Source organism: Plecotus auritus, assembly GCF_963455305.1.
Source record: "Plecotus auritus genome assembly, chromosome: 2".
NCBI lineage: Eukaryota > Metazoa > Chordata > Mammalia > Chiroptera > Vespertilionidae > Plecotus > Plecotus auritus.
Genome location: NC_137771.1, coordinates 120,757,065 through 120,901,243, shown reverse-complemented (window position 1 = coordinate 120,901,243; position 144,179 = coordinate 120,757,065). Strand labels below are relative to the sequence as shown.

Below are 144,179 nucleotides of genomic sequence, written 5' to 3'. Positions count from 1 at the left end.
ATTCCTGCAGATTGTTAGTGCCAACATTCCCCCACCTGGCACAGACTAGCCCATCCCAACAGTGCAAGATATTTTCAAACTCAGCTTGGTGAGACAGAAACCAAGATGGCAGTATAGGTAAACAACTGAACTTGCCTCCTTGCACAACAACTTCAAAACTACAACTAAAAGACAAAACGGACATCATCCAGAACCACAGGAAGACTGGCTGAGTGGAAATTCTACAACTAGAAGGAAAGAGAAAAGCACACTGAGTGTCAGAGGAGGTGCAGAAGGCAGAGGTACAGAGGCGTGCACGCGCGGAGAGGGCTGGCAACTGAGTACGCGGCTGGCTTTTTCAAGCTGGAGGAAGACACAAGCTCATGACTGCTCTAAACTCCAGTTCCAAGCGAGACTCTGGGGACCCAGACTCATACGGGGAAAAACTGAACTGTCTGGAAGCCGGCGGAACTCGAGGCGGCTTTCTCACAGAGGTGCTTGCAGCAATTACCACAGGACACTGTGACCCAGGAGCCTCTTAGGGCAGGGCTGACGGGAAGCCATTGCTGTTTGCTCTGACCTGAGACTCCGCCCCATCCAAGCTGTGGGCAGAGGCTTTTGCATATGAATGGCCTGGTCCTTTGAATTCTAAACTTACCTATCAAACTGTAGCTGAGTCAGAGAGACCCAGAACATCCAAAAGAAGGCCCAAGGCCCCTTAACAGTTGGGCCTCATCTGGGCACCTCCAAAATCCAAACAAATAAGAGGAATCTGCAGATCTCTCTGTAGCTCATGCTGGGTGGCCTCAGGCAGAGGCTAAATTAGCACCTCCTTAGAGATCCAAGAGCCAGTGTACCCAGGGGTCAGAGTAGGACCATCCAGATTACAACTCCTCAGATCCATAAAGGACACACTCAGGGGGCAGACTCAGTGAGCACCAAAGCCCCACTGAAGCAAGTCTTGCCCCATAACGGTGTCTCCAGCACAGAAGTTCTCCCAGCGTAGAAACAGCTGATCCTCACAGCCAACTGGCCTGGAGGTCAATTCCTCCCAGTGATACCAACAACAATCAAGGCTTAACTACAATAAGACTGTGCACACAGCCCACAAAGGGGTGCACCAAGAGTGTCCACCTCAGGTAACTGGGGAGGCTGAGCCACTGGGCCCTACAGGACACCTAGCACACAAAGCCACTCTATCAACTCAGGGAAGCAGCCAAAATGCGGAGACAAACTAACAGGTCACAAATGAAAGAAATGGAGGAAAGCAAACGACTGGATATAGAGTTCAAAACCATGGTTATAAGGTTTTTCAATAATTTTCTAGAAAAGGCCACTAAATTTAGTGAGACCCTCAAAGATATGAAAAAGGACCAACTAGAAATTAAGCATACACTGACTGAAATAAAGAATAATATACAGAGATCCAAAAGCAGACTAGAGGATCCCAAGAATCAAGTCAAAGATTTGAAATACAAAGAAGCAAAAATCACCCAACCAGAAAAGCAGAAAGAAAAAAGAATCCAAAAATATGAAGATAGTGTAAGGAGCCTCTGGGACAACTTCAAGCGTACCAACATCCAAATTATGGGGGTGCCAGAAGAAGAGAGAGAGCAATATATTAAAAACCTATTTGAAGGAATAATGACAGAAAACTTTCCCCACCTGGTGAAAGAAATAGACTTACAAGTCCAGGAAGTGCAGAGAATCCCAAACAAAAGGAATCCAAAGAGGACCACACCAAGACACATCATAATTAAAATGCCAAGAGCAAAAGACAAAGAGAGAATATTAAAAGCAGCAAGAGAAAAACAGTTAATTACCTACAAGGGAGCACCCATACGACTGTCAGCTGATTTCTCAACAGAAACTTTGCAGGCCAGACGGGAGTGGTAAGAAATATTCAAAGTGATGAATAGCAAGAACCTACAACCAAGATTACTCTACCCAGCAAAGCTATCATTCAGAATTGAAGGTCAGATAAAGAGCTTCACAGATAAGAAAAAGCTAAAGGAGTTCATCACCACCAAACCAGTATTATATGAAATGCTGAAAGGTATTCTTTAAGAAGAGGAAGAAGAAAAAGGTAAAGATAAAAATTATGAACAAATACATATCTATCAACAAGTGAATCTAAAAATCAAGTAATAAAAAATCTGATGAACAGAATAAACTGGTGAATATAATAGAATCAGGGGCATATAAAAGGAGTGGACTGTCAATCCTCAGGGGGAAAGGGATATGGGGGGTGCAGGAAGAGACTGGACAAAAATCATATACCTATGGATGAGGACAGTGCCAGGGGGTAAGGGCATGGGGTGGGGTGGGGGGGTTGGGAACCAGGTGGAGGGGAGCTATCGGGGGGGAAAAAAAGAGGAACAACTGTAATAATCTGAACAATAAAGACTTTTTTAAAAAAAGGTATTTTCAAACTCATTACAGACCTCTGGCTCCAGGGCGATTTATAGGATTTCTCTTCCGATCACATCTATTTGTTTACCTTCATAGTGCTTCTGAATCTTACAGATCTCTTATGTCCCTAAAATGGTCCCCCTACTAGCCCTAGACTATATTTTAGCCAAAGAGGGAGGTTGTTTTAGTTGCTAACATCTCCTGTTGTTTTTATCTAAACTCTACAGGTCAAATAGAGAAAAAACACACAACACATTCTATTGAATACTCAATGGCTCAAGGAGATCAGTCAGGACACCATAGAGCTATATTGTCCAGCCTACAAGCAGCTCTGCCCAAATTAACCCGGCTTTTAACCACTTTGGGCCCCCTAACACTATTTCTCCTACTCCTCCTCTTCCGGCCCTGCATTTTCAGGATAGTTACCAAATTTGTACAAACAAGGTTACAAATTAACCAGACAGTAGGACAGTTTGTCCTTACCCAGGTAAAGGGACCCTACCAGCCTATACCCCAGGAAATAATCTAAATTTACTACTTAGGCGTCCAGGTCACCCCCTCTCATGCAGGAAGCAGCAAAAGAGAAATGATGACCTCATCCCCTTTCTTTTCCTTTATATATACCCTTTAAGATGGGAATGCAAGGGTTAAAGAGAATAAAACGGGGCAGGGGAAACTTATTGTGCTTAGCAGATATCTTGCAGAAAGCTTGCAGCCTTGAGCTTGGCATAGCGTAGATAACCACTGGAGATCTGGCGCTGGGAGGAACCAAGGACATGACCTGCCAGTCAAGCTCTGTGTGTCAGCAATAGTCAGTAGAAATAGCTTGCAGCCAGCAGAAGCTCATGAACACCCCAGGCCACTCTAAACCTTTCAGGTACCATCTCACACCTGTCAGAATGGCTATCATCAACAAATCGACAAACAAGTGCTGGTGAGGATGTGGAGAAAAAGGAACCCTCTTGCACTGCTGGTGGGAATGCAGACTGGTGCAGCCACTGTGGAAAACAGTATGGAGTTTCCTCAAAAAATTAAAAGTGGAACTCCCATTTGACCTAGTAATCCCACTTCTAGGAATATATCTCGAGAAATTAGAAACACCAGTCAGAAAGGACATATGCAACCCTATGTTCATAGCAGCACAATTTACAATAGCTAAGATTTGGAAACAGCCTAATTGCCCATCAGCAGATGAGTGGATTAGAAAACTGTTGTACATCTACACAATGGAATACTACGCTGCCATTAAAAAGAAAGAACTCTTACCATTCGTAACAGCATAGCCATGCATTTTCAGGTCATGGAGAGCATTGTTCTGAGCAAAATAAGCTAGTCAGAGAAAGATAAATATCACATGATCTCACTCATTTGTGTAATATACTGAACATAAACTGATGAACAAAAATAGATCCAGAGACAGAGAAGCATCGAACAGACCATAAAACTTCAGAGGGAAGGCAGTGGAGGGGAGGTAAGAGGTCAACCAATGCATGCATATAAGCATAACCAATGGACACAGACACTAGGGGGGTGAGGGCATGTGCTGAGGGTTGTGGATGGCCAGAGAAAGGTCAATGCGGGGAGGGGGAAGAAGACATATGTAATACTTTATGTAATACCTAAAACAATACAGAATTTTTTTAAAAAGATGTGGGGAAACGGTGGTTGAAATCAATCTCCACAGGGAAGGAAGTCTTTATATTCCTCCCAGTGATACCAACAACAATCAAGGCTTAACTATCCAGGGGGCCTTCTATCCAATTGCTCTCCCCTACTCCCCACCCCTCTGTTCCCCCTGCCCCCCAAGTCTATTCCCCTAGACCCCCTCTACTTCACTTTGCTCCACCTTGGTACCCTGTCTGTAGAACCAGCTTGTACCAATGATTGAAAGTGTATAATCACTGAGTTCATATTTTTAAAACATATGAACAAAAATACTTTCTATACTGCATTTTGACCTGTATTGACTAGAACAGCAAAATTAACACAGGCAGAATTAGCCCCTTTGGATAAATACCTTTACTATGACTGACACACTGTAAAACACAAAATGTGACTTTGCATATTTACCTTAGAGAGTCCAGGGCTTAAAAGGTGAGAAAGAAAGGTTTTCTCACTTTCCTTTTAGCTGATTTTTTTTAACTTTTTTTTTGTGTGTGTGTGTGTGTGGTAAAATATACTTAACACAAATGACTATTTTAACCATTTTAAGTGTACAGTTCATTGGTATTAAATACATTTACATAGTTGTGCATCTGTTTAACAGTTTTATTCTTATACTTCCTTTCTTTTCTTCTGGCATACGCCCACATGTATGTGAATGCAGTATCTTCATGATTTTGTGGTTCAGAAATGTTTCACATTTAAATTTAGAAACTATCTAAAATTTAGAAACAATCTTAAAAGGGGTCCCAAGGCAACATGCATTTTCCTCTCACTGGGGGGAAATTTATTTGGTGAGTGATAATTATGTGTCAGGTGCCTCCACACTTTATTCATGACAACCCTGAAAGGGAGGGAGGAGGTGTTACATTCTTAACGGATGAGGAGGATGAGGAAACGGAGGCTTGGGGAGGAAAGTAGCATGTGCACAGCCCTGAGAGAGGAAGGACTGCAGCTTCACACCATGTCCGCAGGACTCCAAGGCAATGCTTCTTTTTTCTCCAAGAAAAAAATTTCTTACAGAATATATGAGTTATTATTATTAAAAATTAATGCAGGAAAATGTAAAGTAAAAAGTAAAAATCACTTACAAACTCCTCTCACAGAAGCAGTCACTGATAGATTATGAGGTCTCATCCAATGCTTTCCACATGCCAGCACGTTTGCTTTCACGTGTCCCTTTGAAACTGGAACAGCAGAGAGGGTGGCAGAGAGATGGGACAGAAAACTTCTATGTTTTTTCTGTATATGTATGTATTGTTTGAACCTTTAACAACAAAATGTGTTCACATATTACTTGTATTGTAAAAGAATAGAAAAGAATTGTAAGTAAAACACGGAAAAAGAATGCATTGATCAAAATGGGAAAATTGTCAAACCTGGTAACACTGAGAAAGGAGAATGCAAGACACAAAGATTGATTCATAACCAAGAAGTCCTTAGGGTAGAGGATAAGGCTCAAGCCAACAGGTGCACTTCTAATGTGAAGATGGGTACATCAGGCTTTCAAAGTGTAATGCCATTAACCCTCCCTACTAGCTAGTCAGCTCCTGGTACTGGGGTTTCATTCTGTGCCTGCCAAACAACTTCTGAATACAATTCAGCTTCCCATGTAGTTTGCTTACAGGGTCAGAATGAGCCGGGTAGACTATTATAAATGTCCTAACTATTTGACCGTGTGGACCTTTCTGCTAATTAAATTAATTAGTTTCCAAATATTTCTTCAGTCAGTCAGCATCATCAAATTATGTCAATCAGGACACTGTCAACTTGAACTTTCAAATTCTTAAGTTTGGACTCTGTATTATGTCAAAGGTCAAGTTAATGCATTTCATGGAGTATGTTCTAGGATGGGGAGTGGCAGGACTGCAGGAGACCCCCTGGTCCTACACATCCAATATGTACCAGAAAATGCCCTCATTAACACCATCGTTAACACTCCTCATGTTGTGTTTGGGGCATATTCAATCTTGGGCCATTTAACAGCAGTGCAATGTGGTGGTGGGGCAGCAGATTCTGAGGAGACATACCCAGCCACAGACACCAGGGGAAAACCCCATCCAGCACACAGAGGATGGTATGTGGCTCAAACAGTAACAGAAGATGCTACCAGTTTCCACAACCATTCAGCCTCAGTTGCTGCAGGTGGGAGTGAGGCTTCATAAGGACTGAGAAGAGCAATAGTCAAAGGGAATCCAAGAGTAAGTGATAGGCAGGGATCCAGGCAGCTGTTGACCTCAGGTGAGCTCATCCACAGGCACCAATACCAGGTACCTAGTCACTAGATGAGATCTCCATTCATTCATTCATTCATTCATTCATTCAACAAATATTTACCACATACCTCTTGGGAGATACCCCTCCATAAGACTCTCACCCACCTTGCTGGGTAAGTTGTGGATACACAGCCTGACTGCTCTTTACCTGGGCCATTTCTCAGGGTTGTGTTGTCAGTAAGGAACCTTGAGAGGTGAGATAAAGTCTCCCATGAGGACAAAAGGCAGACTTACTTACTGCTTCCTATAAAAGTCATGGATTCCCCAGATTCAGTGTTCTTCACCTGCACCACCAGTTTCCATCTGACCCAAATCATGTCTCCAACGTGAGAACCAGAGGCAAGGGACACCTGACACAAACATGCTGAGCTCACTGCCTGCTGTTCTGGGAGTGATAAAGTCCTTTGTTTCCGACCCTGGAGTATCATGTCTCCTACCAGCACCCAAGTTATAGTAAAGGCTAACTCATAGCTTGTGAGTGGGGTAGAATAAAATTCCAGACCTGGCAGCACCTGTGTATCAGGTCTTATACTAGGTCTCGAGGATAAAGCGATGCATGAAAACAGGCAAGGTGCCAGTTCTCATAGAACATATATTCAAGTGGAGGACACAAATAATAGACAAAAAAATATCAGAGTAAGAGGTGCTCTGCAGAGACCATAAATGGGGTGATGGTCTAGAGGTGACCAGGTGGCTACTTTAGGTTGAGTGGCCAGAGAAGCCTGAGGAATGCAAATCAATGTAAAATCCACCTGGCAAGTGCAGAAGGCCTGAGGCAGAAGCAGTCATCATAGCCATAGCCCATAGCACATGGGGAAATGGCTTGAGGGGAGGTCATGAAGGAGCTAGATTCTTGCCCTATGAGGCCAGGGGTCTAGGTTTCTTCTTAGGTGCAATGGGAAGCCACTGGACTTTTAAGAAGGACCCTAAATAATCTGATTTAGATTTTTAAAACTAGCTCTAGCTGTTCAGTAAAGAAAAATGATGGCAGTGGACAGCATGGCAACATTTAGGAAGCTATTGCATGAGTCCAGGTGGAAGATGAGTAAGGTGTGGCAAAGGATGGGTAGAGGTAGAGCTAAAGAGATGTGGGCAGATTTGGGCTAGTGTTTAAAAATACACTTGCCAGGGATTGCTAAAGGACTGGATGGGGAAGCAGGGTGGAGTGGTGATTACAGGAATAAGAAAAAGAGAAAAGCCAAAGGTGCCCACTCCTAGGTTTTTACCCTCAGTATCTAGGTAAGTTCCATTTTGGAGATGAAAGAGACTAGAGAGCCAGTCAGTTTAGGGGAGAAATCCTGAGAGACACAAGGTTGAAGGCAGCAACCAAACAATTGTTTTATGAGTCTGGAGTTCGGAGGAGAGGCCAGCCTGGAGTGACATTAGGGGGCTGTCACCATATGTGTGGTATTCAGGCTGTGAAATACCATGAGAAGACCTGGGGGGATAATGAGGACAGAGAAGAGGGTGGGGGATAGGACCATGTCCCAGGACTGCCAACATTTTAGAGGTCACATGAGGAACTAGAGCCAGGAAATTAGACTTTTATGAGTGGCTGTCAAGGGGGGTGGGAGGAATGCTAGAGGTTGTCTACCATTCCTCAGGAGTGCTAGATGTTATCTAGCATTCCTCAGGGAAAAGGTCAGGTTCAAGTACAACAGGGCAGTAGGTTGTTGACTCCTGCTGATAAGACTAAGGAAGACATGGTGAGTTGACGGGAGCTGTTCAGTGGAGGGGAGCGGACAGACCTAGAGCAGAGAAGGGCAGGGGGAGGACCCGATGGGGGAGTGAGGAGACATGGTGGGAGTCACAGACAACACTTTCAAGGAGTCATGCTGAGAAGGGGCAGAGAAAACGAAGCAGTTGCTTTGGCATAATAGTGGAGTCAAGTGACAGGTTATTTTGTTTTTAAAGTTGGAGCCATGAGCATAGTATTTTACAAATAGGACTGATCCAGAAGAAAAGAGAAAGGGATGATGCTGGGAAAAGATGCAGTGATGGCAGGGGAAAAAATCCTCATAAAGACAAGAGCTTTGAGAGAGAGAGAGAGAGAGAGAGAGAGAGAGAGAGAGAGAGAGAGAGAGAGAGAAGAGCTTTAAGGGCAGATTATATACTTGTGCTGGCTGGTGTGCTCAGTGGTTAGAGTGTGGCCCTCAGACAGAAGGGTCACTGGTTTGATTCCCAGTCAAGAGCACATACCTGGATTGCAGGTTCAATCCCTGATACCAGTCAGGGTGCATGAGGGGTTGGGGAAGGCAACCAGAAACCAATTGATGTGACTTTCTCACATCAATGTTTCTCTCTGTTTCTCTCTCTCTCTCTCTCTCTCTCTCTCTCTCTCTCTCTCTCTCTCTCTCTTCTTTCCTCACTCTTCCTCCCTCCCTCCATCCATTCCATCCACTCTTTCTAAAAATAAATGGAAAAAATATCCTCGGGTAAGGATTAACAACCACAAAAAAGTCAGATTTTAAAAATAATATTAAGTAAATGTTAATACAGGTGGGGCAAAAGTAGGTTTACAGTTGTGAGTATGTGAAACAGTTTATTCTAGTATTATTATTTATTAACTAGAGGCCCGATGCATGAAATTCGTGTGAAGGGCTCAGCCCCTGCAGCCCCAGCTTCATCCAGAAGGTCGTCCAGAAGGACATCTGGAAGGTCGTTCAGCTGTCCGGTCTAATTAGCATATTATGCTTTTATTATTATAGATTATTGTATTATTTTCCATATAAACAACTGCAAACTTGCTTTTGCCTCACCCAGTACATAGAAGTGGCAAAATTTCTGATTGTGGCCTGCAAGGATGATGCTTTTGGAAGCCCCACTCAGTGATGAAGGACCCAGGCTCTGAAGACAGTCACCTGGGCCAAATTCAGGCCTTCCTAATGGCCACTGGCTTTTTGAACTTACAGCCTCAATGTGCTCATCTGGACAACAGGAACCAACTCCTTAGGGGTCTTGTCATGAGACAGTGAGAGCAGGGAGGCTGGGGTTGGGCACAAACTGGGTTGACCAAAGAGAGGGGCTGGGGAGGAGCCTGGTCTAGGCCTGGCCTCCTCCCTGACCCCAACCCCATGGTGCCTTTAACTTCTTCTCTCTGACAGGTGTAACATAAATATTCACCACACACAGCATTTTCTCCAGTAATCGCCCCAGCACCTAGCCAGCACTGCACACATGACTCAGCATCATTTCCGTCTGCTGGAGGAGCTGGTTCCTGCAGGTGGCCCACCTGACAGACATGAAAAAACATCCCACTGCCAGTTGATTATATAAGTTCTGTACCCTCTCCAATCTGGGACCACTTGAGGGCCTAAACGGGCAGTCAGAGATCCCTCTCACAATCCAGGGCTGCTGGCTCCCAACCGCTCACCTGCCTGCCTGCCTGATTGCCCCCAACTGCTTCTGCCTGCCAGCCTGATCACCCCCTAACCACTCCCCAGCCAGCCTGATTGATGCCAAACTGCTTCCCTGCCGGCCTGATTGCCCCCAACTGCCCTCCACTGCCGGCCTGGTTACCCCCAACTGCATTCTTTACCAACGACATATCTCAGAGACCTAGAACAAACACTCCAAAAATTCATATGGAATTTAAAAAGACCCCAAATAGCTGCAGCAATCTTGAGAAAGAAGAACAAAGTTGGAGGGATCATAATACCAGATATCAAGCTATATTACAAAGCCACTATTCTCAAAACTGCCTGGTACTGGCACAAGAACAGACATGTAGACCAATGGAACCGAACCCAGAAATTCACTGAAGCCTTTATGCTCAATTAAAATTTGACAAAGGAGGCAAGAGCATACAATGGAGTCAAGACAGTCTCTTCAATAAATGGTGTTGGAAAAATTGGACAGATACATGCAAAAAAAATGAAACTAGACCACCAACTTCCAGCATTCAAAAAATAAGCTCAAAATGGATAAAGGACTTAAATGTAAGGCAGGAAATAATAAAAATCTTAGAAAAATCCATAGGCAGCAAAATATCAGATGTATATTGTAGCAATATCTGTACTGATACAGCTCCTTGGGCAATGGAAAGTAAGGAGAAAATAAACAAATGGGACTACATCAAAATAAAAAGCTTCTGCACAGCAAAGGAAACTATCAACAAAACAACAAGAAAGCCCACTGCATGGGAGAACATTGTGCCACGTCCAACATGGGCAGGTTCAGTGAGCCTGAGGAGGGTCGGTGAAGGATTAAAGAAGACAGACAAGGGAATACAGCTGGGGCTCGGTGGGACACTGCTTCTCTGATGGAGAGACAGAGCCATGGCCTGCAAACCTAGTCTTTATTTTATAGTCAGAGGACACAAAGCAAAACAAGGGTAGTGGTCAACATGTTTACAATGTTCTTGTGAGTTTCACCTTGTTTTGGCAGCACTTGCTGCACCTCCCACAGCCCATTAGCTACCTAGGAAGGGACTAGGGAGGACTATAAAGTCAAGCTTAATTATGCTAGGAGGGCTCTGCCCTCCAAGCTGGGACTTGTTTGTGGCCCTAACACAGGTCAGTCCGAGGCCTAACCCTATATCTGCTCCCTACACTCCCCCTTTTTTTTTGTTTTTAAGCTACTACAATAAAAGTAAAATTTGAACATCAAGAACAAAACTCTGGCTATTAAAACAATAACAAAACAATGCCAATGTAACAAACAAACTACAGACATGTTAACATTTTAAAACTTGAACATCAAAAACAAAACTCTGGCTTTTAAAACAATAATAAAACAATGCCAATGCAACACAGCAATAAGAGAGAACTCAAACTACAGACACGTTAACATTTTTAGCTACAAATGAAAGTTTCTTTTGCTGCTGGTGTATATTTACTCAGAGTCCTCAGACTTGGTTGCACAAGATGTTACAGAAGACTGTCAGCTAACCAATGCCAGCGTGGCCAGAAACATGGTTGAGGGAGTAGCTTCCACTTCTTGCTTCTCTACCATCTGCTGGGTTTTAGTTGTTAACTTCTTCAGTTGACCCCATGTTGGCACCTCAGCCCCTTGCATAGCCTTTGTTTTCTTCTTTTGCATCACTATCATCGGGGCAACTCTCAGTCTTTTGAATGGAGTGACAAGGAGCTTCTCTGGGTCCATTGTGGTGACACATGTAACGCTCTGGCACCCAAATTGGCTGTGCTGCTTCCTCTAGAAAGATACAAACATAACCTCTGCCCTACATCATTACTGGATCTGGTCTAAACCATTGTCCGGTTTGTGCATCCTTCCACCAGGCTAACTCAGTGGAGGCTATTGCACTGGAGGTCCAATGCCTTTCAGTCGCTGTACAACCCTCTGCATCGTAATTCAAAAATTTAACACATAACATCCTTCTCCCCCTTTTTGTTTTTGAAGAGAGTAGATCTTTGTGTCACCTCAGGGCCCTTGAGATGTCACAAAGCTTTCTCTCAGTTAAATTCTTAAAATATTACATTTGAAAAAACTGTCAAATATATCCAGTTTAAATTGTTTCCTTCCCCTCCTGCTTTGCCTCAGGTGGGGAAAATAATGGTTTGTTACTTATAGGTAGGCTCGGCTGGCCATTGTTTCTGGTAATATGTGATTTAAAGTATTAATTGTTTGTGCCATTACTTTAATTTCTCCAGTATAGTCCTGATCTATCACCCCAGGGAGAACTTGAAACCCTTTCTATGTTAAACTGCTCCTCCCTAAAATTAGTCCCATCATGCCCACAAAAAGGGGACCATACACTCCTGTGGCACATATCAGAGGTGGGACAGAGGTCCAATCCTGCGCTTCTGGGGTGGCACAGTAAATGTTCTGAACATTTTGGGATTGAGTCAGCTGGAAAGGCTGCAGTGGGGTCAAGGATAAGGCTCCTACTGTTTGGTGGGGCCGGGGCTGGCCCCGCTTGAAGTTTCCCTGTCTAGGGGGCATTGGATTATCATCAACATTAGTCTTGGAGTGGCATTCATTTACCCAATGCTTTCCTCTCCTGCATCTTGGACATAGTCTAGGTTGCTTGTTTATACTCCCTGTAGCCTTTTGACTTCCATTTCTAGCATTACAATCTTTAGCAAAATGCCCTAGTTTACTACAGATAACAATCCCTCTTTCTTTTTCTGCTGACCAGAGAGTAACATCTCCTTTAATGTGTCAGCTAATACCACTCCCTAACGTAGTCTGGTCTAATATCAGCACAAACATGGATAAAATACTTCCATAATAAGTAATCGCCAGGTGAGAGACAAGCCTTTGCGACAGTATTAAGCCTCTGGTAACCTTCCACTATGTGTCTTAGTTCCCCTGCCACATTCATCCATTCCCTTTTGGGAGTGGGCTCTAGGCAGTCCTGAATCAGAGACCACAGACTGAAAGTAGAGAGAGGAATTTTCCCTGGACCTTCAGCTATATAACAATCTCTAAGTTGCTTTCCTACCTTCTCCCATGTCTCTACATTTACCTTTCCTTTCTCAGGAAACCATGGGCAAGTTTTATTTACAAAATCCAACAAATCGAGAAGCTGTTGACGCCTCACAGAACAGCCCTGTGCTTGGAGCATAGATACATAAGTTCCTTTCCTGCGATCCTAAATTTCCCATGTTTTACATCCAAGCTATTACTAAACTGTGCTCCTTACCTTACTTTTTGCTTTCTGCACGTGCTTCACTGGAGCATCCTTTCATCTTGCAATTGTAGTTCTCCCGTACTCAGGCCCCACACTGGGTGCCACATGTGCCGCGTCCAGCACGGGCAAGTTCGGTGAGCCTGAGGAGGGGCGGTGAAGGATTAAAGAAGACAGACAAGAGAATACAGCTGGGGCTTGGCGGGACACTGCTTCTCTGATGGAGAGACAGAGCCATGGTCTACAAGCTGAGTCTTTATTTTATAGTCAGAGCACACAAAGCAAAACAAGGGTAGTGGTCAACATGTTTACAATGTTCTTGTAAGTTTCACCTTTTTTGGCAGCACAGCCCATTAGCTACCTAGGAAGGAACTAGGGAGAACTATAAGGTCAAGCTTAATAATGCTAAGAGGGCTCTGCCCTCCAAGCTTGGATTTGTTTGTGGCCCTGCCACAGGTAAGTCTGAGGCTTAACCCTATAGCCACTCCCTACAGAACATATTTGTCAATGTTATCTCTGATAAGGGTTTAATCTCCAAAATTTACAGGGAACTCATACAACTTAACAAAAGGAAGATAAATGATCCAATAAAAAAAATGGGCAAAGGACCTAAATAGACACCTTTCAAAAAAGGACATACAGAAGGCCAAGAGACGCATGAAAACATGCTCAAAGTCACTAATCATCCAAGAGATGCAAATCAAAACAACAATGAGGTACCATCTCACATCTGTCAGAATGGCTATCATCAACAAATCAACAAAGGACAAGTGCTGGTGAGGATGTGGAGAAAAAGGAACCATGATGCACCACTGGTGGGAATGCAGACTGGTGCAGCCATTGTGGAAAACAGTATGAAGTTCCCTCAAAAAGTTAAAAATGGGAATCCCATTTGACCCAATAATCTCACTCCTAGGACTATATCCCAAGAAATCAGAAACACCCATCAGAAAGGATATATGCACCCCTATATTTATAGTAGCACAATTTACAATAGCTAAGATTTGGAAACAGCCTAAGTGCCCATCTGCAGATGAGTGGATTGGAAAACTGTGGTACATCTACACAATGGAATACTACGCTGCTGTAAAAAGAAGGATGGACCTGGAGAGCATTATGCTAAGTGAAATAAGCCAGTCAGAGAAAGATAAATATCACATGATCTCACTCATTTATGAAATATAATGAACATAAACTGATGAACAAAAATAGATCCAGAGACAAAGAAACACTGAACAGACTTTCAAACCTCAGAGGGAAGGCTGGGGAGGGTGGGGTTGGGTGGGTGTAACAGTTCAACCAAAGGACTTTATGCATGCATATTAGCATAACCAATGGACACAGACACTAGGGCAGTGGGGGAGTGGCTGGGGAGGGGATGGAAGTGGTTGGGGAGGGGTTGATGGAGGAAAAAGGAGACATAGCTAATACTTTAAACAACAACAACAAAAAAAGAGTTAAGCTGTTTAAATATTAAAAATTAAAATATTTTTACACCAAAATAAAAACTGATTCCAATAGATGACCAAAAAAAAAAAAGGGAAGGACCTCTTACCCTTTGCGACAGCATGGAGGGGCCTGGAAACTACTATGCTAAGAGAAATAAGCCAGTCAGACAAAGACAAGTTTCACTTGATCTCACTCATGTGGAATCTAATGAACAAAATAAACTGTTGAACAAAATAGATCCAGGTTCATAGAAGCATGGAACAGATTGTAGAATCTCAGAGGGAAGGCATGGGTGGATGGTTGGGTGGAAGGAAGAGATCAAGACCTTGGATACATATATGCTTAACCCTTGGACACAGACAATAGAATACTGAAGGCCTTGGGCAGGGGGCAAGGGCAGTCTAGAAGGTGTCAATGGGGGGGGGGGAGGGGACTTCTGTAATACTTTCAACAATAAAGATAAATACATACATACATGCTATTAAAACTAAAGTACAAACAAAATGTGCACATATACTTACCAAAGGTCATAAACTAGAATGTGCACAGCAGCATGACTTACAATTGTCCCAAATTGGAAGCTACCCAAATACTCATCAACAGAAAAATCAACAAATGAACTGGTATATTTAGACAATGAATACTATGTCGAAACAAAAATTCATGATCACAACTTCATACAGCAATAAAGCCCAAAGCAGCCAGATACAAAAGAGCACATGCTATATGATTCCATTCATACAAAAGACAACAGACAGCCTTAGCCGGTTTGGCTCAGTGGATAGAGCATCAGCCTGCAGACTGAAGGGTCCCAGGTTGGATTCCAGTCAAGGGCACATGCCTGGGCTGCAGGCTCAATCCCCAGTAGAGGGCGTGCAGGAGGTAGCCAATCAATGATTCTCTCATCATTGATGTTTCTATTCTCTCTCCCTCTCCATTCCTCTCTGAAATCAATAAAAATACATTTAAAAAAAAAGACAATAGACAAAATTAATCAATACCCTTAGAGGTGAGGACAGGGATTCCCCTTGGAGATGGGGAGTGGATGGAAGTGAGGGAAGGATGGACAAGAGGGCAGTTTCCCAGGAGTCAGCTTATATATATAATTGACCCTTGCCCTGGCCCATTTGTTCAGTGATTAGAGCGCTGGCCCTCAGACCAAAGGGTCGTGGGTTCAGTTCCCAGTCATGGGCACGTACCTTGGTTGTGGTTTGATCCTGGACCCTGGTGGGGGTGCATGCGGGCGGCAACCAACCTATCAATATGTCTCTCACATAGATGTTTCTCTTTCTCTTGCTCTTTCTCCCTCCCCTCCACACCTGTCCCCTCCCTCCTCCATCCCTTCCACTCTCTTTAAAAAAATCAATGAAAAAAATCCTTAGGTGAGGATCTATAATAATAAAAGTATAATATGCTAATTAGACTGGATGTCCTTCCATCCTTCCGGACAAAGCTGGTGCTAAAAGGGAAGCCTGGGTTCGAGGTACCTGCCGGCAGCCGGAGGGAAGCCCGGGTCCCAGGTGCCAGAGGGAAGCTGGTGCCGGCAGCCAGGAGAAGGAAGTCCTACTCTTGCACGAATTTCATGCATCAGGCCTCTAGTTAAAAAATAAAATACAGCTGACTTTAACAACATGCATTTGAACTGTGTGGTTTCACTTACATATGAGGTATTTTTTTCCAACAAATATTATAACTATATTTTCTCTTCCTTTTGGTTTTCTTAATAACATTGTTTTCTCTAGTTTACTTTATTATAAGAATACAGTATAATACATATAACATACAAAATATGTGTTAATCAACTCTTTATGTCATCAGTAAAGGTTCTTGTCAACAGTAGGCTATTAGTAGTTATATGTTGGGGAGTCAAAAGTTATATGCAGATTTTTATCTGCAGGGAAGGGGGCTCAGCACCCCCTAACCACCACATTGTTCAAGGGTTAACAGTATTTTGATTTTTTAAAAATTCAATGAAGGACATATTGGGTAAAATACTGCTTGATACTCTCCACAGCCCTCTCTCAGATTGAAGTTCCTTTATTAGGTCAGTGCGATATACATACATTCTGAAAAGCAAAGCAGCAACAGGTTTTTGCATTTTTCCTACAAAGGCAATTACCAGATTCTATCAAAGGTATTTAAGCGGCACCGCCTTCCAGAGGAGTCATGTCTTCCTAGGATTTGAGGTATTCCATTTACGCAGGACATTCTGGATGGACAGCTTTAAGAAGAGCATCACCCTGGCTCATCCTGGGTGTCCAAACCCTCAGCCCTAGGACAGTCACTTCGCCAGCCCAGGCAGTGTCGCCTACTTACTAGCAACAACATCTAGTGGCCAGAAGCTGCCCTGACCCTCTCTACAGCATGCTTGCCCAGAAAACAGCAGGTACTCCTCATCTGATGCCTAGCTCCCTGAATGCTTCAGTGCTGAGTGGCAGCCACAGGCCAACCTGGCCTTCTCTTTCCTGGGTCTCTCGGCCTTACTTTTCTCTCCATTCAGAGTCTTCACCTGGATTTCTGACTGAATGATTGCATAACCCAGTCTCTGAACCTGATATCAAGACCTTCACCATTGGCTTTGAAACTGTACCCTCAGCTTGTCCCCCTGTATTTGATTCCCTGTGATTTGCCCTCATAAGCTACATACTGCCTGGACTTGACCCAAGTGGTGGCCTCCTCTTGGGGCCTTGCTTCTGTCCCTGCTTGTCCCACATTTCTTGTTCTCTTCATACTTGAGCTCCTGCCTGTTTTCCCAGTTATGTCCCCTACTGTCCCATTCTGGCCAACTGTGATACTGCAGGGTTAAAGATCTCTCTCTCTCTTTTCCCCACCTGCCCACTAAATGCCACTTGGATTTGGAAATAACTCAAAGTTAGCTAAATTGTAGATATCAATAATAAAAAAATGAAACCTATAAATAGATTCCATCTAAATTGATCATTTGAAAAAATTATTTTCAAAAATTGATCTGTCCTGCCCTAGCCAGATTGGCTCAATGGATAGAGCATCGGCCTGCAGACTGAAGGGTCCCAGGTTTGATTCTGGTCAAGGCACATGCCTGGGTTGTGGGCTTAATCCCCAGTGGGGGCATGTGGGAGGCAGCCGATCAACAATTCTCTCTCATCATTGATATCTCTCTCTCCCTCTCCCTTCCTCTCTGACATCAATAAAAACATGTTTTTAAAAAAATGATCTGTCCTTATTTTCAATTCTATTCTATATGAAAATTCAGTAATCTCACTTAGTAAATTTAATCTCTTTCCTAATTTTTTTTTAAATTGGAAGAAAGCAACTAAAATTGTGATCCATTTTGCCCTGAAGAACCAAGACCTATATTCATTAAATTCTCACTAAAATATAAATTAGGAGACTATAAAAATAATACGCTGCATATATCTATAAAGTAAACACAGTGAAATCTGTTTATGAGATGATTCAAGGGAAAAGCTTTAAATGGCTTTCCTGATACTGTACTGGAATTAGCAAGGAGGGAGAAACTGGGTATTAGGAAGTCAAAAGCAAAGTGGTTATGCTTATCTGTGTCAAGGAGTTTATCTAGTCTATATGGGGATAAGAAGTCATGTTGTGTGTAGTCATGTTGGTGTCTCTCCTTGTCCTACTAGCCCATCCTGGGTATGAGATGCCATCCTCTGTCTTTCTTAACCAGAGTCCCTGGTAAAGACTGCTCATTGCTCCTCAGGAGGAACACCTCTCCAGGGGGCAGAGCTCTGGAGCTTCAATCCTACTTTCATCCCTAAAGCTGAGATGTCTGGCACTCGCTCCTATAAATGCACCTTTTGTATATATTTGCAAGGACTTCTACTTCCAGTAACAATGGGCCAGATAACTTGGACCAGCTTTCCTACTGAGGGCCTCTACAAAAGCCAGACAAATGCAGTGTTCTTAATTTTTTAAAAAACTACTTAAAGGCATTGAAGAGGTAGCAAGGCAGTTAAAGAAAAACTAACCTAAGATCATGGAAAAGAGGGAAACCCATGAGGTACATTTGGACTTGCTTTTTCCCTGGGCATTTGCCAATTCTAGAAGAGGCCACTGAGAGGCTGAGCAAGATTGTTGACAGACATGGAAGGGCTAAGGGAATTTTTTTTTTTTTTGAATTTTTTTAAATGAGAGTCAAAGCTCACCATGGATGGGAGAGAGGTGCTGCCCACCCCCACACTTGAGATTGGGACACTGCAGGCTGCATTCCAAGCACAGGGCGAAGTGGAAGTAGAGTAACCCTTGAAGGCACACCCTGTAGCTTTGAGTCATGAATCACTGACATTGGATTACGGTGGTCCTGGATTAGGACAGCTCCTAAATTCCTGCTTAAAGCAAATGCAATTCCTCTCCAGAGAAAGATTACATAACCATAAACCTCAAATGGTTTCTACAGTTTTTTCAAGTAACAATGTCTAGTGCATGATTTAACACACACACACACACACACACACACACACACACACACGTGTTTAAAGAGAGAAGATTACATGAACAATAACAATAACAAAATGAGCAGAAAAAGAAACAATAGACCTAGAAGGTTCTGGACATTGAAGATATCTGACACTGACTTAAAAATAACTATGCTTACAACGTTAAAAGAGATTTTAAAAAAAATGAGATTGAATTTCAACAGGGGATTTGAAAACATAAAAAAGGACAGCAGATTTTTTTTCTTCTAAAATTTCTAGAGTTCTAGAATTTCCTAATAGAATTAAAAATTTCCTAGAATTAGGGAACCATGTTCTGACTCCTGATTATGGAAAAAAGTTTTGAGAAACCTTTATCTAAATCCCAAGGTTTCTTCACAAAAAAGTAGTGGAGAGAAACGCTGGACCACCAAGAATAATCACTGTCCACCAGAGGGCTTCATAACTACAGTAAGTCCTTACTTAACCTTGTCCACAGGTTCTTGGAAACTTCGACTTTAAGCAAAAAACGATGTCTAATGAAACCAATTTCACCCTAGGTTAATTGATGTAAACAGGAGTTAAGTTCCCATGGCATATTCCTGGTCATAAAACGATCTCCAAACTTCTAAATAAACACCCCAAACACGTTTAATATTAAATCTTAAAATAAATGTGAGCAATACATACATTTAAGTGAGATGAGTTAAAAACAAGTAAGATCATTATTTTTCAGCCCGCGTATTCCAATTCAGGGTGGTGGGTGACCAAACCCTCTCCCAGGTGCTCAGGGCACCAGGTGGGACCCACTTGGACAGGATGCCCTTCCATCACAGGGCACATTCACACCCACAACACACTCACTCAGATGGGACAATGTAGACACCCCCATTCACCTCCTGTGCACAGCTTTGGGATGTGGGAGGAAACTGGAGTCCCTGGAGAAAACCCAGGCAGACCTGGGGAGGAGATGTAAACTCCACTGACACAGGAATTGATTGTTTTTTTTCCTCATTAACGTTACAAGGAAACAACATGAACGAAATGACATTATCCAAGAATCTGCTGTACTGGTAACAGAGAGAATGGATAGCTAATAAAATTTAAGGAGAAACATAAACTTTCAGAAAGTTTCCAAATAAAACTCATCCAGCCTGGCAGGTGTGGGTCATTGGTTGACCTATGAGCTAGGAGTCCTGGTTCAATTCCCAGTCAGGACAGATGCCGGGGTTGCTGACTCAATCCCCAGTAGAGGGTGTGCAGGAGGCAACTGATCAGTGATTCTCTCATCATTGATGTTTTTATCTCTCTCTCTCCCTCATCCTCCCTCTCTCTGAAATCAATAAAAACATATTTTAAAACAAACAACTCATCCCTAGTATAAACCTTTAGCTGCCTAGATTTTCCTGTGCTCAGCAATGTTCTTTTCCTCCTCAGCTCCCTGCTTTATTTTTCCCCCTGGGAATCCCAGACCCTATGGTTTACAACTGTTCTGTTCAGCCCTTGAGACTTAAACTTCCACACACTTTTTCACTAAGTCATCTATGAAAAGAGCTTCTGGGTCAGAACGTGGGTTGATGGAACAGGCCAGATGAGTCCCTGGGCTCTGCCCCGCAAAGACCCGAGGTTACTTCTTCGCCTCTGGAAACAGTGAGAACATTTCTACTTCCTTCTCCTCTATCCCTTTCTCCCCCACCTTCTCAACCATCCACACGCACCACTCGCCCCACACCCACCAATGACAAAAGTGGGAAAGGGGGCTGAGAGCTTTCCAGGATGCTGCGAGACCCACCATTGTGAGGCATAGAAAAGGGATTTTCTCATACCTCCTGTGGTTGTGAGGGAGGGGACTTATCCTCCAGGCCACATATTGGGGATATAAAGGAAATGCCTCAGCATGATGTATTTATGTTAAATAAAAGTTAATTTTTAAATGGCTCAGGGAATATTGTAAATCCTATATAATAAACAGGTGATATGCCCTCACACAAGATGGCCACCCCCATGTGGTCACAAGATGGCCACCACAAGATGGCCGGCAGAAGAGGGCCGTTGTGGGCGATCAGGCCAGCAGGGGAGGGCAGTTAGGGGTGACCAGACCTGCAGGGGAGGGCAGTTAGGGGTGGCCAGGCCAGCAGGGGAGGGCAGTTAGGGGCAACCTGGCCAGCAGGGGAGGGCAGTTAGGGGCAACCAGGCTTTTGTGACCCTCCCTTTCTATTTGGGGCATCTCCCTCCCAGGTAAAGGGATGTGAGAAACACACTTTTAGCTGATTCTAAAAGTGAACAAATGCCTCCTTGTGTGCGACCTCAAATGAGGGTCAGCTGGGCTAGTCACGCTTACCAGGAGACCAAGAGTGCCCAGACCAGGTGCCCGTCCTCCTCATGCAGGGAAGCCTGCCACAACCTGACCTGTGTTCCTGCCTGGAAATGCCTAAGGTGATTCCAGTGTTTCTGAAGCACCCACTGAGCCTTCCAAAGGAGATTTAAAAAAAAAAATAGTTACTCCAGGCAGAGGGCTCAGAGAGTTTGGCCAGTACCTGGAGCTCTGGGGAGAGTACAGATGGCTTGGGCTCTATCTTACGTCCACCCTCACTATCAAAAGATTTGTCTTTTTAACTTCACTGCTCTGAAGTATTCACGCATGGTAGATGTGCTCGGGGGAATGAGATGGGGCCCCGGGACACCCCTAGAAAGTGGTAGAGTGCACTCCGTAGTTCCTGGGACTTGGCAGGAACACTGAGGCACAGGCTGCAAGATTGATATAGTACCTCTGATGAAACCATGACCAGGTGGGCACGAGTCACTACCACACATAACAAAAGACCCTGCCTGCAACATCATGGGAGGATATGAAGAAGGGGTCCTCTGAGGAAAAAAGCCAAAGCCTACCAAAGAGTAAACAACTTGAAGCCAATAGGCTGAGCATTAAAAATGACCCACACCAAGCAAAACACAATAAGAACAAAAAAAAGGACTACTTAAGTGAAGATGTGAATGGATTCATGCACAAAACTCACAGATGGTTCACAATGGGGAAAAGATAGCAACAGACAGTCAAGAAGTATGGGAAGAAATTGCAGTTGCTTTAAAGAAAGATAGTCACAGAGAAGGAAGAAAATTAAAAAGACAAGCAGCAAAGAAAAATGCAATGGCATGTTTTCATTGTAGAAAACCTGGCCATGGGATTGCAGATTGCTAGGCCACCCTTGAGAATCAAGATATGGGCATTGGAATATGTTATCAGTGTGAATCTACAGAGCACAAAGTAACCAAGTGCAAGGCTAAAGTAGATCCAGCTCTCGGTGAATTTCCTTTTGCAAAATGTTTTGTTTGTGGGGCACCTGTCCAGATATTGCCCTGATAATCCCAAAGGAGTCTATGCTGATGGTGGCTGCTGCAGACTTTGTGGCTCTGTGGGACACTTTAATAAGGGTTGCCCTCAAAGTAAGAATTCAGATCAGAGCGTGCCGGCCGGGCAGCACCCTGAGCCACCGCCGAGCCTGCGCCGCCGAGAGCCCAGGCCATGCAGACGCCGCTGCTGTGGCTTCTGCGCCGCCACGGCGGCCTCAGCAGACTCTCCCTCCCAGCTGCCTGCTCCTCAGAACCCGAAGATTCGCCTGTACAACACGGAGCAGGTCCTGAGCTGGGAGCCGGGGTCGCTGAGCAATGAGGCTGCGCTGGTGGTGTACCAGGTGCAGTTCAAATACCCCAGCAGCGCGAGTGGTCCGACGTCACTGTAAGCAGCGTCGGGGTGAACTGTTCGAAGATCTGGGTGACCGAGTGTGACTTCACCCCCACCGGCCTGTCCCGGGGTTTCCTGCGCTATTTCAACGTCTCCCTGCGCGACCAGGCTGAGCTGCCGGGGCTGCCGGGGCGCGTCTCCGCCTGGGCCTCGGCGCCCTGGTTTCAGCACTAACGGAACGTGACCATCGGGCCTCCAGGACACGTCTAGGTGACCCCAGGAGAAGACTCCCTGGTCATCAAGCTGTCCCCGCCCTTCAACATCGCGGATCCCTCCATGGTCACGTTTCTGTATTACGTCCATTACTGGGAAAAGGCCGAAACCCACAGGTGAAGGGCCCCTTCAGGGACAGCTCCATTGTGCTGCGGGACCTACAGCCCTTCAGAGAATACTGCCTCCAGGTCCAGGCGCACCTGCCCTGGGAATCCCAGGACCTCACCAGACCCGGGCTTTCAAGCAACATCTCTTGTCACGAGTTAGCAGCAGACGCCTCAACCAAGCTGCAGCGAGTCGTCCTGATCGCCATGGCCACCTTCCTGTCGCTGGCGGGGCTGTTGGGCGCCTGCATCTTCCTGATCCTGAGGTTCTGGCGCCTGATCAAGTATTGGTTCCACTCCCCGCCGGGCATCCCCCGTGCAGATAGAGGAGTATTTAAAGGACCCGGCTCAGCACATCCTGGAGGTCCTGGACCAGGACAGCCCGGCAGAGGACGATGCCTGGGACTCGGTGTCCGAAGTCTCATCTTCAGAGCAGGAGCTGAGGACGCTCTCCAAAGCAGAGGACGCTCTCCCTACACTTTGAACCGAAGCGCTGTCGGCCCAGCCTGCGGGAGCAGACCGGAGCCAGCACGCTCACCTGTTCCTGTCAGGACTTCCCAAGCCCAGGACTCCAAGTCCCCACTGCAGACAGGGCCATCGGGCCTGGGGGTACAAGTGGGCCTTGTTGGGGAAGACACGTTTATTTTTTTCTTTAAGAATTTTCTAATCATATGATTTTCTAGAATGATTCTACAGAGATATCCCCCCAAAATGGTGTCTCTTAAACACTAAAAAGGCCTGTCATCGTTGTTAGCAAGTGGCCCTGGCGCTCTGGCTAGCTCCCCTCCCCCCCCCCCCCCCCCCCCCGTCAGACCCGCAGGCAGGAGCTGGCCCGCTCCTGGACTCCGCGGGTCCCGTGGCCTGTCATCACCGCCCCACCGGCCCAGCCGGGACACTGAGCACCTTCACAGCCAGTCTCCCAGCTTAAAACGGAATTAATCTTGTAAATATTTTCCTGGTAATTTAAGGGTTTGGTTTTTTTTTTTCAACCTGAAAATAAAAGACTATATAATTAAAAAAAAAAAAAAAAGAATTCAGATCAAATGGTTACAGTTGGTCGCTGTGCAAAGGGGATGAGTGCAGACTATGAAGAAATTTTGGATGTGCCTAAACCACAGAAACCCAAAATGAAGATACCTAAAAGAGAGGAGAATGTGAGAGGTTATGGCTCAGCATCCCAATGCTGAAGGAAATGATGCCATGTAAGAGAAATTGCACACTCATAGAGATGGAAAAGGACAGCAATGCTGCCTTAGTCATTTAGTCTGAACACACCCAGATTTGTTTCATTTGTCCTGTCAGGGGCAAAGGGCTCTGCAGTGTCCAGCCTGCCAGCTGCAAGTTAAGTATAAGGTTTTTCATATAGGCTTCAATGAGATGTTAGTGTCCATTTTGTCTTCTTTGGGTTACTTTTGTTAAATTTTAATGATCTATAAATTAGTGAAATAATTAGAAATAAACTGCAGGTACCAATGCAATATTTAAAAAAAAAAGATTTATCTTTTTCACCCTGGTCTCCCCAGTCTGTCAGTAATGAGAGACTTATGTAAAAAGGGTGGAACCCTACTTTAGCCAAGACTAGGACTCTAAACCCATTGGTAGGATAATTTTCTTGATAATATAGGTGTTTAGGTATATGATCTACCTGGGAACATGGAGGGGCACTGCAGATAATGTTGGAGGGCTTGCTTTTGTCCCTTTTGGCCCTCCTCTTCCCAGTTCTCTGTTCTATCTGGTTTTCACACTAAAGAAAAGAGTCCTCTACTCCAGGGCCCATATGCCCTCCAGCACATGGGGAGGTGTAGGCACCAGAAGCATGCTGTGCCTCTGGCACAGGGGCAATCCCCCCTAGGTTTTCCTACAATCCTAGTAAGGACTAGGATCCCCATCCAACCTCCATAAGTCTAAGGCTAGTTTCCTAAAATTCAAATCCTGGGAAAGTTGTCAAACTTATTTGGCCAAAAGATTATATATAAAAGATAAAAATTTTCTTTTTAACAGACCAGAAAAGGACTAAAAAATCTTATATTAAAGTGGGTAATGGTTTTCTTTAGAACCAAGAAATCCTTGCTCTCTGTCAGAGAGACGATGAGACCTGGGCACAGAAGGGGGTGGCAATGGTGTCTAGGGGTGGTATTCCCTGTGTGCAAGTATGGCTTGTAACCTGGTGGAGACAAACTGAACAAGAATTATAACAAACTAGAGGCCCAGTGCATGAAATTTGTGCACGGGTAGGGTCTCTAGGCCTGGTCAGCATTCAGGGCCAATTGGAGCCTTCTGGCTGCCAGCCGGGGCCTTCCTTCATTCGGCACCACCCCCTGGTGGTCAGTGCACATCAAAGAAAGCAATCGAACTCCCAGTCTCCCAGCCAAACTCTTGAGGGGAAAATTTGCATATTAGGCTTTTATATATATAGATGGCCCAGAGGAAGGAAAAGCATTTTACTACTCATTGATTCCAAGGCTAAGGATGGTTAAAAAGTAAGTATTAGTCTGGAGAGTTGTAACTAAACATCCAAGAAAACTAGACAAATTTAGGATTCAGTTCAATTCATAGGTGAAAAATAAAACTTCAAAACAATTAATTGGAGATTAAAAATGGCAGCAGAGTAGGAGGATGCTGCATGGACATGCTCCCAGGAACAAGCTGGAATTACAACTGAAATACGAAAAGGCTTCCTGAATAATCAATGGAAAACTCACAGGAGAGAACCCTGATACCCAAGGACCGAAGGTGGAGACCGCATAGAGACTGGTAGGAGGGGTGGAGGCATGAAAGGGCTGGCCAGGCACCCACAGACAGCAACTGAAGTCCCAGAGAGCTATCTCAGCTGGCGGGGGGGGGGGTGGAGAGTGCCACTGAGAACTCTGGGATCTAATCCCGAAGCTGGGCTCCCCCGTAAAGTGCACCAAAACTGAGGAGGGTACCCACATAACATCTAGCTGTGAAAAGCAGTGGGGTGCTGTCTGCCAGGGAGTGGCAGCTGAAAGTTTGGGCACTCTCTTGAAGGGCCAATGAACAAAAATTCCCTGTGGAGCCACCCACCTCGTGCTCTGGCAGAGGGAGGGTGAAGTGGACTGGAGTGGTGAGGGTGGAAGCCAGGACTTGGGACTCAGGGGATAGAGCTCATAAGGCACACATCCCAAGTTTCCTGGGCTGAGTCATTCCCTCACACAACTGAGGACATCTTTCCCACATAGACATCTGCCTGGCCTGGGAGGAAGACAGCCAACACACCCCATTGGAAAACACCTTGCCCTGAGACTACTTAAGAGATTAAAAGTAACAATTAGCCTCCAGGTAGAAGAAACTGCCCCACCCTATTGAAAAACTCTTGCCACACTTGAAGACCATTGCCTGGGGGCAATTCAAGTCGGAATCCTATTAGTATGTAGATAGAGGTGGTCTCTGGAGGCTTTGAGTCTTTGCCTTATCCAATTAGTCAGAAACAGCCTTTAACACTGTCCTGCACTAGAGATTGAGAGGTATAGAGGATCTACCTAAAACATAGTCACAAACCCAAACAGACAACCAAAATGAGGAGACAAAGAAACAACCCCCAAATGAAAGAACTAGTGAATTCTCCAGAAGAAGAGATAAAAGAAGCAGAGATAAGAAATTTATCTGAAACAGAGTTCAGAGTAATTATGTTAAAAATGCTCAACAGTATGAAAAAATATATAATAACTATGAAAAAAGAACAGACTGAGATAAAGAATGACATAACACAAATAAAGAACACATTGGAAGGAATACACAGCAGATTAGGGGAAGCTGAGGATTGAATCTGTGAATTAGAAGACAGAGTTGAAAATATCACTCAATCAGAGAGCCAAAAAGAAAAAAATAAAATTAAAAAAACAGGAGAACAGCCTAAGAGAGCTGTGGGACAATGTGAAACGTAGCAATATTAGAATAGTAGGTATGCCAGAAGAGGCAGAAAGGAAGGAATGGAGAAGGTGTTTGACGAAATAATGGTAGAAAACTTCCCCAACCTAATAAAGGAAAAAGTCACACAAGTTCAGGAGGCACAGAGAACCCCAAACAAAAAGAACCCAAACAGGCCCACACCCAGACACATCATAATTTAAATGCCAAAAATTAAAGACAAAGAGAGAATCTTAAAAGCAGCAAGAGAAAAGAAAACTCTTACCTACAAAGGAATTCCCAAATGGTTGACACCTGATTTCTCATCAGAAACGCTACAGGCCAGAAGGGAATGGCATGAAGTCCTCAAGGTAATGGAAAGCAAGGATCTGAGACCAAGATTACTATATCCAGCAAGGGTATCATTTAAAATAGATGATCAAATAAAGAGCTTCCCAGACAAAAAAAAAAAAAAAAAAGCTCATAAGGCACACATCCCAAGAGTTCCTCACCACCAAGCCAGCATTACAAGAAATGCTAAAGGGATTGCTGGAAGGGATTGCTGAGAAGAAACAGAGAGAGAAACCTAGCCACACAGAATTAAAATGGCTATAAATAAGTACCTTTCAATAATAACCCTAAATGTAAATGAATTAAATGCTCCAATCACAAGGTGTAGGGTTAGCTGAATGGATACAAAAACATGGCCCAACTGTATGCTGTCTACACGAGACCCACCTCAAAACAAAAGAAACACAGGATGAAAGTGAAGGGTTGGAAAAAAATTTTCCATGCAAATGGAAAAGAAAAAAAAAGCTGGAGTAGCAATACTCATATCTGACAAAATAGGTTTTAAATGCATTATGCTAAGTGAAATAAGCAATTTGAAGAAAGATAAATATCATGATCTCACTCATTTGTGGAATATAATAAACAACATAAACTGATGAACAAAAATAGAGCCAGAGGGGGGAAAATATTCTAGAATATAATAGAAGTAATGGTGTTATTTGCAGATTTTTAATATTTCCTACAACTTTTGTGATATCATACTACATTAGTATAGTTTTGGTAATATTATTATACTTAAAATCCTTTTATTATTGAAATATTAATATTTATTGCATGTAAGATCACTTTTCTTGAATAATTGGTGTTTATTTCATGTAACATCATATTTAAAATCTTTTTTCTTGAGATATTAATGTTTATTGCATGTAACATTATTATATTTAAAATAGTTTTTCTTGAAATAAAAAAACTAGGAAAAAATTTATTGAAGTCTACTCATAATTGTGTATCCTAGAGTCTATTGAAATACAATTTTTCTCCCCCCAAAAATTCTTATTTTTATTAAAGACTAAATTAAGACCAACTTGTTTATTGCATTAAGTATAGTTTTAACTTGGCCTGATTGTTTGAATGAACTCAATAAGGATAGTAATTGACTGTATGGGCTCTTTTTAAATCTGTTTTGCTGGAATCTCATGATTGATCTTTAATGAGCACCTCAGGGCAAAGAAGCTAGCTGCTATCAGGCTTGCCTGCAATACCTGTAGACTTGGGTGAATTCCTCAAGTTGAGGTTCCCAATGATGTCTTGAGGTTCCTTCCTTATTATCACTCAGGAAAACAACCTTCATTACTTACCTGGAAAGACTGCCATGAACCACATGGCCAAGCAAGGTACCAGGATTTTCTCCAAGGTACTCACATTGGCTTCAAGTCTTTTGGTGACATCCAGAGTCTAGGCATGTATCTCTCAGACATGACACTCCAGTCAAAGTCTTGGTTAACAAAACCACTATTGGAAGCCGGTCTTATTGAAGTCATGCAAAGAAATATGTTGCCATGATTTACTCATTAAGAGTTGCCAAACTCTGGAGGGATAAGGTAGGGAGAAATATATATAATTTACCAAATTTATTTGTTTCTTTGTATTTGAAAAACAAAGATTAAAAATCAGCAATATTTTCAATAAAAGTTACAAAAACTATGTAATTATTTTTAGTTCATTCAATCCCAATATTCAGTTTTTTGTTTTTCCTGATTTTTTCTGTTAGTACTTCTATAAATCTAAATACTTTATAGAGTTTTCATTCAATTCAAAGGGGATGATCTGAAAATGTCAGAGTCCTTTTTGCAAAACACAATATTCTAGAATAACAATTAGAGTTATAAATGAAAGAATAAGGTAGTTATTGTTTCTTTATTTGACAAAGTTTCCCCTGTATCTTAAGTATAAAATTCTCCTTTGTAAGAGAAAACAAATCCTTGTCTTTGGTGTGGTCAGTAAATGGCATTAATTGGATTTTTGCTATTTGTCTTCCTGAGTAGATTGATTTAATCTATTTATCCTTTGGCTGGGGAGGAATAATGCAAACCATTTATTCTTAAGTGCCCTTGTTTTATGGAAGATAGGATTTTATAGATTGCTACAGACTGTTGAATGTTCTAGGCTGTTTCCAATATTGAATTTTGACTTTTCATAATAATGAATGTATGTGAGAGATCTTGCCTATATTATGAAAAGCAAAGCAAGTAAACCTGGCTTATGAAGTACAGATAGGCCCCCAGACAATCCAAAGAGCAGGTGGCGTGGGGATCTGAGGCATCATACACCCTGCTGTCCATAGGTCTTAAAATTTCTCCATTGAATATTCTGGTATAGATTAATTTTTAAGGTTCCCTGTTACTTTGTTGTGGCCTTCCCAGAAATCATGACAAGCATTTGCCAAGCCTTGAGACTGCTAGCTTATCTGCTTAGAGAGCAAATAGGCCCTTTTTTCCCCCATCTCCATTTCTGCATTCTCTAATCAGGAAGGTTTTGTTTTTTGTTTTTGTTTTTGTTTTTGTTTATTAACTATTTGACCTTTGTCCTTGGCTGGGGAAGATAATGGTTTGTTAATTACAAGCTGACTATTAATTGCCCACACTGTTTGCCCTTTGTTTTAACTTCCTTTTAACATTTTTCCTTACTAGCCTTCTATAACTTTCACAAACATTTCATCACAAATCTTTTAACTTCCAGAAATAACTAGCTTTAGAACTTGTCAGGACTGATCCGAGACCCTGAGCAATGGATGAATGATTACTCTGACACAGGATTGCTGTGAAAGAGAGGGCTAAGGAATTGCCTGGCTAAAGGAACCAGAAAGCCTAGATTGCCTGCCTCTTCAGGCTTTTATTGTAACAGCAGTTTGGGATAAAGTTTATCCATTAGATACAATCAGTAGGGTAAGTAATCTTGGGAGGACTCATGTGTCTGCATGTCCTTTGAGTAAGGACACCTAAGGATTAAGCATAAAGATTCCGGTAAACACCCAAGGGTCTGCATGTGCAGACTTGTTTGGAAAGGTCAAGGAACAATTAGGGGTGGCTGCCTTCAGCCAACTTCCCTAAGTTGGAATTCTGATAAGCAGGGGCAGGCCACATTCAGCCAACTCCCCTAGGTCAGAATTTCCTCCTTACAAACTTTCCAACCAAGTCTCCTGTGCTCCCCAACATCTCCCCCGTTTTGGTTTTGCCAGGTCTAGAAGACAGAGGGCTGCAGTGAACTGCGAATGTCGGGTTCTATGAAGCATATTCATTGCTTGAGTTCCGATTTTACAGACTATAAGAAAAACAAAAAGAGCGATGGTTAGTTATCTGGAATGCGTGGAGTGTGAGTATGCTTCAAAAATTGCTCAGCCTCTGCTGTCAGCTTCTTCATCATTCCCCAGGTTATTCCAGAAGCCATCTGGGTCCAGGGAAGGCACATCATTTGGGGCTGCAGAGTTCCCAGGCCCAAATTCTTTTCTGGAAGAGGATTGGTCCCATGTCATGCCAAGGCAGGGTTTAATCTGGCAAGCTGGAATCCACAGTAGCCCTGTGGGGATAGAAACACACGCCTATCCTCTCCTCCATGTTAATAATTCATTGGGTCCCATTCAGTTATTAGTGTCCATATATCACCACAAGACTTGTGGTTTCTGAGGTGGGGTTATTGAGGTAGAGTGCCATTCTACAGAGGATTGAAAATGATAACTCAGATTCAAAAAATTAAGGGTAAAGAGTGCTTTGGATATAATCATAGCAGGGTCCTTCAGTCCCATAATCCCCCTTTCTTGTTTTACTGGCATAATCTTCAGGGTAGCATGGGCACATTCAACAATGGCCTGCCCTTGTGGATTGTAAGGAATTCCCATGGAATGCTGGATGGAACAAGTACTACAAAAGGCAGCGAAGCCCTGGCTCCTATAAGCAGACCTACTATAATTTTTTATCTTGATTAATATAGCTACAGTTGGAAACAGGTCTTATTAAATTCATGTAAATAAACATATTGTCACTTATTAAGAACTGCCAAATACTGGAGGAACAGGTAGGGAGAAAAATATATAATTTACCAAACTGCTTTTAAAATGCTTCCTTATATCTAAAAAAAATAAAAAGTTTAAGAATCAACAAAGAGAAACCAAGATGGCGGCATAGGTAAACACCTGAACTTGCTGCCTCACACAACCACTTCAAAACTACAACTAAAAGACAAAATGGGTATCATCCAGAACGACGGGAAGGCTGGCTGAGTGGAAATTATTCAACTAAAAGGAAAGAGAAAAGCACACTGAGACTCAGAGGAGGTGCAGAAGTGAAGTGCAGAAGTACGGAGGCACGCGCGCGGGAAGGGCTGGCAACTGAGTATGCTGTTGTCTTTTTCAATCAGGAGGGGATACAAACTTCCAACTGTTCTGAACTCCAGTTCTGGGTGAGACTCTGGCAACCTAGACTCATACAGAGAGAAACTGGACTGTCTGGCATCAGGCAGAACTCGAGGGCAGCTTTCTCTCAGAGGTGCTTACAGCGATCATTGTTCCTGCATGGTGCTGCGGGACACAGAGACATGGGACCTCTTCCAGGCAGGGCTGATGAGCAGCCATTGCTGTTTGCTCCACCCTGGTGATTTCCTGAGACCCCACCCCACCCAATTTACAACCCCACCCAAGCTGTGTGCAGAGGCTTTTGCATATGAATGGCCTGGCCCTTTGCAATCTGAAACCTAACATACAGCAGCTGGGTCAGAGAGCCCCAGAGCTTCCAAAAGAAGGCCCAAGGCTCCACAGCAGCTTGCATTGCTTCATAGCTAGGCCTCATCTGGGCACCTCCAAACCCCAAACAAAGAGAAGGAATCTGCAGATCTCTCTGTAGCTCTTGCTGGGTGGCCTCTCTCCTTGGAGATCCAAGAGCCAATGTACCCAGTGGTCAGAGAGAAACCATCCAGACTACAATTCTTCAGATCCATAAGAGACACACTCAGGAGGAAGACTCGGTGAGTGCCAAAGCCCCACTGAAGCAAGTCTTGCCCCATAAGGGTGTCTCCAGCACAGAAGTTCTCCCATCATAGACACAACTGATCCTCACAGCCAATTGGCCTGGAGGTCAATTCCTCCCAGTGACACCAACAACAATCAAGGCTTAATTACAACAAGACTGTGCACACAGCCGACAAAGGGGTTCACCAAGAGTGTCCACCTCAGGTAGTTAGGGAGGCTGAGACACTGGGCCCTATAGGACACCTAGCACACAAAGCCACTCTATCAACTCAGGGAAGCAGCCAAAATGCGGAGACAAACTAACAGGTCACAAATGAAAGAAATGGAGGAAAGCAAACGACTGGATATAGAGGTCAAAACCACGGTTATAAGGTTACTCAAGAATCTTCTAGAAACCTCCGATAAATTTAGTGAGACCCTTAAGGATATGAAAAAGGACCAACTAGAAATTAAGCATACACTGACTGAAATAAAGAATAATATACAGAGATCCAACAGCAGACTAGAGGATCCCAAGAATCAAGTCAAAGATTTGAAATACGAAGAAGCAAAAAACACCCAACCAGAAAAGCAAAAAGAAAAAAGAATCCAAAAATATGAAGATAGTGTAAGGAGCCTCTGGGACAACTTCAAGCGTACCAACATCCAAATTATGGGGGTGCCAGAAGAAGAGAGAGAGCAATATATTGAAAACCTATTTGAAGGAATAATGACAGAAAACTTTCCCTACCTGGTGAAAGAAATAGACTTACAAGTCCAGGAAGCGCACAGAACCCCAAACAAAAGGAATCCAAAGAGGACCACACCACGACACATCATAATTAAAATGCCAAGAGCAAAAGACAAAGAGAGAATATTAAAAGCAGCAAGAGAAAAACAGTTAGTTACCTACAAGGGAGTACCCATAAGACTGTCAGATGATTTCTCAACAGAACTATGCAGGCCAGAAGGGAGTGGCAAGAAATATTCAAAGTGATGAATAGCAAGAACCTACAACCAAGACTACTCTATCCAGCAAAGCTCTCATTTAGAATTGAAGGTCAGATAAAGAGCTTCACAGGTAAGAAAAAGCTAAAGGAATTCGTCACCACCAAACCAGTATTATACGAAATGCTGAAGGGTATTCTTTAAGAAGAGGAAGAAGAAGAAAAAGGTAAAAACAAAAATTATGAACAACAAAGTGACAACAAATACATATCTATTAACAAGTGAATCTAAAAATCAAGTTAGTAAAAAGTCTGATGAACAGAATAAACTGGTGAATATAATAGGATCAGGAGCATAGAAAGGGAGTGGACTGACAATTCTCGGGGGAAAAAGGGTGTGGGGGGGTGTGGGAAGAAACTGGACAAAAATTGTACACCTATGGATGAGGACAGTGGGAGGGGAGGTGTAATGGCAGAGGGGGGGATGGGAACTGGGTGGAGGGGAGCTATGGGGGAAAAAGAGGAACAACTGTAATAATCTGAACAATAAAGATTTATTAGAAAAAAAGTTTAAGAATCAGCAATACTTTCAACAAAAGTCACAAAAATTATATAATTATTTTCCATTCATTCAGCCCCATAATCAAATTTTTGTTTCTCCTGATTTTTCCTGCCAGAACTTCTATAAATCCAGATACTTTATAGAGTAATGTAAACGACATAGAATCTTGTCCTTTCTGCAAAACACAGTATTCCAGAATAACAATTAGAGCTATAAATGAAAGCATAATATAGTTATTATTTGACAAAACTTCCCATGTACCTTAAACCAAAAATTTTCCTTCATGAGAGAGAAAACAAACACTTTAAGGCATTCCAGAACCTATTGGAATGATCTAAAGCCAATTCTATGTCAAGAAAAAGTTTCTTAAAATTCAAACTCTGGAAGGATTGTTAAATTTATTTTACCAAAAGATAATATATCAAGTGTATTGAACACAAACATAGGCCAGTAAACTTCAGTTCCCATGATTAAAAGATGGCATTAAAAATATCTGATTAATATAACATATAACCATTTTAATAATTTATAGAACTAGGAAAGGATTAACTAAAATAAGGTTTATTCTCTAACTTCACTTGTCCTTGGGTGTGGTCAGCAAATGGATTTCTGCTATCTGTCTTCCTGCGTAGGTTGATATAAGCTATTTACCCTCTGGTTAGGGAGGCAAAATGCAAATCATTTACTCTTAAGTGTCCTTGGTTTAGGGAAATAGGATTTACTAGATGGCTTCAAATTGCTGTTTAACCATGTCAATTTCTCCATTCTACTTGTCCTGGTTTAATGGCCTGTATCATTTATATAACTTCCTTTCTTTTCCCTTCAAAATGCATTTCCATGCCTCATGCCTTCTATTACACTAAAACCATTATTTCTTTCCAATTAATTAGAATTCTTAACTCTTAAAAACCTTAATTTTTAGGTGACATGTAAGTAATTAACATTCCTCAGATTAACAATACATTCACATTTTAAGAGATATTTCAAATACAATACAAGACTTATTCATTAACAAATTCAAATCCATCCTGTAGATCAGGGGTCCTCAAACTTTTTAAACAGGGGGCCAGTTCACTGTCCCTCAGACCGTTGGAGGGCCGGACTATAATTTAAAAAAAAACTATGAACAAATTCCTATGCGCACGGCAGGCCTGGGACTAGTCGGCTGCTAAGCAGGACAGGCAGCGGCACCCAGTGGGCCGGATAAATGTCCTCTGCGGGCCGTAGTGTGAGGACCCCTGCTCTAGATTCTCTATATGAGGCAAACTCAGATTAGTTAATATTTCGGTATCCTGTTATTTCAAAATACCCAGACATTTAATAATTCTTATTATTTAATTCAGTAAACTCCAAAGTTTTAAGTTACCAAAGACTTTGGAAAACTATGTTTAGGCATATATAATTATCACTGAAAATGCTTTATCATATACCCTTTACTTTGGTTATATTTATTTTGCCTTAACAACTTTGACATTTTTTTTAAAAAATATATTTTATTGATTCTTTACAGAGAGGAAGGGAGAGGGATAGAGAGTTAGAAACATTGATGAGAGAGAAACATCGATCAGCTGCCTCTTGCACACCCCCTACTGGGGATGTGCCCGCAACCAAGGTACATGCCCTTGACCGGAATCGAACCCGGTACCCTTCAGTCCGCAGGCCGACGCTCTATCCACTGAGCCAAACTGGTTTCGGCAACAACTTTGAGATTTTAAAGCCAATTATTACTACCTAAGGCATTTTCTTGGCAAATTTTGTAACAGGGATAACTAACAGGCCTTCAGTAATTTTAATGTGAAAGTACTATTTTCTTTTCTTTTTCCTTACAAAATGGGAGTGGCCCCAATGCTATTTCTATAGCCTGCTGGAGGATCTGGTCCTACCTAGAAAAAATACTTGGGGGGTTTAGAAGATTTTATTTCCCATATTTTTTCTTTCTAAATAGATTAACAATATGAAATCTTGCATATAAGAAGAGATCTTTTTTTTTTCTCAGAGAGGAAGAGAGAGGGAGAGAGAGAGAATCATCAATGATGAGAGAGAATCATTCCCCTGCACACCCTCCACTGGGGAACTGAGCCCGCAACCTCGGCAGGTGCCCTTGACCAGAATCAAACCTGAGACCCTTCAGTCCGAAGACTGACACTCTATCCACTGAGCCAAACCAGCTAGGGTTAGAACATACTTAGTTTCAAAGTACACTTTCAACAAAGCAAAAGACATTATAACAGCTCCAAATCCACTTTACAGACTTCCTATATAATAAAAGCCTAATATGCAAATTCTTCCCTTGGGCAGTCATTTGACAGGGAGGTCCACTGGGAGACCAGGAGTTCAACCACTCACTATGATGTGCGATGACCACTAGGGGGCTGTGCAGACCATGGAGGGCATCAGCGACATTCTGCAACCTCTCGCCAGCTTTCTGGTGGTGAGGGTGGCGGGGACAGAGGTGCAGTGAGAATTCCGCATGTCTGCCGAGCTCACTTTAACTTCCCCTGCTACTCTCCCCCAGGACGCCAGGGGTCCTGCACCAGGAAAGCCCCTGTGCTCAGGTGCCAGGCACCCACGAGGAGCCCACCCTGCACCCACATGGCTTCTTCACGGTGAGCTAGGCCTCAGCCGCAAGAACCACAGGGGCTGGTTGGGCTTCCCATTGGTTTGCACAGAAGCCCGTCTCACAAACTTGAAGAGTAAAATCATGGACCAGAAGATTGGAGCAAAATCATGGACATCTTATCTAATAAAAGAGTAATATGCAAATTAACCATCACTCTGCTACACCCACAAGTCACGCCCACCAGCCAATCAGGAGCGAGCATGCAAATTAACCCAACCAAGATGGCTGCGGCCACGAAGCCAGCAGGAGGCTTGGGTTTCCCTGGCAATGGAGGAAGCCAAGCTTTCCGCACACCCTGGCAGGCCCAGGCTTCCACTCAAGGCTACAAAGTTTCAATTATAGAAGATAAATAAATCCCAACAAAAATGGCAGCAGCCATGGAGCTGGAGAGAGCAGGAGGCTTGGGTTGCCCCTGGTGATGGAGGAAGCCAAGCTCCCACAGGCCTGGCCTGCCTTGGCCTCTGCTACAAAGTTTCAATTATAGAAGTTAAATAAATCTCAACAAAAATGGCTGTGGCCACGGAGCAAGCAGGAGGCTTGGCTCCGCTCAAGGCTACAAAGTTTCAATTATAGAAGATAAATAAATCCCAGATACCAGGGCCTCTGCTTGGGTTGCTGGGAGGCATAGCTGGCCTGCAAACCACCACAGGCCCCTCGCCCAGGCCACCCCACGCCCCAAGGTGTTGGAGACCGGATGTAAGCTGACAGAGTCCTTGCACCCAAAGGGACTGATAAGATTCAGTCCCCCACCCACACAGTGTCCCCTGACTTATTTGGATGGCAATTTCCAATTGTCAGCAGAATGAGAGCAACCTTTCATGGCTTACCGGAAGTTTGTAACTATTTACTGAGGTTTGCTGTACTGAGAATTTGGCTTCCTGCTTTATCTCCCTTAGAGATTAAGAGGAATGGAGAGTACGTTCCTTTTGAACTGACCTCCCAGTCAGTGTTTGTGTATAAAAGGTATTGCGCAGTTAATAAAGCTGCTGCAGTCTGTCAATGGCTTGCAGTCCTCCCGATCCCACTTTTATGTCTTTCTTTTCTTAATTCCCACCTCCCTACCTCAGTCCGGTTCACCTGTCAGGCTGGCACTGACACCAAGGGAACCCCCACTCTGATCCGGGACACCCTTCAGGGCAAACCAGCCGGCCCCCACCCATGCACCAGGCCTCTATCCTATCTAATAAAAGAGTAATATGCAAATTGACTGTCACTCCAACACACAAGATGGCCAGCAGGGGAGGGACCAGTTCTGCAAAGGAGGGCGGTTGTGGGAGATCAGGCCAGCAGCAGAGGGCAGTTGGGAGGGACCAAGCCTGCAAGGGAGGGCAGTTGGGGGCGATCAAGCCTGCAGGGGAGGGCAGTTAGGGATAACCAGTCTGGCAGAGGAGGGAAGTTGGGGGCGACCAGGCCTGCAGGGAAGGGCAGTTGGGGAGGACCCAGGCCTGCAGGGGAGAGCAGTTGTGGGGACCAGGCCTGCAGGGGAGGGCAGTTAGGGGTGACCAGGCCTGCAGGGGAGGGCAGTTAGGGGCAAACAGGCTGGCAGGGGAGCAGTTAGACATCAATCAGGCTGGCAGGGGAGTGGTTAGGGGGTGATCAGGCTGGCAGGCAGAAGTAGTTAGGGGCAATCAGGAAGGCAGGCAGGCGAGCAGTTGGGAGCCAGTAGTCCTGGATTGTGAGAGGGATGTCCAACTGCCCATTTAGGCCCGTTTAGGACATTCCTCAAGGGGTCCCAGATTGAAGAGGGTACAGGCTGGGCTGAGGGACAACCACCCCCTCTCCCGTGCACGAATTTTGTGCACCGGGCCTCTAGTTTATAATAAGCAGATACAAATTCCCCTCATGGAGAGCGGGCCCAAGAATGGGTTGCCACCAAAACTCACTCATCTAGGGGTTTATATCTACCAAAAGCCTGTTCTTTGTCTCCCATGTCACTCTCTGATTGGCTCCTTCTACCTTCTTTGTCCAACAACAATTTTAAAATCCACATGGTGCTCCCCCTCCTCTTTTTCCTCTCTCTCCCCATCTCTTGTAACCTTCTGCGTGTGCAAGATAAGCATTCTTGTCCTATGGCATCCTGTTTTTCTGCAAGACCAGCATTCCTGTGGTTTTAGCTGGCTCCAACTGTCATATCCACACTTCCTCCTTCCTTTCACCCCTTATCCTGTCTGCCTAATCCTGCTTCTAATTCCTTTCAATAGTGCCAAGGACATGGAATTTTTGTGCTGTTGTTGAAACCAGACAACCAATGGGTCTAGGCCAATTAAGCCAAGACAGGGCCGATTAAGAGACAGGGTTGAATCATATATGAGTGTCTATTCCAATACTGCCAGCAGTATGGGAGAGCAGCAGGTCATCCACAAAAAATCTGCTCTGAAACCCCCCATAACCCAGCTGCTTATATTGGGTAAGACAAAGATTATATGGGGACGTAAGGATTACAGTCATGGGAAGTAGGCAATGGGGGCTGGGGCGGGACTCCATTGTTAGGGCAACAAGGGTTTTTTTGTTTGTTTGTTTGTGTGTGTTTTTTTAACATAATATCACAAGAAACAAGTTTGTTAATCTTTCCATGTTAATAGGCAATTCTTGAATGAGAATGGACCACATTCTAAGGCTGACTTCCCTATCCAAGGTTGGCTGCCAGCTCCAAGATTGACCTGGACCCAGGGGTGGTAAGTCTTTCAAGACACAGCTGGAGAAGTGGAGGCCAATAGCTTATGAAATGACTTACACCTGAACCCTGGCTGACCAGTTCACCAAAAGGAATTATTAATGAGGCAGGGCAAACATGTAAACACCATCAGGCTCCTGAAACACACTCAAAAGGCCTCTCTTATACTAACAGGCCATGTGCCCTACTCTCCTCATTAAAACCATGCTAGGAAATAAAGCCATATTTTTAACCCCATGGCAAGCTGCTCTTGCATGTCTGAGGCTGGTGCATTATTAATAACTAGAGGCCCAGTGCACAAATTCATGGGGGGGGGGTGGAGGGAAGGGACTATGGGAGGTTGGCTGCTGGCCCTGAGGAGGGAGCCAGCCTTTGGCCCCCCTGGGAAAGGGGCCGCGTCTGCTGCCACCCACCCTCGGTTCCCTGTCCCAGCCCAGGCCCAAAGACCTCAGCAGGGTCGGCAGAAGAGGCGATGGTCACTGGGCAAGGTGCAGAAGGAACAGACACTGGACACTGACACCACCATCAGCGCTTTGCCACCATGGAAGGTGGGCAGGCCCTGGGGAAGGGAGAGGACAGGAATGAGACAAACCCTTGTGTCGAGGGCTGACTTTCAATATATTGCAGTGAAGAAGCTGCTCTGCTACATAGAAAACCCTGACCCAGAAGCAGGCAGGTCTCTATGAATGGTTTATCACCAGGGGCTGATGGGGGCCGGCTTGCCAGGGGGAGGGGCCACGGAAGGTTGGCTGTGGGAGTGCACTGAACACCAGGGGGCAGCTCCTTTGTTGAGTGTCTGCCCCCTGGTGGTCAGTGTGCATCATAGCGACTGGTTGACCAATCATTCTGGTTGTTTGGTTGTAACAGTCACTTAGTCTTTTATATATACACAGATTACTTGAGTCAAAGGGTGGAATAAAACCATAATCCAGAAAATAGCGTAGAAAGAAAACCAGTGCTTTTTTCCCCATCTCATCAATGTGCCTGTATAGTTTTCCCACACACATTTATGTAGAGCCAATTGTCATTTATTAAGTTGCTTATTTGCTACAAAACTGCTGGGACAGTAGGGAGCTAACAAGCACAGGAGAGTTCAATCAAACTGTCACTTCCTTTGCAGCCATCTCTCTTAACCATTTCACTTATTTTTTGGGTTACTGACAAGATTTGAAAGGAGTATCTCCATGGCTGCCTCCATTCACAAACTTTTAGTACATTCTAATTATAAGGTAATGGACAATCAAAAGTATAAATAGCCCTGGCCAGTGGGTTCAATTCCTGGTACAGGGCATGTACCTGGGTTGCAGGTTTGTTCCCTCAGGCCAGGTTGGGGTGTGTGCAGGAGGCAACCAATCAATGTCTCTCTCTCTCTCTCTTTCTCTCTCTCTCTTTCTCTCACTCCCTCCTTTCCACTCTCTCTAAAAAAACCAATGGGAAAAAATATCCTCAGGTGAGGATTAACAAAACAAAAGTGTAAATAGATAATGCAATAGTTATAATGTGTCAAGTCATTATATAACATACTAGAGGCCCAGTGCACAAAATTTGTGCATGGCGGGGGGGTGGGTTCCCTCAGCCTAGCCTGCACCCTCTCCAATCCAGGGACATCCCTCTCACAATCCGGGACCGCTGGCTCCTAACCACCTCTGCCTCCTCTCCTGATCACCCCCTAACTGCTCCCCTGCCAGCCTGATCGCCCCTAACTGCCCTCCCCTGCTGGCCTGATCACCCCTAACCACCTCTGCCTCGGCCCCTGCCACCGTAGCTTTGTCCAGAAGGACATCCGGAAGATGTCCAGTCTAATTAGCATATTACCCTTTTATTAGTATAGATTAACTCATTGAACACTCATGACCAGCCCATAAAATAGGTACAAAGAATATTAGTTTTCCCTGGCTGGTGTGGCTCAGTTGGTTGAGCATCATCCCCTACACCAGTAGGTGCAGTAGGTGGTGGGTTTGATTCCCAGTCAGGGTACATGCCTAGATTGCAGGTTCAATCCCCAGTCCAGGCATGTGTGGGAGGCAATCAATAGATGTTCTGCTCTCACAAAATCCCTCCCACCAGGAACATTTGTCTTGAGAAGCTTTTAAAAGGAAGCTGAACTCTTCAGTGAAGGTATATGCTCCAGTCTGGGTATTAGGTAGACAGGTGTCCATTATAGCTGTATATCTATTTGTGTGTACATAAATTTTTTACAAAAATTTTAGTAAGAACAATGAAATGAAAACAAAGCCCCAAAAAGATGCAGGTGGTGTCTAAGTGGCCAGATGCCTCAAGCCTTTTCCACCTCCTGAATGAATGCACGAAAAAAGCAACAAATAGGCCTCAGACTCACTAACCAAGATAAATAATATTTAAGGCAATGTTTTAAAAAATCATAGTTCTGGAGGCTAGGACATGGTGAGAGCCCACTTCCTGGTTCATAGACCTCTGTTTTTTGGCTGTGCACATGGCAGAAGGAGCCAAGGAATTCTCTGGGGTCTCTTTTATAAGAGTACTAAACCCATTCATAAGGGCTCTGTCCTTATTATATAACTAGAGGCCCGGTGCATGGATTTGTGCACTGGTGGGGTCCCTTGGCCTGGCCTTCAGGGATCGGGCTGAAACCAGCTCTCTGACATCCCCCAATGGGTCCTGGATTGGGAGAGGGCAGTTCTCAGGTGACACACCCCGGAATCGTGCTCCCTCCTCTCTGGTTCCGGGTGCATCACCCAAGAACCACAGCTTCCAAGTCACCACAGCTCAGCAGATCCTGCATTGAGCATGTGCCCCCTGGTGATCAGTGCACATCATAGCTACTGGCTGGTCAGTCGATCGCTTAGGCTTTTCTATATACTAGTATAGATTGTTACCCAACTGAAGGGGTTTGCCACTTGGGTGTTGTATTCAAGAACAAGACATGGTTAGTCCAAGGTAGTTTTATTTATTGCAGCAAGTAAAGGAAATGGGATTCACATCTAAAGCTGTGTCCCCAAAGGGAGGAACAGTATAAATTGGAAATAATATGACTTACCCCTAAGATGTTTGTGGATGTGTGGTAGGCAGTTAAACTTGAGCAGAGCAAGGATGATGGGTCAGGTACAGAAGGTTACCATGGTGGAAAGCCCAGGTGCCTAGCAATGGACACCTGTAGGGTAGGACCTCATCTCCAGGGTGACCTTTCATCCCTAGAGATAACATCTAGGCCTCAGTTTTACTTCAGCTCCAGGCCCAGAAAAGCAGCAAAACCAGACAAGTGATGCCCCAGCTTCTCTCAGGACCAGCTGCATTGCCTAATGACTCCTGACCCTGGCACCGATCAATCAATAACTGGAGACATAGACCCTGAAAGGACACACCTGGAAAGCTGCTGAATATTCTACTGAGATCTTACCCTGGACCTCTCCTGAAAACTACACCCTTAAAACCCTTAGCATAGAGGACCCAGGCCCATCCCTTTCCCTTCCTCCTTGCCCTCTTATTCCCCCCAGGCACATTACTTTTACCTTCCTCACTCACAAGCTCCAAGGGCCCTTCTTTTGTCTCTGTAACTTATTTCCTGAGCCATTTCTTCTACCACTCATTTCTTCCACCTCTGTGATCCTCTGTAATAATAAAAGCATAATATGCTAATTAGATCGGACATCCTTCCGGATGACCTTCCAGATGACCTTCCAGACAAAGCCAGGGCTGCAGCCATGGGATTGAGGAAGCCATCGTGGCTGCAAGGGATCCAGGCAGATGCCTGGCTGTGAGGGAGGGATCCAGGCAGCCACCACAGCTGCAAAGGCCTACTCTTGCATGGATTTTGTGCATCGAGCCTCTAGTATATAATAAAAGCCTAATATGCTAAGTGTCCAGTCAGCCCGTCAGCTGTTCAACCAATCAAAGCATAATATGCTAATGATATGCTAAGGCCACTCAACTGCTCACTATGATGTGTACTGACCACCAGGGGGCAGACAGTCAACTGGTCAACCAGTCACTATGATGTGCACTGACCACCAGGGGGCAGAAGCTCCAACCGGTAGGTTAGCTTGCTGCTGGGGTCCAGCCAATCAGGACTGAGCAAGACGGGCCAGACATGCCCTAGAGCCCTCCCGTGGTCCCTCTCTGGCTGGCCAACCTCCCACATATCTCCCTGGCCTGGATTGTGCACCAGTGGGGTCCCTCAACCGGGCCTGCACCCTCTTGCAATCTGGGACCCCTCGGGGGATGTCAGAGAGCCAGTTTCCGCCTGATCCTGCAAGCCAGGCCGAGGGACCCCACTGGTGCACGAATTCATGCACTGGGCCTCTAGTTTTCTAATAAATGTTCTCTTATAGTTTGAGCCCTGGCTCTGAATTATTTCTTAGCCAGAATCCAAGTATCAAGGTTGCTAAACCTAGGTCTGATCTGACTCCTGATGCCCATTCTCAAAGCAGCCACTAACAGATATCTGTGGCCAAAAAGGGGCCACATGCTAACCTGACTAACTCAGGGAAGGCCTGCATGGTGGCCTTGCAAACTCAGAGACCTAAAGTAACCACAAAAGATGGTCTAAAATTAAAACTTTTTAATTAAAAAGCAGTCTATAGTGATTAGTCATGTCCTAGGCCGGTATCTTCCTTAACAAAGATCAATTTTGATCTTAACAGAGCCTATTTTCTTTTTGCATTTAGGTAACATACCTTTGGAATGTCAGGGTAACTTGTAACATCCCCTTTTTAGGACCCCCTCAGGGCACAACCTACGTGTCAGCATGCCAGGGCTGATACCACAAATTCCCTCATTGTTATTATTATCATGTTAATTGTTAACTGTTAACTATCCTATGTAAAAGAAGCATGTGTCTATCATTTTACTTTTTATCCAATCCCAGAGGTCTCCCCCTTTGCTTTTTCCCCCTCCTTAATCTATCATCAATAGGTTTTATGTAACCCACTTACATCTCCTATTTTATGAAAATAGGTGAAAAAACACCGTTCCCTAGAACATTGTCTCAATGCATTAAGATTCTGCTTCCCAGCATTTGTCAACAGTTCAGTTAAAATAAACTCACAAAAATTCCTTACAGGTTTGAATGTTTCTTACATTAACATATCAATGAATGTGAAATAACTGCCTACAATTGACAATGCATTTCAGCCAAAGACGATTAGGAACAGGATACAGTTAAATAAGTTGGTTTATTACGCATAGCAGTAAAATGTCTTAGTAAGAGGATGTTAGAAAGAACCTATAGGATTTAGGCTTTAGTTAGATGATTTGGGAGAGGGACTAAGGAAGCGAGGTTTTGCTCCCAATTGGATGCTATTAGAAAGTGGGGACAATTCTATGATGGGGTTGTTTTGTGGTAGCACAGTCACCTTATTTATATCTGTGTGGTCTTGCAAGGCGTGTCAGGCCATAAAAACTGTGAACAGCCCTAGCCGGTTTGGCTCAGTGGATAGAGCATCAGCCTGGGGACTGAAGGGTCTCGGATTCGATTCTGATCAAAGGCATGTACCTTGGTTGTGGGCATATCCCCAGTGGGGGGTGTGCAGGAGGCAACTGATCGATGCTTCTCTCTCATTGATGTTTCTAACTCTCTATCCCTCCCCCTTCCTCTCTGTAAAAAATCAATAAAAATATATTTTTAAAAAATGAAAACTGTGAACAATGCACTGCTCTGGGGCGGCAGGTGGGGGGGGGAGGGTTGTTAGTGCTGGCCCCAGGACAGATCATCAGATATGGCCTGGGGACCGGCAACACCTGGGGGCCTTCCTATAAGCCCATGAAAGGGGGTGGAACCATATCTGCAAGACAAAGACCCCAGAAGGTTATAAAAAGTGAAGCCCTCTGCGTGTTTCTTCACTCTGATTTGGAAATTATTCCAGGAGTCCACTAGTGTTAATAAACGGGGTCCCTCCCTTTCTCTAGGAAGCATGCTTGGTATTTCTTTGGTCTTCTGCAACATTTGGTTCCCTGACTGGGAAGCTAATCGTGTTTGGCTCTTGCCTCTGGTGAGTAGACGGGGTTTGGGGCCTGGGGGCATGGGACAGGCCTCTGGAAGGTGCACACTTCTGATTTTAGCAGAATTGAACCAGTGGGGGGACTCCAGGTGCTCCCAGACCTCAACCCAGGACCCAGCCGGCATCTGGAGAAAGTGGACAGACACCTCTGGACCTGTCAACAGAATTGGTAAGGTAGGGGCCCCAGTCAGTTAGGCCCACTCCAAGTGAGTGGAAGGGGGAGCTTGATCACCTCCCGGGAAGTCATAGGACTTCGTCAGGTAAATCAGGAATCAGGACTCCGGAGGTGAGTAAATTCAGATCTGATTAAGGAATTATGGGTTCACTCTTCTGTTTGTTTGTGTGTGGGACTAGCCAATTTGCTCCCTAGAAGGGGGTCTGGACGCAGTCTTAACTCCTCTGGTAGGTTCTCACCAAGACATTGGTCAAGAATTATGTTCTGGGGCGTGGGTGCCAGGAGTGGCCCCCACACCCATCTGGGGAGTTGGGCATTATCTGCTCAGCTCCAGTCTGGGCAAGTCTACTGAGAGAGTGTGAGTACAGATGTTTGTCTGTCTTGGCATAATTATCTGCTGATTAACTGGTCTGTGTGAAAGCGAAAGCTACTTTGATTTTTTGTTTGCTCATCTGGTTAAAATGTTTGATTTACTGAAGGCTGAACCCGTGATGGTCTGCAAAAGTCTCAAGCAGCACTGGTGAGTTAGTTTTCTCAGAGATGTTTGCTCTCTATCACGGAGGGATAGTTGATAAAAATTTCTGTCTATGTTTGTGTACCAGGGGCTTTGGTTTGCTCTGTGATTTTGCTGTGTTAGGTTGAAATTTTGGAATTCTGGGGTAGATTTAAAGGTATTTGCAGCTTTTCTTGTCTCTTTTGGCTGGCTGGGACTTTCAGGGGCAGGGCTCACAGCTCCGCTGGGCAGAGAGATTTTACCTGCCCTACCCCTGCCTGTGCTGACTAAGGATCTTTTCTTTAAGGAGACCCTCCAGGCTTTTAGTAAATTTCCCTGCACCCTTGTCTGTCTCTCGCCACCGATCATCATGGGATTGAGACAATGTAAACCCACTGTTCTCAATTGCATGTTGGAAAATTTTGAAAAGGGTTTTATTGAGGACTATGGTATTAAAATGAACCCCACAACACTGAGGAAATTCTGTGAATTAGAATGGCCAGCCTTTGGGGTCGGCTGGCCCCCAGAAGGCTCTTTAGATGTAGAACTGGTCAGGGCGGTCTGGAAGTAATCACGGCAGAACCCGGACACCCAGATCAGTTCCCTTACATAGACAGCTGGTTAGGAATTGCTCAAACCTTGCCACCTTGGGTCCGGTTCTGTAAGGTTTTAGTAGTAGGAGAAAAGAAACAGGTCTCTCAGAAGGGAATCCAACCCCTTGTTCTGCCAGGATCCCCTGAGGAAGTCCCGCTAGTTTTACCATCTCCATATGTGCCACAGGCAGCACCAAGTGCTTCCCCAGCTGGTCTGAAAGGTCCAGAAACACCGCCCCCTTCCGTTTCTCCTCAACCAGGCTCTCCAGAGCCAGTTGGGCAGTGCTTGCATTCAGCCGATCAAGGGCCCAGGCCACAACCAGCATGTCAGATGCCTCTAAGGGAGATTCGGGGTGCCAAAGTAGTTGGCGAAGATGGGACCTTGCAGGAGGGAGGGCCAGTCTATTATTATCAGCCCTTTACCACCAGTGACATCTTGAATTGGAAACATCACACCCCAGCTTATTCTGAAAAACCTCAGGCCATGATAGACTTCCTAGAAACGATCTTCCAGACCCAGAAGCCCACCTGGGACTTTCAGGGGCAGGGCTGCAAGCAGCTCCTTTTCACATTCATTAACACTGAGGAGTGCATGAGAGTAGTAACAGAGGCTCGGAAGTGGCTCCAGACCCAGGCCCCGGCAGGAATATTAGATACAGACAGATGGGCCAGAAGGCCTTCCCAGATGAGGAACCTGATTGGAACCTGAACTCAGAAGATGGAAGGACCGGGCTAGAAGGATATTGGCTGGCCTTCCTCCAGGGGGTCAGGGCTGGAGCCAAGAATCCCATCAACATGGCTAAAATCTCTGAGGTTTTCCAGAAACCTAATGAAAGTCCAGCAGCTTTCTATGAGAGACTATGTGAGGCATACTGGATCTACACCCCCTTTAGACCTGAGACCCCAGAAAATCAAACCATGGTAAATGCCATTTTTGTAGGCCAAGCCCAGCCTGACATCAGGAGAAAATTACAGAAACTGGAAGGGTTTGCAGGAAAGAATGCTACTGAACTGCTAGAGATAGCCAACAAGGTTTTCATCAATCGAGACAGTGCAGCAAGGAAGGAGAAAGAAAAGAGAATACAAAGAAAGGCCAATATAATAGCAGCGGCTTTTAGAGGCTCAGGCTCCCAGACAGATCAGCAAGGATACAGACCAGGGGGAAAAGGAAGAATGAGCCTGAGACAAGACTAGTGTGCTATTATAAGGAAACAGGACACTGGAAGAATGAATGTCCCAAATGGCAAAGTAAGAAAACTGGACCCCCTTTTCCGCCCAGTCGCTATCAACCAGAGCCACTCAAAGCAGATCTCATTGGGCTAGCAATGGCTGATTCCAACTAGGACAGACCAGGCTCACTTCAGCTAGGCCCCCAAGAGCCCATGGTCAGAATGAAAATTGGGGGCCAGACTGTGGACTTTATGGTTGATACGGGAGCTGAGCACTCAGTAGTCACTCAGAAAGTAGCGCCTCTCTCAGGAAAGGAGGTCACCATTATTGGAGCTACTGGGGTCCAGACCCGTAGACCATTCTGTCACCCTCGCTGATGCCAACTTGGCAGTCATCAAGTAATTCATGAATTCCTGTACTTGCCAGACTGTCCAGTGCCTCTAATGGGTAGAGACCTTTTAGCCAAAATGGGGGCAGAAATCAGTTTTGCTCCAGATGGCTCAGCACAGCTTCACCTCCCCAATGATCCTATCCTTAGCAGTGCCGAGAGAAGAAGAATGGAGACTTTATACCCCCCAGACAAAGGCCTCACCATTAGAACCTGAATTAGAGAAGGGATTCCCACTGGTCTGGGCAGAAGGGAATCCTCCAGGCCTGGCTAAGGACCATGCCCCGGTGCTAATTGAGTTAAAGCCTGGGGCACAGCCTGTTAAAATCTACCAATATCCAATTCCAAGGGAAGCACACCTAGGAATCCAGGTCCACTTAGGCCGGCTGCTTCAGTGGGGACTTGTTAAACGATGCAGGTCTCCATGGACCACGCCTCTCTTGTCTGTCAAAAAGCCTGGGACTAATGACTACCGCCAAGTGCAGGATCTACGGACTGTTAATGAGGTTGTTATAACCCTGCATTCAGCACTGCCGAACCCCTACACTCTTCTGGGACTCATCCCATCAGAGGCGGAATGGTTTACATGCCTTGATCTGAAAGATGCTTTTTTCTGCCTTCGATTAGTGCCTTCCAGTCAGCCTCTCTTTGTTTTCAAATGGGAAAACCCAACTACAGGGGCCAAGGAGCAGTTCACCTGGACCAGACTGCCACAAGGGTTCAATAACTCCCCTACTTTTTTTAGTGGAGCACTAGCATCTGATCTGTCTAAGTTCCCAGGACAGGACTTGGGGTGTGTTCTACTCCAGTATGTAGATGACCTCCTACAGGCCAGCTCCACATGAGCTCAGTACTGGGAGGGAACACAAGCCCTTCTGAGACTACTAACTGAAACAGGTTATCGGGTGTCTAAGAAAAAGGCACAGATTTGTCAGAAAGAAGTCAAGTATCTAGGCTTCCAGATTGCCCAAGGGAAACGAAGGCTGGGGACTGAAAGGAAGCAGGCAGTATGTGCCATCCCAGTCCCTAGCACCTGGCAGCAGATTCGGGAATTCCTGGGAGCAGCAGGATTCTGTCGAATTTGGATCCCAGGGTTTTCAGACCCGGCCAAGCCTCTCTATGAAGCTTTAAGAGGAGAAGAGAAGGCACCCATCGACTGGAGTCCTGAACAGGAGAAAGCCTTCATCACCATAAAGGCAAAGCTCACTGAGGCCCCAGCACTAGGGCTACCAGATGGGATGCGAGACTTTAATCTTTTTGTTCACAAGAACAGCGGGGTAGCCCTAGGAGTTCTAACCCAGGAGTTTGGACCCTGGCAAAGACCAGTAGCCTATCTCTCCAAGTGGATTGACCCAGTTGCCTCCGGGTGGCCCCCATGCCTCAGGGCCCTTGCAGCCACGGCATTATTAGTCAAGGAAGTGGATAAGCTTACCTTAGGACAAAACTTAAATGTAAAAGTACCTCATGCTGTTGTCACCCTGATGGAATCAAGGGGGCAGCACTGGCTGACTCCTGCTCGAATGACTCAGTATCAAGGGCTGCTATGTGAGAATCCACAGGTACAATTAGAAGCAGTGAAAACACTTAATCCTGCCACCTTTCTACCCATCGCTGAGGGAGCCCCTGAGCACAATTGCCTGGAAGTCCTAGAGGAGATTTATTCCAGCCGGCCAGACCTAAGGGATAGGTCCCTGCAAAACACGGACTTGGTATTGTTCACAGTCGGCAGCAGCTTCTTCAATGAAGGAAAAAGACGAGCCAGATATGCAGTGGTATCAAACTTTGAGACAATTGTAGCACAGGCCCTGCCTGAAGGATGGTCAGCACAGAGGGCAGAACTTTGGGCCCTGGTAAAAGCCCTAGAACTCAGTAAGAATAAGTGTGCCAACATCTACACTGACTCGCGCTATGCCTTTGCTACCCTGCATGTCCATGGGGCCATATATAAGGAAAGGGGGCTTTTGACAGCAGGAGGAAAAGGAATCAAAAATCAGAATGAGATTTTAAAGTTACTAGAAGCAGTCTGGGAGCCTAAGAAAATAGACGTCATCCATTCAAAGGTCACCAGGAAGGGAAAGACTCAGTATCAGAAGGAAACCAGCATGCTGATGCCACAGCCAAGCTGGCTGCTAAAAAACAAGAAGCATGAGCACAAATCATGTTGGCCCCCAAATTACCTGAACCTCCAAAATACACTCCTCAGGAAGAGAAATGGGCCCAGAAAGAAGGGGGCAAGAGAGCAATGGAAGGCTGGTGGATACTCCCAAATCATAGGGTTTATGTCCCAGAACAGTTAGCCCATAAAGTAGTCCTCCAGCAGCATGAACTCACTCATTTAGGAAAGGCTGCCCTAGAAGCTTTGATAGGCAGGTACTACCTGATTGCCCGTCTACCCTCCTTGTGTGCCCCAGTCTCTCAACGTTGTCGCCTCTGTGCTCAGAACAATGCTAAACAGGGTCCTGTGGGACCGATAGGAGTTCAATGCTGTGGGCAAGCTCCTTTTGAGGACTTAGAAGTAGATTTTACAGAAATAGGGCCTAACAGAGGGAATAAATACCTGCTAGTCTTTGTTTGCACCTTTTCAGGTTGTGTCGAGGCATATCCCACTCACACTGAAAAGGCAAGAGAAGTCACTAAGGCATTGCTGAAGGATATAATTCCACGGTATGGAATGCCTCTGACCATAGGGTCCAATAATGGCCCAGCCTTTGTAGCAGAAATAGTACAACAGGTAGCCAAGGCTTTAGGAATTAGATGGAACCTACATACAGCTTACAGGCCTCAGAGTTTAGGGAAAGTAGAGCGCATGAACCGGACTCTAAAGCAGGCTATGGCTAAGCTGTGCCAAGAGACAACCCTACCCTGGACAGATATCTTGCCTCTTGTACTCCTGTGGGTACACTGTGCCCCAAGGGCCAGGGTAGGTTTCTCTCCCTTTGAAATTATATACGGTACACTCCCTCCCTTAATTCAGCCAAAGGGAGATTTGGGGGAAATAAGGAACTTAGAAATCCAGAAACAACTACAAAGACTTGGAAAAACTGTCTTTGAGGTCCACAGGTGGGTTATTGACCGACTACCCATCTCTCTAGGAACAGCTGTACATCCTTATAAACCTGGAGACCAGGTTTGGGTAAAGGATTGGAAAAAAGAGTCCCTCAAGCCTACCTGGAAGGGACCCTATCCAGTCATATTAACCACCCCCACAGCTCTTAAGGTTGCAGGACTAAACACCTGGATCCACCACTCCTGGGTGAAGGCAGCCCACCAGCCGAGTGACATCCAGTCTGAGTGGAAGGTGACCTCTGACCAGAAACACCCCCTGCGGATCACCTTCAAGAAGACAGCAGACCTGGCCGAGCAACCTGCTCCAAGGAATTCTGATAACACCCTGCTGAATTCTCCCCTAACGTAACATGCTCTAGTATTTCTGGATAATCACTGGTTTTATCTAATAATTCTTATTTTGTCTTTTTATGAGTGCCAGCGGAATCTGAGACTAGTACCAGGAGGAGAACTCATCTGCTCTTGCTGAGACACAGAAGCACCATAAAATTACTGCTCCCCACACAGCAAAGAAACAAAGGCCTTATCATAAATTGTTGGATTACACCTTGTCATGCCATCCTTTGCTCCTTGCTTAGAAACTCGCTACCCAAATATGCTAGACCAGGTAGTCCACGAGAAACCCCAATCAAGCCAGATTTTTGTTAGCTATACTTATCAGCCTGTGGCATGTTATGACTCTACTACCAAATGCATGTAGTGGTGGTGGTGGGGGAGATTATATTGGACGGAAAAAAATAATAATAGGACCTGTCACAGCCAATGTGCATCTAACTAATGTTGCTCCTATTTGTTTCAGCAGTATGCAGGGCCAACGTCCAACAGGTCACCTCCCAGATGAACTATGCAACTCTACCCCCAAGGCTGAAAACACCACCTAACCATGGTGCCCACTGCAGGAACATTCTACACGTGTAGAATGGGACCACTGCTTACCTCTGCCTGCCTGCAAACTGGACGGGAATGCCTTTATTTATTTTTTTAAAAATATATTTTATTGATTTTTTACAGAGAGGAAGAGAGAGGGATAGAGAGTTAGAAACATCGATGAGAGAGAAACATCGATCAGCTGCCTCTTGCACACCCCCTACTGGGGATGTGCCCGCAACCAAGGTACATGCCCTTGACTGGAATCGAACCTGGGACCCTTCGGTCCACAGGCTGACGCTCTATCCGCTGAGCCAAACGGTCAGGGCTGCCTTTAAACTTCAGATGGTCCTACAAACCAGAAGAACTCCCTACAAACCCCTCTGAGAGGAAGAAGCAGGATGCTAACCCCTTGGTCATTGTCCCTTTCCAGCAGGAAGTAGCTAAGAGCGGTCGTCAACCCTGTTCACTATAACATCCCGTGGTCGTTGCTCCACAGGGCTAAAAGAAGCTTGTGGGACAGGGCAGGCGGGGGGGGGGGGGGGGGGGGGGAGGGGAGGGGCGGGAATGAGGAGGAAACTGGTCTTGCAAGGCATGTCAGGCTATAAAAACTGTGAACAATGCACTGCTCTGGGGAGGGGGGGGGGGCGGGGAGAAGGTCGTTATTGCTGGCCCCAGGACAGATCATGGGATATGGCCTGGGGACCCCCAACGCCTGAGGGCCTTCCTGTAAGCCCAAGAAAAAGGGCGGAACCATATCGGCAAGACAAAGACCCCAGAAGGTTATAAAAAGTGAAGCCCTCTGCGTGTTTCTTCACTCTGATTTGGAAATTATTCCAGGAGTCCACTACTGTTAATAAATGGGGTCCCTCCCTTTCTCTAGGAAGCATGCTTGGTATTTCTTTGGTCTTCTGCAACACTAAGACAAAATTATGACCTGGCCTTGCTTTGTTTCTTTTGATCATGGTTTCAGAGTAACCTTTGTCTTATTCTACTTGGGCTGCTAGAACAAAGTACCATAAACTGGGTGGTTTATACACAACAGAAAGTCAAACCAGCAAACTAGGACCCAAGTTTTTATAGTTTTATAAAGTTTTATCATAAGTTCCAACAAACATCTGTCTATACACACTACACACACTCCAGCATCTGCAATAACAAGTGGCCTATGGATCTCCATTGCTAGTAGCCCCTACCCCTACCCGATTCAAAAAAAGACTTGTCCAAAGGAGCTGATAGAAGAACGGGATCATCTGGCCGCAGGTTGCCAGAGTATCTCTGAGACCACGGAGAGCTTGTGGGAAAGAAGTTTGCAGTGGCCCAGCTCCCCCCAGCAGCTCCTGGCCCTCACCACCTCTCTATCTCTGTCCACCATTCCACCCAGCTAAGGGGGTCCGGGGGCTTTATTTATTTACTTTTAATATATTTTATTGATTTTTTTTACAGAGAGGAAGGGAGAGGGATAGAGAGTTAGAAACATCGATGAGAAACATCCATCAGCTGCCTCCTGCACACCTCCTACTGGGGATGTGCCCCAACCAAGGAACATGCCCTTGACCGGAATCGAACCTGGAACCTTTCAGTCCACAGGCTGATGCTTAGCCACTGAGCCAAACTGGTTAGGGCTCTTTATTTATTTTTAATATTTTTTAAATAATCCTCACCTGAGGATATGTTTATTGATTTGAGAGAGAAACATCCATCGTTTCCTTCTGTTTGTGCCCTGACGGGGAATCCAAATCAACGGAGCCACCCGCCCCTGGGCTCTGGGGCTTTAAATGCCCTGAGTTGCACGCGGCTGGCGGTTGGCCAGGGAGACGGACAAACCACAGGGCGCGCCGGGGCCGGGGGACCAACCGCATCCCGCTTCCGCCATGGCTAGCTTGCAGCGGCGTGGCAGCTTCAGGAAGCCGGAGGAGGAGGGCCAGGAAGAGGAGGAGGAGGAGGAGGAGGAGGAGATGGGAGGAGAGGAGGAAGAGGAGGTAGAAGCGGAGAAGGCAGAAATGGAGAAGGCGGAGGCAGAAGAGCAGAAGAGGGCGGAGGTCCACGGGATGTTGGACGATGAGTACTTCTGGAAAATTATGGACATGGACATCGACGACGAGAGCAACGAGGAAGACCTGCCAGACGCACGCCCCCGCTTAGCCAGCGTCGTGAGCCCCAGCCTGAGCTCGACGCCCAGCGCGACTCTGACGTTCAGCCAGCCCGTGAGCCCCAGGGGCGTCAGCTCCAGCTCGCCCTCCAGCGCCTCCTCCCAGAAAAGTACTGCCCCTGCCCGCCCTTCCCTGGAAGCTTCGGGCCCTAGGGGGCAGCTGACCGAAGGCTCCAGCCTTCGTCCACCTGGGTGTCTGATTTCTAAATATGGGCACCACCACCACCACCACCAGACACGCCTCTATCTCAGTCCCTTCTGTAAAAGGCATTGAAATCCTGGCTGAGCAGGTGTGATGGTTCACAATTCAGGATATAGGTGAACACCCAGCACACAGGGGTCTCTCCCCTCTTTCCACCCTCTCCCCCTCTCCCCTTTCTCTCCCCCCTCTCTCCCCCCTCTCCCCCCTCTCTCCCCCCTCTCCCCCCTGTCTCCCCTCTCACCTTTCTCTCCCCTGTCTTTCTCCCCTCTCTCTGCCCCCCACCCCCCATGTCTCTCTTCCGTCTCTCTCCACTCTTGGAGAAGTAGTGCCTTAAGGGTGCTGTGTAACTAAAAACAGTCCTGCAAAAGGCAACTCCCCTTTCTGTTAAATTTCCTCTTTTCCTCTGCTGAAACCACTCCAGTCATTTTCTTAGAAATGTTTTGTCAGGATAATTCTTGTTGGGGCAGAAGGAGGGGCAGGCTGTCCTCTGCACTATAGGATGTTTAGCAGCATCCCTAGCCTCTAGCCCTGGCTATGCCATTAGCTCCTACCCCACTTTATGACAATCAAAAATGTCTTCAGATGTTGCCAAATGCTTCCTGGATGACAAAATTGTCTTCTTGAGAACCTCTGATTTAGAGGCAATGGCTAAAATTTTTAATGTTTCATTCAACAGGTTTACCTACGGTATTTCAGACATTTAGGAAAGGCATGTCTGAAGTAAATTTAGATAGGTAAGAGAATGTTTTCATGTTATTTTTGAAGCTGATTACATTTGCTTTTTGGATAAACATGTCAGGAAGTGGAGTAAAATAACCCAGGACATTTACAACTAATTAATTTTTTAAAGTTTTGGGTTTTTTACAAATCTACACTGTTAAACAATTTGGAAGAGATAGAGACACGGTCCCTGCCCATTTCCAACTCGTCACCTACCTGTAGAGAGGACATGTGCACTTAATGTAACTCAATAACAACTGTATGCATGTGTAAGCGCTATGAACATTTAGGACATAAGTCTCTATTGGCTAAATTCAAGAGTGATCAAGGACACTTGTGGAGGAGAGTGGAAATTATGATCCTTTTCTTCTCTTTTTCTTCTTCCTGTTGTTGCTATTAGCCTTTGAGTACTTTGTAATAAGAAGATACCAAAGAAATCCCTTTTGAAATTTCTTTATAAATCTTCCCTGAAATCTACGCCAAACCTGAGACTACAACCTTGAATTACTATTCACCTAAGTTTTGCTTTTACAAGCAACTTCTAAATTATTAAGCATAAGGAGAATAGTTCTGTTCCACTTACATGTTTCTATGTATCCTCTTCTTTCAACATTTTAATAAAAGATAATATATGTACATGGTTAAAATATTAAAGTATACAATGGTATAACATTTTATTTTTTAATAAACTTTTATTAATTTCAGAGAGGAAGGGAGAGAGAGAGAGAGAATCATTGATCAGCTACCTCCTGCACGCCCCCCACTGGGGACCGAGCCCACAACCCCGGCATGTGCCCTAACCTGGAATCAAACCATGACCTCCTGGTTCATGGGTCGGCGCTTAACTACCGAGCCAGACCAGCCGGGCAAATTTTAAATCTTCATACTCTTCTTCACCTCCACCCCACTCCCACTCATCAGAATTAACATACTGTTAACTGTGGGGAAGCACGGGACTTGGTCAGAAAGTAGGTAAGGAGGATTCTCTGAAAGGTTGGCGGGGGGGGGGGGGGGAGGCGTGGGGGGGGGGGGCAGGCGCCTCTAAGGGGACCTTGCCAAAGGTGGCAGACCCTGCCTTGACTTTTCCAAACAAGTTTGAGCTCCCGGGTGTTGTACTGTAATCTTTATGTTTAGTCTTTAGACATCCTTGCTTAAAGGACACTACAGACATATGTCTTTTCAAGGATGCTTACCCTACTGATAGTATCTAATACTTAATTTTAATTCAAGCTATTGTTACAATAAAAGCCTGAGGAGGCAGGGGAATGGGGCTGTTTGGTTCCAATAGTCAAGCAGCCCCTTGGCCCTCTCTTTCACAGAAACGTGTATCAGAGTAATCCATTCATCTGTCGATCAGGGTCTGCTGGTCAGTCCTGGCAGTACAATTTTAAGTAGCATATTTTCATTTCTTGACTTATCAGTTGGTGACATAACTAATGACTTCCCACCATGAAAGATAACAAATGTAACTTATACTACTTCCCTCCTCTCCATTTTTGGTAGTGACATTATTTTTAGTTTTTCTAACTTTTAGGACATTAATATATTTAAATCACTACTTTTTTTATATAGAGAGAGAATGGAAGGGAGGGAGGAAGGGAGAGAGAGAGAAACATAGATGTGAGAGAGACACATAGATTGGTTGCCTCCTGCATTCACCTACCTGTGGAGAGGACATAACTTGATCTCTAGAGCTGGGGATCAAACATGCAAACAAGCTGCCTGTCCTTGACCAGGAATCAAACCTGAGACCCTTCTGTGCTAGGGCCAGTGCTTTAACCATTGAGCAGCACCAGCCAGGGCTAAACCTGTACTTCTTGACTTGTCAACTTTAGCAGCTATTAACTTATGAAAAATTACACATTAATATACTTCTACTCCCTTCTATCTCTTCTCTCACCCTTCCTTTCCCAGTTAACAAATTATATAACAAACTATATTAAAACATACATATATGATATAGATATATATATACACATATATATAAAGTCATATTACTTTGCCAAAATTATTATGTTTGTATTATATTTTGTAATTATAATTAACTCTAGTACTTTGGGTACAAGTTGATTCTAAAAATTAAAAACCAATCAACAATACTCAAAATTTCATGCTGACACCCAATAATGTTACTTGGTTTATGCACAGGAAAATAAAATCCTATGTTCACAAAGCTTAACTCCTAAAAGATGAACTTTCAACTCTCAGTTGTTTTTAGTTGTCTTAAATTTTTCTGAGTTGTGCTCAATGGCCACACTTTCTTGATTCCCATATTGCTTGCTTGCTTTTATTCTTTTTCTTTTTGCTGCAGAAACTCCTCAGGTAATTATTCCATATAGATCTCAGGGGAATTTCTGAGTCCTTGTCTTGAAATTTCTTCATTTTACTTCATACTTTATTAATCATATAACCTGGCATAAAACAATAGATTTAAAATCACTTCCCCTTGTGCTCTGAATACATTGATTGCTTTATTGCATTCTAGTATCTGGTATTGCTGATCAGTGACTCTCAAACCCTTCTGATACTTGCTTATTTCCTCCCTTCACTGCCTCTGTTCTTTCCATCCTGCAGGTATCTGAAGGATGGCTATTGGGCCTCTGGATATCTAAGATTTTAGGTGTTTACATGCTACTGTGCAGCCCTTGTACAGATTTTATTTCAGGATTCATGTTTGTAGCTTCTAAGAACCAGTTCTTGTTCTCTGCTGCTGTTCAAATAGTTGTGTGGGGTCTTTTTGAATGTCTTTGGGGGGTATTCTTACAACATACTGAAGTTCTTTATTCTTTGTATTGCTTCTTTTTTTCTTTCAGGATCAGTTGTTCTGGTTTGTTTATCTTGGTCCTTCCTCTTCCATGCTACTGATTGTCCTTAAGTGGCTGATAATCCTTGGTTACCTAATGACTGTTAGCTAAAATGGAGTCCTACAGCTGAGTAGTTCTGTGTGTGTGTGTGTGTGTGTGTGTGTGTGTGTGTGTGTGTGTGTGTTTTAATTTTTTATTCATTGACTAGAGGCCCGGCACATGAAATTCATGCATGGGTAGGGTCCTTAGGCCTGGCCTGCGATCAGGGCTTATCTTCCCCAGCTGCCGGCAGTTGGCCCTGCCCTTGCCCCCCCCCCCCCACCCTGCCGCCAAAGCTGGTCGCCCTCTGTGTGTGGGGCAACTGGCGAGATCGGGACCCCACTTGCTCGCACCCGCCTTCGCCTGGCACTGCCCACCGCCACCCACCCCAGGTTCCCGTTCCCCATCGGGCGATCAGAGCCTGCTGGCCAGCGGGGAAGGACCAAGAGGTTGGCTGTTCCCACCAGCTCACCGGCCCTGCCCCTACCACTGGTGGCCCTCTATGTGTGGGGTGACCAGCAGGGTGATCGGGGCCCCACTCGCTGGCACCCACCTTGGCCTGACGCCGCCCACATCCGCTGCCACCCACCCCTGGTTCCCCGTTCCCCATCGGGTGATCAGAGCCTGCTGGCCAGGGGGAGGGACCGAGAGGTTGGCTGGCAGGCCCTGATTGGGGCCTGCGGGCTGGGGACAGCTCCTGCATTGAGTGTCTGCCCCCTGGTGGTCAGTGCATGTCATAGCGACTCGTCATTCTGCCGTCTGGTCTATTTGCATATTATGCTTTTATGTAAAGAGATTTTTAGAGAAAGAAAGAGAATCATCGATTTGCAGTTCCACCTATTTGTGCATTCATTGGCTGATTCCTATACATGCTCTGACCAGGGATCAAACCTACAAGCCTGGCACATCTGGGCAATGCTCCAACCAACTGAGTTACCCTGCCAGGGCCTGAGTAGTTCTCTTTTCTGACAGGGTATGCAGAGGGGAGTTTGACTGTGTGTCCTAGGTAGGTGGGTGATGTATGTCAGAGCCAACTTCCAGGGAGTATCAGCAGGGAGCAGGCAAGGTGGGCAACCCTACTATTGCTAGGCTAGCGTTAGGATGAGGACGCTTGACTGTGTGGCTGCAGTTCTCTCTAGATAGAATGTGCCTTCCCTTCACCAAGGCCTGCTGAGCAGATCCTCAAGAATCTCTTACTGCGCTCTGCTTCTCTTTCAAGCCTAAATCCCTCAGGCAGGCTGCTCATATTTTCTAGAAAGCAGTTCTTTGGGCTTCATCTGGAATAAAAGCAACTCCTGTCAAATGCTCTGTACAAAGGGAGAGAAGGAATCTGTCTGGAAGCTCTTCTAAGTTCACTCCTTGAACTTGAATGACAGGCTCCAGCCCCATGTCTGCATTTTGTTGAGTCTGATCTGGGACCTCCTTGGAAATTTCCTCCTTGGAAAACTCTCTTGTCTTGAGCTGTGGTGTTTCCTGTTCTGCTTTTCCATCAACCTGAGGCCACTTACTTTCTTTTGTATAAGAACTTCTTCAATATTATCTACTGAGGACAGCTTTCTTGTTTTCCAGGGCTGTTTCTTGTTTGTTCTTAAGTGTTTGGTATCTCAGAAAAGAAGGGCAAAAAACGTGTGCTCAGATGCCCTCTTGACCTGGACTCTCTACACGGGAAGCTCTTTCCCAGATCAAGTCTTAATTTCCTCTCATAAATCTTCCTGAGAAAATGCTTCTTTCATATTTCAAAGCATTCTCTGGTGAATTTGGTGAAGTGTGTTTTTAAGGAAATCTGGCCTAAAACGCCATAAAAATGCCACCGATATTGGCTCAGGTTCTATGTTCAGTGGCCCTATTACTATTCAGGTTGAAAATGAGGCAAACTTTGGGAGCAAGTAAATGTAGAGTAACACAGGTTTGGGAAACAGACAGGTCTGGGCCCCCACCTGCCTCTGCCATACATAATTTCTGAGAGGTTTCCTATAGCCTCAATTGCCTTGCCTGTAGAAAGGGATACTAGCACCTGCCTTGATTGTTTTTTGCAAAGATAAATAATGTGAGAAAGCAAATACTATGTATGTACTGCTACATAGTAAGTTCTCAGAAAATGTTGATTTTGTTATTATCCTTGGTCATCTGCCATCTTGACACAGGATTTCAGAAACAATCTTTGGTGTTGGTTTAAAGGAAAACAAAGAGACCTAAATAAATAATACACTGCTTTTGTTAACCATTAAGTGAGGGGGGGGGGACGGGGAGAGAGGAATCCAAACTTTAAATGTTGTCTAGGGATTGCTCTTCATTGTGCCTGTACTCTTGGTCCCTATAACTTGTTTCTCTAGGAGGTTAGATAAACAGACTTGCACAGGTAGCTTCGGCAGAGGAGTTCTTCGCCCATTGCAAGGTGCAGTCATTTCAGAATTAAAACAAAACACCCCACTGCTACAATGTTCAATAAATAAAGCATCAAAACAGGAAGGTGGAGACACAGGAAAACAGAGAAACATGGAAAAAGGCACAGTTCTGAAATTGACTAAATTTTTGGAAAAAATTTGTTTGATAATTTTGGAAGATGCCCGAAATTATTACAAGAAAATGAAATTCAAAGATGCAAAGGAACTTGAAAAACAAGTTATCATGTGCTTGTTACCAGTAACAGTCATTTTAACTAGTAAAAGTCAATAAATTCCTGCCTTTCTATCATGTCAATGATAACTCAAGTAGCTGATTAAACTACTTGTAGAAAGAATGCAGATTTTTAAATTACAATGCATTTAGCTTCAGCCTTCTAAAAAGAGTTCTCATTTAAATTCAAGCACATTCACCATCACTACCATCACCACTAGCAGCACACACTCACAGAATGGTAGTAATTTAGTCCCTGAGGGAGGTAATATGGCATTGGGAGCCTCCAAGATTTAGAAAGGAGTACTTGCTAAAGAACAGATACCATGCAAACACACTGCACCTGACTTTACTGGAGATATAAAAATGGAAGAAAATATTTCAAAGAAAATAGAATTCAGGATCTTCTATGTACACTTGTTATTTGCCTATTAAATGTACTATATTTAGAACTGATAACGACTATATAGGTATATTCAAAAATAATGTTTTGTCTAAATTTCAGGACGAGTTATTATGGTTTATATCCAGGAATCCCAATATCAGTCCAAACAGAAGAAAGTTGGCTTCAAGAGATGTCCAGCAAAAGGAAGCCTAGTGAGTAGTTTGATTTTTTAGCTTTCGCTGGGTGATGGGATAGCACATTGGGAAGAACAGTGTAGGCAATTGGTAAGTCCAGGTTTGAACCCCAGCCCCAGCGCTAACATTGTGAGGACTGGGCAAGCTGCTTCACCTCATTCAGTCTCAGTTTCCTCACATGCTAGCAATAATACTGCTACTGTCACAGGGCTGTTATGTAGATCAAAATGAGGTTAAATGTTTAAACTCCTTGGCACTTAGTCTTTAAGAAATAGTGGTGTTACTGGTAACCCCCTATTGGGCTCGGGCTGCCTGTCACTATGTCCAATAACGAAGGCAGGGTTGAATCATATAAGGCATTTATTGAGAAGGCCAGCCAACCAAGAAAACAGGGTGCTTACAGGCATTCACATCCTGTCTTACACAAGGTGCAGGGGACAGGATTATAAAGGGGGAGGGGCTAGAGCAGTGATTCCCAATGTGAGGCACACACCCAAATTGCACAGGGGGGCATTTGATTTTTAAGGGGGGCAATTCAAGAATAAGTTATTAACAGTTACTTTTTGCATTTCTTATGGTTCTAGGGGCCTCATATACAGTATATAAATATATATTGTCATATATTTATGCATTTCAGTTCTCATATGTTTTGAACTTTATTTGCTATTTTTTCATATCATTTCATATTATATTTTTAAACAGTTGCTTAGTGATTTCTTCCTCATTACTCAACTCTCCTTTTGTTCTTTTATTTTTCTCTTTCATGGATGCCATGTTCTTTGGAAGCTTGTTTAGACCAAGTTAATGGCCTTTTAGGCTTCCTCCACATGAATAGGAGCTCACTTTTTTAATAATCCTATATAATAAAAGCCTAATATGCAAATTGTCCCCTTGGGTGGTCGTTCAACCGGGAGACCGGATTCGACCGCTCACTATGATGTGTGCTGACTACCATGGGGTGGCGTGGAACATGGCGGGCATTGGTGATGTGGCACTGGCAGTGGGCACTCAGATGCCAGGCGCCTGCGAGGAGCCTGCACCACACTTGCACAGCCTCCTGGGTGAGCCGGGCCACAGCAGCAGGGAACGTAGGGGCCGGTCAGCTCCCCGTGGGTTCACGCAGGAGCCGGTCTGCGAGGCCGACCGGGAGAGAGCATGCTATCCGCCTGGCTTCCTTGCAGCACCACTGGGTGGCCCAGAGGCCCATGCTGCGCCCTGGCCCACAGTATCTGGCTGCACTCACCGCATCTCCACGTGGGGACTCAGGCACCGTGACTCAGGCAGAGGGGGGCACGCGGGGATGCAGAGACCCAGGTGCTGCCCAGAGCCCAGAGGTCAGCTGGGACCTGCTCTTCCATGCCAGATGCTCACACTTCAATTGCCAGCCAGGCCTAGGGGCTGCACCTGTGCATGAATTTTGTGCACCAGGCCTCTAGTAAGAATTATATGAACCGGGGGCGGGGGCATCAGGATTTTAGAGATGCTTAGATGGGGCATATCTAAAAAAGGTTGGGAACCACTGGGCTAGAGTGAGGCTGGGAACAGAATGCAGCTACATGCAGCCCTGAAGGTCCACAGACATCAGCTATTGTCCTTAGTTACCAGGCGATGAGATGATGTTTCGACTCCTGGTAGGTCTGTCTGACCCTGCTTATTGGTTCTGCTTACTGGCTTCACAGTTGAGTCACTTCCTCAATCGCTCACATAGGCCTTGAGAAGGAAACTTAAGTAAAACTTAACCCCCTATTCACATATGAGAAACTTAACTCCCTATTCACATAAGTATATGTGTTCTAAGATTTCAAATAATATGATTATTTTTCAGATTAATTCAGGTACTCTATCTACCAGATTATAAGTCCCCCTATCAGTAGTGTTTATGTTCCCAGCAAGTAATAATGTGCCATTATATTTTTAGACATATATTTATTTTTATTATAGAACATATGCATACTGTTTTTTAAATGTCAAACCATTAAATATATAATGTAAAAATTAAAATTTTAAGTTATCCCAATATAGTCCTCAGAATTAATCTTTTTGCCCAGCTGGTGTGGCTCAGTGGTTGAGCACTGACCTAGGAACCAGGAAGTCACAGTTCGAGTCCCAGTCAGAGCACATGCCTGAGTTATAGGCTTGATCCCCAGTAGGGGATGTGCAGAAGGCAGCCTATCAATGAATCTCTCTCATCATTGACATTTCTATCTCTCTCCCTCTTCCTTCCTTTCTGAAATCAATAAAAATACATTTTTTAAAAAGAAGTAATCTTTATGAATAGTCTTTCCTTTCAAGTTTTATATTTGTTTTGTGTTATATCACATATTCATTAGGTGCTTTTTGAGCACCTACCATATGCCAAAGCACCTATCATAGGCCCAACCCTGTTCCAGGGAAACAACAGTGAACAAAACAAGCAAAATCCCTGTCTCAGTGATTTTCTATTAGAGTGTGGGAGGTGGAGGTAATGGTGAGATAAATAATAATAAAATAAGTAAATATATAATACATTAGGTAAGTGCTAAGGAGAAAAATCAAGCAGATAAAGGGATGGAAAATGTTGGGCAGGAAGGATGCAAGCTTATACAATGTGTTCAGGGAAATCTTCACTGAGAAGCTGAAATATTTGCTCAAAGACCTAAAAAAAAACAACAAAACTCAAATAGGGGAGAGCATGAGCCGTCATGATCTCTGGGGGAAGAGTGTTCTAGGCAGAGAAAACAGGAATTGCCTCCTAGAACAAAGAGGCATCCTATGTGGCTGCAGTGGAAAAAGTAAGGAGGAGAATCTTAGGGGACAAGGTCAAAGAGATAATGAGGACCAAATCTTTTTCAGTGGGAATGAAGTGGGAAATCACTGGAGGGTTTGCACAAAAGAGTGACACAACCTATCGTAAAAAATATTTTAAAAATATTAATTATTGCCAAATTAATCTCTATGGTCAATGTAATTTTGATTGGATTTTTCATTGGAATTTGACTAGTTGATCCTATGATCTGGGTTGGCAGTGTTAAAAGATAAATTGAGGCATTTTCAAATGTTTAAGTGTTTATTTGAATAAATGTTCATCCAGATTGTGCAGCATAGACCAGGAGTGTTTAGGAATCCTCCATTGACAAGAGCTATGAGAGAGGTTTTTATAGAGGAGACACAGGAACAAAGCAAGGAAATGATTTTATTGGCTGCAGTGGCAGTGCTTACACTATTTGGGGAAGCCTAGTTGGCTGTTTGTGATTGGCTGTTCTTCTTAACCCTGAGGCATTTTCAGGAATTGACTCTGGTTTAGGTTTCAGTTTGCTTACATCGGACAACAAGACACTGCAGCCACCTCTAATTTCTCCTTGTTTAATTAGCAGTATTTGATTAGTGCACCTGTCCATTTTTTTAAATAAATCTTCTTTTGTAGGTTTTTTTTTGTGTTGTTGTTGTTTTTTTCAAGAGGACTCACATGCAGCTCTTATAAGTTTATTCCTAGGTACATTTTAGTCTTTTTATCAATGTAACAATTGGCATTTTTTTTCCTATTATATTTTCTAATTGTTTATGTCACTGCATTGGAAAACTGTTTCTTTCTATGTGTTATCTTCTATCTCTGACCCTCTTATTAATTCTATCAGTTTGTCACTTGAAAGCCTATTAGATAATTATATTTCCTGTGAATAACAGCAATTTTATTTCTTCTTTAATTATTTTTACTGAACAGTGTGTCGTGCCTGCCCACCTTCCCATGTTAGGGAAGATTGCTCTAATCCTCTGAATGACTGCACAGTATTCGTATATGTACAGTTATTGTGACTTATGTAACAAATCTGATTGCTAGGTATTTCAAGGTTGGTTAGGTTTGGTTTGGTTTGGTTTGGTTCCTTGAGTTCTTCCCAACAGCAAATAATGCCTTAATGAAAATCTTTGTGCATTGATGTTTTTATACAACAGGTCCTTGAATAATGTCATTTCATTATAATGTTGATAATATTAAATCTTTATTGTTGAAAGTATTACATATGTAGGAACTTATTGCTTGTATATCAATAGCCAATGGTAAAATCAATTTTGTTATAGATCATTTCACTTAAAGTCACAGAACCTGTTGATGACTTAAATTAGGATTTATACTGTACCAGTGTTTGTATTTCTATTGGACAAAATGCCTAAAATATATTTAAAATTATTTCAGATTCTCCACATAAAAAGTGTGTTACCCCTGAAGCCTGTTCTTTCTCCAGCAGCAGTCCTTGCCATCTCTAGCTCTGCTGAGAGACTTATCAGCCTCCTCCCATTACCACTGAGCAATTGTAGATTGTTCTGATTGGCTTCTCATCAGTGCAATCCTGTGTGCTTAAACTTCTAGATTTACTCCATGTTACCGTTGTGTTGGTGGCTGCTTTCCCCATTTCCAGTACTGCCCTGGAGTAGGTGAAGGAAATGATACTAGTGGATTAGTTCATTGTGTTGAACTTGAACACCCCTCCCCCAGCACCTGTCTACCTGAAAAATCTTTTATAGAATAGCAGACATCAAGTAGACAGAATAGTACTTAAGAGATGCAGAAAATAATAGCGTCTGCAAAATCCTATATAAGAAAAGCCTAATATGCTAAGTGTCTGGTCGTCCGTTCAACCAATCAAAGTGTCATATGCTAATAATATGCTAAGACCGCTCAATCGTTCACTGTGACATGCACTGACCACCAGGGGGCAGACGCTCCAACCAGTAGATTATCTTGCTGCTGGAGTCCAGCCAATCAGGACTGAGCGAGATGGGCCAGACATGCCCTGGAGTCCTCCTGTGTCCCTCCCTGGCCCCGATTGTGCCCTGGTGGGGTCTCTTGGCCTGGCCTGTGCCCTCTCACAATCAGGGACCCCTTAGGGAATGTCGGAGAGCCGGTTTTGGCCCTATCCTATTCAACGCAGGAGCTTCCCCCTGGTGGTGAGTGCACTCCCACAGCGGGAGTGCCGCTCAGCCAGAAGCTGGGCTCACGGCTGGCAAGCACAGCAGCAGTGGTGGGAGCCTCTCCTGCCTCCGCGGCAATGCTAAGGATGTCCGACTACCCCGGGGAGCAGGCCTAAGCCATCAGTCAGACATCCCCCAAGGGCTCCCAAACTGCAAGAGGGTGTAGGCTGGGCTGAAGGACTCGCTCCCCCGCCTCCGCCCCAGTAAATGAATCTCGTGCACCGGGCCTCTAGTATGATTATAATCAAATAAAATATGCATCCATACAGTATTCTAGTACTAGAAAGGAGCAGAAACATTTTATGTTTTAATTAAATATTTATTCTTGAAAGTATTGCATATGTCCCCCCTTTTCCTCCATGACCCCTTCTACCATGCCCTGTCCCCTGACCCAGGTGTTCACCCCTATTGTCTGTGTCCATGGGTTATGCATATATGCATACAAGTTCTCTTCCCTCCTACCCACCCACCCCCACCTTCCCTCTGAGATTCCACAGTATGTTCCATGCTTCTATGTCTCTAGATCTATTTTCTTCATCAGTTTATTTTGTTCATTCAATTCCACATATGAGTGAGATCATGTGATACTTATCTTTCTCTGACTGGCTTATTTTGCTTAGCATAATATTCTCCAGGTACCTCCAGGCTATCTCAAAGTATAAGAGATCCTTCCTTTTTACGGCTCCATAGTATTCCATGGTGTAAATGTACAACAACTTTTTTTTTTTCCACACTACCACAGCTTTTTTATCCACTCATCTACTGATGGGCACTTGGGCTGTTTCTAGATCTTAGCTATTGTAAATAACACTGCCATGAACATAGGGGTGCATGTATTCTTTCTGATTGGTGTTTTGGGACTCTTACGGTATATTCCTAGAAGTGGAGTCACTGGGTCAAATTGCAGTTCTATATTTAATTTTTTGAGGAAACTCCATACTGTTTTCCTTAATGGCTGCACCAGTCTGCATTCTCACCAGCAGTGTACTAGGGTTCCCTTTCTCCACATCCTCACCAGCACTTGTCATTTGTTAATTTGTTGATGGTAGCCATTCTGACAGGTGTGAAGTGAGTTTGTATATCTCTGATGATCAGTAATTTTGAGCATTTTTCCATATGGTTTTTAGCCATCTGTATGTCCTCTTTGGAGAAGTGTCTATTTAGGTCCTTTGCCCATTTTTTAATTGGGTTGTTTGTCTTCCTTTTGTTAAGTTGTATGAGTTCCTTATATATTTTGGATATTAATTCTTTAGCAGATGTATCATTGACAAATATATTCTCTCATATAGTGGGCTCCCTTTTTATTTTGTTGATTGTTTATTTTGTTGTGCAGAAGCTTTTTATTTTGATGTAGTCCCATTTGTTTATTTTTTCCTTCATTTCCTTTGCCCTAGGACAGTGGTCGGCAAACTGCGGCTCGAGAGCCACGGTTTGCCGCTCTGTTGATTAATGAGTTTGCCGACCACTGAGATAGGGGCTTAATCACAAGGAACAACAACAGCCTGTAATTACTGGAATCGAGAGTCTAGGTCAGTGGTCGGCAAACTCATTAGTCAACAGAGCGGCAAACCGCAGCTCGCAAGCCGCAGTTTGCCGACCACTGCCCTAGGAGATGGATACCCAAACATATTGCTATGAGAGCTGTCTAGAATTTTGCTGCCTATGTTTTCTTCTAGGATTTTTATGGTTTCATTTTTTACATTTAAGTCTTGGATCCATTTTGAGTTTATTCTTTTGTATGGTGTAAGTTGGTCTAGTTTTATTTTTTTGGATAGAATCTGTCCAATTTTCCCAACACCATTTATTGAAAAGACTGTCTTGACTCCATTGTATGCTCTTGCCTCCATTGTCAAATATTAATTGGGTGTACTGGCTTGGGTTGATATCTACAGTCTTTCTCCTGTTCCATCTATATGCTTGTTCTTGTGCCAGTACCAGGCTGCTTTGATTACTGTGGCTTTGTAATGTAACTTGATATCTGATATTGTGATTCCTCCAACTTTGTTCTTCTTTCTCAAGATTGCTACGGCTATTCAGGGTCTTTTTGGTTCCATATAAATTTTTGGAGTATTTGTTCTAGATCTGTGAAATATGCCATTGGTAATTTAATAGGGATTGCATAGAATATACATTTTGCTTTGGGTACTATGGGCATTTTAATTATGTTAATTCCATCAATCCATGAACACAGTATATTCTTCCACTTGTTTATATCTTCCTCTACCTTTTTTTTCATTGTCCTATAGTTTTCTGAGTATAACTCTTTTACCTCCTTGGTTAGGACTTCCAGTACTATCCTATACAATAAAGAGGTAATATGCAAATTGACCCTCATGCCCTCATGTCACAAGATGGCCACCCCCACATTGTCACAAGATGGCCGGCAGGGGAGGGCAGTTGGGGTGATCGGGCAGGTAGGGGAGCAGTTAGGTGTCAATAATGCCGGCAGGGGAGTGATTAGGGGGCTATCAGCCTGGCAGGCAGAGTGGTTAGGGGCAATCAGGCAGTCAGGCAGGTGAGTGGTTAGGAGCCAGCAGTCCTGGATTGTGAGAGGGATGTCCCCCGAGGGGTCCCAGATTGGAGAAGGTGCAGGCTGGGCTGAGGGACACCCCCCCCCCCCAGTGCACGAATTTTGTGCACTGGGCCTCTAGTGTTGAATAAGAGTCGTTGAAAGCAACATCCTGTCTTGTTCCTGTTCTTAGAGGAAATGGATTTAGTTTTTGCTTATTGAGTATGATGTTGGCTGTATATTTGTCATATATGGCCTTATTATGTGGAGGTATGATCCCTCTATTCCCACTTTGTTGACAGTTTTTATCAAAAATGAGTGTTGGATTTTGTTGAATGCTTTTTCTACATCTATTGATATGATCATGTGATTTTTGTATTTTAATTTGTTTATGTGATGTATCATGTTTATTGATTTGCAAATATTGTACCAGACTTGCATCCCTAGAATAAATCCCACTTGGTCATGGTGTATGATCTTTTTTAGTATATTGCTGGTTCCAATTTGCTAATATTTTCTTGAGAATTTTAGCATCTATGTTCATCAGGGATATTGGCCTATAATTCTCTTTCTTTGTAGTGTCTTTATCTGGTTTTGGAATTAGAATAATGCTAGCCTCATAAAAAGAGCTTGGAAATGTTCCTTCCTCTTGTATTTTTTGTAATAGTTTGAGGATGATAGATGTTAGTTGTTCTTTGAATGTTCAGTAAAACTCCCTTGTGAAGCCACGTGGACCAGGACTTTTGTTTTCTGGGAGTTTTTTTTTTTTTTTTTTTTTTTTTTTAAATTACTGCTTCAATTTCATCAATTGTTATTGGCCTATTCAGGTTTTCTAATTCTTCCTGATTCAGTTTTGGAACATAGTATTTTTTTTAGGAATTTGTCTATTTCATCAACATTGTCCAATTTGTAGGCATATTGTTGTTCATAGTATTTTCTTACAATTCTTTGTATTTCTGTGCTATCAGTAGTTACTTTACTGCTTTCATTTCTGATTTTATTTATTTGGGTTCTCTCTCTGTTTCTTGATGAGTCTGGCTAAAGGTTCATCAATCTTGTTTATCTTTTCAAAGAACTAGCTCTTGGTTTCATTGATTTTTGTATTGTATTTTTTAGCCTGTATCTCATTTACTTCTGCTCTCATCTTTATTAATTCTTTACTTGTACTTACTCTGGGCTTTTCTTGTTATTCTATTTAAGTTATGAGGTTAAATAGCTTATTAATAATTTTTGTATTTTTTTTTTAGGTAGGCCTGTAGTGCTATGAACTTCCTTCTCAGGACTGCTTTTCCTATATCCCAGAGATTTGGTGTTATGTATTCGTTGTCATTTGTTTCCAGGAAGTTTTTGATTTCTTGCTTGATCTCATTTGTAACCTATTCATTGTTTAATAACATGCTATTTAGCCTCCATGTGTTTGAATGTTTTTGAGTGTTTTTATTATAGTTGATTTCTAATTTCATGCCATTGTGATTTGAGAAGATGCTTGATATGATTTCAGTCTTCTTGAACTTGTAGAGACTTGTTTTGTGTCCTAATATATGGTCTATCTTTGAAAATGACCCATGTGTACTTGAGAAGAATATATACTCTGCAGCTCTGAGGTGAAATGTTCTATAATGTTCAGATCAATTAAATCCATCTGATCCAGTGAGTCCTTTAGAGTCACTAATTCCTTATCTTTTTGTCTGGAAGGTCTATCCAGTGAAGTCAGAGGGGTGTTAAAGTCCCCTACTATGACTGTATTGCTGTCGATCTCTCCCTTAAAATCCTCTAAAGTTTTTCCTATATATTTAGGTGCTCCTACATTGGCTGCATGTACTAGTATGTTTACAAAGGTTATATCCTCTTGTTGGATCAATCCCTTTAGTATTATGTAGTGACCATTATTCTCTATTGTAATAGCCTTCATTGTGAAGTCTATTTTGTCAGATATGAGTACTGCTACCCCAGTTTTTCTTTTTGTTTCAATTTGCATGTAAAATATTTTCTGTTCCTTCACTCTCATCCTGGTGAGTCTTTTGTCTGAGGTAGGTCTCTTGTAGACAGCATATAATTGTGTCATGTTTTTTATCCATTCAGCTACCCTATGTCTTTTGATTGGAACATTTAAACTATTTACATTTAAGGTTATTATTGATATAATAATAACTTATTTATTTTCATTTTAATTCTTTATTCCTAGGTTTCTCTATATATAGTCTTCTTCTCCTTACAGCAGTCCCTTTAGCATTTTTTTGCAGTGTTTGTTTGGTGGCGATAAATTCCTTTAGCCTTTTATTGGGGGGGGGAGGGGCAGTCTGGGAAGCTCTTTATTTCAGCATCTATTTTGAATTATAGCCTTGCTGGATATAGTAATCTTAGCTTCAGATTCTTGTTTTTCATTACCTTGAGTACTTCATGCCATTCCCTTCTGGCCTGTAGAGTTTCTGAAGAGAAATCAGCTGACAGCCTTATGGGAGCTCCCTTGTAGTTAACAAATTGCTTTTCTCTTGCTGCTTTTAAGGTTCTCTCTGTCTTTAATTTTTGGCATTTTAATTAAGATGTGTCTTGGCATGGGACTGTTTGGGTTCTTGCTTGGGATTCTCTGTGCCTCCTGAACTTGTGTAACCTTCACCGGGTTAGTGAAGTTTTCTACCATTATTTCTACAAACATGTTCTTTATCCATTGCTCTCTTTCCTCCCTTTCTGGCACACCTATTACGCAAATATTGTTATGATTCATGTTGTCCCACAGCTCCCTTAAACTGTCCTCCTGTTTTTTAATTGTTTTTTTTTTTTCTTTTTGGTTCTCTGATTGAGTGATTTTTATTTCTACCCTGTCTTCTAATTCACTGATCTGATCCTTGGCTTCTCCTAATCTGCTGTGTATTCCTTCCACTGTGTTCTTTATTAGTGCTATGTCATTCTTCATAGTTACTACATCTTTTCTCATGCCGTTGAGCATCTTTACCATCATTATGTCATTACTCTATGTCTTATATAATTTCTTATCTCCATTTCATTTCTCTCTGTTTCTGGAGAATTCTCTTGTCCTTTCATTTGGGGGTTGGTTTTTTGTCTCCCCATTTTGGCTAACTGTTTGGATTTGTGTTTGTATATTAGGTAGGTCTGCTATAACTCCCAATCTCTGGTGCAGGACAATTTCAGACATTGTTTGTGACTGGCCCTGAGTACTCTGTTTGGAGCTATCAGCAATCCACAGCTTGTGGCTCCCTTTGCTGAGGCGGGGTGCCTTTGTAAAGGACCAAGATGTGCACTAAGGTCTGCTTTTCCTAGCTCTGGGCCCAGAAGATAAGGCCAAGACTCAAAGCCTCCAGAGATTCTCCTCTACCTGCAGTCTTATTGTTTTCACCCTTGATTAGCCTCAGGCTATCGACCACAGGGTGGGGAAAGAGGTCTTCCAACAGGGTGGAGCAACTGCCTTCCCCCAAGCAAAAACCGCCTGAATAGCAAATGTACGTGGGAAAAAGATGTCCTCTACTATGTGAAGGAGTGACTCAGCACAGGAATCCAGGGTGGCTGCCCTCCAAACTCCAAACCCAGAGCCCTCATCCTTGGACTCTTCTCATACAGCTCCAGTCCACTCTGCCCTCCCTCTGTTGGAACCCAAGGTGAGTGGCTGCACAAAAAATTTTGCATTGGCTCTTTAAGATGCTGCCTGCATTTCCAGCCATCTCTCCCTGACAGACAGCAACCCTGCTGCTTTTCACAGCCAGAAGTTATGTGAGCTCCTTTCTCAGTTTAGGTGCTCTGGGGTGGGGAGCCTACTTGGGGTTTAGAACCCAGAGTTCTCAGTTAGAACCTCCCCCCTCCCCTGACTGAGGTATCCCTCTGGGACTTCAGTTGCTGTCTGTGGGAGCCCGGCCAGCCCTTCATGCCTCTGCACTTTCTACCAGTCTTTAAGCAGTCTCCACTTTCCATCCTTGGTTATCTGAACTCTCTCCAGCTAGTCCTCAGTTGATTTTTCTGGGTGGTTCTTCTGTATTTTAGTTGTATTTCCAGTTTGGTCCTGAGAGAGTGTCAGTGTAGCTTCCATTTACTCCACTGCCATTTTGGAAAATCTGGGGCAGACACATTTATAAAAGTGAGGCATTGGAGTGGTGGATTTTCTCTCTTTGTTCCTTATTGCTGATAAAACGTTATTTAGCCTGGCTGGGTATGGCTCAGCCAGGCCACTGGATCTATTTCGGTCAAGGCATATACCTGGGTCCTGAGCTTGATCCCCAATAGGGGATGTGCAGGAGGCAGCCAATTGACAATTGATGATGTTTCTCTCTCATCATTGATGTTTCTATCTCTCTCTCTCCCTTCCTCTCTCTCTAAAAAATCAATTTTAAAAAATGTTATTTAGAAAAAAGCCACACACACAAAAAAAATCACAATAAGGGTATATATTTTTCAGAGATATATATACACACACACACACACACACACACACACTAGAGGCCTGGTCCACGAAATTTGTGCATGGTAGGGGAGGGTGGAGCGTCCCTCAGCTCAGCCTGAAACCTCTTGCAATCTGGGACACCTCAGGGGATGTCCAACTGCCAGTTTAGGCCTGATCCCACAGACATCCCTCTCATAATCCGGGACCACTGGCTCCTAACTGCTTGCCTGCCTGCCTGCCTGATCACCCCTAACCACTCTGCCTGCCTGCCTGATTGTCCCTAACCCCTCTGCCTGCCTGCCTGATTGCCCCTAACCACTCGCCAGCCTGCCTGATTGCCCCTAACCACTCACCTGCCTGCCTGATCACCCCTAACCACTTGCCTACCAGCCTGATCGCCCCTAACCACTCGCCTGCCTGCCTGATCACCTTTAACTGCTCGCCTGCCTACCTGATTGCCCCTAACTGCCTCTGTCTCAGCCCCCGCCACCGCAGCTTCATCCAGAAGGATGTCTGGAAGGTCGTTCAGCTGTCCAGTCTCATTAGCATATTATACATATATATATATATATATATATATATATATATATATATATATATATATATATTAGAGGCCCGGTGCATAAATTCATGCATGGGTGGGGTCCCTCAGCTTAGCTGGCTATTGGGGCTGATCATGGTGTGGGAGGTTGGCCGGCTGGGGGGAGGGGGCATGGGAGGTTGGCTGTGGAAGTGCACTGACCACTAGGGGGCAGCTCCTGTGTTGAGCGTCTGCCCCCTGGTGGTCAGTGTGCATCATAGCAACCACTCGACTGGTGGTTCTGTTGTTTGGTTGTTTGGTCGCTTAGGCTTTTATATGTATACCAGAGGCCCGGTGCACGAAATACGTGCACGAAGGGGTGGGGTTGTCCCTCAGCCCAGCCTGCATCCTCTCGCAATTTGGGACCCCTTGGGTAGGGTCCCTAGGCCTGGCCAGTGATCAGGGCCTATCGGGGCTTTCCTTCCCCCAGCTGCTGGCAGCTGGCCCTGCCCCTGCTGCTGCCACTGCTTGCCATCTGCGCAGCACTACTACACACCCCCTGCTACCTGTCACCTCCCTCTGCAGGTGACAGGTGTGGGATGTGATCACTTGGCTGGCTGGGCCTCCCTCTGCAGGGTGATCAATCATGGGGCCCCCAGACTGATCACCCTGCAGAGGGAGGTCCTGCCCACCTGCCGCAGCACCGCCAGCCAGGTGGCCTGGTCCTCCCTCTGTGGCTGCTGGCCAGGTGGCCTGGGCCTCCCTCTGCAGGGTAGTCAATTGTGGGGCTCCACAATCAATGGCTTTACAGAGGGAGGCCCCACCTACCCGACCAGGGCTCCATGATCGATTGCCGCACAGAAGGTGGCCTGGGCCACCCTCTTTGGGGCGATCACAGAGCTCCCCCCCCCTCGATCTCCCCGCCGACCAGTGGCTTGGGCCTCCCTCTTTAGGATGATCGATAGCGGACCCCCCCATCAATCAGTCCACAGAAGGAGGCCCCCCTCTGCAGGGCAATTGTGGGGTGATGCCAGGCCCCCCGACCAATCACATCACATGCGCCCTGGGCTGGCCGGCGCCAGTGCATGTCATAGTGTGGTCTTCCAGAAGGTCATCCAGACGGTTGTTCTCCTATTTAGTCGTTCGGTCGATTTGCATATTACCCTTTTATATATATATTATATATTACTAGAGGCCCAGTGCATGAATTCATGCATGGGTGGGGTTCCTCAGTCTGGACGGCAGTCAGGGCCTATTGGGGCCATCTCGCCCAGTCCCTATTTGGGCCAATGGAGGCCAGCTGGCTGGGAGGAGGGGCTGTGGGAGGTTGGCTGACCGTGGGAGGTTGGCTGTGGGAATGCACTCCTGGGTTGAGTGTCTGCCCCCTGGTGGTCAGGGCGCATCATAGCTATCGTCTGGTTGTAACAGTCGCTTAGCCTTTTATATATATAGACTAGAGGCCTGGTGCACGAAATTCGTGCACTGGGGGGGTTGTCCCTCAGCCCAGCCTGCACCCTCTCCAACCTGGGACCCCTCGAGCCCAGTGGGATCGGGCTTAAACGGGCAGTCGGACATCCCTCTCACAATCCAGGACTGCTGGCTCCCAACTGCTCGCCCGCCTGCCTTCCTGATTGCCCCTAACTGCTTCTGCCTGCCAGCCTGATCACCCCCTAACCACTCCCCTGCCAGCCTGATTGATGCCTAACTGCTCCCCTGCCAGCCTGTTTTCCCCTAACTGCCCTCCCCTGACGGCCTGGTCACCCCTAACTGCCCTCCCCTGCAGGCCTGGTCACCCCTAACTGCCCTCCCCTGCAGGCCTGGTCACCTCTAACTGCTCTCCCCTACAGGCCTGGGTCCCTCCCAACTGCCTTTCCCTGTAGGCCTGGTCACCCCCATCTTCCCTCCTCTGCCAGCTTGGTCACCCCTAACTGCCCTCCCCTGCAGGCCTGATCGCCCACAACTGCCCTCCCTTGCAGGCGTGGTCCCTCCCAACTGCCCTCCCCTGCTGGCCTGATTTCCCACAACTGACCTCCCTTGCAGGCCTGGTTCCTCCCAACTGCCCTCCCCTGCTGGCCATCTTGTGGTGGCCATCTTGTGTCCACATGGAGGCAGGATCTTTGACCACATGGGGGCAGCCATCTTGTGTGTTGGAGTGATGGTCAATCTGCATATTACTCTTTTATTAGATAGGATAGAGGCCTGGTACACGGGTGGGGGCCAGCTGGTTTGCCCTGAAGGGTGTCCCGGATCAGGGTGGGGGTTTCCTTGGGGTGTGGGGCGGCCTGGGCAAGGGGCCTGTGGTGGTTTGCAGGCCGGCCACGGCCCCTGGCGACCCAAGCAGAGGCCCTGGTATCTGGGGTTTATTTATCTTCTACAATTGAAACTTTGTAGCCTGGAGAGGAGCCAAGCCTTCTGCTTGCTCCGTGGCAGCAGCCATTTTTTGGGGGATTTATGTATCTTCTATAATTGAAACTTTGTAGCCTTAAGGGGAGGCCTGGGCCAGCCAGGGTGTAGTAAAGCTTGGCTTCCTCCATCGCCGGGGGCAACTGTAGCCTCCTGCTCTTTCTAGCTCCGTGGCTGCCGCCATTTCTGTTTGGGTTTATGTATCTTCTATCATTGAAACTTTGTAGCCTTGAGTGGAGGCCTAGGCCGGCAAGGGCAGGCGGAAAGCTTGGCTTCCTCCATTGCTGGGGAAACCCAAGCCTCCCTCCTGCTCTCTGTGGCCGTAGCCATCTTGGTTGAGTTTATTTGCATATTCGCTCCTGATTGGCTGGTGGGCGTGGCTGGTGGGTGTAGCGGAGTGATGGTTAATTTGCATATTACTCTTTTATTAGATAGGATTGACTTCAGGGAGGAAGAGAGAGAGAGATAGAAACATCAATGATGAGAGAGAATCATCGATCTGCTGCTTCCCGCATGCCCCACACTGGGTACTGAGCCCACAACCTGGGCATATGGCCTGACTGGGAATTGAACGGTGACCTCCTGGTTCATAGGTCAATGCTCAACCACTGACCCACACCGGCTGGTCTCATGTTTTTTTTTTATATTAAACTTCTTTCCTATTTTGTCAGGATTAATGACAAATATATATTCTTTTGACAGGGAAGAAAACACACACTATAAAGAAGGAAACTGAACCTGAAAATATAGCTGCTATGTTAAGAGGTGAATGGATGTTTGGCATCATCCCCTGTGTGGCAAAGGCAAACTGCTATTAGGGAAATTACTTAACTTGGATGGTTCTCATGCCCTTTAGAAAAGCCCTCCCCTTAATAATGTATGCAATAAAGTGGTGAAGAGGGAGGGTTTCAGGGCATTTAAGTGGTGTGTGTGTGTACGGGGGGGTGTGCATTTGCATGTGTGTGTGCGTATGAGTGCATGTGTGTGTGTGTGTGTGTGTGTGTGTGTGTGTGTGTGTGTGTGATGAGCTAAGATCTCCAAACTAGAGAAAATGGGATACAGTGCACAAAGACTTTAAACTTTCTTTCTAAATCTATCCTTTTCTCTTCAGAAAAATGGGTAATTAATCCAGAAGAGCTAAAACTAAATATTTTATGTGAGTTGGAGGTAAGAAATATTTCAGTCCAACTAGTAAATCATACTCATGGTAAATCGATCATTCACCTTCATTTTCTCTTTCTGTGTCTCTCTTTAAAATTTAGTTTGAGGAAGACTTTATAACATTGTTTGAGCCTTCTCTGAGAACATTACCCAGTGTCGGGCCACCATCCTTTCTGGCATTCAAACAGGAGCATTCCACTTTAGGCACTGACTTCAAGGTGATTTTCATTTTTTCTTTTTTTACTCTAATAAATGAAGTGAAAAGGCACATGATGATTTGCACAAAAGACAGTGAACATACTTTTAAAAAACATAGGCAAAGAGCCCATTTACTTGAAATAGCATTTGGACAGGATAGCTATTGTAGTTTCCTAGGGTTGCTGCCAAAAAGGGCCACAGACTAGGTGCTTTAAAATGACGAATATGTGTTGTCTCCCAGTTCTGAAGGTTAGAAGTCCAAATTCAGTAAGTGCAGCACGCAGGAGAGTAGCCTTTCTTGCCTCTTCCAGGTTCCTGGTTGTGGTTGTCAGTTCTTACGCTTGGCTGGCAGCGCCATCACTTCAGTTTCTGTCTTAGTTGCCCTGGAGGTTTGGGGGTCTGTGTCCAAGTGTTTCTCTTCTCCAAGGACACTAGCCATGTTGGATTAGGGCCCACCCTAATGACCTCATCTAAACTTGATGACATCTGCAAAGACCCCATTTCCAGATAAGGCCACATTCACAGGTTCCAGGAGTTACGACTTCAGTGTCTTTTGGGGGGACACAATTCAACCTGTAATAGTGGCCATAATGCCTGGAAACATAGATAAGATGTAGATTTGCCATATTTGATCATGTTAAGTGACCAATGCCTGAGCTTGGTGGGCAAGGAAAAGGTCATCTTAGTAATTCCAACAGGATGGCACAGCACCCACTTCACATGAGTGGTGAGGGACTGCCTGGTGGAATGATTATTTCCAAACTTGGGTGTTATGGACATGTGGAGAGAGCTGCACAGCCCCCACATGGCAACCCCTTTGATTACTTCTTCTGGATGCACTAAGGTGCAGGCTTATTCCCTGAAAACAAGATACCAATCATGTGAGACAGCCTGTGTCCAGTGCATTGAAGGAATTGGTGGGAAATCTGTGTGGATGCTCTGAGGTGGTGTTCATTGCTGATTTGTGCAGCACATTGAACAGTGCAATTCTGGTGAGGGATAACACATTGAATATATCATGTCATTTAATGTCAACCAACATTTATTGTTTATATTTAGCCCAGATTTAGTCACCCTATAGATTCTTCAAGTTGAAATTCTTTATTCAAACATAACACCTTCCTTCTTCTGAACCACAAAGGCTCATATCCAGGGAAGTTTCTCAAGCTTTCTTCCCCTGACACCTAGAGATGCGCCTGAACATTAGGAAGGTCCTTTCTTCCAGGGAACTGTCCCTGCACTAGCACCTGGGCAGGGATGGCTCCTCCTGCTCTTCGGACAGACCTTCCAGGTCCTCTAGTTCAGGAGCAGAGCAACTGGCTTTCCCACTTTCCCCTCCAGTCATATCCTCTTTAAATGAAGATTACAATCCCACTCGTGGTCTTTTGAAGCATCTCCACCTTGCTTCACCCTAGGTAAAGGGATAAAGGGACCTCAGGCTGAGGAGCTCACTACCAAGACCCTTGAATGGAACAGGTTGCAGATGTCCTGGCATTGTCAAGCTCTCCTTCTGCCCTGCTCCATCATCTGGTAGCCATCCTGGATTTACTCCACCATTTCTCTATTACAAGGCTTTACCACTCCACTCACCCACTAAGTCCTCTGCTTTTAGCTACATTATTGTGTCATCTTAATGGCTCAAGGTATTGAACAGAACTCCAGGATGGTGAATCCCTGACTGTACTGGCCACCTCAGTTACACTTTGGCCCCATGATGGCCATCTTGCCAATCCCAGAGAATGGTTTCTTTGGCAAATACAGATACCCTTGTGGCATTCATGACCTGTGAGCCATAATCTCTGTCTTTTCCTGAGACCTGTGCTGAGGCTTGCGTGCTTGCCATCATGTACTCAGATCACCAACATGCCATAATGTATCAACCCCTCACGGAGCCACCTGAACTCCTAACTCCAGATCTTCTTGCTTCCCCTGCTCTCTCCTTCCCCCTCCGGAATTACCTTCATAGCCCAGACAGGAGAATTCAGAGCCCCAATCTGGGCTTCCCCTTGAGAAAGGACTCTAATTTAGAACGGTGATCATTATGAATGGTGACCTGCATAAGTAATGTCAAGACTTTTTTTTACCTGGCACTTCTTGAAGGAGTTTATGGCATTCAACATCTTAGACCATTTGCCTACAATTTGATATATGTTATCTCCTGTCTTTTGCATCTACTTACACACTGTATATCCCCCTCCCCAACAAGAGACTCTGATGTCAACAGTCATTTCTGAAACTTAGTTCTTACACTAAGGAGCCATCCAAAGGACCAACACAGCTCCTGATGGGCTCAGCTGTACTCTGATAACTGCACCAGAGAGAGGCCCTCAACACCACCTCAGCATCCTCAGTCCTCACCAATTCATTAACAGAAGTGATGTCTCATTCTGGAATATATAGATCTGGCTGGCTGGGTACCTTCTAGTATAGAATCTCAGGCTCTTGAAAGTTCCCCGCCAACTATTTCTGGGAGACTTCAGGGTGTCTGACAGGAGCTCTCAAGTAGGTTTGCACATCTCCATACTCCTGCTGTCCTAATGGGCACTCACTGGCCTGCTCCTGCTGCTGCTTGTGGACAGGTCTTCATTTTCCCCCTCTCTCAAGGGAGAAGAGGAAGAGATATTGCTGACGTGTGAATTTTGTGGGAGTGATCTAAGAACATTTCTTTCTGCTGTGGATATTTATTCTGACAACAGTAGCTCTGAACCAGTAAAACATGTAAGTTCTAAAGCAGATTTACTGAGGAAATAGTGTTATTTTAAATACCATTTTAAAATATATGTAGTATTTTCTCCTTGCATTGCCATTCTTTAAAATTATGTGTTAGCAGTCAAATCATAAACACAATGGGATACCATTCCACACCCGCTAGGATGGTATTAATAAAATGACAGACAATAACAAGTGTTGGCAAGATGTAGAGAAACTGGAACCCTCATACACTATTGAAGGGGAATATAAAATGGTGCAGCTGTGTTGTGAAAAAGTTGGGTAGTTCCTCAAAAAGTTACACATACAATTACCATATAACATGCAAATCCATTCCTCGGTACATACCCAAGAAAATTGACAATACATGTCCACACAAAAACTTGTACACAAATGTTCACAGCAGCATGATTTATAACAGCCCAAAGGTGAAAATAATTCAATGCCCTTCAACTGATGAATGGGCAAATAAATGTGGTGTATTCATAAAATTAAATATTATTCAGTCATAAGAATTGAAGTACTAATACATACTACAACATAGATGAACCTTGAAAACATTATGCTCAGTGAAAAAAGCCGTACACAAAGTACCGCATATTGCATGATTCCATGTATATGAATTGTACAGAACAGGCAATAATAGAGACAGAAAATAGATTAGTGGTTGCCAGGGGCTGAGCAGAGAGAAGGATAGGGAGTGAGTGTCAATGGGTACAGGTTTCATGTCCTAAAATTGATGGTGGTGATGGTTACACAACTCTGGATATACTAAAAACCATTGAATTGCACACTTTAAATGGGTCAATTGTATGGTATATGAATTATATCTCAATAAATTTTATACCAAAAACTGTTATTATAGATTATTATTCAAACCCCATTAGCCATTTTTGGTTTTTACCCCCTCTAATTATCTTCACCCAGAACTAAAGAGAAGAAAATGACCTCTTTGTTTTTAGGCCATCTGTTGTAGTTCTTTCCAAAATCTGGTTGATTACATCTACGAGGAAAAACAAAAAATCCAAAGCACTAAAGAGGAATTCATCTGTATCGACCCTCATGCAGCCCACGGCACTGAGATGGAGAGATTCAGAGCAAAGGAAAAGGCCCTGCGGAGGTAACATCGAGCTTTGGATATTGAAACTCAGATAAGTCCACTTAGAGAGCTCTTTGTAAAACAAACCTGGTTTTTCAAAATACATAATTTTGAAGATATATTCCCAATGAAGAGATAAAATTGGTCAAAGCAAACCTTTTACAAAACCTGGAGGATGTTATGAGATTCAGGAGCTCCCAGAAGCTCAGTGAACTCACTGATTTAAAATAGAAACTTACCCAGATTCTCAGGACAATTCAGAATTCCTATTTTGGATAAATTTGTCCACTAAACAAAATGGAGATCCATGTGCTTTGATTAAATAACTAGACCAGGGGTGGGCAAACTTTTTGACTCGAGGGCCACAATGGGTTCTTAAACTGGACCGGAGGGCCGGAACAAAAGCATGGATGGAGTGTTTGTGTGAACTAATATAAATTCAAAGTAAAGGAGCGGAGGGGAGAGCAAGAGAACCCTCCGCTCTTTCGGCTCCACGGGCCAGATAGAACAGCCGAACGGGCTGGATCCGGCGTAGTTTGCCCACAGCTGAACTAGACTCACAAGTAATAACAGATAAAAATTACAAGGGATGACTATGAAACAGTTACAATTTGTCATATACTTTTTACAGCTTGAAACATTAGATTTATGGATTTTTTTTTTTTGTAGAAAACAGGAGCAACAAATAGCCAAACATTGGGAAATAAAAACAAATGAACATACTAGTTTCTCTGAAGAAGGTGAGTTCATCGATGCTCATGTTATAGATCAGTTGTACATCAAAAAGCTCATATGCTTGACCAAGAACTAAAACTGGCATTTTTTTTATTTTATTAATCCTCACCCAAGGATATTTTTCCATTGATTTTTTTTAGAGATAGTGGAAAGGAAGGGGAGAGACAGAGAGAGAGAAACATTGATGTGAGACACATCAATTGGTTTGCCTCCTGCATGTGTCCTGACCAGGGCCAGGGATTGAGCCTGCAACCAAGGTATGTGCCCTTAACCAGAATCTAACCGGGGGCCCTTAAGTCCACAGGCTGATGCTCTATCCACTGAGCCAAACCGTCCAGGGCAAAACTGACATATTTAAAAAACACTATTTAAAGTTTTCATTTCAGTCGATGCATTAGTCAAAATGGTTCCGAAAAGCTGATGTTTCAAGTCATCTGGCTTTTGAAGTTTTTAGTCTTCATCTAGTTATTATTGATTGAAATGAATTAGCACCATCTGTGGTAGTATAGAGCATGTTACAGATAACTGCAAAGAGCTTTTGGGTTCAGTGTCTTTGGTTTTATTAAGTACATATTCCATTTTGTTTTCAAGCTGGGGTATGGTAAATCTGTCAAAAATAAACCAGATTTCTTTCTTCATAGGTCCCATCAGTCACCTAGCCAAGAGCTGGGACTGTTAAAGGAGCACTGATGTTAGAATCACAAGCTCTGAATTTATATCCTTGCTTTTGTACTTAGACGCTGTCTGCTTTGGAGTAAATTACTTAATCTTTCTGAGCATTAGGCTCCTCCTCTACCACTCAGTACTATGGAGAAGATACTTAGAGACAATATATTTTTGTTTTTTAAACTAAATCTCTAGTATCAAGTTCTTGGTAGTCAACTGTTTTCTACTAGGTCTAAGGCCAGAAAATTGCACTTAATGAAAATGAACATTTTTTCTGTTTTATTTATTTATTTATTTATTTATTTATTATTTATTTTACTTCCCTCATTGAACTCTCCCTGGCCAACCCCAACCAGCACATGCCCTCACCCCCCTAGTGTCTGTGCCCATTGCTTATGCTTATATGCATGCACACAAGTCCTTTGGTTGATCTCTTAGTACACAAACACCAACCCGCACCTTCCTCTGAAGTTTGATGGTCTGTTTGATGCTTCTCTGTCTCTGGATCTGTTTTTGTCCATCAGTTTATGTTGTTCATTATATTCCACAAATGAGTGAGGTCATGTGATATTTATCTTTCTTCAACTGGCTTTTTCACTTACACAATGCTCTTCATGTCCATCCATGCTGTTGTGAATGGTAAGAGCTTTTTCTTTTTTACAGCAGCGTAGTATTCCATTGTGTAGATGTACAACTGTTTTTATTTATTTATTTATTTATTTATTTATTTATTTATTTATTTTGGCTTTCAAACACAGAAAGACAATGTTTAATAAATGGAATCATCTATTTTTTTCTAATACAAAGACTTTCTTTTTTTAAAAATATATTTTATTGATTTCTTTACAGAGAGGAAGGGAGAGAGATAGAGAGTTAGAAACATCGATCAGCTGCCTCCTGCACACACCCTACTGGGGATGTACCCACAACCAAGGTACCTGCCCTTGACTGGAATCGAACCTGGAACCCTTTAGTCCACAGTCTGACGCTCTAGCCACTGATCCAAACCGGTCAGGGCTCTAATACAAAGACTTTCATAACTGAAATATTCAACATTATATTACACACTAGAGGCCCAGTGCATGAAATTCGTGTATGGGGGCGGGGGGTGTCCCTCAGCCCAGCCTGCACCCTCTCCAATCTGGTACCCCTTGAGGGATGTCCGACTGCTGGTTTAGGCTTGATTCTAAACCAGCAGTCGGACATCCCTCTCACAATCCAGGACTGCTGGCTCCTAACTGCTTGCCTGCCTGCCTGCCTGCCTGATTGCCCCTAACCCCTCTGCCTGCCAGCCTGATCACCCCCTAACCACTCCTCTGCCAGCCTGATTGACACCTAACTGCTCCCCTGCCAGCATGGTCGTCCCCAACTGACCTCCCCTGCTGGCCCAATTGCCCCCAATTGCCTTCCCCTGTGGGGCTGAGGGGACTGGGGAACTGAGGCTGGATGGGCGGGGCTGAGGAAATTGGGGGACTCTGGCTGGATGAGGCGGGGCTGAGGGGACTGGGAGCTGCCATCTTGTGAGGGCATGGCAGTCAATTAGCATATTCCCTCTTTATTGGATGTGGGCACTTCCATCTTTGTGAGGGCATGGCAGTCAATTAGCATATTCCCTCTTTATTGGATGTGGGCACTACCATCTTTGTGAGGGTGTGTCAGTCAATTAGCATATTCCCTCTTTATCAAATAGGATGTGTTTGAGGTATAAGTTATATACATAAAATTCATCCGTTTTAAATGTACAATTCAATACTTTTTTTCTTTATTGATTAAGGTATTACATATGAGTTCTTATCCCCCATTGCCCCCCCATCCCACCCTCATTCATGCCATCACACCCCCACTGGTGTCTGTGTCCATTGGTTATGCTTATATGCATGCATACAAATTTTTTGGTTGATCTCTTCCCCTTATGCCCACCCTCCCCTACCTTCCCTCTGAGGTTTGAGCATCTGATCTCTGTCTCTGGATCTGTTTTTGTTCATCAGTTTATGTTGTTCATTATAATCCACAAATAAGTGAGATCATGTGATATTTATCTTACTCTGACTGACTTATTTCGCTTAGCATAATGCTCTCCAGGACCATCCATGCTGTTGCAAATGGAAAGAGTGCCTTCTTTTTTATAGCAGCATAGTATTCCATTGTGTAGATGTACCACAGTTTTATAATCCACTAATCTGCTGATGGGCACTTAGGCTGTTTCCAAATCTTAGCTATTGTAAATTGTGCTGCTATGAACCAGTGCATATGTCCTTTCCGATTGGTGTTTCTGATTTCTTGAGATATATTCCTAGAAGTGGGATTACTGGGTCAATTGGGAATTCCATTTTTATTTTTTGAGGAAACACCATACTGTTGTCCACAGTGACTGCACCAGTCTGCATTCCCACTAGCAGTGCACGAGGGATCCTTTTTCTCCAGATCCTCACCAGCACTTGTCTTTTGTCAATTTGTTGATGATAACCATTCTGACAGGTGTGAGATAGTATTTCATTGTCATTTTGATTTGCATCTCTCGGATGATTAGTGACTGAGCATGTTTTTATATGTCTCTTGGCCTTCTGTCTGTCCACTTTTGAAACGTGTCTATTTATGTCCTTTGCCCATTTTTTTATTGGATTGTTTATCTTCCTTTTGTTAAGATGTGAATTCCCTATAAATTTTGGAGACTAGACCCTTATCAGAGATAACATTGGCAAATATGTTCTGCCATGCAGTGGGCTTTCTTGTTCTTTTCTTGATGGTTTCTTTTGCTGTGCAGAAGTTTTTTATTTTGATGTAGTCCTATTTGTTTATTTTCCCCTTAGTTTCCATTGCCCTAAGAACTGTATCGGTAAAGATATTTCTACAACATATGTCTGATATTTTGGTGCCTATGGAGTCTTCTAATATTTTTATGGTTTCCCATCATATGTTTAAGTCTTTATCCATTTTGAGTTTATTTTTTGTGGAAACCCCTCTCACGTCCTGCATGGTTCAGGGTTCCAGTTCAGGGTTTGGGTTCTGGAGAAGGCCACACACAAATGAAAAGAGACTAGAAAAGCATTAATTTGGGAAATGGGGGCCAGGCGGTAGTCCAACTCTAGTGGGAGGACTACTCCCCGCTCTGGCTTTACGATCCCTTTTATTAAGATTAAAATTATAGGGTACACCCATATTCCCTAGGCAGGAAACTCCAATAAAAGCCAATCAGTGAATTTAGGACTAACAGGTGGGGGCTGCTTCAACTACCAATATCTAATAATTAGCTCTGACCCTTCAAAGCAATTAAGGTTGATCAGCCCTCCAGATTCCCTGTCCACACCTCTCCATTAATAAAACAATGATCGGCTTCCGGCAATTTTTGTGTATGATATTAGTTGGTGGTCTGATTTCATTTTTTTGCATGTATCTGTCCAATTTTCCAAACACCATTTATTGAAGAGACTGTCTTGACTCCATTGTTTGTTCTTACCTCCTTTGTCAAATATTAATTAAGCATAATGGCTTTGGTCAATTTCTGGGTTCTGGGTTCGGTTTCATTCGTCTATATGTCTGTTCTTGTGCCAGTACCAAGCAGTTTTGAGAACAGTGGCTTTGTAATACACCTTGATATCTGGTACTGAGATCCCACCTACTTGGTTCTTCTTTCTCAGGATTGCTGCAGCTATTCGGGGTCTTTTTTTATTCCATATGAATTTTTGTAGAGTTCATTCTAGGTCTGTGAAATATGCCGTTGGTATTTTAATAGGGATTGCATTAAATCTATAGATAAATTTGAGTAGTATGGACATTTTAATGATGTTGAGTCTACCAATCCATGAACACGGTATAGTCTTCCATTTGTTTATGTCTTCCTTTATATCTTTTTTCAATGTCCTGTAGTTTTCTGAATACAGGTATTTTACCTCCTTAGTTACGTGTATTCCTAGGTATCTTAATTTTTTTGTTGCAACAGTAAATGGGATTCTTTCTTTGTTTGTTTCTCTTTCTATGAGTTCATTATTGGTGTATAAAAGGGCCATAGATTTCTGGGTGTTAATTTTGTATCCCGCTACAGTGCCAAATTCATGTATTAAATCTAGTAGTTTTGTGTGTTTTTTTATGAAGTCTTTGGGTTTTTTTTATGTATAATATGTCATTTGCAAATAATGACAGTTTTACTTCTTCTTTTCCAATGTGGGTGCCTTTTATTTCTTCTTGTCTAATCACTATGGCTAGCACTTCTAGTACTATGTCAAACAGGAGTGGTGAGAGTGTGCATCCCAGTCTTGTTCCTGTTCTTAGGGGAAATGGTTTTAGTTTTTTCTCATTGAGTATGATGTTGGCTGTAGGTTGGTCATATAAGGCTTTTATTATGTTGAGGTATGATCCCGCTATTCAAACTTTGCTGAGAGTTTTTATCATAAAGAGTATTGGATTGTGTGAAATGCTTTTTCTGCATCAATTGATATGATTATGTCATTTTTATCTCTCAATTTGTTTATGTGATGTATCATGTTTATTGATTTGCAGATATTGTATCAGCTTTGCATCCCTGGAATAAATCCCACTTGGTCATGGTGTATGATCTGTCTAGTGTAATGCTGGATCTGATTTGCTAGAATTTTGTTGAGGATTTTATTATCTATGTTCACTACAGGATATTGGCCTGTAGTTCTCTTTTTTTGTGTGTGTGATGTCTTTATCTGGTTTTGGTATTAGGGTGATGCTGGCTTCATAGAAAGAGCTTGGAAGTGTGCATTCCTCTTGAATTTTTTGAAATAGTCTGAGGAGGATAGGTTTTATTTCTTCTTTGAATGTTTGGTAAAACTCCCCTGTGAAGCCATTTGGCCCAGGGCTTTTGTTTGCTGAACATTATTTGATGACTTCTTCAATTTTCTCCATAGTTATCAGCCTATTCAGATTATTTTATTCTTCCTGATTGAGATTTGGAAGATCATATTTTTCTAGGAATATGTCCATTTCTTCTAGATTGACCAGTTTGTTGGAATAGAGTTGTTCATAGTTTTTGGGTGTTTTTTTACAATCCTTTGAATTTTGGTGGGGTCTGTTGTTACTTTGCCTCTCTCATTTCTGATTTTGTTTATTTGGGTCCTCTCTCTTTCTTGGTGAGCCTTGCTAGAGGTTCTTGGTGAGCCTTGCTAGAGGTTCATCAATCTTGTTTAGCCTTTCAAAGAACCAGCTCTTGATTTCATTGATCTTTTATATTGTTGTGTGTGGGTTTTTTGTTTGTTTGTTTGTTTGTTTGTTTGTTTTGGTCTCAACGTCATTTATTGCCACTCTGATCTTTATTCCCTTCCTTCACTCTGGGCTCTTCTTCTTGCTCTCTTTCTCATTCTTTAAGTTGTAGAGTTATATAATTTATTACCAGTTTTTCTTGTTTTTTTGAGGTAGGCCTGTAGAGCTATGAACTTCCCTCTCAGGACTGCTTTCATTGTGTCCCATATTTTGGATTGTTTTGTTTTCATTGTTGTTTCCAGGCTGTTTTTGTTTCTTATTTGATCTCTTTTGTAATACAATCATTGTTTAATAGCATGCTATTTAGCCTCCAAGTGTTTGAATTTTGTGATTGTTTTTATTGTAGTTTATTTCTAATATTATGCCATTGTAATCTGAGAAGATGCTTGATATGATTTCAATCTTGTTGAATTTAAAGAGACTTTGCCTGTGTCTGAATATGTGGTCTATTTTTGAAAATGTCCCATGTGCACTTGAGAAGAATGTATATTCTGTAGCTTCAGGGTGAAATGTTCTGAAGATGTTGGTTAAGTCCATCTGATCTAGTGAGTAGTTTAGGATTCTTTGCTGATATTTTTGTCTAGAGGATTTATCCAGTGATGTCAATGGGGTATTAAATTCCCCTACTATGACTGTACTAGATGCCTGGTGCATGAAAATTCAGCCCTGGAAGTGGGGGGGTGTACCTCAGCCCGGCCTTCCCCCTCTCACAGTACGGGAACCATGAGGGGTGGGAGGCGACCGGCGATCAGGGGAAGGTGACGCCAAATCACACCTCTGCTGCTGCCACTGCCGGCAGTGCAAGCCTCGGCCTGCCCTAGTTACCTGAGCCTTGGCTGGCCCTGGGCATGCTGGGAAGCTGCCATTTGAGGTTTGCCTGAGCCTCAGGCCGGCCCTGAGTGGCTGGGCAGCTGACATCTGAGGCTTGCCTGTGCCTCAGGCATTGGCTGGGCAACCGTCATCCAAAGCTTGCCTGCATCTCAGGTGTCGGCTGGGCAGCTGCCATATGAGGCTTGCCTGAGCCTCGGGCCGGCCCTGGAAGGCTGAGCGGCTGAGGGGACTGGGGGATTCTGGAGGCAGGTGCACCCCGGCGGGGCTGAGGGGACTGGGCGCCACCATCTTGTGGCTGTGGGCACCGCCATCTTTGAGGGCAGGGCAGTCAATTAGCATATTCCCTCCTTATTGGATGTGGGCACTGCCATCTTTGAGGAAGGGCAGTCAATTAGCATATTCCCTCCTTATTGGCTGTGGGCGCCGCCACCTTTGCAACAGCGTGAGGGTCAATTAGCATATTCCCTCTTTATTAGATAGGATTGCTGCAGATCTCTGTCTTGATATCTTCTAGAATTTTGTGTGTGTGTATTTGGGTGCTCCTGCATTGGGTGCATATATGTTTACCAGAGTTATATCCTCTTGTTGTATCGATCCCTTTAGTATTATGAAGTAGCCTTCCTTATCTCTTATTATGACCTTCACTTTGAGGTCTATTTTATCATATAAAAGTATTGCTACCCCAGCTTTTTTTTTTCTCACTTCCATTCACCTTAAATTTTTTTTCCATCCCTTCACTATCAGTCTGTGTGAGTCCTTTGTTCTGAGGTAGGTTTCTTGTAGACTAGCATATATATGGGTCATGTTTTCTTATCCATTAAGGTACCCTATGTCTTTTGATTGGAGCATTTAATCCATTTACATTTAAGGTTGTTATTGATAGGTATTTGTTCATTGCCATTTTTCTTCTTTATGCCTGTGTTCCTTCTTCCCTTCCTATTTCTTCTTTATACAGCAGTTCCTTTAGCATTTCTTGCATTGACTGGCTTGGTGGTAATAAACTCCCTTAGCCTCTTTGTGTCTGTGAAGCTCCTTATTTCACCTTCAATTTTTAATGGTAGCCTTTCTTGGTATAGTATTCTTGGATTCAGTCCCTTGCTTTGCATCACTTTGTATATTTCATTTCATTCCTTTCTGGCCTGATGTGTTTCTGTTGAGAAATCAGTTTATATTCTAAGGGGAGATCCCTTATAAGTAACTTTCTGTCTCTCCCTGGCAGCCTTTAAGATTCGGGGCTGGATGGAGGGAAGGGCCTTGGGCCGATCAGGATGGTGGGACCCATCAGGGGCATGGCCAGCCAGGGGAAGGGGCTGCAGGAGGTTGGCCACCCAGCCTCACCCTGTTGGGGTGGGAGGGTGCGATCAGGGGAGGGCCAGCCAGGGGGAAGGGCTGTGGGCCTATCATGGTGGGGTGGGCTGATGGGAGCACAGCTGGTGGGGTCGGGGAGGGAAGGAAGGGGACATTTGGCCAGCAGGTCTGGCTCTTTTTTTTTTTATTTTGCAGACCTGGATCTTGATCAGGGTGGGAGAGTCCAATCAGGAGCAGGCTAGCATGGAGGAGGGGCCACAAGGTTGGCCGCCGGCCCCACCCCCTGATCAGGCTGGTTCACTGGCCACAGTGGGCATCGTAGCAACTGGTTGTTAGGTCATTAATGGCTGAGAAGTGCTCTATGCACCTTCTGGTGACCAGTCATTTGGTTGTTTTGGTTGTGATACCTCTTGGCCTTTTAGTATTATGATAACCCTTACTCTGAATTCTGTTTCTGACATATTGCATGCCTCCATTTCATTCGTTTCCTTTTTCTGATAATACCTCCTTTTCTTTCCTTGGGGGTTGTTTCTTTGTCTCCCATTTTTGCTGTCTCTGGTCCTGGGCACCCTGCTTGGAATTTGAGAGGTTGAAGACCTTATCAGGACAATGGTCTGGAAATTGTTAGCCCAGAGGCTGGGTCTGCCTTGAATCTCACACCTTTATTGTCTCTGCTCTGAGTTGAATCCTCTTCTCTCACAGATCTGGTCCCTCAGTTGTCTGCTTTATTTTATTTTAAATCCTCACCTGAGGATATTTTCCATTGATTTTTAGAGAACAGAAGAGAGAGGGAAAGACAGAGAGAAATATCAATGTGAGAGAAACACATCTATTGGTTACCTCCTGCACGAGCCCCAATGAAGGCCTGAGCCAGGGAGGAGCTTGCAACTGAGGTATGTGCCCTTGGCTGGAATCAAACCCAGGACCCTTCAGTCCATAGGCCGACACTCTATCCACTGATCCAAACTGGCTAGGGCTCAGTTGTCTGCTTTAGATGCTGGGATGGTGGGAGCATGTGCACAGTTCCTCTGATGTGCAACTCCCTGTGAGGACCCAGAGCTTTCTGGCATGTAATTTGCTGTGCAGCTCCGGCACCCATGGCAGGGTGGCACCCTAGATCCCTCTGGTGGTTCACTTGCAGCACTGTCCTCTGGCCCCTGGATGGGCACACTGACTTGCTCTGGGTTACCCCTGCAGTGCTTTCCTATGGCTTGGAGTGAGGTGTGTGCTGGGTTGCTCCAGGTAGCCCCTGCAGAACTGTCCCAGGAACTGGGGAGAAATGGGTGTAGGTTGTTCTGGGTCACACAGTACAAGCTCCTGTGTGGCCTGAGTGGGGCACATGCTGGGTTGCTCCAATTCGCCCCTCCTCAGTGTGGAGTGGGGTTGGGCTGCCCTGGGTCACTCAGTCTGTGCTCCCCTGTCACCTGGGGTAAGGTGTGCCTTGGGTTGCTCTGGATGACCATGGCAGGACTGTCCCAGGAGTGGGGCAGATTGCTCTGGGTCACAGTCAGAACTCCCCTGTGGTCTGGACTGGGGCATGCTCTGGGTGTCTCCGGTTCACTCTGACAGCAGGTCTTGGGTCTGGGGGTGGAGCCAGTGCCAGGTGGCTCCAGGTCAGGCTAGCAGCATGGTTCTGGGGTCTGGGGCAGGGGTGGGGTGCAGGGTTCCCCCTGGCTTGCACTCACTGCAGGGTCTTGAAGCTGGATCCTAGGACACTGAGTCCCAGCAGGCTGGCGAGGAGGCCTGGTGTGGGAGCTCACTCTGGTGGCCCGCGCTCCCTGCAGACATCTGGGGGCCTGCTGGGAGGTACTGCGCCACTTACTGCCGGGCACAGTGGTGGTTCCATGTGGGTTATGGCTGGCAAGTGGTGTTCTCTCAGCATCCTCTCCACTTCCTTGTTGAAAATTGTCTCCTCAGCTGTATCCAATATGTTAATTCAGGGTGGATATTCTCCGATTTAGTTGCTTTTCTGCCCTGTCCCTAGGAGGAGGTGCAGGACACTGCTGCCTGTTTAGCTGCCATTTTGTGTCCAGATCAAGGTGTTGGATCCCAAATCAATTCTCATTTTTCTTTTTTTTAACAAAGGAATGAATGGTCTCATTTTGTTTTGTTTTTAACAAAGGAAGGTTCCTCACTTTAATTTAATGAAGGTTGTCATTTTTATTCCATTAAAATATTCCTAATGAAGCAATGCATTTGCAATAGTTTAAAGTTTCATTTTAGAATAAAGGCTTTCAAAAACTTAAAACATATATGTACTTCATGTGATCCTTTTCCTTTTAGATCCAAAGCACTGTAAAACAATTTCTTATCAACTTTCTGTGGATATTCCAGAAAAAAAGATAGTTGATGACAGACTATTTGATTTTGAACTAGACAAAAGAAACATGTCCATCACTAGTTGTGATTCTAGGACAGCATGTGGAAAGGTAATTAGCTTGTAATTTTTTTCTTGCTACTCTTTAAAAATTAGTATTACCTAAAAGTATAAAAGCTATCATGATCAATATGGCAGCTTGTGTACATGGCACATTTAACTATGTGTCAAAAAGAATTGGTATAGCCTGGCCAGCATGGCTCAATGGTTGAGCATCGATCTATGAAATAGGAGTTCACGGTTTGATTCCTAGTCAGGACACACGCCCAGGTTTCGGGCTCAATCCTCAGTGAGTACATGCAGGAGGCAGCTGATCAATGATATTTCTCTCTCTCTCTCCCCCTCTCCCTTCCTCTCTCAATAATATATATATATATATTATATATTGGTATAGACTTGGCCTTTTAACTTCTACTAGACTTTACAACAATACTTTAAATGTTTTATGGGGTACTAGTTTGGTTAAAGCCTTTTTACTTTAAAATGTAAAATGTAAATTGTACATTAAGGAACATTTGGAACCCTTTGAAAACTAAAAAGAAAGGGGAAAAGTCACCAAAACTCTCAACCACTTCCCAAAAAGATCATTATTAATATTTCAATATGTTCTAGACTTGCAATAGCCAATATAGTAACTACTATTGCATACAGCTAAATTTAAAATTAAATATAATTTAAGCTGTTATTCTTTTTTGTTGTTGTTGTTGTTAATCCTCACCTGAGGATATTTTTCCCATTGATTTTTTTTTTTTGAGAGAATAGAAAATAGGGGGGAGAGAGAGAGAGAGAAACATTGATGCAAGAGAGATACATTGATTGGTTGCCTCCTGTAGGCACCCTCTGGACCCTTCAGTCCATAGGCCGATGCTCTAACCACTGAGAAAACCAGCCAGGGCTAAACTGCAATTCTTTAGTCACACTAGTCACATGTCAAGTATTAAATAGCTGCATGTAACTAATGGCTACCAAATTGCAGGGCAGATATAGAACATTTTTATCATCACCAAAAGTTTTATTAGACAATACCCATTCTGGACATTTTTATGCAATGGTTTTTGTTAACATACTTATAATTATATTATGTTAGAGGCCCAGTGCATGATTTTGTGCATGGGTGGGGATACTTGGCCTGGCCAGTGATCGGGGCCAATCAGGGTCATCTTGCCCAGTCTGGATCGGGGCGATAGGGGCTGGCCGGCTGGGAGGAGGGACCATGGGAGGCTTTTATATATATAGATATGTAATTTTTACCTTCTTTTAAATTCAATTGTAAAAAATGTTTACCATGATGTTGTGTACCTTATATTAACATTATTTTAATATCTATGTGCTTTTTCATATAACTTATCTAACCATTCCCCTCTTATTGGACATACAGATTATCAACAGTTTTTTTTGTTTTTGTTTTTTTTTAACAGTTTTTTGCTATACAAAATAACATTGTTTTAAATATCTTTGTGTATAAATTTATTTTTATGTAAATATAATTCCTAAGAATAGATTCCTAGAAATTCAATTACTGAAACAAGGTTTGTTTCTCTTGGGTGACATAGAATTTAAGGGGTGGCAGTGAACTGAAGTAACTGACAAAATCAAATACAAAAACTGGAGAAAGATTAATCATCCAGCCCTCAAATTACTCCTATAAATTATCTTTCAAGTTCAGTTACCAGCACACATGTAAAAGAACCAAGGACACTAGGAAACAACACCACAATAAAAAATCCAGAGAAATACTATCCAATAAGAAAAGACCTGCAAAGACTTTGGAAACTGAAGTATTTATGTTTATAAAATATTGGCTTCAAGATATTTGTAGGGAACAGAAAACTATAAAGTGACATAACAGGTTTGAAAAGAAAAAATAAACTTACAGAGATGAAAACAAAACAACTGAAATTGAAAACTTAAAAGAGAGTTAAAGACAATAACAAAATTCATCATGGGGACAAAAAAGGTAAGGAAAACAGAAGAGAGTGTATGATGTGAAAATAAAATGAGGGGCCTAAAATGTATTTATTCAAAATCCCAGAAGGAGAGGAGAAAGATAATCAAGCAGAGGTGGTATTTGAAAAGATAATGGGAAATTTTTCAGAACTGATAAAAGGGATTGACCCACAGATTTAAGAAGCCAAATAAATCCCAATCAATGTGATTTTTTTTTTGTAAATACTACACTCTTCGCAGTGGCAAATACATAGCTCAACTTCAGACTTTCATAAATTTAAGTTTGCTTGATGAAATGTCTAGAGTAGCCAGACATTTCAAAAATAAAAGCAGAGCCAAAACCGGTTTGGCTCAGTGGATAGAGCGTCAGCCTGCAGACTGAAGGGTCCCGGGTTTGATTCCGGTCAAGGGCATGTACCTTGGTTGTGGGCACATCCTCAGTGGGAGGTGTGCAGGAGGCAGCTGATCGATGTTTCTAGCTCTCTATCCCTCTCCCTTCCTCTCTGTGAAATATCAATAAAATATATTTTTTTAAAAAAATAACAAAAGCAGAGAGTATAACCTCCCCGCTAGTAGAGGTAGAACAAAAAATAGAACAATTTATTTGAAATACCCCCAAAAGATAAGAAAGAATAAGAGAAGAGAAAAGCAGGTAGAAAACATCAAGGAATGTCAGCAATTATATGTAAATAGACTAAATAATCCAGTTAATAGACAAAGACTGCCAATTAAAAAATAAAAAGTCAACCATATACTGTTTGTAAGAGACATATTTAAAATATAAGGATACAGCCTGGCTGGTGTGGCTCAGTGGTTGAGCAACAACGTATAAATCAGGAGGTCACCATTCAATTTCTAGTCAGAGCATATGCTCGGGTTGCAGACTCAATCCCCAGTAGGGGGTGTGCAGGAGGCAGCTGATCAATAATTCTCTCTCATCATTGATGTTTCTATCTCTCTGCCTCTCCCTTCCTCTCTGAAATAAATAAAAATATATTTAAAATATAAAGACACAAAAAGATTAAATATAAATAAGTAAAAATAATATATCATGAAAATAATAATGAGCATTACTAGAGAGAAAGAGGATCACTTAATAATCATAATTTAATCTACCATAAAGATACAACATTACAAAATATTTTCCCATATTAATATACTTTTAAAATATATAAAAGAAAATTTCATAGAAATAAAAATATTTCAATTCATAATCTAATGGGATGCTTTAACTTACCTCTCACATAATTGAGAGGACTATTAGACTAACAGAGAGCAATAATACAGTAGAATACTTGAACAACTCGTTTAACAAATTTGTTCATGGAATGGAAGATTAAATAGTTTAAATATGACATTCTTCCCAAATTTCAAATTCTAACAGGATGGTATATTTGTGTATGTGGGGGAAAAAGAGGTATTGGCAAGTTGATTCTAATATTTACATGGAAATATAAAGAATCTAGAATAGCCAAGACATTCTTGAGAAGAACGCTAGGAAGGATGGAAACATAGTCTACCAGAAAATTAAGACCTATCCTATATAATAAAAGGCTAATATACAAATCGACCGAACAGTGAACAGCCAGTCACTATGATGTGCACTGACCACCAGGGGACAGACACTCAATGCAGGAGCTGCCCCTTGGTGGTCAGTGCAGAGGCTCCCGCAGCAGGAGCTCTGCTCAGACAGAAGCCCTGAGCCAGGCTCACAGATGGTGAGCACAGCGGAGGTGGCCGGAGCCTCTCCTGCCTCCATGGCAGTGCTAAGGAGCAACAAGCCAAGCTGTAAAAAGCTAAGGAGCGAGCAGGCAGGCGGTTAGGAGCAAGCAGATGGACGGTTAGGAGCAAGGGGTCCCAGATTGCGAGAGGGAGCAGGCCGGGCTAAGGGACACCCCTCCTCCATGCACGAATTTCGTGCATCGGTCATCTGGTTATAAAATATGTGATTAAGAAAGTGTAATATTAGGGCAAGATAAACAAAGAATAAAAAGTCCAGAACAGACTCACACATACATAAACATCTGATTTATAACAGTAGTGGCACTGCATAATAATGGAGAAAGAAAAGTCTTTTCAAAACATAGCTCTGGGACAGTCAGGTATCTATAGTTGTTTAGTGAAATTGGAACCACTACCTAACATCATATGTAAAAATCAATTCTAAGTGGATTAAAGACCTTAATTTGAAATGCAAAAATGCAAAGATTTCCTTTATATAGGAGAATAGCGATATTACCTTATGTTAGGGAAAGATTTACTAACTGATGAAAAAAGCAGTATCCATAAAAGATTTGATAAATTAAAATTAAAGGTGTGGCCCTGGCTGGTTTGGCTCAGGCGATAGAGTGTCGGCCTGTGGACTTAAGGGTCCCAGGTTTGATTCCAGTCAAGGGCACATGCCCAGGTTGCGGGCTCGATCCGCAGTGGGGGGTGTGCAGGAGGCAGCCAATCAATGATTCTCTCAGCATTGATGTTTCTATCTCTCTCTCTTTCTCTCCTTTCAATAAATAAATAAATAAATAAATAAATAAATAAATAAATAAATAAATAAAGGTGTGGCCCTGGCCAGTGTAGCTCGGTTGGGCATTGTCCCTTGCACTGAAAAGTTGTTGGTTTGATTCCCGGCCAGGGCATAGGCCTGGGTTGTGGGCTCCACCCCCAGTAAGGGGCATGTAGGAGGCAGCCGACCAATTTTTTGCTCTCACATAAGAGTTTCTCTCTCTCTCTCTCTCTCTCTCTCTCTCTCTCTCTCTCTCTCTCTCTCTCTCTCTCCCTCTCCCTCTCCCTCTCCCTCTCCCTCTCCCTTCCTCTTTCTCTAAAAACCAATTAAAAATCTTATTAAAACATTAAAGTTATGAAAGATAAGCCAAGAAGGGGTAGACATTTGCAGCACATGTGACATACAAAAGATTTATATCCTAAATGTAAAAAGACATGAAAAAAGTTCATCTAATAGAAAATAGGCCAAAAAATGTACATACTTCTCAAAGGAGAAAATTCAAATGATCTATAAACATATATAAAGGAGTTCAACCTCATTAGTAACATGGGAAAGGAAAATTAAAACTACAATTAGGGATCCATACATACCTACATACCTATCATATTGGCAAAAAAATATTTAAAAAACTTAAGTCTGATAATACTGTATTGGAAAGGATATAGAGCAACAATCGCTATTATTTGCCTCTGGTGAGAATGTAAATTGGTACAACTTAGAAATCATTTTGGCATTATCTAGTAAACTAGAAGACAGACGTATCTTGGGATTTAGCAATTCCTCCTCTGGGTATAATATCCAAAAGGAAGTGGGTACCAGTATACATGCATAAGAATACTCACAGTGTCATTATTTATAATATACAAATTGTGAGTGCCCCACGTTGGGCTGCCAGTTGGGAGTGTTCCCACCACGTCCTGCGTGGTTCAGGGTTCAGGTTCAGGGTTCAGGCTCTGGAGGAGGCCACACGCAAATGAAAGAGACTAGAAAATATTAATTTGGAAATATTGGGGGCCAGGCAGGAGCCCAACTCAAGGACTCCACCCTGCTCTGGCCTTGCTATCCCTTTTATTAAGACTATGGGATACACCCATAGCCTTTAGGCAGGCAATTCCAATAATAGCCAATAAGCAAGAATTTACATAAAACTAAAAGGTGGAAGTTGCTTCAGCTACCATTGTCTCAACTAAACAGTGGGTGGTTGGCTCTGACCTTTCAGAGCTTCAAGGTTAACCAGCCTTGCGGATTCCTTGTCCACACCTCTCTGCTATTGAAGACAATGGGTGGCTTCCAACAACAAATGAAAGTTATTGGACTACAGCTACATACTGGGACATGTATCAGTGTTGACAGAAAAATAAAATATTGAAAATATATAATGTATGATTCCATTTCTGTAAAATTTAAAATGGGAAAGTTAAACTACGTTTTTCAGAAATTAGGACTAGTGGTTATGTCTAGGAAGGATATTAGCTTTGGGATAGATACTCTGAGGGCTTCTAAGTATCAGCACTGTGCTTTCTTAACTCGGGTGGTGATAACAGGGGCATTTATAATTACTGATTAACAAAATAGCAAGTTTTAACAACTATATGAATGTATTTCATATTTTTAAAAGTGAAAAATGGAGGGGAGGAAAAATGGCGGCGGAATAGACAGAAGTGTTCTGAGCCTTGTCCCGGAGTAGAAAGAAAGAACAGCTGAGGGTCGCACGAGGAGTGTTTGTTGGCAAGTTAAGGGACAGCTAAACTCCAGAAGAAGGTGGGGGACTGCTAGACGGGGTTCCCCTAACCTGACAGCCCCCACTGCGGCTGGGTCCCCTCCCGGAGCTGCGGGCTTGGACGCGGAATCTGTGCCATCTTGAATGGGAAAATGGAGCTTATCGGAAGCCTGAGAATCCACAACTGCGGCACCCACGGAACAGCTGCGAACCCCAGAACGCCGGTCCCCAATTGGCGCAAACACATGGATTCAGAGGAGCTCTACACTCCACCAGGGAAAGGTCAGATTTCGCCTGGGATAAGGTGAGGTCTCTGGTCCCGGCGGGAGAGAGGAACGCGCGTTTTGTGGGAGCTGGAGAACCAGGGAAGTCTGAGCCTAGAAAAATTCGTTGCTGTTGGGGCTGGCGTGATCCGTGAATGTGGAAGGGGGTCCTCAGAGCTGCTAACAGAAGGGATCTCTAAAAAGCAACTCATTTTGATCTGACGTGCAGGGACAGCCTAAGAATTTCAAAGGTGTGCCGGCTGCTTAGACTTAGGCACAGAGCTATTGTTCGCACACTTGGGTTTTTTCCTCTTGAAATTCTTGCTTCTGATTACTAAGCCCAATACATAGGATCACCCAGTTGGGGACACCCTGGGAGACTGCAGGGGAAAGTTGTTTTTCTGGAACCTGGGCATCGGAGTGGGGGGTGACCATCGGAGAGCCAGCTCTGAGGCAGCCCACTCCCACAAACCGGTAGTGAGTGCCAAGGGAAAGAAGGCTCTAACACTGCCTAGAGAGGCCATATATAGATCCAGAAGTCAATCCAGAAACAATGCCACCCAGGGGCTGAATCACAAATTGACTCTTGTGTAATCAAAAATAAAGGAATACGAGAAATTAAGACACACCGCCTGCTTAAAATCAGGACTGGCTTACAACACTGAAGAGCAGTGGAACGCAGGGAACTGCAATACTATCCGGACTGAGAAACAGGCATGCCAAACAGAACAACAGAGGAAGTGAATGACCTTAACTACACCACATTTTATTTTTATTTTTTATTTTTTATTTTCATTTTTTGCATCTTTTACTCAAGAAACTAATTTTTTTTCTTTTTTCCTCAATTGATTTTACTTTTTTAATTATTACATTTTTATTTTCAATCCGTATTATTACTACTGCTATTTTATCTTTTTTTTTTAAGTGTCATTTTATTTTCTCTTCGTTTTACTTTGGAATTAGTGTTCTACATTCTATTTTCATATTTCCTTTAGCATCTTTTACTTTATCTGAACTCTACCTTTATGCCATCACACTCCCCTTTTCGGTGTCCTGTTTATCTTACCCCTTTCCTGCTTTAGATTTCCCCTATTCTTTCTGTTTACCCCCTGTTAAAATTTCACCCTACTTACATATCTAATCTCCATTCCCCTGCTCCAAGTCCTTACACACCTCTCTCTCCACTGTCTTAACTATCCAAAAAATTGTTTTTCTCTCTGTCCTTTTGTTGTTGTTTGCTTGAATGTTGATTATATCGAATTTTTATGCTTTTTTGGGAGATTGTTTTGCTTATTCTTCTGTTTGTTTATTTTTTGTTTGTTTTGTGCTTCTGTTTTCCCTTGCCTCACTCAATATTAGTTGGTGTTGTAGTTTGTATTAATCCCCAGGTACTTGTTGCTGGCATTTGCTGGGATTAGTGATTGTTCTATTGGAGTTTTATCCCCATATATATAGTTTGTTCCCCTTTCTCTCTTAGTCCCTTTCTTGTCTCTCTTACTTTTTTTTTCCTTTTCCCAATTTCATTTTGACACTCCTTTTTCTTTCTTTCTTTCTTTCTTTTTCCTCTTCTTCTTTCTCTCCTATCCCCTAATTTGCCTTTCCCTGGTGGTCACCTTTGTTGGAGGTTATTAATATTATGAATACATTTCTGTTCAGTGCCTTGTGTGTTGTACCTGGTAGTGCTGTATTTTGTGCATTTAAATCAACGCAGGAGAGAGAGAACTACATAACAAGACATCCAGAGAAGAGAGACCCTGGGAAGACAAAGACACAGCCAGCATATGAAAGAAAAGCAGGCATCACCAGAAAAGGAAGTAAATGAAATGGAGGCAAGCAACCTTCCAGAGAAAGAATTCAGAGAAATGGTCGTAAGGTGGCTGAAAAGAATGGAAGACAAATTCGACAATATGAGCAAGAACCAAGAGGAAATGAAGAAGAACCAAGAAGAAATGAAAAATGACATCGCTGCTGTAAAGAACTCAATAGAAAGCATCAAGAGTAGACTAGAAGAAGCAGAGGACCACATCAGTCAGACAGAAGACAAGATGGGAAAAAATACCCAAGTAGAGCAACTCCTAGAAAAAAAAATTAAAAAGCAGGAGGAGAGCCTAAGGGAACTTTGGGACAACACGAAACAAAACAACATCCGCATAATAGGGGTTCCAGAAGGAAAGGAAGCTGAGCAAGGAATAGAAAACCTGTTTGAAGAAATAATGACAGAAAATTTCCCTGATATAGGGAAGAAAAAACCCACACAAATCCAAGAAGCTCACAGAGTCCCAAGCAAAATGAACCCCAAAAGACCGACGCCAAGGCACATCATAATTAAATTGGCAAACACCAATGACAAAGTAAGAATCTTAAAAGCGGCAAAAGAGAGACAGAAGTTACATACAAAAGAACCCCCATCAGACTAGCAACTGATTTCTCAACAGAAACTCATCAGGCCAGAAGGGAATGGAATGAAATATACAAAGTCATGCAAAGGAAGGGTCTGAATCCAAGAATACTGTACCCAGCAAGGCTATCAATACAAAATTGAAGGTGAAATCAGGAGCTTCACAGACAAAAAAGGACTAAGGGAATTTATTACCACCAAACCAGCAATGCAAGAAATTCTAAAGGGTCTGCTGTAAAAAAAAGAAATAGGAAGCGAAGAAGGAACACAGGGGTAAAGAATAAAAATGGCGACAAATAAGTACCTATCAAAAATAACCTTAAATGTAAATGGATTAAATTCCCCAATCAAAAGACATAGGGTAACGGATTGGATAAGAACACAAGACCCATATATCTGCTATATACAAGAAACTCACCTCAAAAAAAAAAACAAACATGCACACAGACTGAGGGTGAAGGGATGGAAAAGGTTTTCCAGGCAAATGGAACTGAAAAAAAAAGCTGGGATAGCAATACTTATATCTGACAAATTAGATCTCAAAGTGAAGGACATAACAAGGGATAAGGAAGGCCACTTCATAATACTAAAGGGAGCAATCCAACAAGAAGAAATAACACTGAGAAAAAATGGCAACGGAATAGACAGACGTGTTCCGAGCCTTGTCCCGGAGCAGAAAGAAAGAACAGCTGAGGGTCGCACTAGGAGTGTTTGTTGGCAAGTTGGGGGACAGCTGAACTCCAGAAGAAGGAGGGAGACTGCTAGATGGGGTTCCCCTGACCTGGCAGCTCCCACTGCGGCTGGGTCCCCTCCCGGAGCTGCGGGCTTGGACGCGGAGCCTCTGCCATCTGGAACCAGAAAGTGGAGCTTATCGGAAGCCTGAGAATCCACACCTGCGGCACCCACGGAACAGCTGCGAGCCCCAGAACAACGCTCCCCAATTGGCGCAAACACACGGGTTCAGAGGAGCTCTACACTCCACCACGGAAAGGTCAGATTTCGCCTGAGAAAAGGTGAGGTCTCTGGTCCCAGCGCCAGAGAGGAACGCGCGTTGTGCGGGAGCTGGAGGACCAGGGAAGTCTGTGCCTAGAAAAATCTGTGGCTGTTGGGGCTGGCGTGATCTGTGAATGTGGAAGGGGGTCCTCAGAGCTGCTAACAGAAGGGCTCTCTAAAAAGCAACCCATTTTGATCTGAAGTGCAGGGACAGCCTAAGAATTTCAGGGGTGTGCTAGACTTACGCGCAGCCACGGAGTGCGCACACTTGGGCTTTTTCCTCTTGAAATTCTTACTTCTGATTACTAAGCCCAATACATAGGATCACCCAGTTGGGGACACCCTGGGAGACTGCAGGGGAAAGTTGTTTTTCTGGAACCTGGGGATCGGAGCGGGGAGTGACCATGGAGAGCCAGCTCTGAGGCAGCCCACTCCCACAAACCGGTAGTGAGTGCCACAGGGAAAGAAGGCTCTAACACTGCCTAGAGAGGCCATAGATAAACCCGGAAGTCAATCCAGAAACACTGCCACCCAGGGGCTGAATCACAAATTGACTCTTGTGTAATCAAAAATAAAGGAATACAAATTAAGACACACTGCCTGCTTAAAATCAGGACTGGCTTACATCACTGAAGAGCAGTGGAACGCAGGGAACTGCAATACTGTCCGGACTGAGAAACAGGCGTGCCAAACAGAACAACAGAGGAAGTGAATGACCTTCACTACTCCACATTTTATTTTTATTTTTTATTTTTTTATTTTCATTTTTTGCATCTTTTACTCAAGAAACTAATTTTTTTCTTTTTTCCTCACTTGATTTTACCTTTTTAATTATTACATTCTTATTTTCAATCTGTATTATTACTACTGCTATTTTATCTTTTTTTTTTAAAGTGTCATTTTTATTTTCTCTTCATTTTGTTTTGGGATTAATGTTCTACATTCTATTTTTTATCTTTCCTTTAGCATCATTTTACTCTATCTCAACTCTACCTTTATGCCATCACTCTCTTCCTCACTTTTCCCTTTTTGGTGTCCTGTTTATCTTACCCCTTTCCTGCTTTAGATTTTCCCTATTCTTTCTGTTTACCCCCTGTTAAAATTTCACCCTACTTATATATCTAATCTCCATTCCCCTGCTCCAAATCCATACACACCTCTCTCTTCGCTGTCTTAACTACCCAAAAAATTGTTTTTCTCTCTGTCCTTTTGTTGTTGTTCACTTGAATGTAGATTATATTGAATTTTTATGCTTTTTTGTGAGATTGTTTTGCTTATTCTTCTGTTTGTTTATTTTTTGTTTGTTTTGTGCTTCTGTTTTCCCTTGCCTCACTCAATATTAGTTGATGTTGTAGTTTGTATTAATCCCCAGGTACTTGTTGCTGGCATTTGCTGGGATTAGTGATTGTTCTATTGGAGTTTTATCCCCATATATATAGTTTGTTCCCCTTTCTCTCTTAGTCCCTTTCTTGTCTCTCTTACTTTTTTTTTCCTTTTCCCAATTTCATTTTGACACTCCTTTTTCTTTCTTTCTTTCTTTCTTTTTCCTCTTCTTCTTTCTCTCCTATCCCCTAATTTGCCTTTCTCTGGTGGTCACCTTTGTTGGAGGTTATTAATATTGTGAATACATTTCTGTTCAGTGCCTTGTGTGTTGTACCTGGTAGTGCTGTATTTTGTGCATTTAAATCAACGCAGGAGAGAGAGAACTACATAACCAGACACCCAGAGAAGAGAGACCATGGGGAGACAAAGACACAGCCCGCATATGAAAGAAAAGCAGGCATCACCAGAAAAGGAAGTAAATGAAATGGAGGCAAGCAACCTTCCAGAGAAAGAATTCAGAGAAATGGTCGTAAGGTGGCTGAAAAGAATGGAAGACAAACTCGACAATATGAGCAAGAACCAAGAGGAAATGAAGAAGAACCAAGAAGAAATGAAAAATGACATCGCTGCTGTAAAGAACTCAATAGAAAGCATCAAGAGTAGACTAGAAGAAGCAGAGGACCGCATCAGTGAGCTAGAAGACAAGATGGGAAAAAATACCCAAGTAGAGCAACTTCTAGAAAAAAAATTTAAAAGGCAGGAGGAGAGCCTAAGGGAACTTTGGGACAACACGAAACAAAACAACATCCGCATAATAGGGGTTCCAGAAGGAAAGGAAGCTGAGCAAGGAATAGAAAACCTGTTTGAAGAAATAATGACAGAAAATTTCCCTGATACAGGGAAGAAAAAACCCACACAAATCCAAGAAGCTCACAGAGTCCCAAGCAAAATGAACCCCAAAAGACCGACGCCAAGGCACATCATAATTAAATTGGCAAACACCAATGACAAAGTAAGAATCTTAAAAGCAGCAAGAGAGAGACAGAAAGTTACATACAAAGGAACCCCCATCAGACTAGCAACTGATTTCTCAACAGAAACTCATCAGGCCAGAAGGGAATGGAATGAAATATACAAAGTCATGCAAAGGAAGGGTCTGAATCCAAGAATACTGTACCCAGCAAGGCTATCAATCAAAATTGAAGGTGAAATCAGGAGCTTCACAGACAAAAAAGGACTAAGGGAATTTATCACCACAAACCAGCAATGCAAGAAATGCTAAAGGGTCTGCTGTAAAAAAAAAAAAAAAAGAAATAGGAAGCAAAGAAGGAACACAGGTGTAAAGAATAGGAATGGCTCAAATAAGTACCTATCAATAATAACTTTAAATGTAAACGGATTAAATGCCCCAATCAAAAGGTATAGGGTAATGGATTGGATAAGAAAACATGACCCATACATCTGCTGTCTACAAGAAACCCACCTCAGAAAAAAAGACGCACACAGACTGAGGGTGAAGGGATGGCAAAAGGTTTTCCAGGCAAATGGAACTGAAAAAAAAGCTGGGGTAGCAATACTTATATCTGACAAATTAGATCTCAAACTGAAGTACATAACAAGAGATAAGGAAGGCCACTTCATAATACTAAAGGGAGCAATCCAACAAGAAGAAATAACTTTGGTAAACATATATGCACCCAATACAGGAGCACCCAAATACATAAAAAAACTCCTGGAGGATATCAAGGGAGAGATTGACAGCAATACAATCATAGTAGGAGACTTTAATACCCCACTATCACCATTAGACAAATCCTCTAAACAAAAAATCAGCAAAGAAACATCAATCCTAAATGACTCACTAGACCAGATGGAATTAATTGACATCTTCAGAACATTTCACCCCAAAGCCACAGAATATACATTCTTCTCAAGTGCACATGGGTCATTTTCAAAGATAGACCATATGTCGGGACATAGGCAAAGTCTCTTCAAATTCAAGAAGATAGAAATCATATCAAGCATCTTCTCAGACCACAGTGGCATAAAACTGGAAATCAACTACAATAAAAACACCCCAAGGAAATAAAAAACATGGAGACTAAACAGCATGCTATTAAACCATGACTGGGTTACCAGAGAGATCAAAGAAGAAATAAAAAACATCATGGCAACAAATGACAATGAAAACACTACAATCCAAAATCTATGGGACACAGTGAAAGCAGTCTTGAGAGGGAAGTTCATAGCTCTACAAGCCTACTGAAAAAAACAAGAAACAATGTTAATAAATTACCTAACCCAACAACTCAAAGAGTTAGAAAAAGAGCAACAAGAAAAGCCCAGTGTAAGCAGAAGGAAGGAAATAATAAAGATCAGAGCAGAGATAAACGACCTAGAGACCAAAGAAACAATACAAAAGATCAGCAAAACCAAGAGCTGATTCTTTGAAAGGATAAACAAGATTGATGAACCTCTAGCCAGGCTCACCAAGAAGCAGAGAGAGAGGACCCAAATAAACAAAATCAGAAATGAAAGAGGTGAAATAACAACAGATCCCGCCGAAATACAAAGGATTGTTAAAAAATACTACTAACAACTTTATTCCAACAAACAGGAGAATCTGGAGGAAATGGACATATTCCTAGAAAAATATAACCTTCCAAAACTTAATCAGGAAGAATCTAAACAGCTCAATATGCCAGTAACTATGGAAGAAATTGAAGCAGTCATCAAAAAGCTTCCGGCAAACAAAAGCCTGGGGCCAGACGGCTTCACAGGAGAGTTTTACCAAACATTCAAGGAAGAACTAAAACCTATTCTCAGACTATTCCAAAAAATTCAAGAGGAAGGAACACTTCCAAGCTCCTTCTATGAAAGCAGCATCACCCTAATACCAAAACCAGATAAAGACAACACAATGAAGGAGAATTACAGGACAATATCCCTCATGAACGTAGATGCCAAAATCCTCAACAAAATTCTAGCAAATCAGATCCAGCAGTACATCAGAAAGATCATACACCATGACCAAGTAGGGTTTATCCCAGGAATGCAAGGATGGTAAAATATCCACAAATCAATAAATGTGATACATCACATAAACAAATTGAGAGATAAAAATCACATAGTCATATCAATTGATGCAGAAAAAGCATTTGACAAAATCCAACACCCTTTCTTGATAAAAACTCTCAACAAGGTGGGAATAGAAGGATCATACCTCAACATAATAAAAGCTATATATGATAAACCCACAGCTAACATCATATTCAATAGGCAAAAACTAAAACCATTTCCCCTAAGAACAGGAACAAGACAGGGATGCCCACTCTCACCACTCCTGTTTGACATAGTACTGGAAGTATTAGCCATTGCAATTAGACAAGAAGAAGAAATAAAAGGCATTCAAATTGGAAAAGAAGAAGTAAAGCTGTCCTTATTTGTAGGTGACATGATATTATACATAAAAAACCCGAAAGACTCCATCAAAAACTAACAGACTTAATAAATGAATTTGGCAATGTAGCAGGATACAAAATTAACGCCAAGAAATCTATGGCGTTTTTATACACCAATAGTGAACTTACAGAAAGAAAGACTGAAAAAGCAATCCCATTTACCATAGCACCAAAAAAATTAAGATACTTAGGAATAAACCTAACCAAGGAGGTAAAAGACCTATACGCGGAAAACTATAGGACACTGAAATAAGAGATAGAGGAAGATGTAAACAGATGGAAGAACATACCATGTTCATGGATTGGTAGAATCAACATCATTAAAATGTCCATACTACCCAAAGCAATCTATAGATTCAATGCACTCCCCATTAAAATACCAACGGAATATTTCACAGACCTAGAAAGAACTCTCCAAAAATTCATCTGGAATAAAAAAAGACCCCGAATAGCCACAGCAATCCTGAGAAAGAAGAATAAAGTAGGAGGGATCTCAATACCAGATTTCAAGCTGTATTACAAAGCCACTGTCCTCAAAACAGCCTGGTACTGGCACAAGACCAGACATATAGATCAATGGAATAGAATAGAGAATCCAGATATCGACCCAAACCACTATGCGCAATTAATATTTGACAAAGGAGGCATGAACATACAATGGAGTCAAGACAGTCTCTTCAATAAATGGTGTTGGGAAAATTGGACAGATACATGCAAAAAAATGAAACTAGATCACCAACTTACACCATACACAAAATAAACTCAAAATGGATATAGGACTTAAATATAAGACGGGAAACCATAAAAATACTAGAGGAATCCACAGGCAGCAAAATCTCAGACATATGCCAAAAGAACTTCTTCACTGATACTGCCCCTAGGGCAACGGAAGCCAAAGAGAAAATAAACAAATGGTTCTACATCAAAATAAAAAGCTTTTTCACAGCAAAAGAGACCATCAACAAAACAACAAAAAATCCCACTGTATGGGATAACGTATTTGCAAATGTTATCACTGATAAAGGTTTAATCTCCAACATCTACAGGCAGCTTATACAACTTAATAAAAGGAAGATAAATGATCCAATAAAAAAATGGGCAACGGACCTAAATAGAATCTTTTCAAAAGAAGACAGAAGGAAGACCAAGAGACACATGAAAACATGCTCAAAGTCACTAATTATCCGAGAGATGCAAATCAAAACGACAATGCGATACCATCTCACACCTGTCAGAATAGCTATCATCAACAAATCAACAAACAACAAGTGTTGGCGAGGATGCAGAGAAAAAGGAACCCTCGTGCACTGCTGGTGGGAATGCAGACTGGTGCAGCCACTGGGGAGAACAGTATGGAGTTTCCTCAAAAAACTGAAAATGGAACTCCCATTTGACCCAGTAATCCCACTTCTAGGAATATATTCCAAGAAACTAGAAACACGAATCAGAAAGGATATATGCACCCCTATGTTCATAGCAGCACAATTTGCAATAGCTAAGATTTGGAAACAGCCTAGGTGCCCGTCAGCAGATGACTGAATCAGAAAACTATGGTACATCTACACAATGGAATACTATGCTGCCATAAAAAAGAAGGAATTATTACCATTTGTAGGCACCTGGATGGAATTAGAGAACATTATGCTGAGTGAAATAAGCCAGTCAATGAAAGAAAAATACCACAAGATCTCACTCATTTGGGGATAATGAAAAACAGTATAAACTGATGAACAAAAAGATAGATACAGAGGCAGTAAAGCATCAAACAGACTGTCAAATTACAGCGGGAAGGTTAGGGAGAGGTGGGGGAAATAAGAGATCAACTGAAAGACTTGTATGCATGCATATAAGAGTAACCAACGGATGCAAAACATTGTGGGGTGAGGGCATGTATGGGAGTGGGGTCGGGGGGTGGGGGCAATGGTAAGATATGTACACATATAATACCTTAATAAAAAAAATAAAATAAAAGTGAAAAATGTATTCTCTTCTAAAACAAATGGCAACATTTAGATTAAAAAATTAGGTTGTTTCACTGTTTAACCCTAGGAATTCTGTTTTTAAAGCTTTTTATTGATTTTTAGAGAGAGGAAGGGGGAGAGTTAGGAAGATAAAAACACTGATGACAGAGTAACATCATCGATCAGCTGCCTCTTGCACATGCCCTACTTGGGATTGAGCCCACAACCTGGGCATGTGTTCTGACAGAATCCAACCAGTGATCTCTTGGTTCCTCGTCGAAGCTCAACCATTGAGCGATGCCAGCCAGGCACCCCTAGGAATTCCTGTATCCATTTGATCACAATTCAAGATTAGGAATAAGTAGAATCAAATTGAATCTTTTATTTTATTATAAAATATTCTTGGGGACGAATTCATATCCCTATCAAGTATTACCTATAAAAGAGTTAAACTTAGAGATAAAGTAAGAGCTCCCTGTATTTCTTTTTTATCCACCCCCCCCCATATTTCTTTCTTCATCTTACCACATTCCACTAGTGTTTTGCTCAGATGAACCTCAAGATCACCCTTGAAGAGACATGATACTGCAGCTGCAACTGGGATTTAAAATCAGTTTACTGAAGTACAATTTACGTAGAGTAAAATATACCTTTTCTGGATGTATGGCTCTATGAATTTTAATCACCACTACAATAAGGATATAGAATATTTTCATTGTAGCCGGGCTGTTTTTTATCTTCTGTTTTGTTTTTATAGTATTTAATATGTGTGTAAAGTAAACAAAAACCCTTCAAAGAGATATGTAATGTCATATTTTTGCCAGAGAGTTTTATCAAGTTATCTTCAGGGATTAGGGACAATCTTTAATGATGTCTAAGGATTATTCCCTGTCACTGAAGCAGGACCATAAATTTAAATTAAGAAATGGTTTGTATCATTGTCTAGCAAGCAAAGGGTGTCATAGGTAAATGTGTTCTATGTGAAACAATTGACAGTTCAGTGTCCTTCTATCTCCTGTGGTTTATAGATCGTGAGTGATGAGCTCGTGGAGAAGCACTATAAACATGGGAGCAAGTTTCTGACTTCATTTCCTGATGGGACAACGCAAATATTGTATCCTTTCTTGCAACGTTACTTTTATTAGCTTTATTTCTTCACAAAAAGATAAAGAAAAAGTACATAGAAAAATATTTTTAAAACAGATATTAACGCCAAATTCTACCAACCAAAGAAAAGCTGTTAACATCTTTTCATATATCACTTCTTACTTTTCCCTATGGGCATATACTTTTTAAAAAATCAGTTTCTTCCACTATTCATATTTTATAACTTGCCCCCCTTCACATATATTACACAATAGATAATGTTATGAGTATATAAAGTGCAATAAATATAGAACTGTAACACCATTTTATAACCACACTAGGGGCCCAGTGCACGAATTTGTGCACTTTGAAAGGAACTGTGGGCTGTGAGGCTGCAGTGGGCACAGGGGTGGGTTTTGGCCCATCCTTTGTGGCCCTGCCTGGCCCCTCCAACCACGGCCCCTGGTCCCCTCTCTGCTGGCAGCACTGCTCCCACGCACTGACGGCCCCGGCCCCACTTGCACCTGCTGATGGCACAATTGGGACTGGTGCAAGCAGGGCCAGCGCTGCCAGTGGGTGTGAGCGGCAGCTGCTGCTCCAATTGCCCCTCAGGAGCAGGGAGAGATGGAGAAGCCCTCAGGGACGATCAGGGGCTGGCAGCCACCGCTTGCACCCACTGACAGCACCAAGCTCGGAACCAGCACCAGGTATGGGCAGCGGGTGGGAGCAGCAGCTCCGGCGTCAGCTGTGGGTGCGAGTGGGGCCTTCACTGGCAGCAGGTGCGAGAGGTGGTTGCTGGCCCCCATCGCCCCACAGGAGCAGGGGGAGGTAGAGAAGCCCCGAGGGGTGATTGGGGCCAGCAGCCACTGCCTGAACCTGCTGATGGCGCCGAGCGATTGGGGCTGGTGCCAGGCGCCGGCAGTGGGTGTGAGCAGCAGCTCTGGTGCCAGCAGCGAGTGCAAGAGGGGCCACCGCCAGCAGCAGGTATGAGCGCCGGGTGGGACCATGGCACGTGGGAGGAAAGAATTTTCAGTAACCACCAGAGGCTCACCCCAATGACAGCACCCAGTGCCCCGCCTTGGTCTTGCGCCCCTGCTCACCTGCTCCACCATCCCACCGCGGCCGACACCCGCCATATTCCATGCTCTGCCACCTGCTGCCATTGCCTGCCATGTTCTGTGTGCACCCCCTGGTGGTCAGCGCATGTCATAGCGACCGGTTGTTCGGTTGTTTGGTTGTTCAGTTGTTCTGCTCTTCAGTCTATTTGCATATTAGGGTTTTATATATAGGGATGGTATTTCATTATAGAAATGTACTATAATTCATTTAACCTGTCCCCTATTACCAAACAAAGGTGGTTTCACATTTTTTTGCTATTATATACAGTACCTAGATGAACAGCTTTGTGCATATTTCCTTTCATACTTAATCACTTAGTTTCTTGAATTAAATACCTAGTGTAGGAATTCTGGGTAAGAACTTATGGACATCTTAAAGCTTTGATAGATTTTGCCCCCAAGAAAATGTGTAGCAGCTTACCCATCTATGAGCACCATGTTATTTATTTAATACAAAAATTGAATATCCATTTTGTGGAATAGTAAGTTATTGGTCACGTGAACTTCTGCCTGATGGCCGGGCCATTTGGTATTTTGACATAAAGACTATTTAATATCTTTTTTTTCATTTTAATTTCTTTATTGATTGAGGTATTACACATTTGTCCTCATCCCCCCCATTACCTTCCCAACACCCCCCCCACTCATACCCTCACCCCCCCTGTTGTCTTTGTCCACTGGTTAGGCTTATATGCATGCATACAAGTCCTTTGGTTGATTTCTCCTCCTTACCCCCACCCTCCTCTACCTTCCCTCTGAGGTTTGACAGTCTGATCCATGCTTCCCTGTCTCTGGATCTGCTTTTGTTCATCAGTTTATGTTGTTCATTATTTCCCATAGATGAGTGAGATCATGTGATATTTATCTTTCTCTGACTGGCTTATTTCACTTAGCATAATGCTCTCCAGTTCCATCCATGTTGTTGCAAATGGTAGGAGTTCCTTCCGTTTTACAGCAGCGTAGTATTCCATTGTGTAGATGTACCACAGTTTTCTAATCCACTCATCTGCTGATTGGCACTTAGGCTGTTTCCAAATCTTAGCTATGGTAAATTGTGCTGCTATGAACATAGGGGTGCATATATCCTTTCTGATAGATGTTTCTAGCTTCTTGGGATATATTCCTAGAAGTGGTATTACTGGGTCAAATGGGAGTTCCATTTTTAGTTTATTGAGGAAACTCCATACTGTTCTCCACAGTGGCTGCACCAATCTGCATTCCCACCAGCAGTGCATGAGGGTTCCTTTTTCTCTACATCCTTGCCAACATTTGTCGTTTACTGATTTGTTGATGATAGCTATTCTGACAGGTGTGGATGGTACTGCATTGTCATTTTGATTTGCATCTCTCAGATAATTAGTGACTTTGAACATGTTTTCATATGTTTCTTGGCCTTCCTTCTGTCTTCTTTCAAAAAGTTTCTATTTAGGTCCATTGCCCATTTCTTGACTGGATTGTTTATCTTCCTTTTGTTAAGTTGTATGAGTTCCCTGTAAATGTTGAAGATTAAACCCTTATCGTTGACAACATTGGCAAATATGTTCTCTCATGTAGTGGTCTTTCTTGTTGTTTTGTTGATGGTTTCTTTTGCTGTGCAAAAGCTTTTTATTTTGATGTAGTCCCATTTGTTTATTTTCTCTTTAGTTTCCATTGCCCTAGGAGCAGTATCAGTGAAGAAGTTCCTTCGGCATATGTCTGAGATTTTGCTGCCTGTGGATTCCTCTAGTACTTTTATGGTTTCCCATCTTATGTTTAAGTCCTGTATCCATTTTGAGTTTATTTTTGTGTATGATGTAAGTTGGTGGTCTAGTTTCATTTTTTTGCATGTATCTGTCCAATTTCCCCAACACCATTTATTGAAGAGACTGTCTTGACTCCATTGTATGTTCATGCCTCCTCTGTCGAATATTAATTGGGCATAGTAGTTTCGGTCGATTTCTGGGTTCTCTATTCTATCCAGAGATCTATATGTCTGTTCTTGTGCCAGTACCAGGCTGTTTTGAGGACAGTGGCTTTGTAATACATCTTGATATCTGGTACTGAGATCCCACCTACTTTGTTCTTCTTTCTCAGGATTGCTGCAGCTATTCGGGGTCTTTTTTATTCAAGATGAATTTTTGTAGAGTTCATTCTAGGTCTGTGAAATATGCCGTTGGTGTTTTAATGGGAATTGCATTGAATCTATAGATTTCTTTGGGTAGTATGGACATTTTGATGATGCTGATTCTACCAATCCATGAACACGGTATGTTCTTCCATCTCTTTTAGTCTTCCTCTATCTCTTTTTTCAGTGTCCTGTAGTTTTTTTGCATATAGGTATTTTACCTCTTTAGTTAAGTTTATTCCTAGGTATCTTAATTCTTTTGGTATGATGGTAAATGGGATTGCTTTTTTTAGTCTCCTTTCTGTAAGTTCACTATTGGTGTATAGAAATGCCATAGATTTCTTGGCGTTAATTTTGTATCCTGGGGGGAGGATCCAAGATGGCGGTGTCGGTAAACACTTAAACTGCTGCCTCACACAACAATTTCAAAACTACAACTAAAAAACAAAACGTCTATCACCCAGAACCACGGGAAAGCTGGGTGAGTGGAAGTTCCACAACTAGAAGGAAAGAGAAAACAGCATTGAGAGGTGCACAAGCGCTGAAAAGCTGAGGTACAGAGGCGCACGAATCAAGCTGGCGACGGGCGACTGGGAGCACTATTTTTTTCAACCCGAAGGGAGACAAGCTCCTGATTACTCCAAACTCCAGTTTCTGGGGAGACGCGGGGGACCTAAACTCCTACGGGGAGAAGCTGGACTGTTTGCCATCGGGTTGGAAAGTGAGGGAGGCTTGCTTGCAGGGCTGCGCGCAAGAATAATTGTTTACTGTGCTGGGGCGTGGGACACGAAGACGCAGTCGGAGACGCAGAGCCACCTTACTGGCAGCCATCGCTGTTTGCCACGCCCTAGCCTAGTGACGCCCTGAGACCCCGCCCCACACAATCTACAAACCCACCCAAGCTCCAAGCAGCAGCTTTAGCATATGAATGGCCTGCCCTATCGCAGCTTAACCTAGCAAACTTGCAGCCCAGGTCAGACAGCTCCAAAACCTCCAAACCCCAAGCAAAGAGGAGAAAACTGTAGTTCTCGCTGTAGCGCCTGCTGGGTGGCCTCAGACAGTAGCTGACCTGCACCCCATTGGAGATCCAGAAGCCAGTGTACCTAGTGGTCAGTGTGAGACACCAGATTTCAACTCCTCACATCCATAAGTGACACATTCAAGAGGCAGACTCAGTGGGCACCAAAGCCCCACTGAAACAAGTCCTGCAGCATAAGTGTGTCTCCAGCGCAGCAATTCTTCCATTATAGACACAGCAGGTCCTCACAGCCAATTGGCCTGGAGGTCAGTTCCTCCCAGTGTACCAACAGCAATCAAGGCTTAACTACACCAAGACTTTGCACTCAGCCCACAAAGGGGTGTACCAAGAGCGTCCACCTCAGGTGATTGGGGAGGCTGAGCTACTGGCCCCTATAGGTCACCTACCACACAAAGCCACTCCATCAACACAGGGAAGCAGCAAAATGCCGAGACAAAGAAACATGTCACAAATGAAAGAAGTGGAGGAAAGCAAACTACTGGATGACATAGAGTTCAGAACCACATTTATAAGGTTACTCAAGAATCTTCTAAAAACCGCCGAGAAACTTGATGAGACCTTCAAGGGCCTTAATGAGAATGCCAAAAAATGGAAAAGGACCAGTCAGAAATTAAGCATACACTGTCTGAAACAAAGAATATACAGAAACTCAACTGTAGATCAACATACCCCAAGAATCAAACCAAAGATCTGAAATATGAGAAAACAAAAAACACCCAACCGGAAAAACAAAAAGAAAAAAGAATCCAAAAATATGAATATAGTGTAAGGAGCCTCTGGGACAACTTTAAGCGTACCAACATCCGAATTTTTGGGGTGCCAGAAGAAGAGAGCAAAATATTGAAAACCTGTTAGAAGAAATAATGACAGAAAACTTTCCCTACCTGGTGAAAGAAATAGACTTACAAGTTCAGGAAGCACACAGAACCCCATACAAGAGGAATCCAAAGAGGACCACACCAAGACACATCATAATTAAAATGCCAAGGGCAAAAGACAAAGAGAGAATCTTGAAAGCAGCAAGAGAAAAACGGTTAGTTACCTACAAGGGAGCACCCATACGACTGTCAGCTGATTTCTCAGCAGAAACTATGCAGGCCAGAAGGGAGTGGCAAGAAATATTCAAAGTGATGAACAGCAAGAACCTACAACCAAGATTACTCTACCCAGCAAAGCTATCATTCATAGTTGAAGGTCAGATAAAGAGCTTCACAGACAAGAAAAAGCTAAAGGAGTTCATGACCACCAAACCAGGATTACATGAAATGCTGAAGGGTATTCTTTAAGAAAAGGAAGAAGAAGAAAAAGGTAAAGATAAAAATTATGAACAACAAAATGACATCAAATACATACCTACCAACAAGTGAATCTAAAAATCAAGTGAATAAAAAATCTGAAGAACAGAATGGACTGGTGAATATAATAGAATCAGGGACATAGGAAGGGAGTGGACTGACAATTCTCAGGGGGAAGGGAGTTTGAGGGGTTCAGGAAGAGATTGGACAAAAATCTTACACCTATGGATGAAGACAGTGGCAGGGGGTAAGGGCATAGGGTGGGGTGGGGAATCAGGTGGAGGGGAGCTATTGGGGGAAAAAAGAGGAACACCTGTAATAATCTGAACAATAAAGATTTATTTAAAAAAAATAAATTTTGTATCCTGCTACCTTGCCAAATTCATTTATTAAGTCTAATAAATTTTTGATGGAGTCTTTAGGGTTTTCTATGTATAGTATCATGTCATCTGTGAATAAGGACAGTTTTACTTCTTCTTTTCCAATTTGGATGCCTTTTATTTCTTCTTCTTGTCTGATAGCAATGGCTAGTACTTCCAGTACTATGTCAAACAGGAGTGGTGAAAGTAGGCATCCCTGTCTTGTTCCTGTTCTTAGGGGAAATGGTTTTAGTTTTTGTCCATTGAGTGTGATGCTGGCTGTGGGTTTGTCATATATGGCTTTTATGATGTTGAGGTATGATCTTTTTATTCCCACCTTGTTGAGAGTTTTTATCAAGAAAGGGTGTTGGGCCCTAACCGGTTTGGCTCAGTGGATAGACCATCGGCCTGGGGACTCAAGGGTCCTAGGTTCGATTCTGGTCAAGGGCATGTACCTTGGTTGCGGGCACATCCCCAGTAGGGGGTGTGCAGGAGGCAGCTGATCGATGTTTCTCTCTCATCGATGTTTCTAACTCTCTATCCCTCTCCCTTCCTCTCTGTAAAAAATCAATAAAATGTATTTCATAAAAAAAAAAAAGGGTGTTGGATTTTGTCAAATGCTTTTTCTGCATCAATTGACATGACTATGTGATATTTCTCCCTCAATTTGATTATGTGATGTATCATGTTTTTTGATTTGTGGATATTGTATCATCCTTGCATCCCTTGGATAAATGGTGTATGATCTTTCTGATGTACTGATGGATCAGATTTGCTAGAATTTTGTTGAGGATTTTGGCATCTATGTTCATGAGAGATATTGGCCTATAATTCTCTTTCATTGTGTTGTCTTTATCTGGTTTTGGTATTAGGGTGATGCTGGCTTCATAGAATGAGCTTGAAAGTGTTCCTTCCTTTTGAATTTTTTGGAATAGTCTGAGGAGGATAGGTTTTCATTCTTCCTTGAATGTTTGGTAAAACTCTCCTGTGAAGTTATCTGGCCCCGGGCTTTTGCTTGCTGGAAGCTTTTTGATGACTGCTTCAATTTTTTCCATAGTTATCGGCCTAATGAGATTTTTAGAATCTTCCTGATTGAGTTTTGGAAGGTTGTATTTTTCTAGGAATATGTCCATTTCCTCCAGGTTGTCTAGTTTGTTGTAATAGAGTTGTTCATAGCATTTTTTAACAATCCTTTGTGTTTCTGTGGGATCTGTTGTTATTTCGCCTCTATCATTTCTGACTTTGTTTATTTGGGTCCTCTCTTTTTGCTTCTTGGTGAGCCTGGCTAGAGGTTCATCAATTTCGTTTATCCTTTCAAAGAATCGGCTCTTGGTTTCATTGATCTTTCGTATTGTTTTTGTTGTTGTTGTTGTTTGTTTTTGGTCTCTTGTCATTTACTTCTGCTCTAATCTTTATTATCTCCTTCCTTCTGCTCACTCTGGGCTTTTCTTGTTGCTCTCTTTCTAATTCTTTGAGTTGTAGCATTAGATGATTTACTACCATTTTTTCTTGTTTTTTTTTTTTTTTTTTTTTTTTTTTTGAGGTAGGCCTGTAGAGCTATAAACTTCCCTATCAGGACTGCTTTCATTGTGTCCCATAGGTTTTGGATTGTTGTGTTTTTATTGTCATTAGTTTCCAGGATGTTTTTAATTTCTTCTTTGATCTCATTGGTAACCCAATCAATATTTAATAACATGCTATTCAGCTTCCAAGTGTTTGAGTGTTTTGGATTGTTTTTATTGTAGTTTATTTCTAATACTATGCCATTGTGGTCTGAGAAGATGCTTGATATGATTTCAATCTTCTTGAATTTGTGGAGACTTTGCTTGTGACCCAGTATGTGGTCTATTTTTGAAAATGTCCCATGTGCACTTGAGAAGAACATACATTCCGTGGCTTTGGGGCGAAATGTTCTGAAGATGTCAATTAAGTCCATCTAGTGAGTCATTTAGGATTGCGGTTTCTTTGCTGATTTTTTTCTCTAGAGGATTTATCCAGTGATGTCAGTGCTGTATTAAAGTCTCCTACTATGGTTGTATTGGTGTCGATCTCCCTCTTCATATCTTCCAGGAGATTTTTTATATATTTGGGTGCTCCTGCATTGGGTGCATATATGTTTACCAGGGTTATATCCTCTTGTTGTATCGATCCCTTTAGTATTATGAAGTGGCCTTCCTTATCTCTTGTTATGGCCTTCACTTTGAGGTCTATTTTGTCAGATATAAGTATTGCTACCCCAGCTTTTTTTTTCATTTCCATTTGCCTGAAAGATATTTTTCCATCCCTTCACTTTCACTGTGTGAGTCCCTTGTTCTGAGGTGGGTCTCTTGTAGACAGCATATATATGGGTCATGTTTTTTTATCCATTCAGCCACTCGATGTCTTTTGATTGGAGAATTCAGTCCGTTTATGTTTAAAGTTATTATTGAAAGGTACGTGTTTGTAGCCATTTTTATTTTTTGAGGCTGTGTTCCTTCTTACCTTTTTGTTTCTTCTTTTTACAACATTCCCTTTAGCATTTCTGCATTGCTGGCTTGGTAGTGATAAACTCCCTTAGCCTTTTTTTGTCTGGGAAGCTCCTGATTTCCCCTTCAATTTTGATTGATAGTCTTGCTGGATAGAGTATTCTTGGATTCATTCCCTTGCTTTGCATCACTTTGTATATCTCCTTCCATTCCCTTCTAGCTTGATGTGTTTCTGTTGAGAAATCATTTGATAATCTGATGGGGGATCCTTTGTAGGTAACTCTCTGTCTCTCTCTTGCAGCCTTTAAGATTCTCTCTTTGTCAATAACATTTGCCATTGTAATTATGGTGTGTCTTGGTGTGGGTCTTTTGGGATTCATCTTGCTTGGGACTCTCTGTACTTGTGTAACTTTTTTCTTCCTTATATCCAGGAAGTTTTCTGTCATTATTTCTTCAAATAAATTTTCTAATCTTTGCTGCTCTTCTTGTCCTTCTGGCAGCCCTATTATACGTATGTTACTTCGTTTCATGTTGTCCCAAAGCTCCCTTAGGCTTTCCTCCTGCTTTTTAATTTTTTTCTCTAGTTGCTGTTCAGATTGGGCTTGTTTCTGTACTTTATCTTCTAACTCACTAATTCAGTCCTCTGCTTCTTATAGTCTACTGTTGAAGCCTTCCATGGTTTTTTTTATTGTAGCTATATCATTTTTCATTTCTTCCTGATTTTTGCATAGGTTATTAATTTTCTCATCCATCTGGTGTATGAACTGTATGACCATTATTCTGAATTCTTTTTCTGTCATGTTGCATGCTTCCGTTTCACTTATTTCCTTTCTTGGCGATTCCTCCTTTTCTTTCCTCTGGGGATTGTTTCATTGTCTCCCCATTCTGACTATCACCAGAAGGTTCAAATGTCGAGTTGCGGAGGCCTGGGCCATGTGTAGTGGGAGTTTTGCACCCCCCAAGTGTCACTGAAGAGCTCTGACACCAAGACGTGTGGCTGCTGTGGGTTGGTGGGAGCCACGCTCACCCTGGGTTAGAGTCACAGGCGCTTAGTGTGGCCTTGTGTGCGCACCTAGAATCAGGGACCCTGCCTGCACCACGCTGAAACAGAGAACCCACTGGCGTGTGCCAAAAATCAAAGTCCCCTAGTGCGTGTCAGGGGTCAGAGGCTCCCTATGTCCATGCCAAGAATTGAGTATCAGAGTCTCTGTTGCTTGGTGCTGCCTCGCACTGAGAATCAGGGTCCCTGTGTGCGCATGCACCAAGAATTGGAGTCGCTGGCTCTTAATGTGAATCAGGGATCCCAGGCGCACGCAGTGAGGAACAGAGTCTAGTCCAGCCATGGGCAAACTACGGCCCGCGGGCCAGATCCGGCTGTTCTATCTGGTTCTCTTGCTCTCCCCTCTGCTCCTTTACTTTGAATTTATATTAGTTCACACAAACACTCCATCCATGCTTTTGTTCCGGCCCTCCGGTCCAGTTTAAGAACCCATTGTGGCCCTCGAGTCAAAAAGTTTGCCCACCCCTGGCCTAGTCACTGGTGCTCATTGCTGCCTCTTGCATGGAGACTCAGGGTCCCTGATCTGCTTGGGAGACTGGGTTGCACAGTCGCACTGTGTTGGCAGGAGGTTCACTTCTGCCCTCTAGTAAACAGCCTTCTGTGTGCGCTTGCCCTGAATCAAAGTCAGGTGGCAGTGCCGCTTAGTGTGGGTGTGGGGTCTGGTCACATGGGTGTGCACTGTGGAAAACAAACTCCCCGTGTCCATGCACCCAGGCTCAAATTCAGCACAGCCTCCCTGCCTGGGCACGGAGCCTGGGCGAGGGAAACAAACTCCCCAAGTTCGCACGTCCAGGTTCAAATTCAGCACAGCCTCTCTGCTAGGGTGCAGGGTCTGGTTATGGGAAACAAACTCCCCAGGTTTGCACCCCCAGGCTCAAATTCAGCACTGTCTCCTGGCCCTTTGTGGGTGCGGGATGTGGTCGCAGAAAACAAGCTTCCCAGGGATGCGCAGCTAGGCTCAAATTTAGGACTGCCTCCCTGCCTGGGCGCAGAGGCTAGTTGCAGGATACAAATTCCCCAAGTTCACAAGTCCAGACTCAAATTTAGCGCTCTCTCCCTGCCCTGCGTGGGCGTGGGATCTGGTTGCAGAAAACAACCTCCCTAAGGGTGCGCAGCTAGGCTCAAATTCACCTCAGTCTCCCTGCCTGGGCGCGGAGCCTGGTCACGGGGAAACACACTTCCCGTGTCCAACACCAAGGCTCAAAGTCAGGTCAAGCTGTGGCTGCTGTGTGTGTGCAGGAAGCCCTATTGTGCAGCCAGGGTCTGGCAGATCCTATGCCGCTGCCACGGGGGCGGCGGGGGAGGGGGATTGGCTTTGTGACTCACAGAAATCTGCGGCCAGGTGCCTGGAGTCTTGGTTTCCCTGGGTCTGCAGCTGTGGTAGCAGGTCTTCTACCAGAGCGGCTGTAGGGTCCCAGTTTGCTTCTGAGACCAGACTGTGTGGTGGCAAGGCTAGGATCCTAGTCTCAAGCAGTTCTGTTCTTCAACATGGCGTGGTCTCTGTGCCACCAGTGTCCTCCCCGGAGTGTTTGCGGTGGCCGCGGGGTTTTGCCATCTAAGACTGCCCAGATTGGCAGCCCCTTGGAAGACCTGCAGGATCTAACTGTCCCTATTTCACTCACACACACACCCACACACGTCCACACACACCTCTATCACTCCCTTACTCTCTCACACACTCTCCCTCCCTACCTTCCTGCCAGTCGCCATCTTCAAGGCTATTTAATATCTTGAGGAAAGCAAAAAAAAAAAAAAGCCCTATGAAATGTGGAGGAATTTTGGTGAGTCAGGGCCTCACTTTGTAGGAGAAAGTCGTTTTTAGTATAGTTTCCTAAATGTTTAGTCAAAGCTCAATAATAAACCAGAAAAATTACTCTCATGGCATAGGAAGTGTAATAAAGTTTTAGTTCCTTAGACCCTATGAGAAAGAGTGTAGGTTTTATTTTAATTGTACCAATATATTTAAAATAACTTCCCCAACTTTTATTGTTAATTATCACTTCATGCCCTGGCTTTAATTACTAACAAAGACTGTGGCTGATTTTCAAAATGATTCAGTGTCAATCTTATGTTTACTTCATCTCTGGACTTCTGGTCAGTTTAGATAGGACTAAGTATTAACAGTTAGTGAATTATCCTCAGTATATTTGATTCCTTTTGGTGCTATTATAAATGGAATTTTAAAAATATATATTTATTGATTTTAGAGAGGAAGGGAGAGGGAGAGAGAGAAAAACATCAGTGATGAGAGAGAATCATTGATGGGCTGCCTCCTGGGGATTGAGCCTGCAACCCAGGCGTGTGCCCTGACCAGGAATCAAACCATAACCTCCTGGTTCATAGATCCACACTCAACCACTGAGTCACACTGGCTGGGCTGGAATTATTTTCTTAATTTCACTTTCAGAATGTTCACTGCTAGAGTAGAATAATACAGTTTATTTTTACATATTAATCTTGTAGCCAACAACCCTGCTGAACTAAATTGTTGGTTCTATATTGTTTTGTAGATTCTTTAGGATTTTTTCTTTGTAAGAGCATGTCTTCTTAATATAGGGATCATTTTACTTCTTACATTACCAATTTAAATGCCTTTCATTTCTTCTCTTTGATAAAATTTCCCTGACCAAAACCTCCAGTGCAGCCACAAACGTGGGAAAGGATATGAGGGGGAAGGGTGGCTAATGCAGGTGTGGGACAAGGGGTTCCCATTCCGTCCGTAGGTTCATGCCAAGTAGCGATGGTACAAAGGAAAATCCCCAAATGTGGTGAGTCAGTTCGGGCGTTCAGGAGTGTTCCAACCCCACCTTCGACGGAGGCGAGAGGTTTGCCCGCCTCCCGCAGCCCGGCTGCCCGAGATGTTCCGCCACACTGGCTCCGAGGCGCCTTCAGCGCGGGGAAGGGCTCTGGGCACAGCCAGCGTCTCTCCAGGGCGCCTCCAGCTTGGGAGCACCCAGGCGCCAGGAGCCCTCAGGCCTCACCTAGGCACGCACCCCACGCCCCACACACCTGCCGAAACCCGCCTCCGCGCAGCACCCCCTCTCCCCCGGAGCGCACCTGGCGGCTCGCGCCCCCGCCGGCGCCCATGGCGCCGCCCGGCCCGGTGCAGCCCCTCCTCCCCGCTGTGTTGGTTAGGGGAAGGAGGGCGGAGGCGGAGGCCAGTTCCCGGGCTCCTGCCGCCGTTGCCGCCACCTATGTAGTTGCAGCCGCGGCCGTCTCCCGCCTGCTCGCTCCAGGAAGAGAGAGCCCGCAAGAGCCAAGGCGTACCCCCCCCCCCCCCCCCCCGCCTATCCCGGAGCCATGAATCCCAATTACGCCCGGTGCGGCAAGATCGTGTACCCCACGGAGAAGGTGAACTGTCTGAATAAGTTCTGACATAAAGCATGCTTCCATTGCGAGACCTGCAAGATGACACTCAACATAAAGACCTACAGGGGCTACAAGAAGAAGCCCTACTGCAACGCCACTACCCCCAGCAGTCCTTCACCATGGTGGCTGACACCCCTGAAAATCTCCGCCTCAAACAACAGAGCGAGCTCCAGAATCAGTGTGCTACAAGGAGGAGTTCGAGAAGAACACGGGTAAGGGCTTCAGTGTGGTGGCAGACACACCCGAACTCCAGAGAACCAAGAAGACCCAGGACCAGATCAGTAATATAAAATACCACGAAGTTTCAGAAGAGCCGCATTTGCCCCAGAGTGGGTGAGGGCTTGGAGCCCAAGCGAGATTCCCAGGACACCACCAGCTCCCGGAGACCCCAGGAACAGCAGCCTCATCACATCCCCACCAGCGCCCCAGTTTACCAGCAGCTCCAGCAGCAGCAGCTGGCCCCATCCTATGGTGGCTACAAGGAGCCTGCAGCCCTAGTCTCCACACATCGCAGCTCCCCAGGTGGGGCGGGAAGCGGTACCCCGCCTCCGAGACTACAGCGCCTCCCACGAAGATGAGGTCTCCTTCAGGATGGTGACACCATTGTCAGTGTGCAGCAGATTGATGAGGGCTGGGTGCAGGGGTCCTCAAACTTTCTAAACAGGGGGCCAGTTCACTGTCCCTCAGACCGTTGGAGGGTCGGACTATAGTTTAAAAAAAAAACCATGAACAAATTCCTATGCGCACTGCGGGTGGGGAGGAGTCGGCTGCTAAGCAGGACAGGCAGCGGCACCCGGTGGGCCATAGTTTGAGGACCCCTGGACGGACCGTGGAGCTCACTGGTGACATGGGGATGCTGCCGGCCAACTATGTGGAGGGCATCTGAGCCCGCTGGGCCCCACCCCGCCCCATCCTTCAGCACATTTCACATCATTGCATCCGTCCTGGATGTGATCTGTCCACCCTTCAGGGTCTCCGTGTTTTTAAATATGTGATGCTTGTTTCTTCCCAACCTCTTCCAGCTTCTTTTGCCAACTAAAGCCTTGTTCTGCAAAAAACAAAAACAAAACAAAACCTCCAGTGCAATGTTGAATAGAAATGGGAGAGTGGATATTTTAGTTCCTGATCTTAAAGGGAAAATACTCATTATTAGGTTTTATTACTTGCTCTTTATTCTATCAATATTGTATATTTCATTAATTGATTTTCAAATATTAAACCAACCTTGCATTTTGGGGTAAACTCCATTTTGTCGTCGTACATAATCCCTTTTATGTGATGCCAGATTATATTTTATAGTATTATGTTGAGGTTTTTTTGTGTCTTATAAACACACTAGAGGCCTGGTGCATGAAATTCATACATGGGTGGGGTCCCTAGGCCTAGCTAGGGATCAGGACCTATCAGATTCCCGCTGTCTCCTTCCTTCGCCGCGGCCACTGCAAGGTTCCATGCCTCCCTGCCCCCTGTTCCTCCCCTTCCCTCACCACCCATGTGCATGGCCACCCACCCCTGGTTTCCCTTCCCAGCCCAGGGCCAGCCCCTATGCAGCAATCAGGACCTGCCCACAGAGCGGGGGAGGGGGAGGGGCCAGGGGGAGGGGCCACCACTGCAGCAGGCGGGCCCATGGGGCCTGCCAGCCAGGGGGAGAGTTAGGGGGAGGGACCTGGGAGGTTGGCCACTGGCCCCAAGAAGGGAACCAGTCCTCGGCCCTACTGGGAAAGGGGCCACGTCCACCACCACCCACCCCTGGTTCCCCGTCCCAGCTCAGGGGCCTGTCAGTGCGGGGAGGGACCAGGAGGTTGGCTGGCAGGCCCCATCAGCGATCAGGGCCTGTGGGCTGGGGGAAATTCCTGCGTTGAGCATCTGCCCCCTGGTGGTCTGTGCGCATCATAGTGACTGGTCATTCTGGTCATTCTGGTCATTCTGGTTATTCAGTCGTAACAGTTGCTTAGGCTTTTATATAGAGAGATTTGATTCACATAAAAAGCATAACATTTTAAAATGAAAACAGTATCTCCTGTTTTGGGAATGCTTTCCATTTTAAAGGTCTTACTCATAAATTGAATTTATCCACAGCATAGCCAGGGACCATTAGAACAATGACCTTATCTGATCTCAGCTACCCATCTGGAAACCTAGCCATCATCCGAGTGCCCAACAAGATCCATGGTTTCACTTGTATAGTCCAAGAAGACATACCCACTAACCCTGCGATCCTGGCAGTGCTGGACTCTTCTGGCCGAAGTTCCTGCTATCATCCCAATGGAAATGTCTGGTAGGCTTCTAGTTCCCTCCTGCTATCATTGTGCTTTCTGTGTTTGTGAAATTTTATTTTTCCTTTTATTTTTCCAACTTTATTGAGATATAATTGACATAAAACATTGTGTAAGTTAAAGGTAAAGGTATACAACATCATTGGTTTGATATACTTAAAAATTTCAAAATGATTACTACCATAGCATTAGTTAACACATGCATCATGCCACCTAATTACCTTTTTTGTATGTATTGAGAACACGTAAGACATACTTTGTTACCAACTTTCACATATGTAACATAGTATTATTAAGTATAATTACTATGCTACACATTCGATCCCAGAACTTATTCATCTAATAACTAGAAGTGTTATTTTTTTCTTTAAGATGATAAAAATGGCTTTAAGAAATTTTATTTAAGTTAAAAGTCTTTAGATAGTTATGTTTAACTCATAGAACTATTTGATTTATGCCTTTTCATATGCTTCTCTGGGAAAATCCTAGGCAACTTTGTAAAACAAAGCTCATCATATTCTTTTTGTTTGCTTTCTTTTTTCTTCTTTTTCTTTCTTTTAATATTATTTTTATTTTGGTTTTTTTTTATCAGATCCTTTCTATAAATGAAAAAAAAAATATTAAGTATACAATTTCAATGTTATAAAAATCTCTGTGTAAATTACATTAGGGGTATGGAATATGAACTCAGACAGTCTCTCTAGAGCCTTTGCCCTAATAATGTTATACTGCTTCACCTATGGAAATAATTTACAATGGACAGGTGCTACAATGCACTGTTATTGTTTGAGATGTATAGACTTTAACAGCTGATAGCTCAATTTTGAAAATTAAATGTATTTTAATAAACACTGCCTTTATAATTATTCAAAGTGTGTGTATACATTTTTTGGGACACCCTATGTTTCTAACTAGTAAGCATCCTATAGCCACAACTAACAACAATAGCATACAAACAAAATCTCTAGAGAAATTAAGATCCTGATCCCATTTTGATCTACTGATTCATGTACTCTATACTCTGACTTTATCTTATTTCATTTAACCTAAACAAGCGAAATTGTCTCATCTTGAGAAATTTTGCCAATAATTGACAAAGCTTGGACACTGTCAGGACTTGAGAGAGTTAGGACACAGAAAGCTATTTGTGTTTTTAGTCCAAGGCAGTAGTCAATGCATTATCCCCATGTATATTGGAGAACTTCTACTTATCCTTCAGGGTTCAACAGCAACTCTATATTATGTTTGGTGGGGCACTATATTCATTGTCACCAGGTATTCATTAGTTTCTAGGACTTTTTCCCTTGCCAATGAAGCCCTCTGACCCACCAGCTCAACTCCTGGGCCCTCTGACATGATTCCTTGATACACTCCAAACCCCTTCTCACTGCCTCTTGTGCAACAAGCCCATCTCCCCTACTGGACTGAAGATGCTTGAAAGCACACCCTGAATCTTTGCCATTACATAGTATGTATCTGTACATGGTCTAGATTCAAGAATGTTTATTAAATAAGTAATTTATATGGATAATTTTGTATCCTACTTCCCAGATACCATAAGATAATCATCTCAATTTCTCATTTGTACTTTTGCTATTAGATTACTGCCACTAATCAATACTGGGGAAATAAGATGTTAGAGATTTTACTTAGGGGGTCTTTATGGCCAATTCATCTAGTTTTTAAAGAAATAATTCATTATCAAATTAAGCCAACTTTCTAAGCACTCAGAACTCTACATATTCTGTCTCCTCAAGAAAGGGGTGGAGATCCAATTTGGAAGGAGGTAAGAGAGCATAAGGAGGTAACTGAGTAGAATGGACGTCATTAGTGCCACTAGCTTTCAGACTGTGTAGTAAAATGTGCATTAGTGATGGTGCTAAGAGACTGGGGAGCCTGGCTGGTCTAAGTTCACCTTCTGCTCTGTCACAGAGCTCTTCTCCACCACAGTGCCTCAGAGATGTCCCCTGAGCTCTCCTGCCCACCCCCACCCTGGTGAGAGGCCTCCTCAGACGCCTGGCTCCCAGGTGCTAGATGCTGTTAGAAAACAGCTCTCTTGTACTGAGGTCAATTTGGCCTTCCTCAAAATTTACACCCCCAATCTTCATTTTGCCATGGGGAAAATCTAAGCACTGGTCTTCTCCTGGTTTTCAGGAATACCCTGCTCCCCTGTATTTCTTCTTGTCCAGATTAAACCTTCCACTTCATCTTTCTTCCAGCACATCATTTTCCAGATCCCTTTACCATCCTGGTCCCATCATTAGACCCATTTTGGTATATTAGTAGGTCTTGAATTAAACCCATTACTTCATATTAGTATAGCATTCAGTCACGGTCTTATCACTCCTAGGATCACCTGGGATTTTTCCACCATTTGTATGCTATTGGCTAGCATAAACTACTCCCCTCGGTCTGCAAATGTCAGGTCAAATTTCAGAGTTGAATTATAATGTTTCTGTTTGTGATTATTAATTTCCTTTCTGCCCAGGGTTTACATCAATGTCTTTGGAGGTCAATATTCAGATCAAGCTGGCAATAGAGTAAGAGCTTGGAATTGGTCAAGTTCTGTCACTTCCTCGCCCGTTGTTTCTTTTAAACCCGTCTTTCTGGCTTTGAACCATTATGTTGGAATTCGAATCTTAGAACAAGACAAGATTTCAATCACTTTCCTAGCAATGGGTCAGCAGGCAAGAATCAGTGTCGGGACCAAAGTGCAGGTAGGTACATTTTTTAAAACAGTTAAATAGTAAGAGTAAAATAACTTTTGTTAGTGTTATTATTGATAAACTAGAGGCCCGGTGCATGAATTTGTGCATGGGTGGAGTCCGGCCAGCCTGCCCCGATCGAGGGGGAGAGGCTTAAGGCAGTTGGCGTGCCAGCCCCACCCACCGGTTGAACTCCTGGTCAAGGGGACAATTTGCATATTAGCCTTCTATTATATAGGAGGATTATACTTGTGTGTAATCTACTGTCCACTAAGAATTTTGGAATTCAGTGAAAAAACAAGTAGTGAAAGTTTCAAATGGAGTTGGGGGAGTCTTATTAATTGTTTCTTCATCCTCAGAAATTGCTTCTAGTTCAGACTTGGATCCAAGCAACATTTACTGAGTGTTTCCTCTGTGAGTGCATAGTGCTGGTTTGGGGGTTGGTTTTAGGAATGCACTTGCTTCTCTCTGTGCTCTAGTAGAAAGCCCTGAGCTAAGTCAGGAGACCTGGATTCTAACAATGTTCAAGACCAAGCATCAGCCTCTTATTCTTGGAGATACTTCCATACTGCCTAGCCCTTGGCTGAGTGAGGGTCGGTCATGTTCTTCTCTGGGCTGTACTCACCTCTGTCTCTGTGCTTGCTGAACCCTGCTCCTTTAATTGCCCTCATGGCTGCCCTTCCTACGGGATGGGAGCTCCTGAATTACAGAGTCTCTGTTTTACTGATTCCTCTATCCTACCCAGGGCATGGCCCAGAGGCACTCTCAGAAACTGGCAATACAGTTCAGTGGTTAAGAACATGGACTTCAGGTTACATTTGATGTAGTTTCAAACCTCAACTCTGCCATTTAGCTAAGTGCGTAAACTTGAACTTCAGTTCCCTCATGTTAGTACACACAGACCTAGGGGAAAGCCCCAAGACTGGAAATCTACCTTCCTGAGTGATGGGCAGGAAGGGACTGAAGAAAGAGGCAGGCCACTCCAGTCTGGCAATTAAAGAGTTTATTAAAGGAAACTTACATCTTGGGCAGATGAAATGCGTATCCTCCACACTGCTTGACAGGCACCAAAGAATTAACAGAACAAGGCAGGAGGGATGGGGCACTGGCCCTGGACCCATCCCAGGTAAAGGAAAATGCCTTACATGTGTGCCCAGGTCAGGACAAGGGTCATTCCAGAACCTGCACACCATGGGGCTTAAGGCAGAGATACTGTTTATGTCAGAAGGAAATTGTCTATTACAGTCACTCCCTGAGGGTTTAGGGGAAGCAGTTTCTGTCTGGCCCACGTCTAGCTCATGGGTCTGTTCTCCACACCTCATCTATAAAATGGGGATAATAATTCCTACCATATCAATTGTGTTGAAGATTCAATAAGAATGTAAAGTACTATGCATGGTGCTTGGCATCAGTCAGTGACAGTTCCAGATAGATGTAGAATTTAACAGTTATACTTCAATAAAGCTGAAATATATACACAGGTGTAGAAATAGATACAGATCTGTGTGTCTATATACTTATGTATCATATATACCGTGTGGCTTTGAACAAGTCCCTTTAACTCTGACCTTTGTTTCATCAATTATTAAAGGAAGAGACTGCTCCAACTTCTAAGGTGTCTTCAACCTCTAAAGTTTATACTTTTAATTAGTGGAAGTATGACCTCAATATTCAGCCCAGGCAGGAATATCTCATAAACACAAACATAAGGGGGACTTCAGATTCAGACAACATAAAGAAAGCATCTACAATTGCTCTCAATTATCCTAGCTGCATTTAACCAGTCTGGCTACTGCAAGTGGCTATTCAGGCTCCAGACATAGAAATTTACAATATAGCCTTGTACATTTGGTACAATCCTATATAATAAAATGCTACTATGCAAATCGACAGAATGGTGGAATGACTGGTCGCTATGAACTGACGACCAGGGGCAGACACTCAACATAGGAGCTGTCCCCTGGTGATCAGGGAGCGCCGCTCAGCCAGAAGCCAGGCTCAAGGCTGGCAAGTGCAGTGGCGGTGGCAGGAGCCTTCACAGCAGCACTAAGGAGCAGCGAGCTGAGCGGTAAGGAGCAGCAAGCAGGCAGGCAGTAAGGAGCGAGGGGTCCCGGACTGTGAGAGGGCACAGGCTGGGCTGAGGGACACCCCCCTCCCGTGCACGAATTTTGTGCACTGGGCCTCTAGTATATTTATAAAAAATGTGCAAAATGTGCTCACTCTCCTCTCCCTCTTTAGAAATGAATTTTAATCAGAAAAACAGTCACTTTGATGAAAAAGAAAAAATTTGGTGTTCAAGTTTTTACTTTTCTCATTGTCCTCATGATCAGCCTTTCTTTGGATTTTTTAAAAATACAAATGGAACATGTGAATACATTCTCATATTTGAAGATTCAAATAATATAGAAATATACAAAGTTTAAAAATGAGATTTTCTTTTTATCCTTTCTTCTATTCTAATCCCTTTCTCAAAGGTAACCTTAACCCAAAATGTGGCGTGTATTTCTCTTTTCTATGCATTTACAAATTACTTACATACATCTTTGATATATGTACTAGGAGCCCAGCACACGAAATTGCGTGGCCCTGCCCACCCACCCGCTGCCCTGCCTTGACACCTGAACCTTTCCACACAGAGCTCCAGCGTGCCTGGCCCAGCCCCCGACCCCTCCGGCCTTCTCTGGCTGCTTCAAGCCCTGCCTTCAGTCCCTCTAGTTGCCTTGGGCTGGTCCCGCCTTCTCTGGCACCTCCCCACTTCTGCCCCGTCTCCAGAGCAACACGGTGGCTCCGCCCCATCATGGTGCCAGAGGAGAGTGTGGAAGCCTCCTGCCTGCTGCACTGTGCTCCTTCCCCTGGCAGGTGGGCGGCAGGGCGCTCTGAGTGCAAGTGGAGGGTGACGAAGGACTGGTGAGGGGCACGCTATGGGATCTCAACCCTGCCCTCCCTGGCATGGGATGGTCCTGCCTCCTCTGGGCACCTCCCCACTTCCACCCCATCTCCGAGCAACGCCCTGCTGTGCATGCACCTGCAGCCTCCTGTGATGGGTTGTTACATGTTACGGCATCCCGACCATTGGCATATTAGCTCTTTATTATTATGATTATTTATTGTCTAAAGTTTTACATATGTCTCCTTTTTCCCTGATTGACCCCCCCACTACCCAGCCATTCCCACCCCAGGCAAGCCCCCATGGCCCCAGTGTCTGTGTCCATTGGTTATGCTACTATGCATGCATACAAATCCTTTGGTTGCTCTCTAACCGCCCTCCCCACTTCCTCTGCCATTTGTCTCTGGATCTATTTTTGTTCATAATATTATGTTGATCATTATATCCCACATAAAAGTGAGATCATGTGATATTTATCTTTCTCTGACTGGCTTATTTTGCTTAGCATCATGCTCTCCAGTTCCATCCATGCTATTGCAAACGGTAAGAACTCCTTTTTTACCGCAGCACAGTATTCCATTGTGCAGATGTACCACAGTTTTTTAATCCACTCATCTGCTGATTGGCACTTAGGTTGTTTCCAAATCGGAGCTATTGTAAATTGTGCTGCTATGAACATAGGGGTGCATATATCCTCTCTGATTGGTGTTTCTGATTTCTTGGTATATAGTCCTAGAAGTGGTATTACTGGGTCAAATGGGAGTTCCATTGTTAACTTTTGGAGGAAACTCCATACTGTTCTCCACAGTGGCTGCACCAGTCTGCATTCCCACCAGCAGTGCATGAGGGTTCCTTTTCTCCACATCCTCACCAGCACTTGTCGTTTGTTGATGATAGCCATTCTGACAGGTGTGAGATGGTATCTCATTGTTATTTTGACTTGCGTCTCTCAGATGATTAGTGATTTTGAGCATGTTTTCATATGTCTCTCAGCCTTCTGTATGACCTCTTTCAAAAAGTGTCTATTCAGGTCCTTTGCCCCTTTTTTATTGGATCGTTTCTCTTCCTTTGGTTAAGTTGTATGAGTTCTCTGTAAATTTTAGAGATTAAACCCTTATCTGAAATAGCATTGGCAAATATGTTCTCCCATAACAGTGGGCTTTCTTGTTGTTTTGTTGATGGTTTCTTTTGCTGTGAAGACGCTTTTTTATTTCGATGTAGTCCCATTTGTTTATTTTCTCCTTAGTCTCCATTGTTCTAGGAGCTGTGTCAGTAAAGATATTGCTACTATATATGTCTGCTATTTTGCTGCTTATGGAGTCTTGGAGGATTGTTATGATTTCCCATCTTACATTTAAGTCCTTTAGCCATTTTGAGTGTGTTTTTGTGTATGATGTAAGTTGGTAATCTAGTTTCATTTCTTTGCATGTATCTGACTAAATTTCCTAGCACCATTTATTGAAAAGAATGTCTTGACTCCATTGTATTCTTTTTTTTTTTTTTCTCAAATATTAATTGAGCATAATGGCTTGGGTCGATTTCTGGGTTCTGTGTTCAGTTCCATTGGTCTATATGTCTGTTCTTGTGCCAGTACCAGGCAGTTTTGAGAACCATGGCTTTGTAATATAGCTTGATATCTGGTATTGTGATCCCTCCAACTTTGTTCTTCTTTCTCGGGATTGCTGTGGCTATTCGGGGTCTTTTTTTATTCCAGATGAATTTTGGGAGAGTTTGTTCTAGCTCTTTGAAATATGCCATTGGTATTTTAATGGGGATTGCATTGAATCAATAGATTGTTTTCGGTAGTATGGACATTTTAATGATGTTGATTCTACCAATCCATGAACATGGTATGTTCTTCTATTTGTTTATGTCTTCATCTATCTCTTTTTTCAATGTCCTGTTATTTTCCAAGTACAGTTCTTTTACCTCTTCAGTTAAGTTTATTCCTAGGTATCTTAATTGTTTTGTTGCAGAGGTAAATTGGATTGTTTTTTTAGTTTCACTTTCTGTGAGTTCATTATTGGTGTATAAAAAGGCCATAGATTTCTGGGTGTAAATTTTGTATCCTGCTACATTGCCAAATTCATTTATTAGATCTAGTAGTTTTTTGATGGAGTCTTTGGGGTTTTCTGTGTATAGTATCATGTCATCTGCAAATAAGGAGAGTTTTACTTCTTCTTTTCCAATGTGGGTGCCTTTTATTTTTTCTTCTTGTCTGGTCACTATGGCTAGCACTTACAGTACTATATCGAACAGGAGTTGTGAAAGTGGGCATCCCTGTCTTGTTCCCGTTCTTAGGGGAAATGAGTTTCTTTTCTGCCTATTGAATATGATATTGGCTGTAAGTTTGTCATATAAGGCTTTTATTATGTTGAGGTATGATCCCTCTATTCCAACTTTGCTGAGAGTTTTTATCAAGAAAGGGTGTTGGATTTTGTCAAATGCTTTGTCTGTATCAATAGATATGATTATGTGATATTTGTCTCTCAATTTGTTTTCTGTGATGTATCACATTTATTGATTTGCTGATATTGTACCATCCTTGCATCCCTGGAATAAATTCCACTTGGTCATGGTGTATGATCTTTCTAATTTAATGCTCAATCTGATTTGCTAGAATTTTGTTGAGGATTTTAGCATCTATGTTCATCAAGGATATTGGCCTGTTCTTCTCTTTTTTTGTGTGTGATGTCTTTATCTGGTTTTGAAATTAGGGTAATGCTGGTTTCATAGAAAGAGCTTGGAAGTATGCCTTCCTCTTGAATTTTTTTGAATAGTCTGAGGAGGATAGGTTTTAGTTCTTCTCTGAATGCTTGGTAGAACTCCCCTGTAAAGCCATCCAGACCAGGGTTTTTGTTTGCTGGAAGATTTTTGATCACTGCTTCAATTTCTTTGGTAGTTACTGGCCTATTCAGGTTTTTTTATTCTTCCTGATTGAGTTTTGGGAAATTTTATTTTTCTAAGAATATGTCCATTTCATCTAGGTTGTCCATTTTGTTGGCGTAGAGTTGTTCATAGTATTTTTTCATAATCATTTGTATTTCTGTGGGATCAGTTGTTACTTCACCTTTCATTTTTGATTTTGTTTATTTGGGTCCTCTCTCTTTGCTTCTTGGTGAGCCTAGGTAGAGGTTCATCAATCTTGTTTATCCTTTCAAAGAACCAACTCTTGGTTTTGTTGATCTTTTGTATTGTTTTTTGGTCTCTATGTCATTTATTTCTGCTCTGATCTTTATTATTTCCTTCCTTCTGCTTACACTGGGCTTTTCTTGTTGCTCTCTTTCTAACACGTTGAGTTGTAGGGTTAGATAATTTATTACCATTTTTCCTTGTTTTTTGAGGTAGGCCTGTAGAGCTATGAACTTCCCTCTCAAGACTGCTTTTATTGTGTCCCATAGATTTTTGAATTGTTGTGTTTTCATTGTCATGTGTTGCCATGATGCTTTTTATTTCTTCTTTGATGTCTTTGGTAACCCAATCATTGTTTAATAGCATGCTATTTAACCTGCAGGTGTTTGATTTTTTCCATTGTTTTAATTGTAGTTGATTTCTAATTTTATGCTATTGTGATCTGAGAAGATGCTTGATATGATTTCTATCTTCTTAAATTTGAAGAGACTTTGCCTGTGTCCCAATATGTGGTCTATCTTTGAAAATGTCTCATGTGCACTTGAGAAGAATGTATATTCTGTGGCTTTGGGGTGGAATGTTCTGAAGATGTCAATTAATTAGATCTGATCTAGTGAGTCATTTAGGATTGCTGTTTCTTTGCTGATTTTTTGTTTAGAGGATTTATCCAGTGGTGTTAGTGGGGGATTAGAATCCCCTACTATGACTATATTGCTGTCAATCTCTCCCTTGATATCCTCCAGAAGTTTTTTTTGTTGTGTTTTTTTTTTATGTATTTGGGCGCTCCTATATTGGGTGCATATATGTTTACTAGAGCTATATCTTCTTGTTGAATTGCTCCCGTTAGTATTATGAAGTGGCCTTCTTATCATTTATTATAGCCTTCACTTTGAGATCTAATTTGTCAGATATAAGTATTGCTACCCCATCTTTTTTTTTTTTTATTTCCATTCACCTAAAAAACCTTTTGCCATCCCTTCACCATCAGTCTGTGTGAGTCCTTTGTTCTGATGTGGGTTTCCTGTAGACAGCAGATATATGGGTCATGTTTTCTTATCCATTCAGCTACCCTATGTCTATTGATTGGAGCATTTAATCCATTTACATTTAAAGTTATTATTGATAGGTACTTGTTTGTTGCCATTTTTATTCTTTATGCCTGTGTTCCTTCTTCCCTTCCTATTTCTTCTTTTTACAGCTGACCCTTTAGCATTTCTTGCATTGCTGGTTTGGTGGTAATAAACTCTCTTTGTCCTTTTTTGTCTGTGAAGCTCCTGATTTCACCCATAACTTTGATTGATAGCCTTGCTTGGTACAGTATTCTTGGATTCAGACCCTTGCTTTGCATGACTTCATATATTTCATTTCATTCCCTTCTGGCCTGATGTGTTTTTGTTGAGAAATCAGTCAATAGTCTGATGGGAGATCCCTTGTAGGTAACTTTGTGTCTCCCTGGCAGCCTTTAAGAATCTTGCTTTGTTGGTGGTGTTTGTCAATTTAATTATAATGTGCGTTGGTGTCAGCTTTTTTGAGTTCATCTTGTTTGGGACTCTGTGAGCTTCTTGGACTTGTGTGAGTTTTTTCTTTCCAATATCAGGGAAGTTTTCTGTCAGTATTTCTTCAAACAGGTGTTCTAATCGTTGCTCAGTTTCCTCTCCTTCTGGTATCCCTATTATTCAGATGTTGTTTCGTTTCATGTTTTCCCAAAGTTCCCTTAGGCTCTCCTCCTGTCTTTTAAGTTTTTTTTTTTTCCAGTTGCTGCTCTGCTTGGGTATTTTTTTCTACCTTGTCTTCTAGCTCACTGATGCGGTCCTCCGCTTCTTTTTGTCTACTGTTGATGCTTTCTATTGCATTCTTTATTGCAGTGATGTCATTCTTCATTTCTTCTTGGTTTTTCATTTCCTCTTGGTTCTTACACATATTGTTGAATTTGTTTTCCATCCTTTTTAGCGTCCTTATGACCATTGCTCTGAATTCTTTCTCTGAAATATTGCTTGCCTCCATTTTGTTTACTTCCTTTTTCAGTGATTCCTCTTTTCTTTTGTATGGGGGCTGTTTCTTTGTTTCCCCGTGTTCATTCCTCTCAGGGTATCTGGTTATGTAGCTCTCTCTCTCCTGCATTGACTCTCTCTAGGCAATCTCTGACCTTTCTGTCCACAGATTGCCTCACCAGCTGTGTTTAATTCACCAATTCTGGCTAGTTGTTATCCAATTCAGCTGTTCCTTCTATCTGCTCTATGAGAAGGCGCAGGACCCATCTGCATATTTGGCCACCACCTTGTCTCCCCCTGGACAAACTTTTTAGGCGCCCGTGGCCAGGGAGGCTGGAGTCTCAGTGTTGTGGGTTCACAGCTGAGGCAGTTAGTCCCTGTGTGTTGTGGTTGTAGGGTCCTGGGAGGTATCTGAGGTCTCCCTGGTTGAAGGTAAGGCTGGGCTTCTGATCTCAGCTGCTCTCTCCTTTAAGATGGCCTGGTCTCTGTAGCAGAGCTGGCTGCTCTGGGAGAGATTTCAGCAGTAGTAGAGGCTGCCCAGCCAGGGGAGCCTGGTCCATCAGTCCCCAACAGTCCTGTGGAATATAACTGTCCCTCACTCAAAATACAGACACTCCCTGCACATCTATGCACTCTCCTTTCACTCTCTCACTCACACACTATCTTGCAGCCTGCCATCCCATCGTCTGCCATCTTGGATCGATACATACATACATCTTTTTATAATGAAAATTGGATTAAACTATACAGATTATATTGTTAGGGCTTCAATTTATTTTTGTTTTCCAATTAACAAGTACTAAAGGTTTTTCCATGTTTGCATTTCCCAGCATATTTGTCCATTTTATTTTTAAATGTTATTTATAATATTTCCTATGTACTCCAAATTATGCTAAATCTAATTACCTCTTAGCAATTCACACACATTGTTGCTCACTATGTCCTCCATTGCTTCCAGGTCACTACGCTCACTTGATTTTGCTTCCTTCTCATTTTCTTTGTTAGCTTTCTTCACTTCTTTTTTCCCCAAATATTGAGGGCTTCCAGGGCTTGCCTTGGGCTTCTCTTGATGTCTTTGAGTCTGCTGTCCTTAAATATCTCTACATGCTGCTAGCCCTTTTGTTTTGTCTCCAGGGGGATCTCCCATGAACTTGACATTTGCAAATCTCTGATTCCAAACCTGCACCTCTATTGGGTGCCTAAGAGAACATTAAATACTTTACTTAGCAAAATTAGACTTGAAAGCTCACTCCACCCTCCATCTTCTCCATTTCCAAAAAAAAAAAAAAAAGGCAATACATTCACTCAGGCCAAAGACTTTGAACTAGTTACCCTCCTTTCTGTTTCATAGCCCCACTTCTATTATCTGCAATTCCTATAAACCCTATGTCCAGACTCTAAGACTTCTCACATCCTCCAATCTATCTCTCTTGTCTGCCTCTCATATCTAATCTATCTCTTGCTTCGATTATTATAGTAGCCTCCTAATTAATTTCCCTGCTTCAGGTCTTCCTAAAGTCTATTCCAACATAATAATTGGAGTGATACTTTGAAAACATAAGTCTGGTCAAAACTATCCAGTGGCTTCTAATCTTATTCAGAGTAAGCCAAGGTCCTATAAAATACTGTACCTGACCTGGACTTCTTATTTCAATATGCCCTCTTATCACTCACCTGCTCCTTTTTGCTGTTCCTAGACAATCCCAGGCATGTGCCTGCCACAGAGCTTTTGCACTTACTATTCCTTCAGCCTAAAATGTTGCTTCCACATTTAGCACATAGCTGCTGCCTCACTTCCTTCAGGTTTCTGACCCATCCCATCTAATCAATGGCACCACATCCCCACCTCCACCCTGGCACTCTGAATGCCTCTTTGGCCCTGTGCCACAAGTTCTAATATGTAGTGCTCTACTTTGGCCTGAAGAGTCCCAGGTTCGATCCCAGTCAAGGGCACATGCCCAGGTTTCGGGCTCCATCCCCAGTAGGAGGCAGCCAATCAATGATTCTCTCTCATCATTAATGGTTCCATCAATGATATTACCAAGGATTGAGCCCGAAACCTAGGCATGTGCCCTGACCTGGAATTGAACCAGCAAACTTTTTGTGCATGGGACAGTGCCCAATCAACTGAGCCACACAGAGCATATTTTTCCTACTATTTCTACCAGATTTTTCTTTGTATATTTTGAAACTCTATGGTTATGAAATTAAAGATGATAATCTTCCTGGTGAGTTGTGCCCCTTAACCCTGTGCCAGCTTCCACCTCACTTATTTGCTCTTCAGCTATGCCCATTATTTGACTCAGTGTATCAGTGAGGGGTGTTTTTGACAAATATTTTAATATCAAGGTGTATTTATGCAATTTCTCTTTTAGTGGTCTTTGGCTTAAACACTATTCCAGCTGATGTTAAATTGCTACACCTGCTTTCTTTAGTTAGCATCTGCTTGGTGCATTGTTTCCATCCTTGGATTTTCAACCTTTTAACCTAGTTTTGAGGTGGATGTGTCTCTTGTAAACAGCATAGAGATGGATTTTGTTGCTTTCCTCAACCTAACAGAACCAATCTTTTTTTAAAATATATTTTATCGATTTTTTTTTACAGAGAGGAAGGGAGAGGGACAGAGAGCTAGAAACATTGATGAGAGAGAAACATTGATCATCTGCCTCCTGCACACCCCCCACTGGGGATGTGCCCGCAACCAAGGTACATGACCTTGACCGGAATCGAACCTGGGACCCTTCAGTCCATAGGCCAACGCTCTATCCACTGACCCAAACCGGTCAGGGCAGAACCAATCTTTTATTACATTCTATTTTAATGGTTACTCTAAGACTGTTAACTTTTTTTTATATAAATAGAATTAACTTCCAGGTTCTCTAGTTATTTCCTTTCCTTGACAACAATACTCTCAAGGCCTTCAGAAAATATATATAGTCAATATTTTCTTATATATAATCTCCTTCTGGCTCCTAATTCTGTGTCTTTGAATACAAGCATCTCTGACAGGTAAACCTGGTGCCTCTCTGTCATGGCCTCAAATTTCCTCAGGTGTTTGGTGATTGTTGGTGTGCGTTCATTTTTGTGTTTGAGAATATCTGCTTTCCTGCATGTTCTGCTCACTGAAGTTTGCTTCTGATAACTGTGGAGAAGTGGCATGTGCCGCTGAGGGGTCGAAGGCTAGTCCCATGACAGGCTCTCAGTCCCAAGTGGGGCTCAACACAGAGGAGAGGACGAGGGCTACCTCCCAACTGACATCCTCACACTTACCTCAGGGCCCCTCCCGCTTCTCATTTCTGTTGACTTGGAGCTCAGAAAGGGTGTGTTTGGGGTTAGTGGTTTCAGTTGGTCATTTATCACTCTGGATATGGTCCCATCTGCTTTTTTATGTTTAGGAATTCCTCAAGGTTATTTCTGATGATGAAAGTTTTTCCTATTTTCTAGAACCATTATTGATTTGTTCTTTAAAAAAGTTTTGTCATTTTATGAGACTTGGAATTGAAGGGAAGTTAAAAATGCTGATCAATTCTTGTTACCATCTCATACTCCTTCTTCCCTGCCTCCCTTCCTCTCCTCCTTCCTTTCATTTCGTGGGGGGGAGGGGTGAAAATGCAGAACAATACTGTGAGTTCTGGTGTCTTTTGCAGGTAAGTGGTCACTCAGCTTGCAGAGGGTAGTGGTTTAGCTTCTGGTTAGCCTGCCCACTGAACCCCCACCCCCGGGAGCTGCAGCCTGGAAGCTCCTCGTGCAAGGCTGTGGAGCAGACCCATTTGCCTTCCCTGCAGCTGCACAGAGACACCAGCCTGAATCACCAAAGGCTATGAGGAAGTAGGGAGAGCAGAAGCCAAGGAAGGTTAATGTGGAATGGCCTCCTGGAGGGAGGGCCCCTTTAGGAGAAGGAAAGGAGTTGTAGTCATCCCAGTCCTTCTTCAAAACCCCGCTGGGGTGCTCCCTCCTCTGAGGAGGGCTGCCCTCAGTGTCCTCCAAGCCTCTGGGCCAGTGCTCACAACGCTCTCCCCAACTTGGTGTTTCCCAGGGAAGGAACTGGGTTCAGCATCTTTGTGCTCCCCTCAGTATATGCTGGTCAAATTATTTGAATAAATTGTAAGCATTTGAAAGTGTCCAAATTCTGTTTGCTCTGGCCTGCTTGAGTCTCTCAAGTCTCCACAGCATTGCAGCCCATTCCTCGTCCAGGTCAGAGTAACACCCTACCCCTGTCTATAGATAATTAGACTCAAGGGAATCCAACCCCAAATTAGTGCCGCCACCAGCCTCCCCACCTCCTTGGGTCCACAGGCACCTTCCCACCCTGGGTCCTCAGCTTCCCTTCTCTTTCCCTTTGCTGAACAGCTGATAAAACCTGAGGAGGTTCCAGTTCTCCAATACGTGAACGGGGATGACCTTCTTCTGCTGGCCATTTTAATAAAGATTCGACGCCTGTTTCATAAACTTGAAGGATGTGTGAATTTTCCCTCTGGCCAGGTTTGGGGAAAATTAAAGCAACCTTCCTACCTTTCTTCACTTTCTGTAAAATTAATGGCCCTTTGTCACAATTCCAGTGTAAAGAAAGACACCAAAACAACAATAGCAGCTCTAATAAATGAAAAAATTTAACTAAGTATGATGGTGCTTTCGTTTGTTTCATTGACTTTTTTTAAGGAGCGGGTGCAGGAGATTTCAAGAAGAGTATATAAAATGACTAGGAAAGACCAAGAAATAGGCTTTATTATAAATTTAGAACACATCCTGAGTCATCACTGGTTTACATTCTTGGTAGGGGAAAACAATCTCACTTTCGGGATAGCAGAGAATGAGCAAATCAGCAAAAGTGTCTGTGTCAACTAGAGTTCTATTGGGGGAAACAGAAAACAGGGAGGGGTCAGACGTTTCTAAAACCATCCTGAAGTCTGGGAAGTGAAGGTCAAGAAAAACCCCACTGGCTTTCAGGAAATCTGGAAGTGAGAGGATCTCAGGAAGCTAACAGCAAGGAAGTGAGGGTGGCAGGAGCTCTCCTGGAAGAGCTGCCCCTCCCATCAGAGAGTGGGACTAACAATAAATTAACAGGCCACCTACCTGATCCTCTGCCCTCCTGCCAGGGATGAATGGGGGCCTGCTTCTCTCTCACCTGGCAAACCTCAAGCAGGTGCCTCTTGCTAGGGAATCATAACTGGAACTGCTGGCAAAGGATTTTAGAACATTGTGTATTTCCCCTTCCAAGGGAAGGGTGGGGGGTGCTGCTGAGTCGGCAAGGACAGCCCTGCACAGTTTCTTCTGCTCAATGATAAAGTTGCTTTAGAGAACAACGAAGAGTTGAGAGCGGGGATGTCCTTGGAGCACCTGCACACTGCCTTTCTGAACTTCCCAGACTTCTCAGTTCCCTGTTCTTTTCTTTTAAATGTTATAATAGTTTTATTAGAGTGGAATGGCCTAAAGCTATTATTCAACTTTATTTTTTTATTATAGTTGACATACAATATTATATTAGTTTCAGGTGTACAACATAGTGATTCAACATTAACTTACCTTACAACATGATCACCACAATAAGCCTAGAAACCATTTGTCACCATAGATAGTGATTATTATTAACTTTATTCCCTATGCTTTTCAGTATATCCCCATGACTTACATTATAACTGGAAGTTTGTACTTCTTAATCCCCTGCTCCTTTTTTGCCCAACACCCTGTTCTCTGGGAGAGGGAGAAATGTAGTTTGAGGGGCCATTCCTTATAGTGAATTCCAAATTTGGTGCTAAATGCACAAGCGGGATTATGCCTATCAACCACTCACCACTTAGTGTGAAGTACTAAACCCTATTGTTTTCCTACAAAGAGCCATCTGAGGAAGTGCAAGTTGGGAATGGAAGGTAAAGGAGTAAGTGGAAGAATGGGGTATTTCTGGGAAGGCTGAGTGCTGTGCAGTAGGAAGTAGGAACCAACAAGGAAGGAGCTGAGCCGCTGGGAGATGGGGCCTAATTCTTGGTATTAAGCCATTTGCCATCTTTTATGTTGTTGTTGCCTTTAGTTAGCTTGCTTTATAAGAACTCTGTTAACATTGAAGGTTTAATTGTATTATTTTTTAATTTCTATACTTGCTAATCTCCCCTGCTGTCTTTGTGAAAAAAGAGGTTACCAGACTCATGTCTGGATCAACATTAAATCTCTCTTTTCTATTTTTGACTTTTGCCTCTTCCTTTTCATTGATGAGGGAAAGTTTAGTTTCAAGTAAGATAGAAATATTAAATTAATTGAGCTAATATGTATAAGCATATCTCTGAAAAATAGCACATAAAGTACAAGTAACAGTCACAGGAAAGCCTCAGCTGAATCTGTTCTTATACATTAGTAAAACCTATTTTATGGGTGTAAAGCCCATAGTAGATACTGAATAATGCCTTGATTAATTGGACATAGGCAAAATAATGAGATGACATTTTTTTTTTACAGTAGTAGTTTCAGATGTACAGCATAGTGGTTAGACAATTATATACTTTACAAAGTAATCCCTTGATATTTCAAGTACCCATCTGAAACCATACACAGTTATTATAATATTATTGACTATATTCTCTATACTATACTTTACATCCCTATAACTAATTTGTGACTACCAACCTGTAGATCTTAATCCCTTCACCTTTTTCTTTTTTTTTAATTTAATAAATCTTTATTGTTCAGATTATTACAATTGTTTCTCCTTTTTCCCCCCATAGCTCCCCTCCACCCGGTTCCCACCCCACCCTTTGCCCTTACCTCCCCCCACACTGTCCTCATCCATAGGTGTACGATTTTTGTCCAGTCTCTTCCTGCATCCCCCATACCCCTTTCCCCTGAGAATTATCAATCCACTCCCTTTCTATGCCCCTGATTCTATTATATTCACCAGTTTATTCTGTTCATCAGATTTTTAATTCACTTGATTTTTAGGTTCACTTATTGATAGATGTGTATTTGTTGTTCATAATTTTTCTCTTTACTTTTTTCTTCTTCCTCTTCTTAAAGAATACCTTTCAGCATTTCATATAATACTGGTTTGGTGGTGATGAACTCCTTTAGCTTTTTCTTATCTGTCAAGCTCTTTATCTGACCTTCCATTCTGCATAATAGCTTTGCTGGGTAGAGTAGTCTTGGTTGTAGGTTCTTGCTATTCATCACATTGAATATTTCTTGCCACTCCCGTCTGGCCTGCATAGTTTCTGTTGAGAAGTCAGCTGACAATCGTATAGGTGCTCCCTTGTAGGTAATTAACTGTTTTTCTCTTGCTGCTTTTAATATTCTCTCTTTGTCTTTTGCTCTTGGCATTTTAATTATGATGTGTCTTGGTGTGGTCCTCTTTGGATTCCTTTTGTTTGGGGTTCTGTGCGCTTCCTGGACTTATAAGTCTATTTCTTTCACCAGGTTGGGGAAGTTTTCTGTCATTATTTCTTCCAATAGGTTTTCAGTATCTTGCTCTCTCTCTTTTTCTGGCACCCCCATAATTCTGATGTTGGTACACGTGAAGTTGTCCCAGAGGCTTCTTACACTATCTTCAACTTTTTGGATTCTTTTTTCTTTTTTCTTTTCTGGTTGAGTGTTTTTTGCTTCTTTGTATTTCAATTCTTTGACTTGATTCTTGTGTTCCTCTAGTCTGTTGTTGGGTCTCTATATAATATTTTTTATTTCAGTCAGTGTATGCTTAATTTCTAGTTGGTCCTTTTTCATATATTCGAGGGTCTCATTATATTTATCGGCCTTTTCTGGGATATTCTTAAAAAGCTTTATAACCGTGGTTTTGAATTCTATATCCAGTCGTTTGCTTTCCTCCATTTCTTTCATTTGTGATCTGTTTCTTCGTCTCCCCATTTTTCACTGCTTCCCTGAGTTGGTAGGGTAGCTTTGTGTGCTAGGTTTCCTATATGGCCCAGTGGGTCGGCCTCCCCAGTTAACCTGAGGTGGACACTCTTGGTGTACCCCTTTGTGGACTGTGTGTACAGCCTTGTTGTAGTTAAGTCTTGATTGTTGTTGGTATCACTGGGAGGAATTGACCTGCAGGCCAGTTGGCTGTGAGGATCAGCTGTGTCTACACTGGGAGATTTTCGGTGCTGGAGACAGCCTTATAGGATTAGCCTTGCCAGATTGCAAAAGCCTCTGTGCTCAGCTTGGAAGGGGTGGAGTCTCAGGGCGGAGCAGACAGTCGTGGCTTCCCGTCAGCCCTGCCCTTGCGCGCAAGTCTCCAGACCTCTGCCTTCCACAGTTCCCGAGTTTCCGCCTTACAGTCCAGATTTCCCCCATAAGAGTGTGGGTCCCCAGGGGCTTGCCCGGAACTGCGGTTCAGTGCAGTCAGGAGCTTCCGACTCCCTTCTGCTAGGAATAGCCTGTCGTAACCTCTGCAGTCAGTCTTTGTGCGCACTCGCACCTCCAGACCCCTGCCGCCGCGGCTCCCCTGAGTCTCCGAGTCTCCGTGTGCCTTTCTCTCTACCTGACAGTCCAAACTCCTCCTGTATGAGCCTGGGTGCACAGGGTTTCGCCTGGAACTGAGGTTCAGTGAAGTCGGAACTGGGGTTCAGTGTAGTCAGGGGCTTCCTTCCCCCTCCCGCCAGAGAAAGACAGCCAGGCACTCCGCTGCCCTTGCTCTCTGCGTGCGCATCTCCGTACCTCAGCCCTTTGCCGCTCCTTCTCTGTGAGCTTTCCTCTTTCCTTCTAGTTGTAGAATTTTCACTCAGCCAGCTTTCCTGTGGTTCTGGATGGTGTCCGTTCTGTCTTTTAGTTGTAGTTTTGAAATTGTTGTGCGGGGCAGCAGTTTAGGTGCTTACCTATGCCGCCATCTTGGTTTCTCCCCCTTCACCTTTTTCAACACCCCCCCTTCCCCTCTGTCAATCATCAGTCTGATCAATGAGTCTGTTTCTATTTTGTAATATATATGTATTATACACTGAGTGGCCAGATTATTATGATCTCTGCACGCATAATAATCTGGCCACTCAGTGTGTGTGTGTGTGTGTGTGTGTGTGTGTGTATATACATATATA

The 144,179-nt window shown here is 43.4% G+C and overlaps 1 protein-coding gene and 3 pseudogenes across 4 annotated transcripts; all 4 read left to right on the top strand.

The window, feature by feature from the left end:
• The first annotated feature begins 21,563 nt into the window (after positions 1-21,563).
• On the top strand, positions 21,564-24,028 carry LOC308241193 (zinc finger CCHC domain-containing protein 9-like; annotated as a pseudogene). Its single transcript has 2 exons — positions 21,564-22,246; positions 23,888-24,028. The product of its transcript is annotated as a zinc finger CCHC domain-containing protein 9-like (transcript).
• LOC308242608 (interferon gamma receptor 2-like) lies at positions 22,306-23,325 on the top strand (annotated as a pseudogene). Its single transcript has one exon. The product of its transcript is annotated as an interferon gamma receptor 2-like (transcript).
• A 29,374-nt stretch (positions 24,029-53,402) lies between the features above and the next one.
• ERICH6 (glutamate rich 6) lies at positions 53,403-139,785 on the top strand (the record flags this gene model as incomplete). Its single annotated transcript, XM_080654664.1, has 13 exons — positions 53,403-53,790; positions 54,559-54,616; positions 60,567-60,658; positions 76,521-76,576; positions 76,672-76,788; positions 79,373-79,486; positions 80,440-80,597; positions 81,246-81,316; positions 91,623-91,768; positions 109,314-109,399; positions 124,303-124,458; positions 126,945-127,173; positions 139,522-139,785. 13 exons carry the CDS (start codon positions 53,403-53,405, stop codon positions 139,783-139,785), a joined length of 1,935 nt encoding a protein of 644 aa, XP_080510790.1.
• LOC308242607 (LIM and SH3 domain protein 1-like) lies at positions 122,112-124,286 on the top strand (annotated as a pseudogene). The gene is made up of 2 exons: positions 122,112-122,815; positions 124,260-124,286. The product of its transcript is annotated as an LIM and SH3 domain protein 1-like (transcript).
• Positions 139,786-144,179: the final 4,394 nt, after the last annotated feature.